Source organism: Alosa sapidissima, chromosome 19 (genome assembly GCF_018492685.1).
Source record: "Alosa sapidissima isolate fAloSap1 chromosome 19, fAloSap1.pri, whole genome shotgun sequence".
NCBI lineage: Eukaryota > Metazoa > Chordata > Actinopteri > Clupeiformes > Clupeidae > Alosa > Alosa sapidissima.
Window position 1 is genome coordinate 2,751,827 of NC_055975.1, and position 121,911 is coordinate 2,873,737.

The following is a 121,911-nucleotide window of genomic DNA, read 5'->3' on the forward strand; positions in this document are numbered from 1 at the left end:
CGCCTGTCCCGTCCACGCACGTGGCCACATGCCTGGTCAGCCCGGCGGAGCCGTTCCTCCCTAGGAAGGTCACAGGCTGCGCTGCAGGGGCTGTCGACATCCTCCAGGAGGTGGGCGGCCCCAAGGCAAGCGGGACACTCTCTATGCCCGTCATTGGGGGCCATCGTGGCCCTACAGACTCTGCAGTAGTGTGCCGCCATTGCCTACCACAGAAAAACACAATGCAATACAACACAATACAATACAATAAGGCACTTACCTTGGCCGTACAACGCACTGGGTCTGCAAGCAGCAGCCCGTAAAGAGATACAGCAGTGGTGTAATACAGTACACGGGTGGCCTGAAGCAGCGTGCGGACACGCTTAGCAGGCTCACACTGGCCCAGCTAGCTGCGGACAGCAGCGACGGGGTACACAACAGATACACAAAGAAGGCGGCCACCAGTGCGCGAACGCACGCGCCGACGTACACCAGTGGACAACTGGAGAAAAGACACACAGCAGCCCGCACCTCGTGCAAGACTGCACCTAGCAGACACAAACAGCTAAACTTACCTTTTGCATTTAGCCTAGCACACAACAACAAAGCTAACAAGAAGCACACAGTAACATTAGCGCCTAAGCGGCCGAGCACATACGCGCTGATCAGGCCCACACAGGTTCCGGCTGCCAGAGCAGTGAACAGAAATAATAACGGTGGCCCACGCCGGTGCGCAAACGCACCCAGCAGGCTCACACCAAGCCCAACTAGCCGCGAACAGCCAGATAAGGTACACAGTAGTTAACAAACAACAACCCGGAAACCTGGCACACACAAAAGGAAATAACACTGAAACGGCAGCCCGCAGCAGTGCGCGAACGCAGGCAGCAGGCTCACACTAGCCCCTCCGCCGTGCGGTATGGGGTGAACTCAGGAAAGGCGTCAACAAGTTAAACAAAGTTAAACAAAGTTAAACGAAGATTCCTGAAAAAAACACAGGTTACTGCCACATGCAGACTAACAAACACAGTCAAAGCAAGAAAGCAGTGAAAGTACGTACTCACGTATCACAGGTCTCAGATGAGGCGATCAAGGTGAGAGACTGAACCGGGAGCAATCTCCGCTATTTACAAGCTCGAGTCGTTCTGCTTCCGGAGGTCATGGGCATGACTTTGTTGACATATGGTCTCGGTGATAGGCAGAACGAAGGTGATCATTCCTTTTTTAGACCGTAGTGACGGTCAGAGTGAGGTCGAAACAGATCACGCCTTGCCGCTCTCCATAGGAAATGAATGGGCTATGTGCGGCGCGGTGGGCTTTGACGTGATAATGGACACGAGTCGTCACGGTACCGATCCACTTGCACGACACGACATACGCATGGGGTCACGCTGCCTCCCCGCGTTCAGTCATGTGTGGGCGTTTTATTTAAAATGTCAGTTACCAGCTCATATTCAGTTCGTTTTAACGTATCTTAAATGTTTTTCCACAAATGGACCACAATTTTAGGCATGCACAAGTATACAACACATTAATAGCCTAAACAAACTATGCAAGCCATTTCGAAATCTTGTTTTATTTAAACTACTCAATGCAATCTCAAATCCTCACCAGAAACACCAATAGAGCTGTCACTTTACGTTCGAAAATCGATTGCACAATCGATTGGACCAAACACCACAAGTTTCGAAAACTAAATTAGGGAATCGATTTTAACCAAATATTTACACTATTAATTTTAAACGAAATTAAGAATAAGAACAAGAATATAAGAATATAAAATATAAGAATATAAAATAATTCCGAAGTGCAGTAAGCATTGCGAAAGCTAAAAAGAAAATTCCCACCAATTTTACGCACCGGGAACAGCAGTTTCAATCAGCTGCTGTGCTGCTCGTGTTTTGCCAAAAAATGGAGGACAACGCGATCAACCTGTGCGACATGTAGAGAGACGAGTAATAGGCCCTAATAACTTCAGGAGTTCGATGTGGAAGTACTTCGGATTTTTGGTATATCAAACTATGGAGAAGAACAAAGCGGTAGGCTACGCAAACTGTGCAATCGAGTTCTACGGAGGCGAAATTTGCTTGACATTTCTAATCGTAAACACAGACACAGCTACGTTGAAGCCTGCAGTCATGTCACTGATGTAATTAACAGCACTCACCGACGCACTTATTCTTACTGTACTCTAATGTTTTTTTTAAACTGTCCTAAAATTGTGAGAATTGTTCTAACACTTACTGTTTACCATGTTGTTAGTCGCTTTGGTTAAAAAAGCGTCAGCCAAATGTAATGTAATGTAATGTAATGTAATGGCAGTCCACTTGGCTTACTGGTTTTCGAGAATGTTGCACTTCTGTTTGTCATTGTGCACGAAACTTCACGCCAATAAATCATCAGAAATATTGCTGGCTTGCGTCTACAAGCGCCCTCTTTACGTTCGTCCTAATGCCTGTTAGTTGTTTGTGGATTGGCCTATATTTGGCGTTGAAAATGGAAACGTCTTTAGACATAAAACATCGATTTTACAATCGATTCAATGAACACTTATGTCTCAAAAATCGAACAGGATTTTTTCACAAAAGTGACAGCCCTAAACACCAACAGTCAATATATTCATCCAAATCCTAGTTTTGTTTGTTTTATGGACTACTAGGTGGTCGTGGAAGAGATCGTTAAAACATTATTTGTTTTGTAAGCGGAACAAAAGTTTCACAGGCACTGTGGTGGTAGAACAAAGGACCTACAACCTCGTCCTTTCATTGGAGAGTCGCCTCGCGTTCAACGGATTCATTTGCATAAAGATGGGCTTTGCCCAGCTTTTTGACGCACAACATATTTTCAAATGCAGCGCTGCCTTCCCAGAATACTTTGCGGGCACATTAAAGTCGCTTGACATCACCCATAGGACTAGAGTGGAATGCGACACGACAAAATGAGGTGAAGTGCTAGTGGATCTGTACCGTTAGCCATCCTGCAGTAGAGCATCAGAGTAGGGATGCCAAGTCCTCCAGCCCCAATTGCACGGAACCCCAGGGGAGGAGGGGTACGAGCTGGAGAACAGGCCCACACTGATGGAGACGAGCTGGAGAACAGGCCCACACTGATGGGGGCGACCTGAAGGTACGGGAGGGTGGAGGTTTTTAGAAAAAAAAAATTGCAATCCGGTACAATGCTTTTCTGCTTCTTCTCTTTGCTCTCAGCACTTCAACACTTACTCAGTATCACAACAAATTGTCAGAAGATTATCATTTAATGTACAAGACCATCAGGATATGGATTAACGATTGGACTTAAATGTTTACCATGCTTAACACACCTTGCTTAACACACCTGCTTTAATGTTTACATTTACACTAAATAATACAGTGTAAATGTAAACATTAAAGCAGCAATAGTTTAGTGGTGCTTAGCACAGTTGTAAATTGCTTTGCATATGAATATGTCTACCAGCCCACAAACTGAATCAATTGACATGTTGGTAAATGGGTGGTGGGTGGGAGCAGGGGAGAGGCCAGTGCGTGCAGAGCAGAGCAGGGAGTAGAGAAGGCATGAGATGGTGGTGACAGGGGAAAAGCCTGTAAGTGTCCTACATGAAAACAAAGAAGGAAAAGCCAGTTGGGACATGCAATATAATTTAAACAAGATTAGCTTACTGTAGCAATAACTCATTTTCTCAGATCCATTAAACCCTTGCGGTCATCCGCTCCCACTGGGCTACCAGGCCACAAAGACAATTGGAGTAAGCGTCACAGCCATTAGCACCAAGTATGACTCAAACATAACTGAGTGACATTTCAGTTCAGCACTCTGCAATATTCACTAATTATACCCTGCAGATACGTAAGGCCCTTTACTGTATGCAGCTCTGAGAACCATTTTGAGGAGGAATAAATATCAAATAGAGAGGTAGAGCAAACTTACTCTAGGCTAGACTTCTTTAGTTAATGACTTGCAATGATTTACAGTTTACCCCTCAATCTATGTGTAGAACCTTGTGGCCATGCCTTTATTTTATTTTTTATTTAATCAAATTCAGTACTTTTTAGCCACATCAAATGATTCTCAACCAAAAAAATACATTCATGGCAATATACTGTATTTTGCCATGCTTATTAGTTTTGACCTACAGTAGGGCCACAGCAGATATTCAACAGTGATGCTAGAGTTCCATGTATCAGCACAGTAAGGGCCCGTCCACACGGAGACGCTTTTTAGGTTAAATGCAGAGGTTTTGCTTCGTCTTGGCCGAGCGTCCAAACGAATCCTGTAAACGCACTGCCCGAAACCGCACTTTTCTGAAACCTGGTCCCAGAGTGGAGAAATCTGAAACCGTAGCCTGTTTGAATTCGTTTAGACAGCGAAACCGCACATCCTGCTTGCGTATCGATGATGTCACCTCAGCTGCCCTGGACTTGCACTTATAGTATTGCCTAACAATACTAGTTTTCATACATGACATTACCTATGATTACACTCCGTAAGATAAATATCACAACTGGTGTTGCGCAGCGCCGATAGCTTATGACTTGGTGGACTGAACACTGTTTTTCCTGGTGTTTTTTAATGCATTCTAGCTACTGTCAGTGACGCGAGAGAACTTAAGTTATTAGGAAAGTGCGGTGTAAGTTTAGGCTACATTAATTTGTGCGTAGTGCCAGTGTCATTCATTTATTTTACATGTCTTACAACATATATACATGCATTCACAGTCGAGTGAAATCAGATATAAGCATTCAAAGACGCTTAGAACTCACGTTAAGCCGATGGTAGCACACTGATTGCAAATGTGCGATTTGATACTAACGAAGGTTTTATAGCAATATTATAAATGTGGCGACAGAATAGCCTAGAACTTGGGTAAGCCTTGCGTTTAGTAGCCTAATTGCGGTGATAGCCAAAACTAATGTGAATCACGGACTATCCTACAACCAAAGAAAGTAAAGGTGATTAGTAGGCCTACCTGCGTTAGCCAAATAAAGGACGGGACTGCACCCTTCACAAACCGTAAAATAAAGTTTATTAGTTTTACAGTTGACTACAGTTGACAGTTCACCATCAGTCCACACAAACAATTCTGGTTTCCTTGCACTAGCCATTTTGTCATAGCTTATTCTGTCTGTTTGTAAAGCACAAACTTTGGTCAATTTCTGTAAAGAAACAGTGCCACCTATAGGCCTGGGGTATGAAGTAACGTGTTGAGTCGTGTTGAGATGGATCCGTTTGGACACAAATATTCTTGATGCGGTTTCAGGGAAGACGGAGGAAAAAAAGATCGGTTTCGTACGTGTGGACTAGCCCTAAGGCAGAGTACAGCACCAAGTGGATTTAGTCATTGTTTATGTTTTTAAACCACTTACAGCAGTGTTTCCCAAAGTCTGGGTCGCGACCCACAGGTGGGTCGCAGGAGATTTTATTTGGGTCGCCAGCACAATTTATGTTGTGTTATAGGCCTAACTGATACCATTTGTCATTTGATACCAGGAAAGCTAACAGTTTTCTATTAGGATGTAGTTTGTTAACTACCACAGTCACGGTTTTGTCATAAAAGCTCATGAAACTGGCGCATGAAACTGGGGGACGAACACATCGCGGAGGGGGAGCCAGAGCATATCTACCTCTCAAAATGAAACCGTTCTGTGGGGCGCCTGCGATGTACCTCGCAGTTGCAAACTGCAAGGGACATGAATCCGCCTATTTGCACGAACATTAACAGATACCAGCTCCTCAGAAATAAAGGAACAGCTATGCTGACAAATGCGCAACATGCGAGAATTTCCCCAAACTCTCGGATGCGCATTAAAACGTACCTTTTCAGTAGTCATTTCCAACTTTTCATGCTGATAGTGCTCAAAATGCAACACAACCGTGTTCAAAGCAGGATCTATCTATCTAGATCAGGGGTCTCAAACTCAAATGAGCTGGGGGCCACTTCTGCCAATGTGATCTGATTGGAGGGCCACGTCAGTGTTAAAGAATAATACAAAAAAGAACGGCTATTTCCTAAAATGCAATGTTTTTTTTTTCAAATACTGTATTTTCAAACGCAAAACTACAAACAGAAAGTGCAAGTATTTTTTATCTATTTTTAGACACCTGTGCTAGCAACCTTGTAGCTTATAAATAAAATAATGATAAAATAAATATTAATACAAATTATAAAAACAAACAAAAAAGCATAAAAACAGGTAGGCCTGTGTGTGTTTTACACCAAATAAAAATATTTTCCTCTCATAACTTTTTTAAACCTGCCAATAGGCGTCAGAGTTAAGAAAGCAACACCATTGGATTTGTATATCAAAATTTCAAAAGGCCATGGCTTGAAAGTGCTCAGAGATAAAGTCCTACTGTAAATGTAAAAATCTTTGAGTATAAACAAAAGTTTATGAAGGGGGTACATTTATCCATCTAATTTGCCACTGGATTAGCCTGGCGGGCCATCCTATATCATTGAAATGTGTAGTCTGGCATCGAACCATTCACCTCGCTTAATCCAAGGGGCGGGCAGAGAATTGTCTTTCAAACTGCCTAGGCATGCAATAGGCCAGCGCTACGACCATATCCGTATCCGGTCGGCAAAACGGCAAATACATCCTTCTTCAAAAGGAATGACTTAAGTGCATTGTGTTGCTCAACTTTCAAAGAAAAGCACAAGTCCAACTTCTCCAAAGTTGACGCCAACGCCGATTCAAACAACCGCTCTTCGTTCGCCATAGCCACCTTCCTTGTTGTTCACCGTCGCAGGACTGTCGTTATCCTGTTAAGCCCGCCTTAAGACTCTCTAACAAAATAGAGCGCTGTGATTGGATGAGGTCCACGGCGTCAGCCAATAGAAATCCCTATGGTTTGATACTAGACGTACAGGCTGAGCAAATTAATTTGCCGCCGCTAGGGTGCGTCTAGATTTCTAGGCTACCACTGGATGGCAAGCACTTCAAATGATGCACCTTTCAGTAAATACCGGATGAATATATTTGAGCAGGTTTACTTTCTTTTTTGTCATATTACCACATAACAAATTAACAGGAAAACACCTAAGATGTGGGCCTATACCAACAATAGTAAACTATTACTAGCCTATAACCACAAGGCCTACAATAAACCTGGTCAAATCAGTTCCTATCGAAGGTGACTTTGTAGTTCTTCAGAGCCCTATTTCTACTAGCCTTGCTGTCTGTACCACGTCCATTACGGGCACTATCATCACGATTACCACTGCAACCTCCGAGCTATGTTGGGCAGAGGGTCGAAATAAGCATGGCATGCTTAGTGGACACAGTCGTATACACACAAAGACGCACCTCCATTCACAGACGCACCGTGACACTGTCAATAGACGATCGATCATCATCCTTCAGAATCAGAATAGGTGAATAACATTAAGCCTACCTAAGACTTCATCACACGTGAACGTTTTTCAACATTTGGTGTAAGCCTAAGCTTCAATTTGTGCAAAACTATGGTCTGCATCGCGTCATTACAAATGCACGTCTTCGTGTTTCTCGTGTGTAATAGAAGCATTTCCTGAAAACTTTGTGCAGCGATTTTGGGTATGAATCAAGCTCTGGATGTCTAGCAAATAGTGGAGGAGAGTAGCCTACAAATGAGATTTGTCACCGTACTTGGATATATCGTCTATTTTAATCAGTGTCGTTGTTTGTCGCAATTAAAAATACCCTCAAGGGCCGGATTACATTATTATTTTGACATACGTCGCGGGCCGGAATTGGGCCGGATGCGTGCCGGATTTGGCCCGCGGCCCGGGAGTTTGAGACCCTTGATCTAGATCCTATAGCAATGTATGGTTGGGGGAGGCATAGAAAAGTTGGAGAACCTGTGGCCTAAAACAATATTGGTGGTTGCAGAGTAGATTGCAAAGTGAAACTGCATGAATGCATTAAAAGAGAAGCCAGACAACCATATCATCCTGGGTGTGAATCATTATTTGTTTTTAGGCCAAATAAATGAGAAAGGTGGAGGGTATGTGAATGTGGAATTAGAATGTGAAATGAGAAAGGTGGAGGGTACAGTATGTGAATGTGGAATTAGAATGTGAAATGAGAAAGGTGGAGGGTACAGTATGTGAATGTGATGTGTTGCTTGAATCTGCATGTGCTTCTCCCATTGAGGGGCTGAAGTTTAGGAAATGATTCATTTATAAAATGTGGCTGGACTTGAACTGGCATCTGTCTCAATGAGAAGCAGCTTCTAGGCCTGGGGTGATGCAAGCTAACTGAAAGAATGTGTATAAGTGTGTGTGTGTGTGTGTGTGTGTGTGTGTGTGTGTTTGTGTGTGTGTGTGTGTGTGAGAGAGAGAGAGAGAGAGTGTGTGTGTGTGTGTCTGTGTGTGTGTGTGTGTGAGAGAGGGGGGGGGGGGGGGTAGAGACATAGGCTGTATGTTTGGTTTTACGTTGCCATTTTTTTCACTATGGTATTGTACGTTTTTGTATTATACTAATGTATTGCTGGTCCTAAACCAGAGCAATATATAAATATATACATCACCCTCTCTCCAGCCTTACCTGGGGATTCAGAGCACCACACAGGGAACAGAGAGATATAGATATGTTATTTTCCACTGGCCCTCAACGATCTGAGACAGAGACAAAGCGAAGTCCCTCTCATGTCTGCTGTCACATGCAATGTGTCTGCAAGAGAGATTCCTAAAGCCAGCCTAGACCCTCAGTGGAAAGCCTGCATGATTAGGAGATCCCCAGGCTCTGACAGCTCTGTTTGGATGGATGGCACTGAGGAATGTTAATATTAGCTGAGGTCGTCATATGAAGGATGGGGAGTGGAGCTGGCCTCCCACCCAGACAAGTGGAGTGTGGGGGAGAATGAGGGAGATAGAGCAAAGAGGGGAGGACAAGAATGCCTGAAATATGAAAGTGGAAGATAAACATATCCCTGCCATGTCCACCTCCTCCTCCTCCTCTTCTCCTCACACTTTGAGGTCAAAGAGGGGAGTTGAGTGTAAGCATCTCGCCTCTTGCTTGTAAAATGTCTGCACATTTGGTGTGAGATAAGTGTCGGTGTGGGTGTGCTTTGCGTGCTCTGATCCAGCCAATATTACATGAGCAGAAAATGCCTGTGTGACCTGCCCTGGCATATGTGTCATATCATAAAACACAAACAGAGGCTATGAATTTTCCACATTTTTTCCTGGAAGAGTGGAGAACACGTTACTCAGTGCCATGCTGAGGCTTTTTTTCAAGTGTAGATGCAAGTGCTGTGGTATAATGACACACAGACACAACACGAAAACAATAAACAGTACAATGGGCCTGGCCAGGCACAAAACCACAACGCAGACTTCTACCTAAGCCTGAGAGCGTCTCCAGGAAGACCCCCACCACACGAGCGCGCTCGGCCACAGACAGACAGTGTTGCGTGCGAGCAAGCCGCGTGGTGACTGTGCCCTGATTGTTCTTTTAGCGGAGATGGAGGCGAGCGAGAGCCGGCGAGCAGGCAACCCACAGAGACAAAATACCCGTCTGAGTCAGTCTGAGCGCTCCCGACCAGGCACGACTCATCCCCGCAAGGTCTAACTTTATGTGTCTGTTCGCAGAGAGGAATAGAGAGAGAGAGAGGGCTGTGGTGGTCAAACCGGGTGAAAGGGCGACAGTCAGAGACAGAAGACGCGAGACACAGCAACAGCCTGCAGCAGAGGAGACTGCACTTGAAAAGGGGAGCATAAGGACAGAATTCTGTGGTCTGAAGATTCTAAAAAAGAACCACTTAACTGGAACGAACGGAGGTTCTATACAAAACACTGTCAAAACATGTTTTTATGTATTTTTTTATAACCAGTTTCAGCCAGTACACTTGTCATCTATCATCTACATCTAGCTGTAGTCTTCATGGACCCTAAAATAAGGATCTAGCGCTCAAACCATGAGATAAAATATGTGGACAGCAGATAAGAGAACTCGGCATCTCTTCAGTGATTGTTGGGGGAACCAGCTGAAATACAACAAGCTTGCTCCAAAGTGAGCTCATTCAGAAGAATCCATGTAGGAATTAACACAAAGGATCCACATCTGTTCTCTCACTGTATGCACGCGCTAATCAAATGAAGATATGAATCAGACAGGGTCCGGGGAGGCTGGGAGTCCCTGCTGCTGCACTGCCTCCTCCCTGAGCTGGGTCTCTGTCTGGGCCAGCGGGGGACAGCAGGTGAGTGGGCTGGGGGGGGGGGGGGGGGTTTACAGGACCCCTAAAGACACGTGGAAGCTATCAGCGCCAGTAGTCGCTATGACATCATCGTCGAATAATTGACTTCCATCCTGACAAATTTACCCCCTTTCGCTTCGAGTTGCATACCAACCTAGCCTAAAGACCATTGTTACATTTAAGTTACATTTAATTCTCTTGACAAACAGCTCTTCAGTATTACAGTGTGGATTAAAAACTGGATCGTAACCTATTTACAGCCAAATGTTATCTCCACTTACAAGTGAGGATAAGCAGGGGTGTTGGTGCTAATAATTCTCCCAATGAAATTTTAACTGACAATGGCCTCCTTTTGTTCCTTGGTAGGCCTATTTACAAATGTTCTCCTCAGTGGTTTATGTGAAGCAGGAGCTTAACCTCTATCTAAGTGTGTGATAACTACAGCAACCTTTGTCTGAATGATGTCAGCAGCCATGGAAAAAAAGTTGTTTGTTAGTGCTTTCTGAGCTGGCGAGCACATCCAGGATGTTCTCAGTGTCTGAGTAGTATTTTGAACATTAAATGCAGTCCCTGTTAACACTCCCTTTCCAGAGGGGCGTAACGTAAGCACTCCAGCTGCCTCTCCGCAGCAGTCAGTGAGAAACAACATGTGCATTACCTCAAGTACTGGAAGCCATTGGAGAACGGCAGTCAACACGTAGATGTTGACTGTTCCGCTTTCTATGGTGGGCCTGACAGCCATGTTGCTGTGGTATCCTGTTCTGGCCAGTGGTGCGCTGCACTCTGTGTGCAATTTGTGTGATGTGCATGTGAGGACATGTTAGTGTAAATGAATAAATGTGTGGCTGTGTGTGTGTGTGTGTGTGTATGTGTGTGTGTATACACATTTGTTTTATTGTTTCGTGAGAGCATTTCCTATCAGCACAACATACGCTAAACAGATTAACTGTACCAGCACATTCATAAATAAACAAAAACAGGAGGCTGCAATGTATCACAATCTATGATGTAATCCCTGGTCATTTGCTGAGGATCATGTAAATAACTATGGCACAGCTATGATGTAATCCCTGGTCATTTGCTGAGGATCATGTAAATAACTATGGCACAGCTTCTCCTCAGCTATTCCTCACCTGTCACCTCTTTTGCTTTTTGCTTTTGAACTGATGTGCCATTTTTTTAAAGGCACACTATGCAAGATTTTCACCTTTATGAAGTCAGTTTGATGGGAAACGAACTTGTAATAGGCGAATCGTTCACCTAGCATACAGTAGCTATAGGCCCTACAGCGTAAAGAGTCCCTACCGAGAAAACCAGCCATGCAACTTCCAAGAGTGGTGCCCCGCCAAAACTTGCGAGAATCTGAAACATTACCTTGTCAGTAGATATAGTTCTTTGGAGATAGTTTTTGCCTGTTGTTAATCCTTCACCTCTACAACAAAAGCATTTGCATTGTGTACAGGGGGAATAAGTCGCGTATATAAATACATCGCGACTCTAGAGGGAGAAGAAACTATAACAAATGAAGATATAACAAATGCTACTTTATGGTACTAATACTGTTACTACTACTAAAATACTATTTTCTTTAGAAAATCACTAGAAGGTTATAGAAAGCACACCAAGGACCTAATACCCAAGGTCCGCTGTCCACTGTAGAATTGTTAAATAATACTACAATATTAGTATTAGTATTGCTATTATTATTGTTTTGTTAACATAGAAATAGAAAGCCATACAGCAGACGAACCCATGTGCACACAACTACATATGCACTGGGAATCAAAGGATTGTTTGTGATGGAGCATTTAGACGAACACCAGCAGGAGCGTGCTGCTGGTTACCGTGCTGCTGCTGCGGCTCCTGCTGTCAGTCACTGGAGCACTGGTCAGAGCGGCCGAGCCTGGAAGCCTGGAGCGTTTCCTGCTGTCAGCAGATTGGTCCGCGGTTTCCGCACGCTGTAATTGAAGGGTTCCTGCTGCGCTGCGAGTGGACATCAGAAGACTGGCTGGGAGCCTGGGAGCCCAAAGGGGCTGGGTCCCCTGCCCTGTGAAGCAGCCATGCCTGCGAAATGTCACTCTGACCTAGTTATAGTGATTTGAATTGTTTCTTCGGATTACAATTCCAAGTGATTTCATGGAATCTGTTTATTTGGTGTTATGATGTTGGGTTTTTGAAGACATTTTAATTAATGTGTGTTTGAGATGGAAGTGACAAAACTAGAAACCCTCCCAAAAACAGCATTACAATGGCTTGCATCATGTCATTGAGATTTTTGTTGCATCTTTTGACAGAGATATTTGTTTGGTTGTGTAGATAAAAAAAAAAGGAAAACTCACAGAAATGAATTTTCACAATACAGGACAACCAATCCCAGATCTTTCTCTGACATCGGCAGCAACAAGTGTTCTCAATAAAAGCATGTAAATTCGTTTTTCCTAGGCATCGAAAGCCACAAACGAAAAGGAAATGTTTACTTCCAAATAATTACTTGACCCAGTTCTGGACCACATCCCCCCCCCCCCCCCCCTCTCTCTCTCCCTCTCTCCCTCTCATACCCTCCTAAAAGAAGCATGCTGATTTGCTCTCAAATGCGTTTTGCTCTCGTCCTTTTCTCTCTCCCTCCAGCTTGATAGGTGGCTGCAGGACAAGGAGAGCAAATAAGTGCCTTTGCTCATGCTTTCCGGGCTTCCGCAGCTTCACTGCGATGGCAGCCAGTGTTTTGCCTGGGCTTGAGACTTCCTCATCACCTTCATGGCTTTTATATGCAGCACTAGCAGATGTGAAGCATGTGTGCTGTGCTCTGCTCAACAGGCGGAGGTACCCAGCAGCACCTTGGGCCAGCAGACTGTTGATAATTAATCAAAGGGAGTGCAGGCCGGGCCCTCTGCCCACTCTGGGAAAGTGGGTAGTCCATTGCTCGGAACTCTGGGAAGAGAACACCCTGCACCACACCAAACAAACACAAGCATGTATCTGTTCTCCTGTCTGGCTGTCTGCTTGTTTACTTGCCTGTCTGTAAGCCTGTGTCTTCTACATCATGTGACCTAATATAAGTTGGTGATTAAATTGTGGGCTTTGGCACTGATGTGGCTGTGTGCCCATCGCAGCTGTTTTTAACCTGCCCATCCCTCTTCTTCCCCAGCAGCCCCCTGACCCCCAACAGAAATGGCCCTGCGAGCTCAGAATGGATTTCCTCTCCAGCATCTGATTACCACGGACACTTTCATCTCAGCCGGAATAAGAGTATTTCTGCCTTTCACCATGCTAGCTCATTAACTGCTAATTTGGAGCAAGCTTTCACCACAAATGTGCATCTGTTGATGTTTCCCTGAACAAAGATTGTGTTTGTGTGTATGTGCGTGCGTGCGTGCGTGCGTACGTGTGGGAGAGAGAGAAGAGCCAGAGACAGAAGCGTAATAATAAACAGAGACAGCAAATATGAAAGAAAAACAGAGAGAAAGAGAGCAACTGAGAGAAAGAAAGAGAAGAAAAGAGAGAGATGCAGAAATGGACAGCCAAAAACAGAGACATACACAGACAAACAGAAGACAGTTGGATAGGATGTCTAAAATCAAAGCCAACAGTGTTAGGAGCCAAAGCCAAGACAGAGTACAGGTAAGCGCCTGTAAGTTCCTAAAGTTCCTGGAGGCAGGCAACCACAGGGAAACACCATCAGGCGGGAGTGTGTGCAAGTGTTTGTGTGTGTGGTGGGGGGAGGGGGGGGGGGGTTATGTAAGCTGTCCAGAGTAATTAGGAAAATAAGACAGAGAAATGAGGTCAAGGATAATGCACCTCACAGAGGCCCAGCATACCAGGTACAAACAGATCCCACACTAGGCCACTGTGAGGATCAAGAGGAACAGGGTCTCAGGGTCTACTGAGACTGCACACATACACACACTTAAATAGACACACACACACCTATGCACATGCACATACATACACACACACACATGCTGCAAATGTATGACATACAAGGTATAGGTAGGTGTACTACCATTGGGACATTGTGTAAAATGTGAATAAAAAAACAAGCTATTGCCAACTGTCCCGTATTTCCAACCTCTTACGTGTATGTGTGTCACCTAATATTAATTTCTACACAAACCAAGATGGCGGATTCCTAAAGAAACGCAAGCCCTCACACCATAAGTGTATCTAAATTACCTATGCACCAAAAATTACATTTTACCGTGACTCAAAGAGCTGTAAACAGTGTTGTAAGGCTGCATGTATCCGCTTGGAGCTCAAGTGGAAATTTGATTTGCGACGAGAATTCTTGGTCTAACCGTTGATGTGCAGTGAGAAAGGTTCGAAATAGGCACCCACCAGCCCTGCACTAAACTCTGAGCGTGGTAAACAAAATTGGATATTTCAGGCAGTAAAAGCCCCGGTAAGAACCAAACTAGATTTTGTTCAAATCTACACACCTATGGCTACTGCAAAAAAGTAATGTTCATTTATCAAATGTTATTTTGAAGTATTAAAAAACATAGCTGTTTTAGAATTTTCGAACGAAATGGTTGGTAATTGGCACGATAGGAGTATTTATCACTCTGTGTAAACCTGTGTGGACAAATGTAATTTCAATGCTTCTTAATATGACATTATCAAGTATTTGGGGAGTTCATTATCACTCAACAGTACATAATATCATTAAAATATTCAGTGAGTCCAGAGAAATATTTGCAAACAAGGGATAGACCTGAAAAACAATATTGGATGCCCGTGGTCTTTTGGACCTCAGATGCCACTGCATTACAGTTAAACCAGACCTGTTTCTGTAAATCATTGTCTGGACTCAGGAAACAATTGTCTACACTGTACTGTACTGTACTGTACTGTATGATACTCAATTCAGAAATGCTAGTGTAGTATAATTTTGAATATATGTTTCTCATTTACTGAAATGTTTAGTTTAACCATGCATATGTGCTATGTGAAAATGGTTCTCTTCATCCAAAGTCTCCATCTGTGGAAATTACCAGAGAGTGAAAAGACTGTTTGCTGTAGGGTTCACCCTAAAAGACACAAACATAGCCTAGGCCATTAGAAGGTTAAGGGGTTTTGTGACATCCTTATCTCTGTTAATACTAACTGGATGGATGGATCATTGTTGGGGGGAAGTTTCTTGTGGTTTTCCATGTGTGTGTGTTAAGGGTATAAGAACTGATTTCACCCACAGATATGTGGGCTTGTTACTTAGACATTTCATGTGGGTAACGTGAATAAAGCTGTAGTCTCACACCAGTTGTCTGGAGTAATTTTGACCACACTAGTGTGAACTTTTTCATGTAACAGCCAAAATTGTATTTAGACATGGTATAGAAATACCACCATCTTATCTGGGCCTGAGCTTGTCTAAAATGGATGAGGTAAAGTGGAAAAAGGTCATGTGGTTAGACCAATCAAAATTTGCAATTCTTTTTAGAAATCATGGACTCATCTGGGCTAAAGAGGAGAGGGCCTATCCAAGTATCCAACCCATCCAACTTGTTTCAGTACTCAGTTCGAAACCCAACATCTATGACGGTGTGGAGGTGCAGTAGTGACTGCAGCAAGGGCATCTTGCACATCTGCCAATAAGGCACAATCGATTCTGAATGATATACATGTACATATATACTGCTATCCAGGCAATGTCTTTTCCAGCGAAGACCTTGAATATTTCAGGAAAACAATGGCAAAATGAATTTTGCATGTATTTAAACAGTATTTCTCCATAGGAAGAGTCCAGGACCTAAAATGGCCTGTCTGCAGTCCAAACCTGTCAAATTAGATGCATCATGAAAAACATGATTAAGAATACCCTATACTGCAACTGAAATCCTATACCGGCCAGGAATGGAACATTACATTCTCAAAACTCTAGCAACTGGTCTCCTCAGTTCCTAAACATGTACAAAATTGTGTTAAATGAAGAGGTGAAGCAGCACAGTGGTAAACATTCCTTGTCCCAACTTTCTTTGAAATGTCAAAAGTCAAAATTAACATATATTTTCCATGTACGTGGATATATACGGGTCACACTTCATGTGTACACACATACACATCATTGGACAAACAAACCTAAATTCCAGTTGGGACACTTTGTCCTTTGTTAAAAGACTGCAGGGTTGACAAGATTTGTAAATCTTTTCCCAAATCTTTTCCCAACAACTGTGCACACAAAAACAAACAAAAATCTAAATAAAACAAATGCATGCACACACAAATATCATAATATGAACACATACACAACACAACCTGGAACTAGGATTGTATAGAGACTGCAAAATAATAAAGAAGCGGATAAAGAAGAAGAAATTGACATGATAGTGAAGAATGTCCAGCTGTCTGACAGAGACTGGAACAATCATGGGACACATCCTTAACGTGCCTCAGCTAATCCTACATGAGCATGACACATCTACAGTAGAATCAGTCTCCTTCCAAAGTTTACATATGGATATATTAAGTGCAAGGTTAAATTCGTCCAAGGCACACTCAAGATAAAGTATTATCATATTCGTCCAAGGCACACTCAAGATAAAGTATTATCATGTCTGCAGCCCTTTCTCTCCATCCAGTTTTCTCTCTCTTTCCTGTGTTTCAATAATCTGCTCCCACTCTTTCACTCATAGCATTTCAGTATCATTCCTCCTGCCAACATCTACACTGGGGACTGGATTTTTCCAAATTGGAATATGTTTTTGGGAAAGGGTGAATAGTGGGACGCTAACAGATATATCTTTAACTGGACTTGTTCATTGTTATTTTGAAAAAAGTCAGCCTCTACTCAGTACATAATACTGTAAGATCTTTATTCAGGGAAGGTCTTGAGCTCTATGATATGATTTCCAGTTTTCCCCAAAAATATAAATCAGAACCCCACTGTTTACACTGTCTGTCTGTGTCCTCACATACTCTTGGAAACCAGCAATAGTCCCACAATGCTCTTCTGTTAAGCTTAATGTGTCAGAAGATGTGTGCACAAGACATTTCAGCTGGTTATTGTGGAGATTTTAAATCATCAAAATATTTTTAGATATTCCAAGAACTCTCAAAATACCATGAATTCACATTCTCATGCAGAACAACATGGAATCCACTTCAGGTGAATAGATCAGTGACATACTGATTCGAAATTAAAGTCAATCAACAAATGTTAACCTTAGATATACAACATTGCTTATAATGTTATCCTCTGATTAATTTGCTCATCATTCATCATCATTATCATGATCCACTAATTGTTCCTGTAACTTTCCTATGATCTGTCTCATGTATTCTTATGTACAGTAACCTGACATTGCACATGTAAATCTGCTTAAAAGACGTCCACTTGTTCTGTTTCTTTCATTCTGTCTGGCAGAAGGCAGAAGTAATCATTTTGAGAGTGCAGCCACCCACTTCCTTTTGTTTTTCAAAACATTCATTATCTCTGTCCTCGCCGTCTCTTCAGGCTGCCATCAGGCTGGAGGCAAAAAGTGAAAGACAAACACTTGCCTCCAGTTGACTCCATTGGCAAAGTAATACGGCTAAACTAGTAATGTAATGCCAGAGGAATTACAATAGTGGATGGAAAGCTGCTGGCTTAAAGGAACACGCCGCCCAATGTCAGTAGTAATATATGTTCTTACCTTAACCCTCTAGGCGCCACAGGCGACTATAGTCGACAAGATGCGGCACTGAGTAAAACGGCCGATTTAGTCAAATAGGGTGTCATATTTCGTTCGACTTCCACTCCACTAGATGGCAGACATGTCATACGTCATCCCCGAGTCGAAAAAAGGACACACTTTAAACAAAACTTTCTAGCTACAGCTCATTGAATCAGTGCATGAAATACCGGAGCTAGTGTGCGTGTGAGCCACTTTGTCAGAGCGATATTGTCAACGTCAGCGAGTATTTGCATTAGATTATCGTCTAATGGCATCAAAAAAGTTTACCTGAAATGAAGTGTTGGGTCTTCTATTCGCGGACCCTGATTCTGAAGGGGAATATCTGCCTTCAGAAAATGACGGTGATTCGTTTAGTGAGGCTTCAGATGCGTCCCTGCCTTGCAATGATGCAGCTGGACAAAGTGAGAGTTTACTCCATAGTTTAGGTTACACCAAGCACAAACGTTGAATCGTTTGCCCAATGTCACTGGTGGGAATAATGTTTCACGGGTTCGGAGTGTTCATCGGGAAGTTAGCAGGGTGTTAGTGGTGTGGCGAACGAGGCTGGAGGTAGCCTAATATCCATAGCGCTAGCTTCTGTCTTCTGAACGTGTGCCTCTCCACAATCGCGGCGACAGTAACGTGGTGGAGCCTTTGTCTAATGCCACTGGGTATGTTAGACGAGGTCGAAGTGCTCATAGGACAGTTAGGGGGGAACGTAGTGGCAGTGTGGGGAGTCGCAATGAGAATGACAGTAGGCCTAGTCCGAGCTGCGCAAATTCTCTCCACTCGGCGCGCGCGAGGCAGATCTGGCCATGCTGCTCGCATGGTGGAGGTGGTGACACGCTCTCTCCCTCTCCCACACACACACACACACACACATTAGGTCATGCATAGTCTATCACAAGATGATGGGAATGCCGGCCCTGTATGGATAGGGATAGGGAGTCATTATCTCTACAGCAAAAGGCCTGCTACATAAAAAAAAAAATGTCAGCCATTTAGTAATGATTTACACTGTTGATTTGCTATCTACTTCCCTGATCATTTAGGACATACAGTACACTATGTGTTCCTTTTTGTGTGTTCATGTCCTTGTGATGTGTGTGTCTTTGTCAGCTAAGAAAAAAAAAAAAAAAAAACATCAACAAAAAGAAAAAAAATACTAACATTGTCTCTTGTCTTGTCTCGTCATCTCACTCCTGATCTGTGCCTTGCCGTGGCAAATGAGCTTTTGAACTAAACAGGTCTTGTCTACTTGTGTTTGTGTGTCATCTGAATAATATATATGTGGCCCATACATGGAATCAGAGTGCCTACTGTATGTAGTAAATGGAAAATCTCTACAGCAAAAGGCCAGTCTACCGCTACATGCATTTGGTTTGTTTCTGCCATTTATTAGTAATGATTTACACAGTTTGTTCACTACTTACTATTTACCTGAGCATTCAGTATTGTGCAATATAGCATACAGAAGGTGAGGGACATTTTGGGGGGAAAGAAGTGGTGCATTTTATCATTCAAACATGCGACTTTTCATGAAAATTCTATAATCCAAGATGGCCGCCACCATATGACGTCATAATATGCAAATTAGATATAAACATTTAATCTCTACATAAACTTTGGGTCATCCTTAATATTTCTCTAATTTACAGAAAGTCTCTATCTCTTATCACTTTTAAGATATAGCCTTTTGAAATGAAGATGTCAAAATTGATCGTTTCGGAAAAAAACCTCTGGCGCCTAAAGGGTTAACTTTCACGAGTTGAGTCATACCTCTCCCGTGTCGGTACGTGCACTCAAACGCTCTGGTGCGCGGCGCGAATGTGTTAGCATGTTGCTATGCTAGCGGGCTCAGACGTAGCCAGACGTAGAAGTAATCAAAAACATCCACGTAGATCCTATCCACCACAGAGTTTAGAATCCATGCTTGATCGGCCTCCCCCTCCTCTCTGAGCGAGAGAGAGGCCCACACACACTAGAGATGCGCTGATGGGCTATTGTTTTAACCATAACTGCATAACAAAACTTATCATCCATCCGCCATCCATCAACACCAAAAATGCATAGAGGGAGTTATGACAAAACCGTGACTGTTAACAAACTATAAGCTATATAAGGTAGGCCCTATGCTAGGCCTATTACACAACATAAATTGTCACTAGGCTATGCTGGCGACCCAAATAAAATCTCCTTTGGGAACCAATGGCTTACAGTATCAAGCGGACTTAAGCTCCCACCTCTTAGCGAAAAGTTAATAGTTTTGCATATCAGTAGTAATACATTTCACGCAGCTGTGTGAATCACGGAAAGCGACACTTCTAAATGGAACCCAACCCACTGTACAGTAGCTCAAGGTCTATGGCTATAGCAGCCATAATGAAAGCGTTATCATTGTTTGGATACTTCACACACATGTTTTTTAATCGCATTGACTACTACTACCAAGCTGGAATCAAAGCACATCGACTCCCCTCTCACACCCTAAACACGCACTTCGAACAAACAAAAAACGTCTCAGTCTCACAGTATAGCCATAGGCAAAACTGTATTGGACGTAACGTTGGTACTAAATCATCGCAAAGAATGATTTTTGTAGCACGTGCAACAAATATGTGTAGGTACAGCCCTGCCCTGGATACATCTCTCAACGTGCGCTCTAAAACATTTGGTTTAAATGGAGATGTAGATCACGGGTGCGTTAATAAATCTACATTGCGGCGAGTTGACACAAATTATTCACTTTGACGAATTTATGTAGTTTCAGTCCTAGTTACTTTACTTTGAGCCATGCTCTTCCTTACTTGAATCACCTTTGAAAATAGAGGATTGAAGTAGCCTATATGGGTGTTTGGGAATGAACGTTGACTCAGATGCTTTTTGAGACTTTGAGCTAAATGTCCCAGCCCGGTGTTTAGGATGCATCATCAGGTTATCTTTCAGGTAGCCTATATTTTCCATTAGAAAACCATCATGTAGCGAACGTGTTGTGGCTAACTCACTTAGCTCCTGTTAGTAGCCTTAGTGCTGTTATCAATTTTATGCCTATGCCTATAACCGCATTTATGGGTTTCTACAAATACATCAATAATCAAATTGGCCTCTATCACTCAACCAATGCTAACGGTAACATTATTTTACCTACTCTAGGCTATTGATATAACTTAAGATTAACGTAGCCTACCTGCAGTAAAAACCAAGCATGTCCGATAAACATTCGCAGATTTATTTCGGCTTCAAGAAGAAATGGGAATTACATGTCATGCAGAAATCATCCTACCCTTATTAGACGTTCTCAGCGGTAAACTACAGTCTTGTCCTTGTAGGAAGCGTAGTGTCTTTCCAACCCACTTTAGATTAACTTCCAACAAAATTATGTCTTACTGCAACGATGCGCCATCTGGTGGACAAACGACTATGTGACGCCAATACTGGAAATGCAGCCAAATTATTATGATGAATATTTGGTTTTCCTTTAATCCTACTGAATTTGTAATTATGTATCGGCCGTTGTAACTGCCGATACTGATGGTATGTGCGTACCTGTGTGTGTGTGTGTGCGTGTGTATATGTGTGCACCACCATCTACAGGCCAATGAGTGTACAGTCACTAAATGTACACATAACTTAATTTTTTTAGACCCCCCCCATGGATGAAATTCTACGAAACTTGGCATATCCCCAGAGAATGTCAGGTTAATCATACACATACAATTTGGTGCAGTTCTGAACATCTTAACTGAAGAGAGGGGCGATTAAAGCAGAATGATATTGCATTTTCATTTTTTACCGGGGGGTTGCAAATCACAATGAGTGATTATGGGCTAGGTTGATGTGGGCCCTTGAGACCAACATACCATAAAAATTTCTTCATCCTCGGTGCCACGGTTCAGGTAGTTATTCAGGAAAAACTGCATTTTTTGGGTTTCGGGGGGCCAAGCGGGTTGGGGGAGTGGCCCCCGGGGACCAAACGAAATTTTTCTGTAAAAGTCTAGTGGGGCTACATACCCACCAAGTTTCATGTGCCCCGGTGGTTCGGTGTCCCGAGTATCGTTGACCAAAAATTCAGGAAGTAGATGACGGGAAAAAAGCGGGCGTCATAATAAACTCCTGGTGCACTTACAAACTTTCTAATGCCTCGTTTTTGGACTAAAGGTCATAGTTGTACTACTGCAGAAGTTTCGTACCATTCAGGGCATTATTAGTGGGGTAATATACGGGATAAATGTTGGTTCCATCACGACTGCAGAACATCATTAGTTTCTGACAGCGCTACTCGACCAGGGTTCGACCAAGGGAAAAAAGGTTCTGGGAGGGTGTTTGGCTCGGGGTCATGGGGCAAAGGACCCTAGGGTGAAATTACTCCGAACCATCGCTTTAAGGTAAGAACATATATTACTACTGACATTGGGTGGCGTGTTCCTTTAATGTTGGTGGGGAGATTTGTGGGAAAAAAACATTGAATCACTTAATCTTTGAGTTCATACAAACCCTCGTACCAAAAAACCTTGTGTGTCAAGGCGTTAACACTCAAGGTGTTTTTGACCTTGACATTTGACCTTTGACCTCCAACATCAATTCACTTCATCTTTGAATCCATACAAATACTCATACCAAATTTCAGGCATGTATGTCAAGGCATTCTTGAAATATCACACTCAGAGTGTTCATTGACTTAACCTTTGACCTTTGACCTCCAACATCAACTCACTTCATCCAGAGAATGTCTAATAAGGGGAGAACTGCCACTCTCGGAAAATATCCGGTTTCTGAACTGGTTGCAGTTCCTTCTGTGGTTCCACATGAGGGCGCTCGTCCACGAGTGCAGAATGCATGGAGGTCTATGGAGCTGTACCCCTCAAAATCCACTTTTCTCGGGATATAATTTCTTTTCAAGTAATTTGAGTATTGTATTTGAAAGAGGAGGCAAAGAAAATACACTTGGTTGAGTATTATATTTTTTAAAGTCACTTAATTGTTCTTAAAAGCCTTTCAAATGTGTCAATGACGTCATTCATTAGCACAATGCCAGCGTGTTATGTGCAACAACGACCCAACCTGTAAGAAATCAAAAGGACATAAGTACTCGTTCATTCAACTTTTGACCTATAACCCATGTTGAAGTTATACAAACTACAATCAAATCTAAGATTTGTCAACGACAATCAGGTGAAAGAGACAATTTTAGCCGTCTAGCTCCATTGACTCCCATTCATTCTGCACTCATGGCGATCGCCCCCAGTGGAGCTCTCCGTAGACGGGCTCTGCTTCATCTTTAAAGTCCATACAAACACTACTAAATTTTAAGCATATGCGTCAAACCGTTCTGGAGATATAATGCGTAAAGCATGAGATATGGCTGTGACTTTCATTTTGACTCACGGGAAACACTTAAACAGGATGTGTAGTTTTAGGGAGCACTAGATTGTATGCATTAAAGCTGAGACAGTTGAATTCACAGGTGATACCTGTGCCAGCGTTCTGATTAGCCCGGGAACTACTCTGGGAGCTTAAAGAACCAGTATGTAGGAAATAATGGAAAATAAACTGTAACCATTCAAAAAATGATCACCATATTTTGTCAGAGAGTAAGGAAAGACGATGAATTGAAGTAATGGCTTATTTGGCAACATTACTCTAACCCGTAAAACCCCGTAAAAACCCATGAAAAAAAAATGAGCTACGGGGGGAATCTCTTGGAATTTTCGTTTATGTTTTGAACGATTAATTCTAGAATAGCGTATTAATAATAGGCTAGTGCATCCTCCTATTTGGGTTGCCAAATTAGCAAAGGCCAACTGTCAACAGCTGTCAGTTGTTAGGCTAGTCATGAACGCCAAAAATTAAAACAAGAAACAAATTAAGTGGACATCGGAGGAGCTTCCTGAGATGGTGACGTCTTCGTCAAACGAAGAATATCAAGTCTGACGCAGAGCTGCCCATATTTCTCCACAACAGGTAGCCTAGGCTAAACTTCATCCGCATCGCTAATTTCAGCTAAATATGTTACGTTGGTTAGAGAGGTATTTTTTGTTTTCACTGTTTCCGTAATGTGTAGCTGGGTCATGGTTGGAGAAACGTTAAAGCAGCTGCAGGTCAACTAACATTAGCTTGTCTTCAATTACATCTGTGGGGTATACTACGAAGCACATACATATCTAGGCTATGTAGACATATCAAGGCTTGACAAAGCCTTGACTCAGGGGTATACGTTAAGTGATACTACGATTGCAGTTATGTGATATATTTGTCAAACTAGGCTTTCAGCTCAGATCTGTGTGCGTTCTCGGTGTTGGGATGACTTTGGCCAATCGTGTAATGTGGAGACCGCCTCTATTTAAAAACAATTACTTCCGCATTCATGAGCGATAGCTTAATCTACACTGCGGTCATATTTTGTGTCTAACCTATAACATCAAATAAATCAATTGTTATCAGTTGTTGTATGGTATGCACGTCCATAGTGGGATATTTGCACGCACAGCACTATTAAAGTGCATTCGAGATCCAAAATGTTAGTAGAGGCGGAGCTCCACCTGTAAGATATATGACAGAATCCTACACGTGAGATAACTTCGTTTTTAAGACAATTGATTGGTCAGTGTGCGGTAGATTACACGATTTGAGCTATAACTTAGCACATAACCTCCTCCCGACCAGGTTTGGTTGACAGCATAAGATACCATGGTGATATAGTGACACTAAAACAGATCCACTTTCGTGTCACAGCATAGCCTGGCTTTGAGCGCAACATACCTCGCTAACCCACTAATCGAGATTCATAGTACACCCCACTGGCAACCCAGAAGAGGCTCGCGTCTGGTAGTCTTGAGAACGTTCAAAGTGTTTTGATTTTGGCCTACAGAACGTTCGGTAACAATCCTACAAATTGCACCTTTAACAAGTGCAGCTGCCTTTGGCCATTATGACATCACAGCCATTGAAGTCTATGGGGGAAAATGAGCTTTTTAACTTTTTTAATCCTCTATTTCTCAAAAAGTATTTTAAGTATTAACTTAAAAAAAAAACTGAAATACTAACTCTCTTGCCCCACTCCAGACCTTCAGAATGGTTATTTCAACATGTCTGTACGTTAAGCCAGGGGTTCCCAAACTTTTCAACCCGTAGCGTTCTCCCACGCAGGGCATGCTGGGATGCAGGAGCGAACATTTGGGGTTTATGTCTGTATTTCTCCTTAGTTTTGAGTGTAATGTTAGCGTCTTTGTTGTAACATGTTTCCCTTTTAGTTCTCCCTCGTGTGTGATCCTCTTTGTGTGGGTGGCTGCGTCCACCCCTGTATGTGTAGCGTGTGTGTGTACTTGACCTGCTCCGTGTGTATTGTGTTCTGTGTCTGTGTCCCTGCTCTCGTTTCCTCAGAAAATAAATCTTTTTTGGACAATTGTGTGTGTCGCTATCACATCGTTACAATAAGTTCATATAATATAATAACATCTGACATATAAACTCTTTACACACTCTCTCTCTCACACACACAAACAATAGGCTCCAATCTGTAAACAGTACATGTTGATAGCTCAGCTGTGTTTTTGGTCAATGTGGACCACAGTGGTCTACAGACAATGAGCTCCAATGACTCTGCAGTGACAGATACCAAGTGGTTGCTGTGGTTAAAACCATATTGCTGATTTTTATCAGTCATTGGATGTGGTTTATTTCTTTAATTTTTATAGTCACAAAAGACCAACCTCATGAAAATGATTAATACACTACTTTGAAGAGGAGATGACCGATCTCCACAAAGGAAATAAAAAGTCACAGTGATCACAGTAAGGTTGAGCTCTGTACAGTAGCTTGAGCCTCTCAGCCACAAAGGCTGTTACGCAATAGCAATACAATATGAAATGACAATGTTTTCTTCATCTTTAATCACTACCATAAAATATTATAAAGTGTATTGTTGGAAATGATTTAATTCCATTTAATTTGTGAAGATTTACTTGCATTAAAGGTAAAGCAGTAGTCTACTACAGATAATATGTACAGTGTAATATAGATCAACAACTAATCTGGTTCAGTTGTATATTAAAACATAGGCTACCACAACCTTCATTATAAGCCAGTTATGTTGACGGATGCTGTGACCGTCCTGTGATTGGTCAGTTTCGATGGGTGTTTCCGCATTCCACCCAGGAGCTTTCAACATAGGCGCCTATGCACAACCTGGAGAAAACACAGTCGCGTCTAAGAAAAATAACTGCCACTTGATTAACCACTCCCCGGGGGACTAGCTGGCACATAACTTGATGGTACAGGATGCCGTACGTTCTCATCAGTACCCAGATTCGACTGGTGCGTATCTCTGCACGCTTCTTAGAAGCATACATGCTGACGCAAGTAAACCTGTCACTCACTGACATGCTTATACAGTAGGAGTCCCGTTATGGCCATTAACGGGCTATAGTCTACGTTTTAAAGACGCTACAAGGTGTCACAGAAGTGATGTGGGTCGTTTGTGAATCTTACGAGAACATTTTTAACACTGCTAGTGGACGCCTTGATTAAAATGTTTGGAAGTATTAGTGCTATCTGAAACACGCATGTTGAAACACTGTTGCACTTTTGTAGCATCCTTTCCTTATTTAATTTGGGGACTGTCAGATAACTTAGGCTACTTTGTGGTGTTCATAAGTCCTATCTTGTATGCAGATGGGTCTGCTGCGAGAACCAGAATTTCAGGAGGGTTATGCAATGTTTATGACCGCCTGCCAAAGGAACTCGTAGTGTGATAGGCAACTACTAGTGTTACTGTGAAGAGTGACTCGACTTGGACTTTGAGACCAACGTTGCCATCTTTTGGCACCCCCAAAATGTTTTTGTCAACCAGCTGAATACGTCACAACCAGAATAAAGACTATCCTGGTGTAGCCTAGGTACAAAGAGAGAACTGGGAGACTGGATTTTGTCTCATGCCCTTTCTTGATTCTGTTTGAAACAACACATTGTCATCATACTGTAGGCCTACCAATATTGTAAAGTTTAAAGAGCAGATAAGCTTAATTGAGAACACAAATATCTCTAATTATATATCTTCATTTAGGTTGTATGTTCATGTGACCTATGTTAAGATTATTATTATTATGGCTTGAAGTTGTATGTAATAATATTATGAAATTAGCATAAGTATGGATTGTTTTCAGATGATTGGCTTTATTATCATGTGTGTTTTAGGAGACCGGTCCAACCATGGTTGGAGATGAGTACTCCGATCCAGCAATAATGACTTACCTTGGGGCCAGGAAAACAACAATGCTTGGAAACAATTTGTAAGTGTTAAATAGTTGTCTGGTTCAGTTAGCTGAAAAAACAAAACAATATGAGAGTCCCGAGTACTTAGTCCAGCTGTCAGCTGTGCATTTCTATATTGTCCGCTTGCCTCAATGGATTCCAGTATCTCCAGCGTTCTCTGGTTACTATGATTTAATTTCTTTTGAAAGAACAAGCAATATGTTAAAAACAATTTAAATACCTTGTGGCTTACCATAGCAAAGCCAAAAAGTATCACAAAAAATAGCCTTCTGCGCATGTCAGATCTGCTATCTTTCCAGTGCATGTCTAGTACATTTGTGGTACATCAGATAACTACCATGTTTGTTTGTGTGTGTGTTTATTTAACAGCTCAGAGTATCATGTGGATGACCCTCCCAGGTTGGTTTTAGACAAGCTGGAGAAGCTGGGCTACCGTGTTGTTTCCATGACAGGCGTGGGCCAAACCCTGGTTTGGTGTTTGCACAAAGAGACCATTGAGTCTCACACATAGGGGCACTGCTAGAAAATTTGGGCCCTATGACAGACAATAATTCTGGGCCCCCAAGATAATATACAGTATTATTTTGTGTGTGGGGGGGGGGGGGCTCTATGGGGTACCCTGGTCAGTGCTGGGCCCTTAGAATGCCCCCCCTCCCCAGGTGTCACATGGCACATGTCCTCATGATCGATCGAGTGACTGCAAAGCCCTGTGCTGCACTTTACCTGATCCTATGGTCCCAGGCCCTTGCCATCTTTATTTGTTTCTTTTTTTTTTAATTATGTTGAATTATGTGTTAAAATACCTTTATTTTATCTCAAGTTCTGATTAGCCAGGATTACTTATTTGAATGCATATTTAAATATAAACACCTGAATATCAAACAAAGACAAAAGCACCCATTCCAGTCAGAGCAGTATAAAGGTTATACGGCTCTGATTCCAGTGAACACATAGTACGTAAGTACAGGTTAAGAACATTCTCAAACATTCCTGAACATTCAAGTAAGAACATTCTCAAACATTCCTGAACATCCATAGCCTTACCCAGAGCCTTATAAATATCTATAAGGTTCTGTCCTTACTGTGTAAACTGACTGTATAAATGGTCAACAAGATCAGTGTCTCTTGTTAGTAATGATTACAGAATCATACTTGCCGTTTCATCTTTGAATGTCTATGCAACGCTGAGCGGGGAGGATCTGTTAGAACAACAAAATTGTACTTGTTGGCTTTCATCTTAAATCATTCTTTGTACTACACTACTACTTGGAATCCAGAAATGTAGTTAATATATGCAGTATCCTGACATCTTTGTTTAAGTCTGTAACCATGTGCTCGCAACATCCACTCATTCACTACACAGAGCACTGCATTGTCAATAACTCTATTGTGTTGATGCACTATGTAGTACACTATGAAGCCTAGTGAATGACTGGATGTTCCGAATGCAGACTTTGCTTTTTTTTTCTTGAAGCTTATTTTACTGTAGGGAGTAGATTTGTACATTGTGTATCGTATTGTACTGGTACTGCCGATTGGATTCCGAAATAAAATAACTATTGTCATAATGAGGACCAGTTCTGTTTTTTTCTTTCTCTCTCTCATATTAAGCAAAAGCAGCCTCCATTGTGCCAGTACAACAGCAAATGGAAAAGAGAAAACATTTATGTGAGAGGTGGAAATGACTGCAAACAATTTGTTCTGTCAGAGGCTCACAGGCATCTTGTGATGGGAAAATGAGCAACGACGACAAGATTAATGATATAGCTTGTGGCAGTTTGAAATAGCAATTGAAATCATCTTCCGTGGACCATACTGTTTTATAAAAAAACATACACAGACGCTGTGTTATTCTTTGTGTCTGTTGACAAACATGTCACTGCAGTGATTAGCATTCACCAAAAAGCAGTTACATCCAGTAATTTAGCATTTAGCCCTGTCAAGCTTGACAGGGTCGTGCAACAGCTTTGCATTTGAAGTGGATGGGCAGCAAGTGGAATTTTGGCCTCTGCAGCTCGTGCTGTACTGTATAGAGAAGAGAGATAGGCCTTGTCATAGTTCAGATATAACAGAGTATAAAGTGTAATGGTTACATATCGTATAATTTAGGACTTCCTCAACCATTGATTTTTTTCTGAGAATGGGACAGTACAGGTGTTTGGCCAGTCTTCACTGACCTGGATGTTGAATTTGGTCAGCACACCTGCATGCTGCCAATACCTAACACACAGCCTTCCATATCAGATATTAGACGAGACTGTGTGTGTGTTTGTGTGTGTTACAAGTTTGATGACTTTTTTTATTACACACTCATTTGTAGTATGTGCTTTACCTGAGGAGAAGAACTGCCCTTGCCATGGCTACTGCACACAAATTCCAGCGCCGACTATTTTCATAACTTTAACATCAAACAACAAGAGTGTTTTTTATATCACTCTACAGTTTGGGTTGGGAGGGTGATGCAAGTGTAAACACCTTTTGACTAACAAAACCACTGACCTGCGTGTGTGTTTGTCAGAGAGAGAATCGGAAAAAAATGTAGGATAGAAATCCTTAGTATGCTTGTGTACTGTATGTATGTGTTTGTGAGTGATTGTGTGTATGTGCGTGACAGAGTATTTATGACAGCAAGAAAAGAGCAGAGATAGGGGAAATGGAGGATCATGATTACAATAGTTTAATTGGATAGCTGATGATGGAGGAACAGAAATCTTTCAGGCTCTATTCCGTGCCTTCCCTTCACTCAGGGTCTTAAAGGGTAATGCGGTCTGCTAAATTGCTTCCCTGTTTGTCTGTCACTCTGCCCCTCTACTCCAGGAGGATATGTTCTCCTAGATATCTGGAGCTATAATTATATTTCCTGTGTTGCAATTTGGACAGACATGGGGTGTTAAAAGTTTTTTTTAATAATATTTTCCCTATGTTTTCCAGGGAAGTGAAAAGAGCAGAGTGTGTAAAGAGAACCATGTGATGGAGGAAATGTTGCCCAGAGAGAGAGAGAGAGAGGAGGGATGGAGTGAAGGGTAGAGGAAGAAAAGGGGCCGGCGTCTTCCTGCCATAGCCGAGCATTGTGTAACACAGTCGTGTGGGAGCAGGGAGAGCGTCGCCACACGACTGAGATGGATCACTTGGGGTTTTTGGATTAGGCGATTAACTTGGACGCCTAAATCACATAATGACAGCAGGAAATGGTCCCATAGACACTACTGTGGCATGGTGCTCTGGGGGACACCATGATGATTCTGTTCTGTTTTGTGGACATCATGGAGGGAGATGTAACAAAACAATTCAGCTGTTCCCCAAAGATCAAACAAACCTCACTGCAGTCCCAAGAGGATCTGTGGATCGGTAAAGCAAGAGTTGTAACCAAATAATAACAGGGATCCATCACTTGTTCCCACTGTTTTACATCTCATCATGGATTGTATCAAATCAATCATACTTTATGAACAGTTTGTCACAATTATAACCCCACGGATAAGTACAGTTATATGAGTCAAACTGATCATTAAATTTGCATTATGAAAATGTACACCTCATTTTGCATTTCCTCTTTTATACAACATGTCATGCCAGAAGACTTATTTGAATATGACCACTTGTGTTGTGTCCATAGGCAGGTGGGAACTAGGCTCATAGCAGTATGAATGTATGACCTAGAATTTTTCAATGAGCCTGCAAGCAATTGTAGACACTGGTTTTGGTCCATAAGTCACAGATTGGGCCACAACCATGTCAGTCAAAATGGTGGAAGCAGATAAATGGCTGGGTCAGGCAGAAGGGTGGAGAGGCATTGGCAAGTGGGGAGGGTGAGTCTGCTGTCGAGTCTCCAGCTATTCTCATGACTGAAGGTGCAAGGCTTTTCAATATGTGTGAAGTGCACAATTCAATGTAATCTGCTGAAATTCACCATGGAGTCAAGCATATTCAAAAAATACATTATGTGTATCAAGAGCAAATAACTTCTATGGGCCAGTGATTGCCACAAGGGCAATAGTTTAAGAACACAAGACTAATCAACCACATTTTGTTTGCTGGCTCGAATTTCCGTAAGACCCTCATTGCAGTTTGGTTCTGGGAGCCTGTGACGTCCGGGAATTTCAGAGCAATCACCATGTCCACCACAGTCACAGCGTGTAGGGTTTGGGCCACGCTCAGCTTTCATTGTGTAGACAACTCTGGTCCCTTCAGACCCATATTTACCCTACCCCACAGTGACAGCAGCACCATGTCTAGTGGGCACGGAGCTGGAACTGATGCTTTAAGAACAAGACTGGGAGGATTTCTCCACAAAAAACATTTTTCTAGAAGGGTCTAGGTCAGCGGTTTGGCCGCTGTGAGGATGGGGAATATTTTGGAGATGCATGTGAATGCTGTTGTTTTTTGTTTTTGATTTTTTTCATGTTTTTTTTTTTATTTTGCTTGGGGGATAAACTCATTGTATGTGTTTGGGGTGTATCTGGCATTAATGTGTAAACATATCGCTCCATTCGTTAAAAATATTGTATTTTGCTTAGGGCATTGGTAGATGCTTGGCAACAGGATACCCTGACAGTGTCGCCTGCTATAATCATAGGTCAGAATAACACAATACAGAGACTTCTAGAAAAAAAAAAAACAAGATTTATTTCATTCCCCAAACTTAAATTACACAATAAAAATATGCATTTAAATTGGCCACAAACTAAGCAGCATGACTTTATGAAACTAAAGCCATTGGTACAACAGTCTCCAATATTTATTCAACAATTTGCCATGTCCAAGACATCAGCTCCGATCAAATCACCACACATACTGATTGGACCAACATGGTCACGTCAACCAATGAAACACCTTGTCACTGGTTTAGGTGTCCTAAGTGGGCCAATGGGATCCAGTGTTAGGGTCAGGCTTTGGCCTTAGGTTTGGCATGGGCAGTCACTGCCTCCTCCTCATTCTCCTCATCTTCCCTCTGCATCTCCTCAATGAGCTTCTGTCGCTCTGCAGCCTGCCGCATTCTCATCAGCACCAGGCTCTCGTAGTCACGGCCAGAGGTCAGGGAGGCCTGCAGGAGGAGACAGGACACACACACATAAACAGTGTTGCAATGTTGCAAACATACATTACACATACATCCATACAGATGTGCCTAAATACATAGGAACACACACACACACACACACACACACACACAAAGGATGTCACATACACACACACACACACACACACACAGGATGTCACATACACACACAGATGTTCATATACATGGTACCACACACAAACACACACACAAAAAGGAATACAGGCACACAAACACAAACACAGAAACAGACCGTCGGTGACCGCATCACATTCTTATCAGCATTGTTAGTCAACATTTGCATAGAAGGCATGACTAAAACTGTACTCTAAGCAAATGTCAAAACAATGAAATCATCTCTGTACATAGGGTAGGAAAGTTCCTCTAACTCAAGCAACATGCCATCACAGGGCAAACAGGCACGAGTCTGTGAATGTTTGTCTTTGCAACCCCCACACACAAAAGGTCAAAAAAATATTTCTTAAGGAGGCTCCACTCTTAAATATGCATAACGGCAACATATGAGAGAGAGAGAGAGGGAGGGAGGGAGAGGGAGATAGAGATAGAGGGAGAGAGAAAGAAGAGAAGAAAGCAGAACTCAGTGTGGGAGTGCTGTGCGCGAGGCTCTGACTGGCTAAGGCTGCCGTGTCTGAGAGATTGCGGGACATCTGACAAGGCCGCTGGCTCCAAGACGTTGCCATGTCTCGTCTCTGCCCTGCGGAGCCGCTGGTCGTCACGGTGCCAGAGCCGGCTGGAGCCACACACACGGGTCCTCGGCCTCAGAGAACCGCCCGGGTTCCAAACCTGACGTCACTGATGCTCTGCAAACACCACACGTCTGATGCTGACGGTTAGTTGTTAGGTGCTTGTCTGCCACGGCTAATTGGATGCATGTTTGAAAATGAAAATGTGTATTTAGAAAGCTGGAACAAATTCATGCACTTTCAGTGCTGGAGTTGAACTTTGAAATGGCACCATGATTTCACGTTTTGCACAGTGCCTACAGTAAGTGACACTGCCGCCAGCTCAGCAGACATACAGACAGCAACAGGGGACAGCAGACAGACAGCCTGGGCTAAACAAATGCATTTTAAGGGAGTTAAAATGAAATGAAACCTTTGCTGAAATGATCATTAACTTATATTTATTTTTGTATGTTCTGTGAGCATGGAGGCCTCCCGTTGGTATTGTTAGCAAGTTGCCCTCACTTAGCCACAAGAACAGAAATTATAGTTACCGCCACGAGCATTAAACAATGCCATGCCAATAGAATTCTTGACTGGCTGTCAAAGTCAATCTCAAAGGAAGAGGACAGTTTTGGCCCAAACTTTCTCAGAAGTTAAAGGCAGGCAGACAATATGCCACTTGAGAAGTACAGAGTGATCATCACAGCAACTATAACACAAGAGTCAAAAGTGTAACGCTCGCCTTTCTGAAGTGCCTTTCAATCACTGTAAAACTAAAGCCAAGCCAAGCCAAGCCAAGCAAGCCAGCACATACATAGATAGATAGATAGATAGATAGATAGATAGATAGATAGATAGATAGATAGATGAAGAGGCAGACAGACTATGCGGAGAAGTCTATTTCTCCTCTTCCCTTAAGTGATGCATTGAACAGTTCAATGGCCCTGGGGATGAATGACTTCCTCAGTCTGTCTGTTGTGCAAGGCAGTGAGCGAAGTCTCCAGCTGATCAGGCTCTTCTGTTTAACAATAGTGCTGTGGAGTGGATGACACTCATTGTCCAAGATGTTGATCAGTTTGTTCAGGGTCCTTTTGTCAGATATTGAAGTGATGCACTCCAGTTCAGCTCCCACTACAGAGCCAGCTTTCCTTACCAGCCTGTCAAGTCGCCCTGCATCCTTCTTCTTTGTGCTTCCTCCCCAACATACCACAGCATAGAAGAGGACGCTGGCAACAACAGACTGGTAGAACATCCTGAGGAGCTTGCTGCACACATTGAAGGAGCGCAGCCTCCTCAGGAAGTACAGCCTGCTCTGCCTTTCCTTGTAGAGTGCGTCAGTGTTGGCTGACCAGTCCAGTTTATTGTCCAGGTGGAGACCCAGGTACTTGTAGGTGCTTACCACCTCGACATTGACCCCATCAATGGAGACTGGTAGCAGAGTGGGCTTAGACCTGCGGAAATCCACCACCATCTCCTTGGTCTTTGAAGTGTTGAGTTGGAGATGATTGAGTTTGCACCATTGCACAAAGTCCTCCACCAGGCTCCTATACTCCTCCTCCTGCCCGTTCCTGATACACCCCACAATTGCAGTTTCGTCAGAAAACTTCTGCATGTGGCATGACTCAGTGTTGTAGCAGAAGTCAGATGTGTACAAGGTGAATAGGACTGGAGAGAGCACAGTTCCCTGTGGCGCTCCGGTGCTGCTGATCACAGTGTCAGAGAGACAGTTCTTCAGTCTGACGAACTGTGGTCGCTCCGTCAGGTAATCTGTGATCCAGGTTACCAGGTGAGCGTCCACACCCATCTGCAAGAGCTTGTCTCCCAGTCTGAGGGGTTGGATGGTGTTAAAAGCACTTGAGAAATCAAAGAACATGATTCTCACAGCACTTTTCCCCTTGTCCAGGTGAGAATGTGTCCTGTGTAGAAGATAAGTGATGGCATCGTCCACGGCCACTTTCTCCTGGTATGCAAACTGTAACGGGTCTAGTGCATGGCGTACCTGGGGTCTGATCATGCATAGTCCAGGGCTGCAGAAATCCACATTGTTTTCTTACACACAGCCTCATTGGCCTAGCTATCTGGTATAGATAGTTGTGATTGTTCTGTATTTTATTATGACCGCCGCTAGCGAAGCGGTCATATAATGATTGTCAAAGTCCCCCCCCACCCCCCCCACCCCACCATCTACTTCCTGAATTTTTGGTCAACGATACCCGGGACATTGAAACACCGGTGCACATGAAATTTGGTGGGTATGTAGCCCCACTAGACTTTTACAAAAAAATTTTGTTTCGTCCCCGGGGGCCACTCCCCCCCCCCCCGTGCTGGGCCCCCCCAACCACAAAAAAAGCAGTTTTTCCTAAATAACTACCTGAACCGTGGCACTGAGGATGAAGAATCTTTTATGGTATGTTGGTCTCAAGGGCCCACATCAACCTGGCCCAAAATCACTCATTTGTGATTTGCACCCCCCCCCCGGTAAAAAATGAAAATGCAATATTATTCTGCTTTAATCGCCCCTATCTTCAGTTAAGATGTTCAGAACTGCACCAAATTTTATGTGTATGATTGACCTGCCATTCTCTGGGGGTATGCCAAGTTTCGTAGAATTTCATCCATGGGGGGGGGGGGGGTCTAAAAAAAATTAGGTTATGTGTACATTTAGTGACTGTACACTCATTGGCCTGTAGATGGCGGTGCACACATATACAAATGCACACACACACAGGCACCCACATACTATCGGTATTAGAACGGCCGATACATAATTACAAATTCAGTAGGATTAAAAGAAAGCCAAATATTCATCATCATGGCTGCATTTCCAGTATTGGCGATAAGTAGTCGTTTGTCCACTAGATGGCGCATCATTGCAGTGAGACGTAATTTTGTTGGAAGTTAAAATTGGGTTGGAAAAACAATGGACGCTTCCTACAAGGACTGTAGTTTACCGCAGAGAATGTCTAATAAGGATAGGACGATGTTCACATGAAATGTAATTCCCATTTCTTCTTGAAGCCGAAATAAATCTGAGGATGTTTATCGGACATGCTTGGTTTTTACTGCAGGTACGTTAATCTTATAATATCAATAAGGACCTAGGTAATGTTACCGTTAGCGTTGGTTGAGTGATGGAGGCCAATTTGATTGATTGCATTTGTAGAAAACTATAAATGCGGTTATACCAAGCAAATTGATAGCAGCACTGTAATTGTATCTTTCGACTGTCATTTGTTGCACGTGCTACAAAAATCATTCTGTGCAATGGAAGATTTACCAACGTTACACCGGTCTGATACAGTTTAGCCTATACATGCGTGAGACTGAGACGCCTGTTTATTTGTTTTAAGTGCGTGCAGGGTGTGAGAGGGGAATCGATGTGCTTTGATTCCAGCTTGGTAGTTGTAGTCTGTGAAATTAAAAAGCACGTGTGTGTGAAGTATCCAAACAATGACACCTTCATTTCATTATGGCTGCTTTAGCAACACACCTTAAGCTACTGTGTAGTGGCTCCCATTTAGAAGTGGCTACTTCATTCGCGCTTTCCTTGACTCATGGAACTGCGTGAATTTTATTACAACTTTTCGCCACGATATGGCAGTTTAAGTCCGCTTGATACTGTAAGGCGTAAGCCATTGGTTTCCAAAGGAGATTTTATTTGTGTCGCCAGCATAGCCTATTGACAATTTATGTTGTAAATAGGCCTACCTTATAAGCCTACCTGTAGCTTAGGGAAGCTAACAGCTTTCTATTAGGATCTAGTTTGTTAGTTACAGTCGTCATAACTCCCTGATGCATTTTTGCATTTTTGCATTTAGAATAGCCAGAGCGTGGATATCTCAATCGGAAAACTAGAAATGCAATTCCGAGGAATTACACGAGGGGATGCAATCTGCTGGTTAGGGTGTTGGTGGGGCTGTTGAGCTTGCTGCTAGCTGGTTGGTAAGGTAATTGTGATACCTGCAAAGGTGCTTTTGGAGTAACCAAATTTGAATCTTGTGTGACATGGCATTCTTGAGATATCACATTCAAGGTGTTTTTGACCTTGACATTTGACCTTCAACCTCCAACATCAACTCACTTCACCTTTGAGTCCATAAAAACACTCGTACCAAATTTGAAGCATGTACGTCAAGCCGTTCTGGAGATATAATGCTGAATGCATGAGATATGGCTGGGACTTTTATTTTGACACACAGGAAACACTTTAACAGGATGTGTAGTTCAGGTAGAGCTAGATTGTATGCTTAGAACCTGAGATAGTTGGATTTCTCACAGGTGACACCTGTGCCAGTGTTCTAATTAGCCTGGGAACTGCTCTGAGAACTACTTAACGAGCGCAGCTGGCTCTATTATGACATCACAGCCCCCATTCAAGTCTATGGGGGGAAAATACACTTTTAATTACAAATATCTCAAAAAGTATAAACTTCTCAAAAATGAAAAACGGATAGGACGGTAAAGCCTTGGAAGATCTACGGAACGGTGTTTGAACCAGGGCTTTGAACCGGTTCAAGGAACGAAAACGAAAACCGGGAACTTTTTGTATTTTACAGGGAACAGGAACGAAACCGGAAACGTTATTATTTTTTATGTTCTGGAACAGGAACACTTATTTAAAAATAATGGTAACCGGTTAATACCGGTTTTATTTCGTTCCTCAAAGTTTTTGTTGCCTAATTAACTAAAAAAAAAAAAGTAATTATTTTCGTGCGCACGTTACCATGATGGCTGAGGTTCACTTCCTGTGTGACATCACATCAGACATTCGCTGACTGAATGGAGAGAGAGCGGTGGATTACAAAGTCTCCACTCCACATCTTAAATAAGAGGTAAATTACGATCCATTGTTAATTAAAACGCTCATTCCAAACACAATAACAATAGCTATATTTGTCGACTCCACGTTAATGATGGACTAGCGAACATTTGGCTAAATGGCGCCAACACCTCTGTTTGCCTAATGCACAGATGGCTTGTTACGGTATGAGTAGGCCTACTGGATGGCCTTTCCCCCCGACAGTTGGAATTTGTTGTTGCCCGAGTGGCATAACCACGTGTCTTAATAATGTCGTTACGTTTGTGTGGAAATTTTCTCTTTTAACAATAAACTACACATTTGAAATAATTGTAGGCCTATTTAATTATTATTATTATTATTATTATTATTAATATAATTATTATTATTTAATAATGGTTGTAATATTATTACATTTGGTTTAAGCTGGATGAGAAAGATGTGACATAATTCTATAGCATTAAACAGCTGACAGGAACTAAATTAACCGTTCCGGGAACAGTATTTTTTTGTTCTAACCGGTTCGGGAACGTCAATTTATTGGTGGAACTCATAACCGGAAATGTTATAATTCCGTTTCTGTTCGGAACGAACCGATTGGGAAAAAAAATCGGTTCAAAGCCCTGGTTTGAACCAAATTTGTACGTTCAGCGGTTTGGGCTGAATAGCGTGCACAAAAAGGTAAAAAGAAAAATAATAAGAAGAAGAAGTCTCCGGATTTCAATAGAGGGTATGCATCCCCTCTAATTAAAACAAAGCTGGGTGAACCCAGCCTGATCTGCCCGCTATTTATTTTTTGATTTCTTAAAAGATTGAGCTTGGTCTGGTGAAAGCCAGACTAGCCATGGACCTCAGTTACACAATGCAAGGGAACATGAATCAGCCTATATTTGCACGAACAATAACGGACAACAGCTCTTCAACTTTGGCCCGTTAAAGGGAAACTTGGCAGGATTTCCCCCTCTGCTGGAGAAATTGTGCATTATGCTATTTCAAACTGTGGAAAAAGGTAACGATAAAGCACATGGATCTGTTTACAAGCTAGCAAAACGGTTAGCATTTGTTCGGCAGACAATGTGGATGTTACAAGGTAAGAAACACGATTTAAAACGAGTTTCTTGTTTCTAACTTCTCTTTCCGGGACCGTAGTCTCAATGTTGCAAGGTTGGTTTTCAGCCTGGGGACGCTTACGTTGAAATAGTTGCCAAGTTCCCCTTTAAAATGTGTATGAACAGTCTAGCGATGCATTTCATCAAGGCCCATTTGGACATGTCAGTTATTTGCACCACTGGTTAGATGTAAAACAGCATTTCGTTTCAGACTACTGTTACTTAATTTGTGCATTAACAATAACGTTTCAGACTACTGTTACTTCATTTGTGCATTGACAATAAAGTATCACATGAACTAAAGATGACTAAAATCTTATGTAGAAGAAGAAACATTCACAAAAAATCCATCCATCCAAAAATGACCTTTGTTTTTGATAGCTGTTGAAAACGGCATGGAACTGACAAGAGATGTTTTTGTTCATAAATAAATAAATAAATAAATAAATAAATAAATAGCATTATGCTGATACCTTTTGCTTTTCCCAAATACAATGTAGCCTACAGGTGTAAGTGACCTTTCATCAATCCAGTTGCAATGGATGAACTGTGATGAACTGCCCTACTTGTGATTGTTTAGAGATTTTAAAGGTTTTATATTGCTACATCTTCTTTGGCTATTCTACAATCTATTCACCTTTTCAGCACCAGTAGGCTACTTTCTGTGCAGCCACACACACACACACACACTCAGGCATGCCAAACAAGCATACACAAAAGTTTCAAGAGTGGGGGATGGAGTAAAAGATGGAGACAAATTGAAGTGTGATTTATTTTCGCGGAACGGATGTACAGGACTGAGAGGCGGTCATATTTTGTACCGCTATGCGGTACATCTAGTTTTAGTAAATACCAGTTGCTTTTTATGTACTCCAGGCACTTAAGACTGCACTGTATGGATAAGGCTGATGGCAGTCAGATAGCTGGGACCGGGTACCTTCCTGCAGTTCCTGGCCTTTCTGAGTGCCATTGGATCAGTGTAAAACTAAGAGCAAGCCCAGTAGACACAGGCTCCAGGGCAGCAGGGGCTCCAGGCTCTCCAGCGCAGTAGCGGGAGGCTGGATAAACAGGCCCGGAGGTCCAGCAGCAGGCTCCCTTGCCTGGGCTTAAGTCCCCGCACTCCAGCCCCTCCGCCCCAGAGGGTGGGCCGAGGGGCCAAGCTGTCTGCAGAACAAACCGTTGTTTTAGGGGATTAGGAGGAGGAAGCCTGCTGTGCCAAGGATGTGTCCACCTAACAAGACCACGAGGGCAGAGAGGGGAGGTGGAGGGGTTTGTTTGTGTCTCTCGCCCGCGCTCACGCTCACTCTCTCTCTCCCTCTCTCTCTCTTTCTCGGTGTGTTTGTAAAAAGTAAGTGAAGGAGTAAGCAAGATACAGACAAAGAGAAAGATAGGAGAAAAAATTATCTGTCCGTGAGCGTTTACATGCATGCACACTTGTGTGAGTGTGTGAGTATGTGTGTCTTAGGGGTAAGCAAAAATAGCAAAGGACAAGCAATTCTGTGAGGTAAACCATCTGGAAGAGATGATGAAGGCTCCATCAACCACCCATGTGAACAGAAAGAGGGAGGGAGGGAGGAAAAAAGTAAGAGCAAGGGAAAGAAAGAGAAGGAGGGGAGGAGAGAAGAGGAGCAGAGCGGAACGGAACTGTATGGGGGGCGATGCGTCGCGTGTTGAACTCCGCTCTGTGATTACCATGGCAGCGAAAAAATGAGCTCAGGTTGCCCTGGTCCGAACATGTAACCATGAAATATCACGCAAGCTCAATTAAGCAAATAAACAACTGTTGCATCTTCAATTAAACCAAAAGAGAGAGAGAGAGAAAGAGAGAGAGACAAACAAGTGTGCTGTTGGCCCTGTGAGACAGCACCCCTGCCCCATCCACGCCTCCGGCTTACCATACCTCAGCTCCAGCACGCCCTCTACTGGTCAAACATATATAACAGCCAAGTACGAGCCTAGAGCCTAGAGCCTGAAGCGCCTACACACCTAAAGTGCATTGTTCTCAAGGGTGTGAGTAATATGACATTGGATTTTATTGTAGTATTTTTAGTAAGGGACAAGCTTAAGAGAGGCTCCCAACTCAATAGACATCTAAGGTAAGACTATGTTAATCTGGGCTGGCCAAAACGCATAATGTCTATTTAATCACAGGCAGATCTGTACACATAATCCTACCATATATAGATGAAGTACTTTACAGTACTTATAGGTAGTATGTGATTTAAACTGTACGTCTGTTTGTTCATCTGTCTTTCTCAGATGAGGCAACCAAGAATGATGAGGTAACCAAGTTGTGTGCTGTCTAGCCCAGGTGTTACTAAGCATGATGACGTTGCTGCTCAAACTTTAAGGGGTGTTTCCTGGTCTTCAAGATGTGTGTAAGTTCACGTAAGTTTGTGTGTGTGTGTGTGTGTGTGTGTGGGGGGGGGGGGGGCCTGAATCACAATAACTCACACACTAACTCTGTGCATGGAGGCATGTGTTCCAAGGCGACGAGGTGATCTGTTATGGTGTCTGGTCTGGTGTGTGTTTGGTCTGTGAATCACATCAGATCTCAGTGAGCAGAGGTGAGCACACGGGGTCTGTGGGAGGAGGATTGGAGCAGATGGGAAACCGCAGCAGACGGCCTACTAACTCAGAGAGAGAGAGAGAGAGAGAGAGAGAGAGAGAGAGAGAGAGAGAGAGAGAGAGAGAGAGAGAGAGAGAGTCCTGCGGGAACGACAGGAACAGAGCCAAAGGAATGACATCACCCTCCTCTGGGACAGCATGGGGGAAGCGTAAACAAGGCTGATGTCACTCACGCACGTATGCACGCAAGCACACATACTGTACAAAGCTAGCTACAGGATCTGAAATGATATATCATCAGTCATCACTGCAGAGGCCATGAGTCTTGCACACACACGTTTAGAGAGAGTTTATCCACTGCAGGTATTGCAGCTGTTGTCCACTTATTTGTTTCACACAGCCTCACTGTATATATTCTGTACTGTAAACACCAGGTGTATTTAGGTGTATTACAAGTAGCTAGACTACATCACATGGATAAGATTGATGGCTGTATGATATCTAGGAGGGCATGTGCATGCATGCATGAGTGTGAGCAGTGCGTGTTTTTGTGTATGTTAGGGCTGCCAGTTATTTGTTATTTGTTACGGACTGCAACTTCAGACTGAAACAGAGTTCCTAAACTTTCCTGTATGGAACAGTCCCATGGACTACAGAACCCTATGATATCAGTCAAGTTACTGACATACTAATGTAAACTTTCATCGATGGCTGACATCATGCAATCCTATTATCCTTGGGTCTATTTCCCCCTAGAAAGTGCAACAACTCAAAGAATGTCCTTCTCAATTTGTAAGCGGCAGTTTAAAGCAAAAGGGGTGGGGAAGTCTGTAAGTCCGCACTTAAAGAAGCCTTGCATCCCAACATGCATTTGTCCCAACTGTCTCTGGGCCAGCCCTACGCTGTGAGGCAAGATGGAGTTAGAGACTGCACCGAGAGACAAACGGCCTGGAATCCCACAATGGCTCATTGAGCTGTCCAAAAAAGAACGGAACTCATCACGCAACGCTCAACCACATGTGCACAGTGTGGGTGTGTGTGTGAGTGAGTGAGTGAGTGAATGTGTGAGTGTGTGTATACACCTATGTTTGTGTCTATTCTCCAGTTTTCAAACTGACAAACAAATGTGTCAGAGAGAAATGATGTAGAAGATGATTAAAAGAAATGAGCGCCGGCGCTGATGATTTCCCTGCTCTTGGCTAGAGCTATGAAGTCCTCGGAACAGAGTGACCATTCCAAGGCAACAAAACCTGCAATTGTACATAGCTTTCACAATTTGTTTTGTTGTTTTTATTGTCTTTTTTTCCCTTGTAGAGACAATTACCAACATCACTATTTTATTACTCACAACTAAATTCTCTATGTATCTTTGTGATGGAACAACACAGACTTGTGATGCCTGTGTTCATCTGACTGAAATCCACACTTCCTGACTCAGGTTGTGGTCAACCACACGCCATCCTGGCAGGGAATTACCATGGAAACAGCCAATACCACACCACCACCCAGGAACTAACACCTCAGAGGAAATAATACATAAGCTGGTCTTTACGGGCAGCTTTGCTCTGGTCTCTAACAGTCTGTTTCAGCTTCGCGCTCTCTGAAGTTTAATCTTCAATATTTCTCCCCCCTCCCCCCCAATCTCTCGCTCTCACGCACGCACGCACGCACGCACGCACACACGCACGCATACACGCACCATCTCTACTTTCTGTCAGTAAGATGTGGCAGGGGTGATTAATGGGGCCCAAACACTTATTTAGAGATCATTAAGAGCGCGCTACGTCCGTGCGAGACGCGTGCCCAGTGCTCTCTGCTAACTTAAACAAACACACGCAAGCAGAGTTGGAGGGCCAGAGTGCAAAGAAATTCAAAACTTCCCCAGAGAACAAAGTCAGAAAAAATATCACTTTCTATTCTTGAAACAAGCGTGTTATGGGTGGGAGAAAACAATACACACACACAAGTGGAGATAGATGTGTAAATATTCTGGGCCAGCAAGCAGGGAGGTGAGTGTGCATGTATTTGTCTGCTTGTGTGTGTGTGTGTGTGTGTGTGTGTGTGTGTGCGCGTGTATGTGTGTGCGTGTGTGACAAGTGGAAGTAGATCTGTGAGCATTCAGAGCCAGGGAATGGAGAGATGTGTCCATGTGGGTACGTGCTTGTGTCTGTCTGTGTGCATGTGTGTGTTTAGAGGAAATGACAAAATGGAGACAGATTCTGAGGACTTAGAGCCAGGGAAAGGATAGAACAGTGTGTGTGTGTGTGTGTGTGTGTGTGTGTGTGTGACAGAGAGAATGAGAGAGTAAGAGAATAGCCAAGGTCTGGAAGGCTCCCCTTCCTGAGTCTGCATCGAGCTCTTTATCGCACAGATCCTGGAGCCAACTTCCTCTGCTTTGTTAATGACAAAGATGCAGGAGCTGTTGAGTGTATCAAACAGAACACCTGGCTCCAGTTCCTCATCTATGAAAAGGCTAAAGCACACAATCACATGTGGAGAACGAAATCAGAAGGGAACCCTTGAATGAAAGGAACAGAAAAGAAAAATAGGAAAAAGAGAAAGAAGCAAGGACGGGAGGGAGTACAGAGGGAGAGAAAGAAAGAGGGAAAACAAAAAAAGACAGGACGTGAAACGTTCACTTAAGTCTCCTTATCACCAGGGAAACAGTAACACACCGTCTTTACACTCATCAATTCCCCATACTCCAAGCCTCTGATCATGGTATATTTGAATTATGTTTTTAGAATCACTAAATCAATCAATTCAATTCTTCCCAGCGGTGAAATGTTTTTGGACCGGAGCAAAAGCAGCAGGACAGAGAGCCAGCGTCCTGGACCTTCTGGCCTCTACAGCAAATAAACAGAAAGAAAGCGATGGAGGTAAAAGAGAGAGAGAAAGAGATATGTTGCAGTACCCTGTGTTACCAAGCGCTCTTTATCATGGTTGATGCGACACTGGGCTCTCTACCTCTGAGACCTGACACTGAGGGGTGGCCAAGTCGCAGGCCAGAACAGAGATTTGGTTTCCACGAACATATCTGTGTCGACACGCAGCAGGAAAGGGACTGAAGTGGACCGTGGGCCCAGAAACAGAAATTACACTGACAGCTTGTGATAGTCGGACTCCACACGAAATGAGTTTCAAGTTGGCAAGAAACTGTAATCAAAAGGTTATTAAGAGCCAATCAGATGGGAGTGTCAGAATGCCATACATGCTTGCCCTATCTGTATACAAATAAAACTTTATCATTGTGAGTCACAAAAAAAACCCTCTCATGCCAAACAATGTCCTATTCCCACACTCAAGTATTATGTGCAGTGCCACTTTAGAAATCCCATTTCAGCCCAAGAGGCATTAAGAAAGCCCGATAGGGCTGTTTACAGTCTCATTCACAAGCACTTGGTTCCTGGAAGTAATCTGTGGCTCTGTGTTAAAGTGGCAAGTGTGGCTGTGTTGGCACAGTGAGATTATCTGGCATCTTATCACATTAATATGTTGGTCATCTCTGGGAGTGAAAGAGTCTCCGCCACTCCCACCCCTCCCCCAATCCCCCACCCCTCCCCCACTATGTTTGCTTCCAGGACCCTCAAAGAAGCCCAAATCTTGAGGCCCTTGATTTAATAATTACAAATTGCAGCGTGCCAGAGGACATCAGGCAACGCACATTTTCAGACCAATTTCCCCGAATTTCCACTACTTGTGAGGTATAAACTCGCACACAAACACACACACAGACACACACAAAAAGACACATAAATTCCCCGTTCAGATCTATGTGATTGAAGTAGAAGTAGGCAAACTCTTTTTAAGGAAAGTCAGTAATCAAGCATGTCCAGAAAAAAATGATTATGCAGCTCATTAAAATTTTACTTGGCTTTCTTTAAGATATTATACACCCACTAATACTCAAAGTCTACAGAGTATAATTATGGCAAATAACATTATGCAGATAACAGTTCACTATAAATAAATAATTTAAATGCAAATATTCAATCATGATTAATTAACATTTTTGGCAAATATGTATTTCCCATGCTGTTAAAGGGTAATTTCAGAAATGGTTAAACTATGCCAGAACTTTTTCAGAGCTTCTTAAACATCACTCCAAATGTGGAAAACAAAATAGCATTTCATATCTCGTTCTCATAAAATCAATATGTATGGACCCTTGCTGAATAGGCTTGTTAGCATATGAGTCTGTGCCAATAGCCCAGCATGTTCAGTAAAGTAGTAGTCATGAGGCTACTCTCTCTTAACATAAAGTAGGAGTAACATATAGCATTACAGCTTGATGAGGCTCACTAATAGAAACTGGTATATTAAGTAAGGGATAACAGCCACCGAGGTGTCCTGTTATACGGAATTAATGGACGAGGGGCAAAGAACTCCCGACGCGCAGCGAGTCCATTAATTCTGCATAACAGGACACACCTCGAAGGCTGTTATCCCGCTCATCACCCGGTTGCCACTGTAAAGCAAAGGACACACGCTTGTTGTACAACTTTCGTTGGCCCAATAACAGCGATAGCATGGACAGTTAGCTTGTTTACAGTTGATTCCATTGTTGCGAAGCCTGCCTCCAGGCTCAACCGGCGTCCAACTATCGTTGTTATAGTTACTATTCATAAGCATTGATATAGAACAGCGATTCAACTTTTTTTTTTACCAGATCTACTTCATAGGTGTCCCGTTATTCAGAATTAAAAGCCACCCCGCCAGCCATTCAGAAAAGAGTATTTCTTCTCTCCAGGTGATAATTAAGTATAAGAGCTTCTGTGTTTAACTCCGTTTTAGCTGTAACTCCAATTAGCTTCACTATCTCTGCTATCAGTTCCTTCAACAACTGACATCAGAAGGTTACTTTTTTATCATAGCAGATGTCTTGGTGTTTCTCATGCTGTTTCATAACATCAGTGACATGATAAGGCCTCTTAGGAACTTTGCTCAAGCCGTGGAAGTTAAGCGTGAAGTCATAATGCATCACATTGCGCTACGGCTTTCATATAGGTCACACAGGTGTTCTGCTCGACAGGTGAGTTTCAGTTGGACCCCCGCCATGGCGCCTTCAATGTGACTCACTGTGAAGCAGACGCACAGTGGCTCACTGCACAGAAGCTCTTGGTAGTCCAAACAGCAGTAAATCACCAGCGAGACTCCAGTTCCTCCCCCCCGGCCTCAGACCCCCATGCAAAGGCTGCACAGAGGACGAGCTCACGCATGTTTAGGGCTGAGTCACATCGCCCACTCGCACCCCAACTCACCAAAGCTTATTTATTTTGTGCTTAACTTTGTGTGTGTTTGTGTGTGGTGTGTGTGTGGGGGGGGGGGGGGGGGGGGGGGGGCAGTAGGGTGGGGCCTTCAGACTCAGCGCACAGAGAAGGAGGTGCGCAATGAGCACGAACACTCAGACACAAACAAAAAGCCTCAGCCTCGCCGCTCACAAAAGGCCACTCCACGCCGGGTCTGGAAACACTTTTTCGGCGACGGTGAAGAAAACATGCTGCATTCTGTGGGGCTCTGGGATGAAGGCGCGCGCGCACGCACACACACTGACCGCAGCGCAGCAACCCCAGCAGCGGTCTGCCCGACCAGCCTCAGGAACACAATGAACCAGTCGCTTGCTCGCTCTCATCAGCCAAGGCCAAAGCAATCAATCCAGAGACAGAGAGACATACCAAAAACAACATGAAAGCAACCCCCCACCTTGTACCTCTGGTCATATGACCTCTCGGTAGGCCACAGCACCACGGATTACAGCGAGCATTTCCATTGCCCCTTTGATTATCTCCTATTATGAAACCAGAGCTACAGAACTGCTAGCTTGACAAAAAGAGATGACTGGAGTTCTAAACAGAAAAGAGAGGAACGGAAAGGAGAGTTAAAAAAATAATAATGATAATACTACAAAAATAAAAAACGTATTTCTATGTTGTTCTGAGAGCCGCAGGTTTCAGGGCTTGAGTAAATGTTTTGATGGGGCTGGTGTTATTTCATTTGCGTGAGTAATTGCTTGTGCTGAGGCGCACCAGATCCTTTTGTGAAGAGGGAAGATTTTTGTTTGTTGGATCCGTTTGAAAGGAGCTCATCAGGAAGACAGCAATCAGAGGGGATGGGGCCCCGTCTCGGCCCTTTGCGCTCGACTCCATTAACCTCGGCCAGGCCTGACAGGAAGAGGTTCTGCTGTGGACCGGACTTGACCAAGCTGGCCCAGATAGACGGAGGGAGAGAGAGAGAGAGAGACGACTCCTGATGTGCTTTTCTCAGCAAAAGGAACATTGTGTGTTTGGTAATGCAAAAATGAATTCCACAGGCAAACCACACACAGACAAAGCACAAACCACACACAAAGAAAATGCATGCATATACACACACGCAGACTCATAAACACATGCGCATAAAGAAACAGAAAGACACGGACAAATAAGGACATACAGAGAAATATTTAGACACACACACACAATTCAGAAACTCAGAGAGAGGCACACACACGTACACACACAAACAGCTGTGTTCCACCCGTAGCTGTGACACACACACACGTACACACACAAACAGCTGTGTTCCACCCGTTTGCTCCAGATGTATAGCACCGTCCCACGGGATAGGTGGGGGAACGGGACTCTGTGGTGACGCTGAGCAGAGCTGAGTGGATGGAGCAACGCTGCCAGACAGCTGGGGCCGGGGCTGAGGCTGAGGATATGGTAGGGGCTGGGGATGTGGTAGGGGCTGGGGCTATGATAGGGGCTGGGGATATGGTAGGGGCTGGGGCTGTGGTAGGGGCTGGGGATATGGTAGGGGCTGGGGATATGGTAGGGGCTGTGGTAGGGGTAGGGGCTGTGGTAGGGGTAGGGGCTGTGGTAGGGGTAGGGGCTGGGGATATGGTAGGGGCTGTGGTAGGGGTAGGGGCTGTGGTAGGGGTAGGGGCTGTGGTAGGGGTAGGGGCTGGGGATGTGGTAGGGGCTGGGGATATGGTAGGGGCTGGGGATGTGGTAGGGGCTGGGGATATGGTAGGGCTGGGGATATGGTAGGGGCTGGGGCTGTGGTAGGGGCTGAGGCTGAGGCTGGGCCACCCGCTCGCCTGCCGTCTCCCTCCCTGGGCCTGGGACAGGACAGCACCCAGGCTCTCCCAAACACCGCAGTCCCACTGTCTGCATCTGCACACTGCCTCCTAACTGACAAACATGCTACACTACAATCCAAGTGTCTTCCAAATGTTCTCTACACTACACTAAGCAGCACCTTGTATTTGTGCAGATAAATTGTATGTTATAAAATTACATTATATTAAGTAAATAGCGTAGGGACATTAAAGAAAGGATTGCATGGAGAACCCTGTGTAATAGAAGATTCAGAGAAGAACCTTTTTGGGCTCCCAAGAAGAACCAATTAGTGGGATAGATTGGGAACATTTCTGGGGGAAATACAAGGTTGTAAGGCTCCACTAACTCAATAATTATGAAGCTCTTGCTTAGACCTATCATATTGTTCTCTAAATCCAGGGTGAAGAGAGAAAGAGAAACTGTGACATCAAGATATCTGCAAGTCAAACTGAGAAATGCTGCCGCATTGTGTTGTTTTATCTTGGCTAAAAAATTAAGATATGATTGGCTTACATTCATACATACCTGAAATAGTGTACAACAGAAGTAAACATTGATCTTGGCATAGTTTTGGAGAAAACCCTGGCAGAAATTCGTAAAACATACATTTCTACATTCATCAAATTCTAAATGAAGCTGTCAATGTTTAAGTCAGGTACTACACTACAAACACTGACAAAATATTTTAAAACTACACACACCATCAGGGCAACACGAACCCCCAACTAAATTTGTACTCTATCTATTTATTTGTAGAAGAAATAAGAAGCAGCACATTTAGGCAGAAATCCTGCAGCTTCGCCTGCAATGGCACATTGAGAAATCTATACTGTAAACCACCACTGGGTAAATACTTCTGCACCAATCACCATTTCAAACACACTTGGGGTTATTTCACCACACATATCATGCCAAGGAATGTGGAGACAAAGAGTGGAGGAGAAGGAGGGGGGAAAAAACGACCAACAAACACTTATGGCTGGAGGCGTGAGAACTTCAGGATGGCTACAGTCCTTTCTGATGAAGAGTTGCGCAACTCAGCCAGGCCTGTATGTGCTTGTCACAGTGCCACATGCTGCGTATGCTGCTGTTGTTGGAAGGCCAAATGCATAAACTAGTCATTTCACTCAATTCAATTCCATTTGATTTACTTCCATCCAAATCCATCAATTCTATTTCAATTCAAAGTCGCTTAACTGGCCTCCACTTCTAGTGAGACAGTAAAATGTTTCAGTACAGTAGAGATGTCTCTCTCTGTGTCTCTCTCGTGCGCGTGGTTACTGGGAGCGGCGTGGCTTTGGTGGGCAGCGGCGTGGCTTTGGTGGGCGGTGGGGATGAAGGGCTTCAAATCCACAGGAAATCAGCAGCGTGAGGACAATGACACAGAGATTAGGAATCAGTTAACCCTCTCCAGCCGGAGCCCCCCGCACTGACCACACACACACACACAGGAAGAGGAATGTGCTGTGTGCTTCCACACAAGAGCTGTTTCCCAGGAAAGAGGGACAAGGACACATATGAGAGAAAGAGAGAGAGAAGAAAAGAAGAGTGAGCAGAGTGGTAAGAGTGGCAGAGTAGACAGACAAAGAACAGGAAAGTGATTGAACAGAGAGAGAGAGAGAGAGAGAGAGAGAGAGAGAGAGAGAGAGAGAGAGAGGGTGAAAGAGTGACAGAGTGTGGAATAAGAAGGGCTGGGAGTAGAGGCAGGGGGAGAGAGACAGAATGGGATAATGGGAATGAACAGTCTGTGAGGGCAAAAAGGGTAAGATCACCAGATTTATAGCATCTGACTGGAGGGCGTGTGACCTCACCAAAGGTAAACAGACCTGTTGCCCCGGGCTAGAGGTAGAGGGAACGAAAGAAGAAGGTGTGTGAGAGAGAGAGAGGCAGGAAAAAACTCCACCTGCTTTGTACACATATATTCATTCATCTCAACCTCACCTAGGCAACCTAACCGCCATACCTGGCTGGACTCAAACACTAAGGAAGCACAGGAGACTCAACACGGGAGATAGCGAGATCCAGGCACAAGATAAACACCAGAGGAGCCAAGAGACTCCTCTCCTGAAGCCTGGACTAAAGGCAATTGACAGGTGAGTCATTCTCTGACCCAGGTGATCTAATAGATCATTAAACAGGGAAAATGTATGGATCTTTTTCTGGGTCAGTGATTAACTTTGGGGCTTTATTACACAAACTCAATGCAGCCTAATTGACGGTTTATTACAGATATTGGCTGTAAACTAAAAATGGTGAGAGCAAAATGGTTTGGCAGTGGTTAGCCACGGCTTCTAGCTGACATACTTAAATGGAGTCTTTAATTTTACGGCATAATGCTGCCAAAGCAACTTAGTGCTCCAGTTAAGTAAATGATTGATCCTTCAAGCATGCATCTGGAGCTTACTCGAGTTAAAAGGAGTGTTTGTAGAGCAAGACTCCAGCATTGTCTTGCACAGCATAGAAAGTTGTCCCCTTTTTTCTTTCATTCTTTAGTTCTCTCATTCTCTCTCTACGTCTTGTTTTGCAGTGGAGCAAGTCCTGTCATGTCAGGTGTGTTATCATCGGAGAGAGCAGTTATCTGTCTCAGCATTGCTTCCTGACGGGGGATCTGGGCAAGCGAGCAAACAGAGAACGGATGGTGCATCAGACACCAGCCAGGTAAGACCATACCTACCTACCTACCTGTTCTAAGCTTCTGACATTGTGTACAATTCTATCTCGTCTATAGAGAATCATTTTGTCAAAACTAGTTATGACAACTGTAGTAGAAACAATCAAAGGGCAAGAGATTCAGGTAGCACAGGTATCTGATGACACACTAGAAGGTGTCATAAGAAAAAGGTGCAGCGAGAATAATTGCTGTTTTTTTTTTTTTGGAGGGCACTTTTAGAAGAAACAGGTAGAATGGGTTTACATCAGAGCGTATAAGATTTTAGCTAACTTAGGGCTCGAAGGCAAAATGTTCCTTAATTCTGATCCTTACTCCAGAGAGAGAGAGAGAGAGAGAGAGAGAGAGAGAGAGAGACAGACAGACAGACAGAGAGAGAAGAGAGAGAGAGAGAGAGAGAGAGAGAGATTGAGCTCCACCTTCCCTCTGTAGCGTTACATGTTGCGAAAGGAATGCTGTTGTGTCCACACACTCGCACCTCCCGCTGCTGTTGAAGTGCCGATAAAAACCTTTATTGGCCAACAAAACATGTTTTCTGTAGTGCCTTACAAATTTAAAGAGTGAGTGTTTCGAGTCACGAACACAGATCTTACATCGCCTGAGCCTGAGAAGGCACTATTAAGGAAAGAAAAATAAATAAATAAATAAAACAGGACAGTCCACTTGACAAGCCAACCATGATGAGGTCTGTCTTATACAAATTCAGAGTAATGAATGGGAGCAAATTGCCAGCGCTGGTCTGAAAGCCCTAGACACTAAAAGGAAATAGTCAAGTGAAATGACAGCGATTTATTTGCACTGTACAACATGACGGCGCTCGCCAGATTATGATCCCATCCAGCAAACATCTTCAGAGGGCATTTAAATAAGATTACATCTGCTGTTGGATTGCGTATTGAATCCCATTCGTTTCCTGGTTCGGATGATTACTGTAGTACAATAGATCTTAATTGATGGCTCTGCATGCCAAAGCTGATGAGAGAGAATGCGAGAGAAGTTGGGAGAAAACGTGAAGGAGTCGTTCAAGGCTGTCAACACTACATTAACTGCGGCCCCAGTAGAGGCCCATCTCTAACGGACTGGAGCCAGATAAGGGCCAGATCTGCTTCTAGCCTCTGCCATTACACTGGGATCTATTGAACTGCTAAGGTCTCTCAATAGCAGTTTCAATAGTGGTCCGTCTCAAACGGATCAGGGCTAGATGTGGTTCTAGTTTGTACTAGTACACAGACATACACTAGGCCCTGCACCAACGGCTGCTGGTCTCCACAGCTCCAATTGCGGCTGGTCCAATGCCCCCAGTCACTTCCTGGGCACTGCTTGTTCTGTTTCTGGCTGGTGAGGAACAAGCGGACAAACATACCGTAAGTGTGTTGAAATCATTGTGCCTGTGTTTGTGGAGCTGCCATGTATCCCTGATGGGAAAAACCTGTTCTGCGCAAATCTGGGCAATGAACGAGAACAGGGATTCTAAAAGCCAGTGCATGTCAGGTTTCAACACAACAGATAACTGGATAAATGAAAAGATAAATAATTTTTAAAAATATTAGTATTCATCAGAAAGCACTTCGTTAAAAGCCGCTTTACAAAAAGCATCTGTTTTAGAGCTATTGTGAATAACTGCACCGTGAACAGGTGCACTGTTCAAACAAAAAAGTTTCCCCCCATTTCAAGGGGGGCTCAACTTGAGCCAAAGTCTGCATCTGGTGCTAGGAAAATCGCACGAATGTGCATTCGGTGTCTACAGAAAACAGTCGTGTTTGTCCAAGATGACAATTAGCTGTTCAATTTCAGGGTATTGCTGACAGATATCAATGTCAAAACCTGGAGTGGCCCAATCATTTTCATAATTTCTGCTAATGTCTTTCTCTTTTCTTTCCTTGTTAGATAAGAAGACAAGACCATTTCAATGAGAATGCTTTCGATTTAAACCGTAGCAGAAAACATTGACTCCATCACACGGTGATAACGAGATTGAGAAATATTCCAGTGTTAAATCGACCTCACAGGATGCCCTTGAAGACCTCGCTGTACCGCAAGCCTGCCTCGGCTCGCTGGCCCCGACGGCTGTCCAAGCGCCGGGACGTCATCTCCGTCAACATGATCAGCCTCCCGCTGGGCGACTTCCGGCACCTCTCCCACATCGGCTCAGACGGCCAGGGTGACCGGTTCGGAGACCTGTCCTTCCTGAAGCACGGACACAGCCTGCTGCTCCAGAGTTCCCAGAGCGAGCAGAACCTCTTCCTGGCCTGCTCGCCTCCGCCGCCACCAAAGCCCCCGCGCCTCAACCTGGACGAGGCCGAGGGCCAGGAGAGCCCCAACTGGCCGGCCCGGCGGCAGAGCTCGGCGCACAGGCGGAAGAAGTGCAGCTCCCTCCCACTGCTCGACAGCGAGGAGGGCGACATGGTCGAGGACGAGCCACCCGGGTCTGACCGGACCAGCACCAGCACCAGCACCAGCCCAGGACATGGAAGCCTGAACTCAGGGAGAGACTACAGCCAGGCTCCCATGGACATTTCACAGCCAGATGAGATCGACTCGGCATTCTCCTTCAGTCTTGACCTCGGCCCATCCATTTTGGATGATGTGCTTCAGGTGATGAACAAGCATCATCAGTAAAGAAATGGAGCCTGGACCGAACCCATAACTTAAATAAATGTAGTCTATTTAGATGACCTCTCCCTGAGGCCTGTCAGACCTAGAATTTCCAAGTGTCTTTGAACAACTAATATTGTTATATCACAACACTCCCCTATAGCTATCACAATGGCCACTGGATGCTTTGGGTAAATATAGTGATGAACAGTTCCACTTTGGACAGAGGAAAATATTGACTTCAAGAAGCTTCCCAAGACTTTTCTGTCACATAGGCTTTTTTGTGGTACTATCCCTAATAGGATGTTGCTGATCAGGAATAAATGCCGCATGTGACAAGAGAGCCCATTGCACCCGTGGTGGCTTACAGAAGCATCAGCAGGACTTGCTATCCTCACATCATCTCGGATCGCTGGACCTCCACCGGAACACAGTGCGGATAGATGGATATCAGCCCTGATTCGTATCTTAAGCTCATAGCTGCTGACACAAGAGGACCCACATGCACGCACGCGTGCTCCAGTGAACACACACACACACACACACACACACTTTCCCTCACACACAGCACCCACCCATTCCTCCTCTGTGTGAATGGGAGGTCATCTGAAAAGTAGACAGCAATAACAAAACTCAGACTCCCGCCAGTATTGTGCAACTTACTATTGAGTTTCTTCCTGGAAGTGTGGAATTAGGCAACAGCCATTCTACAAATTCGTAACTTTGAGCCAACACTTTAACCTGTGACCTTATGTTACATTTGGGTACTGGGCTTTCTACAGTATCAAAGAGCCTTGATTTTGGATTTCAATTATACACTGAAAGGTAAGGGTTAACACAGTTTGATCATACTGTATATTCACATTGTCCTTGATACGGTGGAGAAACAAAAAGTTAATATTCTCCAGGTACTGCCTCTGTTACTGCATTATACCTAGTTAATAATTTAGCAGCTTCCTCAAGACTAAAATGGACCTTTTAGAAAACCATGTCTTGGTGAACTTGATTTGTTTGCTGTACTCCCACTGGTGCTAGGTACTGTACTGATTTAGTGGGCACACACACATTAAAATGTTTTTCTATTTTAATATTTGGGGTTTTCATGTTGTAGCGGACTCCTTTTTCAAGTGTGAGTGTTTTCAAGGTCTCCATAAACACTGGTGTGATAACTAGTTATGTTAACAACACTAATTATTACTGAAACAAGACCTTCTCCTGGGCAAGCTCAGCTAGGAAAGTACAACAGCATCTATATCTCAAGTTCTTGGCCACCTTTTTAATTTGAGGAGAAGTGGCAAGTCAGTCCAATGTCCACACAAAGTCTTTTTTTAAAGTGCTGCCCCCTGCCATGCTTTTAACGTTTCCTGGGGCAACAGCAGTGGGCAGCAGCCAAAGCTAAGTTACAGGCTCCTCTCTCCGCATCCCTGCCACCACTATTTTCTTAGCTGTAAATGTGCGCCGCGCTCCTAACGAGCGCTGGGGAGGCAACGCGATACTTCCACATGTGCTAGGCTAAGAGGGCCGCAGTGGCTGTCCACCACTAGCTAGCCAGGCTCCAGATGAGGGGGGTTTTAAACGCTACCTGCTGAACAAACACGACCTCAACACCCCACGCCGAGGCTGACCGGCCTGCCAGGAGCACCGGCCAGAGAAAACGAGAGACCAGCACGGCAGGGGGTCTATGGGAGGGGAAGGGAACCGGGAATGAGAAATAATGGGAAACAAGACCCCAGGAAGAGGGAGAGAGAGAGAAAGAAATAATGAGAGAGGGAAAAAGACAGAGACAGGAAGAATTGGGAATGATGGAAGAAGAGAGAATGAATAGAGAGCAAGAGAGAGAGAGAGAGAGAGAGAGAGAGAGAGAGAAGCAACTAAATGGGGCTGAGGGCTATCTGAACTGTTACAAAAAACAATATGTTTTTAATATTTGTTGGTAGGGCTGGGACGGTAACAACATTACCGCAATACCGCGGTCACGTGACGCCTACTGCGGGTCTGAGCTTGCCACCATCATCACCAGAAAAAAAAGCAAATGTGTGTACATAGTGTGTAATGCCGTGATGTGTTTTGTGAGGGACCATCTTATGACATGGATTCAAGTAAGCATTCAGGAAGCAAACCTGGCCTTCCGCGTGTGTGTTGGGGAGCGCAATGTTCCAACATTCCATTTGTATTTACTATGCGAGAGTAGGGGAGAACCGGCACAATCGTAACACTTTTCTATTCTCTCCGTTCAAACTCGTTTTACACAAAGACGTTAGACTTTAAAGGAGTCATACAGTACATGTTTACTCCATGAAAGTTGAAACAGAATTAAAAAAATATGTTCTAGTTTGTTAAGAATAGCAACATGTACTGTAGCCTACCTTTGTTACAACCTGACGCAGCCATTAAAAGATGCAATAGCCTACAGTTCTAACAGTAGCATAAGAGTCATAAATGTAACAGTTCTAAAATCGTGATAGTCTTGTTGTTAAACTGATTATTTCTTTCATGTCTGAAGCATTTGGTCCAGTGATCTTTGAAGTTGCTATGGCTGTCTTAAGTTTAATTTGGTGTGATCGCAGCACAACATTCATAATCCATAACTCACAATCAGAACAGTTTTTTTTTTTTTTACCGAAAAATCCTGGTCATTTCTTACTTTTCAACCACGGTAAGAAAAAATCCATACCGTTCCAACCCTATTTGTTGGATCTTTAAATTAATGTGCAAACTTTTCGGTTTACTCTTAAGAGTGTTGGCAGTCATAAATAAATCCAGACATAAGGAGGATATTGAGATTAGATTGGACTAAAGTGGAATTGCGCATACTAAAATTATCTATACTAAAATTCTGCCTATAACTGTAGCTTAGTATTAGTAGGGTCAGTATTCTTTGAGTGTCCGTTGGATTTTCTTCATATGAAGTACATACTTTATGTTGTGGGTGTGTACACCGCGGTAAGGAACGGTATGTTTCTCAAAGGCAGAGGCAAAAAAATTCAAGCCATTTAAATGACTGTCAGACACTACCAACATTGTGCATGTGAATCTTATTTTCACACAGCGAAAGGAGACACGGAGTCTAGTTAAACACTGGATGTTTACAGGATATGCATGTCTAATCTGGTCTCGTTGATTTGAACTCTTTAGTTTTCACTATGATCAGCAAGCACAGGATGAGCTTAATGGATCAAGAAACGTCAAAAATACAAACAGATGGGGAGAGATGGGGCTCACTGTGCAAATGACACTAAACTTTAAGATTAAGCATAGGATTAAAAACAAACATGAAACATGAAACCCCTAAAAAGTCAAATCTTACAAAATAATAGATCATACAACAGCCAAGCTGAAGAAATTGAACACATTACAACAAAGAAATGGCTCGACTTAGGCCCCAGATACTTAGACTTGATGTGAAAACACTACATAAAAGCACTATAGAAGATAGCAGCTGACATTGGAGAGAATCTGGCCCAGGTCTGGCTTCAGTCCAGAGCTACGCCAGATCAGGCTGCCATTAGGGATCCAATCCAAACCACAGATTCCACACACAGGGCAAATTAGCCTGTCAAACTCGTCCTGAGACCCGATTTCTCTCTAGACAGCTCTCACAGCATAAAGCTGCCACCAGATCTTTACACTTCATGACACATGTTGCCTCTTTCTGGGGTTTGAAAGCCATGTGACAGACAGACAGATACACACCGACAGACACAGACAGACCCTACAGCACCACTGGAATAAGAGCCTTCTGCCATCTCGACTCTGACTGGGAAACACAAGGGGGGGGGATAAATCTATCCACAGGGACACAGTGTGTTCCATGACATATCTACGGTAATTACCCATGAGTACACTTCACATCCGTCTACCACAGAAGATTGTCCTTGGACTCACACGCCATGCACGCTCAGGGCTCCTCCGCACATGCACTTACGTTAAAGTTATTCTACGATAGACCTGCCGAGCTGCCCGAACACACTTATGTGAGAAGAAAGAGACAGTAATTGGAAGACAAATTATCTTGGCACTGAAAAGACCGAGTCCAGACTGCAAGGTACCCCCCCACCCCCTTCATCCCCGACATCTGCAACCACTTTTCCTTTCCCCAAAAATTCCAGACCTGCTATCAAGCCAAATACTAGAGACTTGCCAAATGTAGAAAAGTATACATCCCCCCCCCTTCCCAAAGATTCATTTTCTGAAATATCATTTTGACAACAGAAACATTCCTATCTCTGGCGTAATGGTGTCTGGCAGTCAAGCTTGATGCTACTGAAAGTATGCAATACTCTTTCACAGGGGGTTTTGCTGAGTAAACGGCTGTTCATGAAACTGATGTTGTTTGTAGTGCTCTGGATTGTGTCAGAACAAATTAAAGGGGCAACTAACTAAGGATTACCTTCGGTTTTCTCGCACATTCACACAAGTTCAGGGCCAAGCCTGCTAACAGTGTTATGGCTCGCCTGTGACAACTTTGACGTCTTGGAGGAAGGAAACTATGTGCACAAGTGACACTCCGTTTAGAACAACTTCTTTCAGAGCTGATTTGCCAAGAATGCAGTTTGGAGAAGCGCACAGAAGCAAAAAACTTACACCACTCGATGCACTGGATTCTAGGACTTTACAGAGCAACATTAAAAAGAGAAGAAAACAGATTCCTTTCAAAGATTCTCCTTTCCATGTGTGCATTCATAAGCTGTTCCAATCCCCCCATTAACACTAGGATTCAATGCCATTAATCATCATTGGGCATTCTCAAGACCATGTCTCCTTTGGCTTTTTTCTTAACATGAAACTACTGCCTCACAGATCTTCCCAAGAATTCAAGTTACCCCTCAGAAACAAAAAAAGTTAGCTACCTCCTCGGCTTTTTCCATTTTTCTATGTGATACACTGGGTAAGATTATGTTGAGCACACTGTAGAATGCTTCGGTTAAAGATGAAGTCTATAGATATGGAAGAGGAGAAAGCTCCTTAAAATAGAAAGCTACATCTGGATTATGTTGCATTTGGCCAATGACCTTCGACAGTGGGAAGGAAAAAGTTACACGGTTCCAATTGTACCAGGTTAGCAATTTATCTTTACGGGAGGCCATCCCAGAACCCTACAAAGAACGACTCACACCACATATCTCTGTGTGTTCTCTGAGGCAGATACTTCAGTGTGTCGACCTTGAGTACGCTAGACGTGCAAAGGGGATGATGGATACAGACAGAGGGATGGCTTAATGTGCAATTCTAGGAAAAGGAAGAACAGCAAGCTAGCACATCAATCTGTCTGCAGTGTGTGGTTTCAACAATGCCTGGTCACAGATGTGCGGATACATAGGGTAGAGGGTTACTACACAACCTTGAATATCGCTAATAAAGAGTAAGATTGCTCCGTCTTTTCAGAGTAAATCTCACTGCTGTGGACAGGATTACTATCACTTCTATGAACTTATGACTTAATCGGACTGTGGTTTTTATTGGTAAAGATAAGTCAGAGAGAGTGAAAATCAACGCAAGCAGGGTAAACCCGATATGACACGTCCTGTGGAAAGCGGCCCAAGACATAATTTTGCAAGCTCAGCTAGCCGTGCGTTTTGGCCGACGGCGAACCTCACTCAAATCGAGCTGCCTTGTTATTCGCACGCCACATAAACCTTCTAATTTCACAAGCTCTCGAGGTTCAAAATTTATTACAGGGCTCTGCAGTGATGCACAACAACACACAAACTGCGAAGGCTGAAATCAAATCCTTTCCAAATATCAGGAATTTATTATTATTGTGGACCTTCGAGAGCTGTTAGACACCGGGGCCCCATGACTCAGCCTGCATTCGCAACATAAATAACCGAATGGTTTTGAGAAGTTCTGTTTCTTTAAAGATGCATTCATGGACGCAGAAAGACCTGGACAGAGGGTTCTTTATTTAAGACACATTCTTACAGATGTACACATACTGTGTTTTACACGTGGGGGGCCAGGAAATGGGCAGGGGGTTCTGTAGAATGCAGAGTGGGAGGCTGAAATGAGGTTGGAAGCTGTGAGAATGGATCTGCAATATGAGTTAAGCCTTTTTATCTTGCAATTTATGATCAGCACATAAATTAAAAAGACTACATTAAAAACGCAAAGCTGGAGGGCGTATAGAATGTATTGCCATTGCTCTACAACCGACACACACATATGCACGCAAGCAAGCCCCGTCAGGTTTCTGTTTGCCACAAATCCCATGATCCTCTGGGGCGGGACACCTCCTGGTGGAATGTCAGGCCCAGCTGCAGCAAGTCCCAGGGCACAGAGACCTCATAAATCAGGAATATAAACTACATGTGTCGCAGCACAGAGAGACGACCACCTTATGCCCCCCTCCCCCTTCCACGGGTGCAGTGGAGGCCAGGCCAGAGTAGACCCGGAGAGGTCAGGCGTGCTCAGGCTCAGCCCAGGCTCTGGGGCCCAGGCCAGGGGTCACTGGGGGACCCAGCTGTGCTCCAGCTCCCTGGCCGCCACCAGGGTCAGGCTTGTATTATTAAAACAGAGCAGGGGTAGAACTGAGGTAATGTTCGCATCTCGACTATACTGTGGGGTCCAGATCCTTGTTACCCCAGTGAAGAGGGGAGAAATTGACGGATGGATCCAAAATGTCTTGGTTGAACGTTGTGTCAACTCAGCGGGAATCGCTGTGGGAGTGGCGTTGGGGAGGCCAGGCAAGCTAGAGACCTACGCAGTGGACCTCCATAGTGGCCTCCACTGTATGAATGTGGGGCTACACTACTAGCACTGACCTTCTCTTCACCCCCAGCAATGTGACATAGGCCTCCTCGGGGATGATAATCCACCGCTAGAGGATGAACTGAAAATTGGTGATGCTGTAATGATGTTGATTTTTTCATTGTCACAACCCCCCCTCAATTCTGTGATGAAGCAATCTGAGGGGTAATGACAGTTGTTATAAGTGGTGTTTGGGGGTTTTGGGGGGGGGGTGGCTAGAATTGCTCATTGTTCATTTCTGCTCTGACAAGTGTTCTCCCAATAGTGTTCTTGCTCAAATAAGAAATAAAAAGAAGCATGCAAGAAATAAAACAATGGTCGTTGTACAACTCTTTTGGGAAAAGCGTGTGTGAATTGGCCAGATTAAGTCACATAGTTGGGGCGGCCCAACAGGCGACCCTCAGAGTGTTGCAGAGCATGACCTTTACACACAGCCTCAGTTTCAACTAGGCAAAGTGAAAGGAACAAAAAATTAATATAAATCAGGAAATGACTTCAATAATGACTATTACAGGCATCATTTGCCTTGTCCCCGTTTTCTTTTCATTGTTTAGACATATTCAAGTGCTTCCCTTGGTGCCATTAGGCTTTTAAAATTTGTTTAAAAATCAAGAGACATTCACATATCAAACTAGATAAAGTGTCACAAATGGCTAAGAGCATGCTTTTTTTTTTGGAATTATAATAGAGGCAAAATTGGCCAAGCAAATCCTCTCTGGTGCAAAACGTCATTTGTAATATAGTTCAGACAAAGAGTTTGAATTGATCCTTATTTAGTCTTGCACAATTTCTGATGATCTAATATCCTCCTCGGGTCAAATGCTTGTCAAACACCATGTATAGACAGTATTCCTCACAGACTCCTGTTTGGGTCAGCTCCATCCGCGATGAATGAAATATCCCAGATGCTGCGCCACATGCAGTCGCTAGAGCAATGAGTGGGGTGAAGGGAACAATGAGAGAAAGAAAAGAATGGCTGGTCTCGCAAGACAGTGGGCGAGCCATGGGCCCTTTCTAGAGTAGACACAATGTAGGAGAAATGGTGTCATATTTTTACAATTATATGTATGTCTAAAGCAGATGCATGTATGTGCTGAATTGAGTAGCACAAAGACGGTAGACCTTTTCCCCTCAGCATAGCTAAGGCCACTCTTTAGGTAGACCGGCCAAGGTGGAGACAGCTCATTGGAGCCTTGAGAGGAATAAGAGAAGTGCCTCTCTGGGCATGATATCAATAGCACATTGTCATTGTCAGTAAGTTATCTAGACGTTTGTTTACTGGAAAAATCGCAGGTGTGAGCTCACACATACGATTAAAAGATAACGGTGCAAGAACAGAAAACTAGCATCACTAATGCTAACTAGTGACTGAGCTTATGGGATGGGGGAGGAAGAGCACAGGAGGCAGGACAGGAGGGGGGCAAGTACCTCTCTTCAGCGGCTGAGCCAACGAGCCGAGAGCCTCTCGTGCCAGTCGCCCATTACATCTCCCTGGTGCTCCCCTGCTCTGGTTGGGTCGAATCATTCCGGAGCGTTCTTGAGAATTCCTATGGTCTCCTGGGTCAGCCCATAATAGGCGACGAGCGGCTCGTTTCTGTCGGACTCGGAGTGTGTGCAGAGGCCCAGTCCAAGCCAAACAAACTCAAGCACCCCTTTTCCCCAAACACTTTGCTCGAGAAACCCGACGAGGGCAAAGCGAGCTGTCCGAGCCGATACATTTTGCATGACGATACAAAAAATAAAATCTCAAAAGTTAACATACTTTGTCTTTAGAGGTATGGTGTTTAGAAAATGGTGTTTAGATTGGGGTTGCGAAAAATCCAGGCGTTATCCATTAACTGGACTCTTAAAACATAATTTAAAGCATACATTCAAATTGACATGCAACATGTCATTTTGAAGGTTGAGAGAAATTCAGAGAACTAAAAAGAACACCAGCATATCCAGGAGGTCAAAACAATGACCAAGCCCTCTGACACCCTGTTAACTACAATTCTTGTTTTAGGTTAAGGTTAAAAGTGCAAGTGCAATTACGCACACAAAGGCTATCCCCTCAGCCTTACCTGTGAGTGTGTGAACATACTGCCGGGGTCTGACTTGTGTATGGTTATGGGTGGGGCTTCAGGCTGCCCTTCCAGCCAGGAGATTTTCAGCGGGTTTCCCATCAGGCCACTCTCATTCTTAAACGCCAAGTCCTGAGATGGAGCACATTTAACACAAAATAAAAAAATAAAAAAATGTGTCATTAACCCAGTTACGTTGGGAACATGTGAGGTGTAAATCTTACACACTACAACAGCAGAGATGCTTCCCGCTTTCTCGGTACCTCTTCCTCATTCTTTTTGTTATTTACAGAGGTTTTTCTTCTCGCTCTCTCACCCCATATATTACTGCAGGGCTGCCCAGGCGGTCGGCACCCTCGCGTCACACAGCCTTTTGGGTGTAAATGTTTTTCACATGCAACAAATGCAACACATATTGCCGCTGTGCCGCTGCTCAAAGCATCTTCCTCCAGCGCTCATCCACAGCCCACCCCCACTTGTTCTCACCCAGGCCTTATTTATGTTTGTCTTTGCGTGCGTGTGTTATCCATGGCTTATGACAAGACACATGTGTGTGTGGAGAACATCAGGCTTTTGAGTGAGTCTCAAAAGCATCCCCACCCCCTCAAATGCCTCCTCCACCAACCCGTCCCCAAAACCCCCTCAATTTCCACAGGCCGTCTGGGCCCGTCAGGCACGTTCTCAGGAGAGCAACCGCACCAGAGAACCACAACAGAACATCACAAGAGCGCAGTGAGGAGCGCTTCTCTGAGCTGAGCCAAGCGGGGCAGGGTGGAGGACACAGAGAGGGCCGGGCAGCCCAGACGACACGAGACAATAACAAGGCGAGGACTCTGGTCCCCATTAGGAGTGTGGCTCTTCTGGCTCTGTCCCTGCTAGTCTGCACTAGCAGCTCAACAGCCATGCTTGTTACACTTCTGCATCCTTTCAACACTAGCATCTGGTGAAGACATGTCCACATTGTTGATGTGCGGTGTAAAACATTTTGCATTTTGGTGGGATGGTAATGAGGAAGCATTCCTAGATGCAGCTCCGGTGTCTGGGGTGTTTAAATGTGCAGATAAAATCGGCCCAGAAAAATCAGAAAGGAGACGTTTTAAACAATTAATCATACTGGTCTCAAAAACTTTACAAACTACTTGCTTTCCCTGAATTATTTTAATTCCCTGAAGAGTACCATGAGAATGTAGCCACTGGGGAGCATTCTTTTGCTGGATTCGAAGAGAAATTAGGAAAAGAGTAAGAAGGCGTGGGTACGTACAGCCGCTTTGGCAGATGCAAACTCCACCACAGCACTCCCTTTCTTCTTACTCGATATGAGAACATTCAGCACATCGCCGTACTGTTGGAGAGGAGAGGGAGAGGAGGAGAGAGGCAGAGGGAGAAAGAGAAAGAGACACAGAATAGGATAGAGAGGGGATGTCGTTTAATATGTTTCCTGTTACTAAGAGGACATTCATATACAGCACATTAACACAGAGACAAACACAGAGACAGTGTAAAACCTGCACGCAATCAAAACAGGTACTTACAATTGTGTACATTTAGAAAGCAGTATCTCCTAAATCTTTATTCACTGTAAATTTCACAACGCTATTTACAGTTAGTCAACTGCATATTCGCAAACTGAGGCCTACAAAGTGGTTTCTACACTACAAACTGCGTGGAAGGTTCCTAGAGAAAATAAACGTTAACTTGAGTTACAGAGCGAAAAAAATAAAAATACAAAATGCATATAGGCCTGAGTGATACGACTCGTGGGGACATAAATCTCAATGACGGCTCCAAGGCTCTGAGCCCATGAGAGCCATCAACCCCAGCAAAGGTTCACAGACAAAAATTGTCCGCTGTTGCTGCTGCTGCCGAATGCAAAAAAACCTGGGAGTGCTCAGAGTAATGTTTTGCCCGTAAGTCGGACAGACTGCACTCTGGACTTCCTCAGCGATCTCCATTCTGCACAGTAGATGTGAGAACACGCTGTAAAACTAGTTTCTGGTGCCGAGCCGAAATTAGCCCCCATGGCCCCGGGCCAGACGAACTGCTAGTAGGACTTGGCTCGGGGAGAGCATGGGAGGAGAGGTGCATTGTGGGTCACTCACTGACCCCCGACACAGGGAGGGAGGTTGGCTGGGTGGATGGGAGGGTACTGAGTGACAGGGGTTGGATGGGTGCAGTTTCTAACTTGGACTGAATGTACCGAGTAAAATTGCTCCCCCACCACACACACACACACACACACACACACTTCTCTCTCTGAGAAAGAGCAGTGGAAAGGCCTCTTGAGTTTCAGGAAGGACGGCCACTGGGTCGGGGTCTCATTAGTCAGCCTGTCACCTAGATCCAGACAGGGGGAAGGGGGGTACGAGGATGATGACAGTGCTTATTAAAAACTGTATCTCAGCTCATTTGTCTGGGAAAACTAAAGGAACGGGCAAGTATTTTTCAGAACAAACAATCGAATCGGGAACAGTTTGGCAACAGTGACAGTGCTGAGTCCCAGCAGAGAGTTATTTCATATGTCCAAGTATTTCGTGGTCTAGTTAATTTTTTTTTTTAAATGCATCCTGGAGGGTCAGAAGTGATACGGAGGCCAAAATACACACAGTGACTGCTCCCACTGGAAGGCCAAGCCGTTCCATCAGCAGGACCTCACCTGACATCTCTTGCCATTTGGCCTTTCCAGTGACATCTTGCATTTTTCTAGACAGAGTGGGGCTATTTTCTTCCTCTTGCATCAGTTTAATAGTAAGTCAGGGGAGAGTAAAAAAATAAATAAATGGGAGAAACACTTCATTTTCCCACAATCCTTTGACCCAGTCTCCTGTATCCATACCGACGAGCCACCCTGCTGGAGTAGCGTGCGGAGGAAGGATTGAGCCCTTGACCTTCGCAGAGCACGTTTGACGTCAGTGACACTTAAACATACCTCCCCACCACCAGTCCAGAACCCCCCCCCCAAAAAAAAAACTGTCCGCATTGTTTCCCTCATTATGAAAAACCTGCAGCCGCTCCGCTCAATGGCCTGGAGCCTGGCCGAGCGAGGGAGAGGAGAAGAGGAGGAGAGGAGGACAGGGGAAGGTGCGCGCTGGTGCGGCGTTGCATGAGAAGAGCACATTTCCTGGTGGCTCCCCTGGCACCGGTAAAACACACGCCCCGACAGGGAGAGAGGGGGGCACTAACGATGGCGTGCACCACTTTTAACAGGGCACCACATTGCCCTTAGCACTTTCGCTGCTACAAAACTTAATGAAGCTTGCATGAGGGGGAAAAATTACAAAAAGAAAAAAAAAAAAAACTAAACACCAAGCTGGGGCTAGTGATGTCATACAGGCCACAAAACTGTGCTCACCGGACACCGAGTGAGTCTCATTATGGATGTGTGCTTGGGGGAAAAACATGGTCTTCCAAATACAGACAGACACACTCTCACACTCTCACGGCACGGAGATGGACGGTTTCTGTGAGACTAATTTCATTAGCCCGACTTCTAGAAACAACACTGGGATGATTGCCTTACTGCGCGAGGTAAGGTCAAACAAGTCTGACACACAAACTGTCCGTGGGACGATCAGTCACAGTGTTATTAGAGGCTGAATATCTTTTCCAGACTCGGCGGTCACTCACCTTTTTGAGTAGGCTAAACAGAAACTCCTGTGAATAGCCCCCATTATTCTCATCTTCTTTTTTACTCTTCCACTTCAGCTGAAGAGAGAGAGGTCAAACATAAGACAACATCAGCAAAGATGGAAAGACCATCAACAGTCAAGATCACCAAAGCAAAAAAGTTCCAAATGAAACCCTCATCTTTCAACTACTTTTGTTTTCTAATCACCAAGAGTTCTTAAAGCTCTTATTCTAAATCAAATAAAACTCATTTTGAAGTATTCCCAATGACTTTAAACAAGCTTTGTGATGTCTTCGCATTGACACGTTTTTTTTATCATTGGGATAATTTAGCTCTTTTTCACATTCAGTCTGTCTAAAGCTCTGGGTCCACATTCATAAGTCAGGTGACCTGAACAGGCCCTGTAACAAGCTAATCAAGGCCTGCTGACTCAGCCAAACAGAAGTGAAGCATCCCCAAGTCTAGAGTTGTACCTTAGAAAGAAGCAGCAATTCTCAATTCATTTTAAAGTAAGATTATGTCTATTGTTCATGGCATCCCATAAATAAATGACTTGCTGCATGAGGGCCCTTATAGACAATAAGCTAATCAAGACCTACTGACTCAGCCAAACAGAAGTGAAGTATCCTGGACTCTGGGATTTTACCTTAGAAAGAAACAGCAATTCTCAATTCCTTGCCTTGTTGGCACCATTAGACATGGACAATAGACAAGTGTCTAAGCATACATACTGGGCCTACAGTCCATGGGTGAGATGAGGGAACGGAAGGGAAGGGAAGCTTGTTCTCTTCAGCTAGTCTTCCTTTCTCTCCGCTAGCTCTCCCTAATACTCTCACTCGTCCTTCCATTCAAAATACTTGGAGCTCACCCATCACCACCTGGGAGTCCTGCAGTCAATTTACATGCAGCTTTACGTGCGGCGGTCAGAAAGCCGGCTAAAATTAACAGGCGGGATGAGGAGGCCCGGGGAACAGTGGTTGGGAGGGGGGTACTTGGAGTGTTGACAGGACTGACAGCACCACTTCACCTGCCAAGTGGCACCCACCTCTTGGTCTATTCCTAATGAAGGTGTAACACAAAACAGACACATCCGTTCAGCACGGACTAGACAAGGGAGAGTAGTGGGGTGGAGGCGTGAATGAGCACTGTACTGTTTTGAATGCGGAAGGGGAATGGAGACGTGATCAAAATACTCACGCGAACATGCTTTAAAATCATGAGCTTCTAACATGTAATGTCTATAATTTAGTTGAGTGGGTTCATGCTTCTTATCGCACAAACCATCTCAACAGTGCAACAAACACTGAGAGGGAGAGAGGGAGGGGGAGAGAGAGGGAGAGAGAGAGAAAGAGAGAGAGACAGACAGAGAGAGAGAGAGAGAGAGAGAGAGAGAGAGAGAGAGAGAGAGAGAGAATTATGGAAAGAGAGAGCAAAAGTGTGGGAGCAGGAGAAGAGTGAAGGCCTAGTCCAGGCCCAAAGTTCTGCTAACTGTCAAGAACAAAAAAAGAAAACGAACATTTCTGGGAATAGCCCATAATTGAAATGTCTTTCTGCGAACAGTTATTTGAAATATGTGCTCTCCCATTTCCCAAGCAGTGCCTCTTCTACCCAACGATAACCTCCTCTCCCATTAATCTTCTAACGAGGCAGATCAGAATTTGGGCTGTGCCCAAGGAGCGGGCCCTTGAAAGCTGTCGGCCCGCGGTGCATATTAATACTAGTCTAAACATCGCTTAAGTGCTTTTTCAGAGCCTCGAAACGGTATTCTTTGGCCGGTTCCCGGAGCTCTTCGGCACACTGATGTCAACAGATTTTCAATTGCACACCCACGATAGAGGATAGGGAAGGATTTTTCTTGGTCAAACAAAAGCAAATAGCCTTACACGAAAACTAATAGAGCCTTAATAGGCCGATCGTCTTACTGCCGGCGGCCAGTGGAGACAACCATCCCAGGTCGACCCAAGGTTTTCCCAACCATCACTCCTCTGGCTGGAGATACACTTCCAATCAATTTCATTTAGGCTGAACAGACAGGGTCATGTAAATATCAAAGACAGCGGCACGGGGAGTTCTTGGCGAAGCAAGAGAAGCAATCAACACCAGAGCTGCTAAAGGCACCGCACATTCAGGCACAGCACTGTTCCATTAACCAACACAAAAAGATCAAAACAAGTATGTCCGTACAGGGGAACGACAGATTTCGGATGGTAATCATGGCGCAGTTGCCGTTCAAATACGGTTAAAGGCCGAGCATCTTAGGCAGACGTGACCGGGGTTGGCAGTCCTTGCATTTTCTAGGCCCGGCCCCCAGACAGACACATCCCTTGAGGAGGGCGGACTGGAATATCGTTCACACAGAATCCCACGTAACACACGCACGGGACTTCCCAGGTTGCAGATGACTGTTTATTTTCCGTAAATGAGCACACAAACGTCAGCGTGTCTCACTGGGGAACAGAGAGAACTTGATGGGTATCAGACATGCTAATGAGATTAAATACATAAACACATTAGCTAACACACCACCGGCCCCTTCACCCAAGCCCTTCAATAAGTCAAAACTGAATAATTGCCAAAGGAAATATAATAGTGTTCCATTTTATGCAGTTAAAACTCTCTTGACAATTGACCAGAGCTGGAAAGAGCAAATGGCCGGGATCTCAGGGCGAAGATTCATTTTATGGGTGAAGAGGACGACGACGACGAGGAGGAAGATGAAGGGGAGTCTGCGTATTCATTTTACTGTACACATTATATCCAAAGGCTTTAGGATTGCTCTATGAAAACGGCTTTCGTATAAAATACCTCAGAGCAACAGAATCTCAACTCCTCTGTTACAGACCGCTAAACCACCTTTTCCATGAGACCTCGGAGAAGAGGGTCAACTGCTCTTTAAAGAGATACAGATACAAAGGTGAACTGTTTTTTTTTCTTAATGAGACCATGAAGAGGGAGGTGAATTCTTACTTTTAGTTTTGGGGTTGCACTGCCACCTCCCTGGTTTCCAGCACCACCATCTAGGGAAACACCAGAAAGAGAGAGAGAGTAAGAACATAATAGAGCAATACATTTTGTAACACTTGTGACTAGTGACTAACAAAACTATAACAGTGACAATTGACAAAGACGGCAAGAGAAAAAAAAGTATACTTGAATTAAGAAAGTGGTCAAATGCACACATCTGTCCAAGGTATTGGTACTGACGACAAGATGCTAACAGAGGAAGACAGGCAGCACAGTAGGGGGCTTGGCAATTAAAAGAGCTTAAATGTGCTATGTTAGGTACTATGCAGTACTTTTTTCTGTTTTTGAGTCAGACAGAGATAAACAGAAAGGCACTACAACCAAAGACTTTGGTGATGGTGGAAAGGTAGGAATGATACCCCTGACTGTGTGGCACAGGGCGCGCACGCGCACACACACACACACACACACACACAATCAATTTCGCCCTCTATCCCAGAGCTGCCGTTTCTCTGCATCCACTCTTCACATGTCCCTTGGCCCAGGCGAAGCTCAAAGAGCTCCCCTTACGCGCCTATATGGGGGGGAGGTGTGGGGTGCAGAGGAGATGGGGACACCCTCAGCCCCCCCGGCCCCAACCCCTGCTAGCGTGCGAGTGTGCCGGTGTCTGGGTGAGGTCGAGCCGTTCCTTTGCGTGCCTCCCCGTGTGGCTGCATGCCGACGCGCCAGGGGTCCCGGCCAGGACCTGGATCTCTCCAACACTCGTCTCGCTTTCCCTCCTCACTCCCACACTCCACCTCTACCCCTCTGCCTTTCTCTCACTCCCACACTCCACCTCTACCCCTCTGTCTTTCTCTCACTCCTACACTCCACCTCTACCCCTCTGTCTTTCTCTCACTCCCACACTCCACCTCTACCCCTCTGCCTTTCTCTCACTCCTACACTCCACCTCTACCCCTCTGCCTTTCTCTCACTCCTACACTCCACCTCTACCCCTCTGTCTTTCTCTCACTCCCTCAGTATCTCTTTCCTTGGTCATGCTTTCCACCTCTTTTTTGCTCTTTCTTTTTTGCTCTTTCAGTCTTTCTTTCTCTCTTCCACACACACACACACACACACACACACACACACACTCCTCTATTATAATAGACACTCTATTATTACTGCTGCCATGGCTCTGAACCACGAGCAGCCATTTTCTTTCTCCCCAAGCCAGTACTTTACCTCTAAACACTAAATAACATACAGACATCTCATCTGGGGTATGTCAAAGCACATTTCATCCAAGGACAAGTGGACAGAGGAAACACAGGACAGCACAAACAAACCATACAGTTGGGAAAACCCCTTACTCAAAAATGACAACGTAAAACCGTGAAATGAGAACAAGCTCCCAGGTTTTACAACCAGGCCCAACATTTCAGTGGTTTAGTTGAAAGAAGAAAAAAAAACATTATTTACTTTGAACCAGAAGGTAGAGCCTATTACTTTTTTGTCTACTTTTTTGACTCTGAAAAATCTGCCATTTTCAACATAAAATAACACTGCAAACATTTCACGTTTTCACAATGTGTCCCCCACCTTGAGTCACTTTACAGCAGGGATCACTAAATGGCGGACCGTGGTCCAAGTCCGGACCGTAACGTGATCCTATCCGGACCCACACCATACTAGCCTAATTTAGATTTTCACATAAGATTTCAAAGCTGCGCTAAATGTTTCGTTGTTTAGGATAACAGAATTTACTTCAGGAGCTTCATGAACCATCATTTCGCTTGCTGCTACTCAGCCAGTGAAATCTGTGAATTCTGATAAAGTCGAGTCATGAGTAAAGTAGCCAACTATGGGGAAGAGACTGAAGAGACCTGAAACGAGCGAAGAGAGGAGACGGGACGAGAAACAATCAGATGGATATCTAAGTTAACGATAAGAAAGTTATTTTTTTAAAATCATCGATTGCTGAAAGAGGAGAAAGCTAGACAGCGAGAACAGAGCTTTATATAACGATACGGGGGCAATACCACGCAAAACTGTCACGTCCGTAACGCCAACTAAATATAAATGTGACAGTTTTGCGCAGAATTGCCCTGGACCACTTCTATATATTCTGAGACAGGCAATTTTCAAAAGCGCCAATTTGAAGCACCTCTACTAGACAAAGCATAGCATAGGGTAGGCTAGGCCCATTCAACAGTGAACTGGGACCACAGAATATTTTATGATTTAAGAAGGCAATATGATTTATCCACCACAATCGAGTTAAGCCTACATGCATTCACTGCCCAACAACGTGATGTTCCTAGGTTTCCAGGATTTCGGGTCAACATAAAAAAAACTAAAAAAAATGTATTAAACTTGCTGATTAATGGGTCAAGGAACCAGCTGTGGAATATCCATCCTTGTCTCAGCTCAAATTTTATTTTAAGTTCACATTAAGATCTTAAAAATAGCCACGGCTACTCAGTTTTTCTCCCCAATTACTCTTATCTTGTCTTATTTCTCCTCATTTTGAATGTTGCCTTTTAGACTACTTATTCTATTTCACATTAAACATTAGGCCTAGGCCTACAATCTTCTATTTCTTGAATTTCCCCTTGGGGATCAATAAAGTATCTATCTATCTACAACTAGGCTCCATCCATCTCCTCATTATATATATATATATATATATATATATATATATATATATATATATATATATATATATATATACATACACACACATACATACACACACATACATACATAGCCTAAACACGCACGTTAAACATTATGATGCTCCGGACCTTTGCTTGAGGAAATTTTCCGTAACTGGACCTCGCTGAAGATTAATTGAATACCCCTGCTCTACAGTAATCCAGTCAAGAGTACATTATTCAAGGGGAAGTCCAGCCCGACTTATTCACTTTTCACTGGTTACACACCTGTAAGCAATGAATGACTCTTTTCCAATTCCAAGTCAAGTCAAGCTTCTGGTATGTGAGGCCTTCACTTCACTGGAACTCTTAGTCTAATTAGATGCCTTTTCACTGCTATCGAGCGTGTGAGAGCAGACAGGCCCAGTGGTGGTGGGTGTTTATGGGTAGAAGTAGTGAGATGAGGTCACACATGGCTTCCTGACAGGCTTGACCAACTCATCGCATAACAAGGATAAATCAGAGTAAGGAAGACATGATGGAATGGAAGGCAACAAGGAGGTCTTCAACAGGATGCACACTTTAAATAATGACTTTTGTTACCAGTGATTGTTGTGAAGTTAATTTCATTATGTAGCACACCCATAAAATTGTTAATAGCAAGAAGTAATATGTTCCTGACTTTGTTTTCTTGAACAGGTTATTGAACCCATATTAAAAATGCATTAGGTCAAACCACTGACCTCAACATGAAAGCAGCAGGCAGTATTTCAATAACAAATCACAATTCTTGCCACAAACGATTATTTAATTGTCACAGTGAATTTTTTACTTTATAATTACATGTGGTATTATCTAACCCAAACAGACTGCTGGAAGTAATTTGCATCCACATTTGTTGAAATAATTCACACACTTTACTCTTTCTTGCCTAGTAATCTGGTTTTGAAACTACAAAGTGTTGTGTTGTTGCTGCATAACAATATACTGTTATACTACTTTGAAAACAAAATGTAAGGCTTGAGGTAGTATGTATGGCTACCTCTTATACTAGACTAAGTTTACTGAAGTGTAGAAGTTGAATAAATTATGCTGAGAATGTCCTTGACCTGAGTTAAACACACTAAACATACATTCTACTATGTGATGATGTAACTACAGCAGACACAGCTGTTCTTACATCCCTATTTTCACCAATTCACATTTCAATACCAGATTCAGTTCTTCACTACCAGGTGTGTGTGTGTGTGTGTGCGCGTGTGTGCGCGTGTGCGCGTGTGTGTGTGTGTGTTACCTATGTGAGAGCCATCTGTGTGAAGTCTGGCTGCTTTCTCACGCTCAATCTGCTCTTGAATAAGTTTCTGCTCCTCCTGGAGTTGTCTGGAACCCTCCTCTCGCAACCGTGTGATCTACAAGCAGAGAAAACACACACACACACACACACACACACACACACACACACACACACACACACACTCACACAATTAAAAGTGAATCCTCAACATCACACAACATATACTTCCACTAACACATTATCTAACAGAGCATTCCTTTGATGTACATACATGGAAGTGGTGCACACAGCGAGAAGATCATGTGAGCCATACATGGAAAATGAATGCATCAAGCATGACATCATATAAACAAGTAAACAGCGCGTGAGCTTGTTGCGTGTCAAACGCTGAGCGCAAGAGGAGACAGGTGGGTGCGGTGTGTGCCTGAGGGAGGACCAGTAATCAATAGTCCAAGTAGGGCTATTCAAATAAAAACACTGCCACCTACTGGAGAACACTGGGCCTGCTTCCAGCACACAGACACGTTTGTACAGACACACGAAGGCCACACACATCTACACTCACACACAGACACACAGAAACACATTTAGTGAAAACCTATGACTCACCATAGAAGTACTACAAGTATTCTCCTTTCTTTACGAGTATGGCTTATTAGGCGTTTGCACCCTAATCTAATAGGATTATTCCTAATTGTGATATGGCAGGAGAGGCCCAGTAATCAGGTAACTGGCCCTTTGTTCTGGGCCCAAGAGTGTGCTGGGTTTAGGTGTCAATGGGTGTAAAATAAGTTCGGGGCACGCAAAAAAGATAAGGTTCTGGGCACAGCGATCAAGAGGAGCAGACCGCTTTTTACTCCATATCTTCATTAAAAAAGCTTTATGACGTACAAAATATTTCAAGGAGCATTTAAGAATATTGCAGGAGTTATTAGGGTGGAGCAGAATGCATGGTAGAAGCAGACTCTGATCCTTGGCCAGATCTGCATCCTGATTGGCCAACTCTCTGGGATGGAGTTGTAACAGGCTCCACTTCAAGGGCACGCTGAACCAAACACGTATTGGAGGAGCTGCTCAAACACCTATGGTGCTGAACTCCACTGTGCACATGTTTACACAGGTGCTCTCTGCTAATGTAGCAATGTTTGTGAGGAAATGTGTTTGAATGTATGTATATGTGTGTGTGTGTGTGTGTGTGTGTGTGTGTAAAAGAGACAGAGGTGCCCTGTGTGTGTGTGTGTGTGTGTGTAAGTAAAAGAGAGAGCCATGTTCTGTGGGTGGGTCATACCTCCTCTTCCAGTGTTCGTGTGATTTTGACCTCTTCTGCATTATGGGCTTCAGCTCGTCTCTCACGAGCCTCCAAATCTGTGAAGCAGAAACACACAATCACACACAGATTGAAAAGTACATATAGCACCCCCCCTTCCCCAAAACAACAAAAACAATTCCCTATAGGCAGAACAGAACAGAAAGGACCTTGCATTATGTGCAGTGTTTCTAGCTGGTGGCTATGCATCTAAGTCATACCGAGTTTGATTTTCTTGCGCTTGTCATCAAGTCTTTGTGTCCTCTCCACTGCTCGCTTCTTGGCAGCACGGACTTTATCATAGGCAGCCTGTGGATGGACAGATGAAGAGTGGAGGAGAGAAGAAGAGAAGTAACAGAGGACGGGAGAAAAGGAAAGGAGGGATGAAAGGATGGACGAAGGATAAGATCAGCACAGATGAGGAGATAGGGAGGGAGCAGTGAGAGATGTGTAGAGTAGATGACAGCAGAGTGTTAGACTGGGCTGGTATGGGTTCACCTCCAGTCACCGCCATCTCTACGGCAAGCACACAAGATCAAAAAGGACAGTAAACTGGAAACTCACTCGAGCCGCAGCATCCGTCAGGACCTCTAAAGCCTGAGAGAGCTGGTGGAAGAGATCCGCTGCAGAGAGAGAGAGAGAGAGAGAGAGAGAGAGCGAGAGAGCGAGAGAGAGAGAGAGAGAGAGAGAGAGAAAGAAAGAAAGAAAGAAAAAGAAAGAGACAGATTGAGAAGACAAGTGGAAAGTGACAGAAAGAAAAGAATGTCACAAGAAGGTTAGTAGAGGAGAAGAGAGATAGAAAGAGAAAGAGAAGAAGAGAGAAGAGAACGTTACATTCAGATCACAGTTGCAGACAGGCCACATCAACAGCACACTCTGCAGACATGCAAGCCTCTGGTGCTAATAACACAAACATGAACCAAACACTCTGGCTATGGAGGGCTAAGTAGTAATATTGTCTAAGATGGACCAGAGAGCTGCGGTAGCGAGACTCTCGCTCACGTCCAGGCCCCATGAAACCGCCTTGGTCTGCACACAAACTCGTCTCACTGGGGATCAGACATGTCAGGGTGAAATTGAACCCTCTACAACAAAAAGCAATGAAACAAAACAAAATAAGGGAGAGAGAATGGAAGGACACACCACAGGGAGGAGGTGGTGGTGATAGCAAACAGGTTTGTATAAGAGCGCATTTCAGCAAGTCAATTGGAGTTTACTGAAGGAGAAAAAAAAGTCAGGCCTATGGACTGGTCCAAACAAAGACTGATAAACAAAAAAGAAACCTGATCATGAAAGAGTGCCAGGGGCTTTAACATGACTGGGGTCATGGAAGGTGGCAGACTTGATTGTCTGTTTAAGTTGTAATCTGTATATTTATGACCGCCGCTTCATATAGGTTTAGTCAGATTTTATTTTTTTTTATTTTTCGCATGGCCAATTTTCCGGGATACACAAAACTTGAGCATTGAGTGTGCATAATGCAATTCAGTAAGACAGTTAGAATCATATATGCCTTTGAGCGTGACTTATTTTTATGGAAAAAATGCGCTGGACTGAGCAGCGGTCATATTTTGTACCGCTCTGCGGTACATCTAGTTTTGCATGTTTTAACATGTGTGTAAATCTGGAGGTTGCGTGCATGCTTCTGTTTATGCGTGCATGTGAAGTCTATGTATAGGACAGGAGCATGCAGATCTGGCAGTAGAAGCTCTGCTAGCACATGTGGAAGTCTACGTGTGCGCGTGTGTGTGTGTGTGTGTGTGTGTGTGTGTGTGTGTGTGTATGCGTGCGGGGGGGAATTATCGGACACATGTCCTGCATTAGCCGTGGGTGCCTACAGACTCACGAAAGCCGCTTCCTCCAACAGCACCCCCACACACACACTCACACTTTTCCCACGTAAACCTGGGGCCTTGAACACATCTACACCCCCCCCCCCCACCCCCCAACACACACACACACACACACTACCCCATAAGGCCCAGGACAGCAATCAGGGCTACCACGCAATGCCTCCTTTACCAAAACATTTACACGCACAGTCACACACGTATACACACACGCACACACACACACACACAACCGCACACCAGAGCTTCCAGCCAGTCCCACCCTCACACAAACACCACACACACACAAGCATACACCAAAACGTCCTCCCAGTCCCACCCTCACACAAGCACCTCTCCTCCACTGGCCAGGTGTTGAGCCCTTAATGACTGGACCATGGTGCTGGGGCTCTGTGTGGTGGGTACACTCAGCGGTAACAAGCCTCTCACTCGGCACCCCAGCTCCAGTTACTCCCCAGGAGAGGGACAGAGACAGAGGCCCCAAAGAGAGAGGGAATGAAGGAACGAGAGAGAGAGAGAGAGAGAGAGACCCCAGGCCCCCTGTGGAGTGGCCCGTGTCGGGTTGCAGGTACTGGCGCGCTCGTAATGGGCTTGTGAGGGCAGCAGGAGGGGTCGAGTGCAGAGTGCCGTCTACTGGGGGTTCACCGGGGTGGGGAGGTGTGATGTGCGTGTGAGTCTGTCTCTGTGGGTGTGTGTGAGTGCGTGTGTGTCTGTCTCTGTGGGTGTGTGTGAGTGCGTGTGTGTCTGTCTCTGTGGGTGTGTGTGCGTGTGTGTGTGTGTGTGTCTGCACGAGGCGTACGCACGCAAGGGGGTGTCTCTCGTGTAATGTGACCCTCCTTCAAAACACACCACTACCACCACCACCACCATCACAAACACACACAAACACACACACACACACACACGCACACACACACACCCGCCCCTCCTCCCTTACGTTCAAAGAAGAGGGTTTTCTACTCGTTTGCGTGTGAGCAGCAGGACAGCCATACATGTGTGCATGCATGTTTGTGTGTGTGCGTGTGCGCGCGTGTGTGTGTGTGCGTGTGCGCGCGTGTGTGTGTGTGTGCGTGTGCTTGTGCGCGTGTGTGTGTGCGTGTGTGTGAGTGAGTGAGTGAGTGAGCGTGAGTGACTAAGTGAGTGGGTGAGTGAGAGAGAGAGAGAGAGAGAGAGCGAGCATATACAATATTACCCTGGCTCTGTTTTCATTTCTGGGAAACGGAGCCGCTTTATTCCACTCAGTCCCCGATTATCCCTCGTTTCCCCCTTTTCTTCTCTTCTTCGCCCCCCTCCCTTGCTCCCTCCCTCGCTCCCTCCTGACTTAATCAGGATTCGTGTGCAGCATCCAGCGACCACAGAGCAACCCCCACTCCAAAACATGCCACGCAACAGCTCCTCCTCCAAGGTACACATTTTTTGTTCCAGTGGTGTCCTTTTGGATTTTTCCTGCTGCTGAACTGCACTTCTAGCGTTGATTAAATACATGTTTTGGGGGGGGGGGGGGGGGCATGGAGAAAAAGAGGAAGCCACAACGGGCTTTGGTATGAGTTAGTCCCCGTCACGCTGTCTGTCTGTCTGTCTGGACCACTGACCACCGGTGCCAGAGGCTGCAGGGGGAGGCTGATGGCTCAGACCCATTTGCTGGACAGGTCCAGATGCTTTATTGAGCAAAAAGCACTTGGTCCGAATGCAACAGGCATCTCCAGTGACACTGCCCCTGCTGAGGTCATGATAATGATCTAGTGACTAGGATTAGAATGGTCATGATGATGAGGATGGTGATGCTGAGCCTGGGCTGGCGTCCCTGCTAAAGGAAAGGACACGCTGGCCCCGAGTGCTGTGAGACGGCATGAGGAGCACAGGGTCAGGCAAAGGATGGGGCACAACTGCCCAGATGGAAGTAATCTGCGTAGTTCATCCAACCAGGTTCCGCCAAGGTCAGGTCAAGATCCCAAAAAGATCAGACACAGAACAGACCCAGAACAATTCCAGAATGAACCTTGAGCTGGCTTAGCAAATTAGCCTACAGGACAATGAATGCTGAGCAAATATGATAACCTGTAAGCTCTAAAACAGCTTCCCTCATCATCAGTTGTGAGCACAACTGCTCTGAATGACAACTCCGGCACAAGGAGTTAGCCACTGGTCAGAAAGTCATGTCCATCTATGCAGCAGATACATGAGGTAGTAGAGCATTGTACAGCTATCTGATAGGAGGTCCAATACTCACCTGCTTTAGGGTTGTCAGGGTTCTTGTCTGGATGGCACTTCAGAGCTTTTTGTCTGTACGCTTTTTTAATCTGTTGGGTAAGACGGAGAGAAGAAGAGACAGCACGAAAGAGAGAGAGAGAGAGAGAGAGAGAGAGAGAGAGAGAGAGAGAGAGAGAGAGAGAGAAAGAGAGCATAAAGGGGGGTGGGGGGGGTGAGAGAACAATTAAACTTACATGTGGGCACACCGTTATTAATTACAGGTATGGGGATGCATGTATTTATAAGATAACCAAACAAACAGTTTTAACTGTATGCTAAGGTTTAAAATCCATTCTTCAAGTGGACCGGGGAAAAAAATGCATTTGTTTATAGGTCCCTTTCAAGGTAAATTGCAGCCAACGCATAAAGCCCCGACTCTTATAAACAACATCTCTAAGCACTTCACTAAAGACCCAGTGAAACGCACTGTTACACAGTCTGGCAACAAACACATGCTTCAGCAATGTAAACATTGCAAGGATTACTTATTTCACCAGACCAATGAACCACTCAAGCAGTACCGACGCTCTCAGGTACTCCCCTTATGTCACCGACAGTCCCATGAAGCATTTCTTTGCATGTTACATGTTGCATGTAAGGTTGTGTATGTGACAAATAAAATGAGAATTTGACATTTGACTTGGGATGGCCTCAGTCGCCCTCGTTTGGTAACAACTGAAGGGGAGCTGAGCAGGCCTGGGTGGCTGCTCTGTGGTCAGGCTGATCTCTCAACGCAGCATAGGTCACGGAGTTCACAAAACCCATTAGCCCAACAGTAATGAACAATGAAACCAATTTCATTCCAAAACCTTGGCGGTGAGTGTGTGGTGTCTTGTGGAAGGGGTTGTCCCCCTCTAGATCCATGCGTGTGTGTACCTTCATACAGTGTCCTAAAACCAGCAGGCCATCGACCCCAGTGACGGGGCGACTCGCGAAAGGTCCCCGCGTCAAATTCTTTTTCGCCGCCTCTGGTCAAGGCCGTCTCTTATCGTGTCATCGCCTCTGCCAGGGGGTCCGTCTGTTTCGCCAGCACGCCGGTCGCTGTGTGTGCTTCTTGGCAAACGGCGCAAACAGCGATATAATTTCAAAACCTCCATTGTGCTCCATGTCTTTCTTGGCCCAAGCCATAACAACGCAGGAATGTTGGGGGGTAAAACAAGGAGCAAGTCAAAGAGAAAGTCAAAATGATGCTCCCTCTCCCCCTTATAAAACACACACACACACTCACACACGCTTTACATGCCAAACGGAACAATAGAGCAGGAACAAGCCCACCGCAAGCTGACCATATCGAGGGGTCAGGAGGACAGGATGGTTCAGCGAGATTCTCTGTGTCACCTAAGAGTTACTTAGGAGCCCCGCAAACTGGTTTCTGTTTAGAAAAGCACTAGGACAGTATACATGCTCAATTGGGTGCCTCAGTCTCTATTAGATAATAGCAGGCTTGTAATGAGAGCTCATTTCAGAGACCAAACTTCATTCAATTTACTCTTGTAAATTGTATTGTATTCTTCCTAATTTTTTGGTAAAAGAAAAAGGGGATTACCCTGTTTACCAGTTAAGTCCCCAGTTTTTATCCTGTGCTATTCTTCCGGAATGTGAACCGCACATTCTATGGGAGTTAATGACAGCGTGGTTTTCATTACGACCCCTGCCTACTAACCTGCAGAAAAGCCAGCATCTCTGTGTGTGTGTGTGTGTGTGTGTGTGTGTGTGTGTGTGTGTGTGTGTGTGTGTGTGTGTGTGTAGTGGTGTTCATATTTGTGTGTCCTGCATCTGTGCGTCTCTGTGTCTTTTCCTTCAGAAGAGAAAGACAGAAAACAAGACAGAAAAACATATGTGAACCTCACTCTCACTGTAGTCAGAAGCTCACCCATCACAGCTACTCACTCTCACTGTAGTCAGAAGCTCACCCATCACAGCTACACACTCACTCTCACTGTAGTCAGAAGCTCACCCATCACAGCTACACACTCACTCTCACTGTAGTCAGAAGCTCACCCATCACAGCTACTCACTCTCACTGTAGTCAGAAGCTCACCCATCACAGCTACACACTCACTCTCACTGTAGTCAGAAGCTCACCCATCACAGCTACACACTCACTCTCACTGTAGTCAGAAGCTCACCCATCACAGCTACACACTCACTCTCACTGTAGTCAGAAGCTCACCCATCACAGCTACACACTCACTCTCACTGTAGTCAGAAGCTCACCCATCACAGCTACACACTCACTCTCACTGTAGTCAGAAGCTCACCCATCACAGCTACACACTCACTCTCACTGTAGTCAGAAGCTCATCACAGCTACACACTCACTCTCACTGTAGTCAGAAGCTCATCACAGCTACACACTCTCACTGTAGTCAGAAGCTCACCCATCACAGCTACACACTCACTCTCACTGTAGTCAGAAGCTCACCCATTACAGCTACACACTCTCATTGTAGTCAGAAGCTCACCCATCACAGCTACAGACTCAGTCACTGGCCTTGTGGTCAGCACAGTTATCTAAGATTTAGCAAAAAAGTCTTCAGCACAGCATGGCCCCAGCAGCCTTACACTTCCACATTTCAATTTGACCATTTGCCAAAGTTATTTGTTGGCAAAAGGCACCAATGCAAATGCTACAAAAGAGAGAGTGGAGAAGAGATCTTCCCTAGCTGCTGAATCCCAGCTGATCAGCCCATTTCACAAGATGGGGGCGCTGTGTAAATCAATTTCCTGTGGAACAGCACAGTCCCATAGACAGCAAAAGAAAAGTCCACAGGAAAGACAAAAGCAGGAAGACGTTTTACCCTCCTAATTAAGGCATCATTAACATCAACGAGGCCGGACACCTGGACACTGTGAAATAGGCTTATTTGGCTTATCAAAAGTAGTAGAATTACACCGCATGCCAATAAGAGCCATAAAGAGCAGGGACAGATTTACAGTGCAGGGGGTGTTGCGCATGAAAAACTTCTGATTTACTTTTTATACCCCAAGTGACTTCAAGCAGAATACAACCAGAGTAAATAGCTGTTCAAAGGAATGAGCAATGGCAAAAAAAGGTTTCAAAGAAACCCAGAAGAACACACTCTTCTGCAAGACAAATAGTTCTCTGAGAATCATTGCATAACCAATGGCCAGTGAATCTCTAAAGGATGTCCTGCCAGCCTAGCCCCTGCTGGGGGTTGAAAGTGAGGGTTTACTGGCTGCCAGATCCATCAAGGAGAGGAAAAGAGGAGGAGGAAGAGGAGAGGAGGAGGAGGAGAGGAGGAGGAGGAGAGGAGGGGGGGGGGGGGCTGAATCTGGCAGCATAGGGAGCACGTGCGGCCGTACCCTAATAATGGCTGGGCTATGGTTCAGCTGCGGGGCTTTCCGAAGCTAAACATCATTAGGGGGCTGCAGCGCTCCGTCAGCCAGGCTGCCTGGCACCACCGAGGGCCTCGGGAGTCCACACTGACACGCACGCACATGGAATCAGGCCAGACACACACACACAGAAACATACAGGCACACACACACACACAGCACAAATACAGAGAAATGCCTGCACACACATACAGACTCACAGAGACAGAGACAGATACACACACACACACACACACACACACACACACACACACACACACACACACACACACACACACACACAAACATACAGGCACACACACACACAGCACAAATACAGAGAAACACACATACACAATTACACAAACACGCGCGCACACACGCACACAAACACGGGCGCGCACACACACACACACACACACACACACACACACACATACAGCACAAATACAGAGAAATGCCTGCACGTACGCAAGCAAGCACGCACACACACACACACACACACACACACACACACACAGACTCACAGAGACACAGAGACAGACACACACACACACACTATAGAGAATGTGCTGACCTCTCAGTTTCTCCACTGTTCTCATTTCTCATCCTGATTTCCATTCTAGGATTCTCAGATTTAGCTGCAGACACGTACACACACACAGACAGACTCACCATTCTGACTCTTACATAATAGCTGAGATCCTCAGGTCAAAGGGATCACTTCGGCACTCGGGGCATGCCTACACTGTGTGTTTGTGTGTTTGTGTGTGTGTGTGCGTGTGCAAACCTTGACCCTTGGTTTCCCACCTCAGAGACAGATAAACACTGACACAATTTCTTGCATTACAGCCGGGAATGCAATCCCACGCAAGAGGCGTTGATGTCAAACATCTGTGTTTCAGACTGATGGACAGTGTGCATGGCTGAATAAACTAATGAATGAATGGAAAAGGAAGAAGAGAGAGAGAAATTCCCTCTCAAAGATAGACAGATAGACAGACAGATAGGCAGATAGACAGACAGACAGGCAGACAGATAGATAGACAGATAGACAGGCAGACAGATAGATAGACAGATAGGCAGACAGACAGACAGACAGATAGACAGATAGACAGACAGATAGACAGATAGACAGACAGACACTCCCAAGGGGGGATACAAATAATTGTTGAGTGTATGTATGAGATCCTTGTGTCCATTTCTCTCTCAGTGTCTGTCGTTATCTGTATCTTTGCATGACCACAACTGTTAGCGTGTATTAATATGCACATGCCAGCTTTTTCACAAGGTCTTCAAATATGTGGTCTGTCTGTATGTGATAAATACTAATAGTGCTAACCAAGTCACATAGCCTAAATGGCATAGCCTATTATTTTATAGAACATTTCTTTTCAAAAACAGGCTTAAAAGCTGCCATGTCATCACAACAGATGTCCCTCTGGTAGTGTAGTATTGGGAAACTTACATGTCAGTGTAGGTGCATACAATATTCACATCAGTAGTTAAAGATGCCAAACAGTCCAAGAGTTTCAATAACTACAATGACTAAATCTGACTATGCTGCTAGGCGATATCAATCAACACACTCACACGCAGGCTTCCAGTAGACTACCCACATTCTCAACAGGAGGCCTAATGACTTCCATCAGTGATTTAAGAGTTATTACTTCAACTGAGGCTTATTTCATTATTTTCCACTTACCTTGTTTACCAATTTGCTCACTTTGCTTACTGAATGATTTGGTGGGTTTTATATATCTGGCGTGCATTATTCAATGCCTACTCAAAGACTGGGAAAGGAGGGAAATGGCCCTCCTTTGCCACCTGCTGAATGGAACATTTCACTGGTATGCATTCATGCTCCTTGGGACACCACAGAAAAATGCATCTCCATCACTGCTGCCCTCATAACAGGCCTCGAGGGATGCACTGTGTGCATTTCATGGCAAGCTATCTGGCCATAATGTTTACAAGGCCAATGCCGCCCACCCGTGACACAAACAAACCAGGGTAGTCCATGGCACGCCAAGCCGAGCCAAGCCTGTGCCAGCCAGAGTCAGAGCCGCTCCACACACGCCTGGCCAGGTGAAATGCAATCTGTACCCAGTATGCCATGCCACCCTCATCATCCAGACTGGATTGGCCTGAAGCACCCTCACCCAACCATGCGCTCACACGAACACAAATGTCCACCGCTGATATTCTCATGCACAAACGACACTGACAAATACAAATACAAACACACACACACATACACACAGGGAGGGAGAGAGAGAAAAGATCCACACAGAAGCAAACATACAGATATATGCATCCACACAGACACATGCACTCCCTCTCCCACACTTTCCCATTCTCTCACAGAGACACACACACACACACACACACACACACACACATCTTTAGCTCATTAGGCTCTTTAGCGTGTGCACCTCCCGGTGCTGTTGGTGGGCTCAGCGCAGCGAGAGCCACATGGGTGGCTGATTGGCTGCAGGGGCGTCAGAGAGGCCAACCAAGCCCAATCTGCCACCAGACACAGACTTTATCAGACCGGAGAGGAAACACACAACACAAACCACAGCCAGGGACACACAGGAGAGGAGAGAGGGAGGGAGGGAGAGAGAGAGAGAGAAGAGAAGAAGAACAGAGAGCTGAAGGAATGAAGAGGGAGAATGGACAGAAAGAGGACGAACATGACGACAAGGAAAGACATAGAGTGAGAGAATATTGTAGGCACCAGAGGAGTCGTGGAGACAGAGGAGAAAATAAGCAAAGAATCAAGTCACAGACTCACAGACAGACAGACAACTGCATGTCTAACCTAGTCACAGGATGACTTTTGCCCCCAACACTCCACCCACTTCCACTGGTTCAGCAGCAGTTTAGCATGCACACACCTGCCCGCCCACATACACACACTTACCTCAACTAATGCTACCAGATGGTGAAAGTGACACAAGACACTTGAGGATTGGAGCGGGGTGGGGAATAACTGCCCTATTCAGTGATGCAAAATTGTGAGATCGAGGGTAGGATGTGGATATGTCTGGACATGCCTCTGCTTAACTCAATCCTTCCGTCCATCCTTACCAGATAGAAGGGTCCGGACACAAACGAAAAAGCACCCACTCCTGCACCGTCATGGCTGACTACATCCAACAGGCCACTGAGCTGGCAAAGTTCTGTTGATTAGCTTTTTTGCTAGTTTCATCCTCTAAAATGCCATAAATGCCACGGGCAGCCGTGGCCTACTGGTTGTGCCGTGGCCAAAACAAGCCTGCCGCCTTAACTACGTCGTCAAAAATTAAAAAAAACGTGTTACTTTGTCCTGTTTTCTCCCTTTCATTCCAAACCGTGACCAACGCCAATCTCCCTTCTCCGCAGAACGCATTAAAAATAAGAAGAAACGTGTCATGAATCGAAAAATAATCTGATTTTATAATCTTTACATATGTGATATGCCTCCGAATCAGAGCTAGTGAGCGGAGCTGAGTGGTGCAAATATCTCGCTCCTCGCTCTCAAGAATCAGTCAAATCGCAAACAGCCACAGCTCCGTTTAATTGTCAGGTGTGATGAAATGCGTTCATATTCCACTTTTTATGTCATAAACGTTGCAGGCCTATGGAAAGGTTTAGTGGTAGGGTTGTCCAATGATAAAGTTGTTGCTTCAATTTGTGTTTTAATTTATGCGACGCACCGATGCTGGGTTCATCCGTTTGGCGCAAGTTTAAAATATTTAGCCGACTGCGTGATTTGTCATTTTCGTTCTTTTGGCAATTAATCCCGACTGATCCCTTTAGTTAACGTTGTCAAGCTTGTTTGTTGTTGCACTATCACTGTTGCAGTCTTTTAAAATAAATGTTCTGAGTGAAATATATTGCCGTTGCTCTTAGTTCTTTAGGACCGGTGAGCTAAATTTACCTGACGCGAATTTGACCGGAGAAGCGGCCGAGTAAACAGTGTTCAGCACAGTGTTGAAGACTGACAATAGGCCCATCCGTGCCTACGCGCATGCTTTCTAATTTTTTTAGCTAACTCCATCCCCATCAACGAACTTAGGCTATATGGCCAATATCTTTGAAATGTAACGGTCTTGGTTTTATTAGTGGGCATGCCTCAGACTCGTGGTGTGAGCGGTATGGGAGCGGAACAGAGCAGCCACTCCGGCCTCTAAATTAAAAAGTCCATCCATATTACACAAAACTATAAAATGATCTAAACTTCATTCACTCTTGGTGTATACATCAGGACAGACTTGCGGAACAGGCTGCAGGTCAACAGTCTGACAGCCTGCAAGGTCCAATAGTAAAACAGTGCAATTACCAGACACCCCCCCCCCCCCCCCCCTTGACTAACACATTTCCTGCGGGAACCCCTGCAGCTGGATTACATATACATATATACATACATTAACATATTCTTAGGAAAAGGCTTTCCAACAGACGACAAATTACTAGCAGTCCTGTTACGCTTTCTCCAACTGCCAGAGAAAGAAGGGGAAGGAAAAAGGATGGAGAAAAAAAGAAAAACAGAGAAAAGACAAGAAAGCCAAGTGACTAAAAACTACTGCGAGCAAATAAGCTTGGGGTGTTAATGTGTTGACATTTGTCTGGAACAACCAAGGCCGTGTGACAGTTTGGTCGTCTCTGACCTTCCGTTCCGTGTCACTTTGCGCTCACGTTAGGCCAGTGGTGTGGTGAGTTATACGGCATTAAACTAGCCCATCGTCTGTGACCATCGCTGAGACCTCACACTGGTTGGCAGTCTCACCCGGCAAGCCTGGCTAATCCACCATTTTCCTCAGCATGCTCTTTTATGGCAGTGCTCAGGGGATTTTGAGAGCCATTTAAGAAATTAACTCCCCACCACTCACTCCTTCTCTGCCACCCCACTTTAAATTTTGGCTGTCGTGGTCGGCTTCGTGCCATTCCGAACCGTGAATTGCAAGTAGGAAAGTTGGAGGGGGAGTGTGCCGGGTTGGGAATGAACAGATTAAGGAACCGTGTCCATTTCCGACCACTTTCCCCCCTCAATGAGCCCAACATGCAGCAGCTTTGAGCACGGGGTGGGGTGGGGGGGTATCATCTTCATCTGTTCCCCTGGGAAAACCATCCTGTGGTTTCTCTGCATATCATTTGTATTCATACTCAGCTGCGTTTGGTACATAATGTTTGGGACAAACTTTGGCTCTCTGTTCATGCAAACCACATGATATTATCCACTACCAGAGGACTCAATAGCTGAGAAGATTTAAACAATTGCAAGAAGACGCTAAGACTAATTACAACAAACACTTTCACAGTGTGTGACATCCTCTTAGTTTCACTCTCTCATTACAGTGGGGTATTCCATTGTGGTTTAGTGACAAATCTAGAATTTAAATGATAATGCTCTCTGAATGAATTCACTTTGTAATGTCTTCCTATAGGAAACGCTTAACCTATCACACTATTGTTGCAAGTGGCTAAGACCATTAGCACTCCATGAAAATATTTTACAACTTAAGTGGCATCTTGTTGATGCCTGCACTTGCTGATTTTAAAAAAATGATTTTCACACTGGGACAACACTGCCATCTTGTGTCCATATATGGGGCACTATATACACACCGCCTAAGCTCCTTGCATCTATTCAAATCCTGCCTGCCTTGTCTCGTCTGAGGTATGACATCCGATTACTCTGAAAGAAGCGCTGTTATGTGCATAAAGTTAAAAAGCCATAATTCCTGAAGAAATATACAGTGGTAGTAGGTGGGAAGTCTTTTATTTGGCACAGTTGACACTGACCTGATGAAACCCATGAAGACAACAGTGCCAGTCAGTCTGGAGCAAAGCATCCAATCCCATTTATTTAAGTGATATCGAATAAAATACAAAGTGGTGCTCTTGTGTTGTGCCTGTAAGAGTGAGGCTTTGTCTTGACAGGCAACGCAAAAAATGTAAGGAAAGGGTGACTGTTTCTGTTTTATACATAGGCTAATTTCATCCTCAAAATCAACTTGGAATGATTTCTAAACTGCAATTTATTAGCTAGGATACTATTTCGTACTTCGTGTCACAATGTGCGTTAACCTCCGAGAACATGTCATGAATTTAGAAACAGTAGGCTATATTTATAAGAGTGGCAGGGTCGCTGAAAGCACTGAGAACTGACGTGAACTGCCACATGTTTCTGAATACAACTTGCTTTGTATTTAGCACATTACATTAGCAAGGATTATGAGGCCTATACAATAATATATCTATACCTCTGCATCTATGAAAGATGCAAGCAGCTAACATAGCTAAAACGCCGATATTACGTTGAAGTTTATCTCCAATTTGGACATAATGAGGTCAAAATCACTCACGTCTTTTGAGGACGCTGTCTCATCAACTTCAAGTAGGCCATACAGGTCCATTTGCAAAAGTTCTTTAGTTGCTGCCATGTCTAATATCGTAAAAAAGTTAATATACAAATAATATTTGAGCGCTTACAACGTTTTGGTTTTGACCTCTCAACTAGGATGCAGTCGCGTCATTTCCTGTGACATGCAGGCAGGGAATTGTAGTTCTTCACGAAGTGAATGGGTCTGCATTTAACCTATTTTAGTCTATGGTTTTAACCGGACTATATCAACTACTTAGGCTCACTAAATTGTCAGTGTCAACTCAGATTAAAATGTGTACCTGACCATGAAAAAAAAAACATCTATAATCATTGAATGTGTAAATAAAACTTTTTTAACTAGGCTATTTTTAAACCTGGCATCAAGTTCATGTTGTATTTTTGCGAATTAGATTGCATGCAAATGTGTCTATATAAGATATCCACATAAAACTACACAGTCATTAAGATAAGCTATTGTCCCTCTTCCTGCCAGGCATGGGGTGATAACAGAAAAGCATCCAAATAGAATAAGACCGAACAAGTCTGGGCATGTAGGCTAGCCTACCCTACCCTTCAAAGGGCTTATTGAAAAGTAGTCATTAACAAATAAAAATAAAAAATAATGATTTTGGTCCTATAAAGTGAAATAGGCCTAGCTAGCTATGTTAATTAAGGCACCTTAAACGAATATGCCAACTTTTTGGGAAATTCGTTTATTCGCCGTCTAGGCTCAAGAGTTCCAGGATTCCTTCTCCCTGTGCACGCAATAACACAGAGAGCGGTAGCCTATTTTAGCATTGGATCTAACTCGGGGGTAGATGACAAATAAAGTAATTCCAAAAATTGGGATTAAGCCTAGTTCTAGACTAAAACCGACTGTCATTGAGGTTTATTGTCATTTTAGATTTGGACTGTACTGTGTAAACCACCCTGGGTGTAGGCTTCTTTCAATTTTGTGTACCAAACAGCCTATATACAAGTAAGAGCAAAGCTTGTGTATAACAGTTACCTGCATTGATCAGGGGACCATTTCCATTCATCTCATTACAATTTGTTTGACTTCATAATTAAAACTCATGTATGACAAATTTTTCTCATTCATTTTAGAGCATGCTTTGTCTGAATTCAATATTGTGTTTGAATTCACTGTTTCCCCCTGCTGTTTCCCTTAACATTCAAATAGTTCAAAGTTTTTGTATGTTTAACAAAGATGATCAAATGATAGATAGGCTATCTTTCATCATGTCAGTTATAACAAAATGGCTTTTTGAGTGTCTATGTAGTCACTATGTGGGCTAGGGCACAAGGGAGGAATAGGCCTAGGTTAATCTATCCCTTCTTATATTTTTTCTTTTGTGCGGAGTATTTTAGGTAATTTTTCCATTTCTGAAACATTGCTTCAATGCATAGCCATGTCATTGTTTCTATTTTGTATTTACTGTTCATAAGTGTATATTTTTACATAGGCCTAAGGTTTTGTCATGAAGACAAGACAACTTATTTGAGGTGGTGCATGGTAAAAACAAAAAAACAAGGCAAGAGAGGAAACATCAAAATATTTATGGGAATGTTCAACTCTCAAATGTTTTTGTTTAGTCACAAAGACTGACTTTCTCTTAATTTATCTGCATCTTTGATTTGATTCACAATGCATCTTGTGCATGTGGAGGTAAATTGTTTTGAAAAGGGCAACTCATTTGGAGGGTCTAGTTCGAGGAATTCATGCAATGTGAAATTCTTCGGGGATTTGCTCAATTGCCCTTTCCAACTGCACATAAAAACAGAAATAAATCATTTTGGTGGCTATGGCGTAAAATATGTCTGCACTTAGTTTCTCTTCCCCTAGGCTATCTGAAGTGGGAATTCTTAGCGGACGGGCGACCTGTGTCCAGTCAAGAGAGGGAGGGGTTATTCCAACAGCATCGTCGTCTCGTCTATTAGAGCGTAAACTCCCGGGAACTGAATGATTACCATCACTCTGGGCTCTCTCGGCAGATGTGTCGGTGGGGATGTAGGCTACGTTTGTATTTCAGCGCTTTAAAGAAAAGTGACGGAAGAGCGGACTAACAGGCAACACTGAATAACCTACTTTAACGGGATATTTGCAGCGCTCACTCATGGCATAACAGCAGGTAGGCTAAAAGCGAAGTAGTCTACACATATCGATCAAGTAGCATCAGCAGCTTTTCTTTTGCAGGCGCTCAGGTTAAATAAGCGGTCATTTTTGCATGACCGCAGTGAATTTTGCAGTGACCATCTGCGATTGAGCTGTCGGTGGTCCTGTGTAACTCGCCATGTTGAGATGGCACAGATTTCCGTTATTTCTGCACCACGGACAGGTGTGTAGAAGCTCAAATCAATGAATTGGGAAGGCATGGAAAAACGAGTTTTGATGTATAGGCTAGCCACACGTTTTATTTTAAATATTAATGTTGGTAGAGTTGCAACTCTGTAGAGATCTCTAGGCTAGATTAAGACCAAACCTGTTTATCCTGTTGAGCGCCTATCCCTGTCTCCCTGGCTGTGCGAAAAAGCGGCAATTGTTTGTCCTTCATATGCAAAGGGAGGCATCTCCAAATAATCAGTGTGTTCAGTCCCATCTGATCGAGGTTCACAAAGCCTGTTAGGTTACGTCAGATTTAGATTGACATACCTGCCAGGTTTCCACCAGATCTACAGATAGTTTTCCCTGTTTTTTAGGCTAAGGAGCGTGGGCAGCGTATGTGATGGGACCCCATCGCAAAATGAACGCCCGTTGTTATAACGAAATGCAATGGATGGAACTCCAAACCTCATGCATAACATGGCTTATGTAATATTGCAAAATGTGTTTTTTGCTCCCCTGTGACCCCGCCATCTACATGCAACAACTCTACTGCCACATGTGACAATGAGAAGCTCAAACATGTGATTGTTTTTGTGATTATTCAGCATTTTGTGCTCATCATTGACACTGAAGGCAAATCACAAGACACAACAAGCTTTTGTCACCATCACAGGCTTGATGGGATTGCCCTGATGAAGCAATACGATATAATGACTTGTGAGGTGAAATGCAAGTGAAGATGTAGTGGTAATCTTGAAAGAATATGGAGCAGGAAGCCTGAAACAATAGCAGGGCCAGGGAAAATGCCATTTTAGTGGTGGTGTCAGCAAACAGAAAGTCACTGGGTTGTTGGTGCATTTTATAACTCACAAGTAATATATTGGATTTAACATTACAAATGTGTATGTGCTTGTGATGATGGTCGATGATGGTCAACAGAAAAAAGAAAATGTCTTTCTGCCCCTATACGCAGGATCAAAGGAAGCCTGTTTCGTTTAATTCTGTGCCAAATCACAGATCTCACATTCCAATGCAAGTTCACTTGCTGTGGGAAGTTCCACAAACATGTCAGCAATATTAGCTGGACATCTTAGCTTACATCTTAACTCTGAACAACACCGGGAAATTTCCCAGCTTTTCTGTCATTTGGATGTTAATTGTTATGGTCCACACCAACATTAAGCAATTTATTTTTTGTTTAAATATAGGCTGCCTCCCTTGAGAATACGCTCCTGCAGTAGAGGGTAAACTATGACTAGGGCAAATACTTGGGAGCGAGGGAGTGTTTTTATTGAGGTCAGGATATTAAAGATAGTTTTGGGAATGTTCAGGAATAGCAAACAAACTACGTGTCTCTCGACTGCTAAGTAGGAGATCTTTGTTATCATAATTTTATACAGCTGTTGGTTCGTCACATCTCCAGACCATTATTATTGGCTTGGTTTCTCAGAAGAGAAAAGGGTTGGTTTTCAGATAGGGCAAATGTTGTGTCCTTGTTAGGAACGGTTCACTGTATTCCAGAAATTTAGCTCTTAGCCTTAACAAGGCTCTCCAAGAAAAGGAAATTTAAGCAACAGAAACAATACTTGTTATGGTGACACATTTCCTGGTTCAGGAACTGTCTTTCCTTCCTCCCAGTTAAGCCCCTGATGTGTTGGAAATTGGAGAAAGGTCTCAAATATACTCTACAACTTTAGAGAGTTCACACATCACTGTTTCTGCATTATAGACATGCCTGATTGCACAGTCCACCAATTCTCTCATGGCTATCAAAGAGATAAATATGTGTGGTAAATACCTCAAATGGGAGCCCCTGCAGATAACCCTGCTAAGAGACTATTGTTCAGTCAGACAAAAAGAGTTGCGCAGTCACACTGTTCTAGAGACATTCCCGTCATTCTTCTGCTAAGTAATCAAAGAAGGTGGTTGCCTGCAGCCCCTGCAGAATAAGGGCTTTGGTGGCCGAGCAGCAGCTTGCACCAAGCACATGCAGGCAGAAGCGAGAATACAAGAGAGGTCCTGACTCCTGAAAGCATTGGCATCCCTCCAGGCAATACTAGAGTAAGACACAGCCTTTTGTTAGCAGGATTAGTCGGGGAGCTCCCTGTTTATTCATTGATGGGCCTCAGTAAGGAAAAGAAACAGGACTCTGATTTGTGGGTTTGTTTTTGTGGACATTGCGGACAACGGCGGACCATTATTGTCCATGCCTGGTTCTGGTATTAGTTGTCTATCGCCAGTTCTCACTCACATCTTCACTTTTCCTTCTAGATTTTGCACCAGAGAGAAAACCCACTTGTAAATCAGTGAGTTTATTTGTCAAAAATATCTATGCAGTTTTGCTAAATGGAGCCGTTGACATTCAGGGATTCCGATGGCTGGACATTTTGTGTAAAGGAAAACATATTCTTATATAATTCTGTGTTTTTTTTGGTGGCTTCTATTTACAGACAATGGGTGTTTCTGAGGCCACTGGGTGAAGGGGGTGTTTCACAGGGGGTGTTTCTGAGTTGGACTGGATGAAAACACATCCAGTTTCTCAAATGGCTGTACAGAAAAGCACTAATGCTCCACCATGTGTGTGTGTGTGTGTGTGAGAGAGAGAGAGAGAGAGAGAGAGAGAGAGAGAGAGAGAGAGAGAGAGAGTGTCTGAGTGGCTGCATGTGTATTTTTGTTTATCCATGTGTGGGTAGGTGGGTGTGTAGCAATACCCCACAGGAACAAAAACTCCTTATATGGTGGGAACTCTATTTGCAATAACATTTCAGTAGCTGGTGTACACAATGGCCAGGGTACAGTTCAGAATGTTATATTGCATGTCACTGTCCATACAGACAATAGCTACCTACAATAAAACTGGTGGCTCTGATGTGGCGCATCTTCAGACATATGTTCCACACACACAAGCGCACACAAAAACAGACACACTCTTATCACTCTTTCTCTCTATCACTCTCTCTCTCTCTCTCTCTTCCTCACACACACACACACACACAAACACACACACATACACAAACCTGTGTTGCATATCAAGTCTATACAGCAAGTGTCCCAGGCCCCAGTCCAGCGATCGTGCTTTTGCATTGTTTAATCCATCAGTTGTGATGCAGAATGTAACATTTGCCTTGTTTTCCATTTGTTGAATGCTGACAGGGTGTCTCTCTGTCTCTCTCCTATTCACAGTGGATTAGGCCAGTGGATGTTTGGCAGCAGCATCAGTCGGGGGCGGGGGGCGGATGGGGGGGATTGCTGACTTATCTCACATTCACCAAATTGTGTTGAGTTGTCATTTCCCCTGAATGTGCCGCTGTGTGATAGCAGACTGGTTTGTCCACTGTGCTTGAATAGGAGACGTGAAGAGTTGATGTGGTTCATTGGTTCTTCCTCAAGAGAAATGTCCTGCTCATGAAGACTTTAGAGGGTCAACTTCTTGCCATCGAGAATTCATAACATCAGCATATGATGACATGATGCATGACTTAAAAAAGGAAAATGAAAATGAATACATTTCATTTAGTATAGTGTCTAGTCCAGAGTGATTTCATTTAGTATAGTGTCTAGTCCAGACTGATTTCATTTAGTATAGTGTCTAGTCCAGAGTGATTTCATTTAGTATAGTGTCTAGTCCAGAGTGATTTCATTTAGTATAGTGTCTAGTCCAGAGTGATTTCATTTAGTATAGTGTCTAGTCCAGAGTGATTTCATTTAGTATAGTGTCTAGTCCAGAGTGATTTCATTTAGTATAGTGTCTAGTCCAGAGTGATTTCATTTAGTATAGTGTCTAGTCCAGAGTGATTTCATTTTTTCACGCCTAAATATGCCTTTATAATGCACATGTATCTTTTTTTGGGACTAGAGGTAGTACTACTTCTTTTTAAGTGAACAATTTGTGGAAGTGAACTTATATGGCCCCATTTACAACAGACATTGTGTGAAACACAATTTATGCAGTGGTTGTCTTCCCACTAATCTATGTTAGTTTAGCCACTGGGTTTTAATCATGGTAATTGCAAAATACTGTAGTGCTAAGGTAGTATAGAGTTCACTAATTACTCCCATAATTGTGCATCAGTAAATTATTTTAGCCAGGCTAACACCAGACCAATTCTCAAATCGCAGTTGAAATTGAGACTTGTTCTTGGGGTACTTTGTTCATTTCTGATTTCCAAGGGGCAGAGGTGAAATCAGAGGTAAAATTGAACCTAAATTGTACAATCATTTTTCATGAAATGCAGTTAAGAGATCTTTGTTGTAAACAAAGGGTGTAAATGCAGTTTACTCACTGCTTACCACGCTCCTCAGTCTGTCATCAGTTATAAAGCTTGCCCCAGTTTTGATTGGTTCCTTCAAGATGGACCAGATGGACCTGCAGAGCAAATTCAAATGCAAGTGATTCGCCAGGCCTCACCCACGCTAACATTATCCTGAATATTGCAACATACTGCGCCTAATTAAAAACTACATTGATTTTGCCTCCTGTATAATGTTAAATAATGAAATACATTTAATAAACACCATCATTGTACAGTGGAGTTTTGTTATATGTATATACTTATTTACCCTTTCTGCAGTAAGTGCATGTTGTGTGGGATGTCTGTATGCTACTGAGACCTTGAATTTCCCCTTGGTGATCAATAAAGTATCTATCTATCTATCTATCTATCTATCTATCTATCATTTGCAGAAGTGCATGTAGGTCTCAAGCAGTCATTTCTGCAGACAGTTGAGTAACCTCCCTCTTCAGATTCCTCACATATTGAGGAATTGAATATCAATCCCCCTGTCTAGAGCTGAAAGAGATCGCAATATGAAATTAGACTAGATACATTCTGACATTGGCAAAACAGAGTGTATACATGGAAAAGTAAACTACTCTAACTTTTAATAATATCTAAACTATCAATGTCCCTGGGTCATTTCACAGTTTGTCTCGTGTGTTCAGCAGAATCAGACCTTCCATCATCCTCATCATCATGTCAGTGAGTTCTGAGAACGGCAAGAAGAAATGGGCGGCTGTCCGGGGCCGCCTGGGGTCCTCCCAGGACTCCGAGTCATCCCAGGAGGGCAACCTGGAGAGTGCCGACCCGGAGCTGTGCATTCGCCTGCTGCAGGTGCCCACCGTGGTCAACTACTCGGGCCTGAAGAAGCGTCTGGAGGGCAGCGACCACACCTGGATGGTTCAATTCTTAGAGCTGAGCGGCTTGGACCTGCTGCTGGAGGCTCTGGACAGGCTGTCGGGTCGAGGCTGCTCCCGCATCGCCGACGCCCTCCTCCAGCTCACCTGCGTCAATTGTGTGCGTGCTGTCATGAACTCCTCCACGGGGATACACTTCATCATTGAGAATGAGGGCTACATCCGCAAGCTGTCTCAAGGTGAGATTGTGCTTCTCTAAGCTCTTACTCTGTGTGAGATAGGAGTTTTTTTGTCTTGTGGTTTCATCTTGTTAAGGTGTCCCTCTTCATTTTAACCCCCCCCACCCCCCATTGTCCCTCAGTGGACATAAGTAGTTGTTAGATAGATCCTGTGTGAACTAAATAAGATAGTACTAAATAATAGAGAGAGAGAAATTTTCCCTTTATAAACCTACTACAATGTATCACATTACATTATCACATGATGAGACTGTCTAAGATACCGTGATGGCTGGAATCTGAGTTGCTCAATGGTTTTGTTGCCTCTCTGCCCTTATCACTTGATAAAAGTTCAAAGTTCAGATTGCATCCCCAAATCTATTATATGAGTCACACAGAGGCAGAGAAGTCACACGATTCAACTCAGCTCAGGACCTAGTACAGCCATGGGAACTACAGAAAGTGACGATGACAGTGGTGATGGTTTGTTTCAGCTCTGGATACCTCCAATACTATGGTGAAGAAGCAGGTGTTTGAACTGCTGGCTGCTCTCAGTATGTTCTCCACAGATGGGTACCGCCTGGCCCTGGATGCCTTGGACCACTATAAGGCAAGTGTACTGAACGAGAAGGCATTTGGACCTAACAGGAAAGGAAAATAAAGAATTTATGATTAGATTTTTGAGAAAATGTGTCTGCACCTCCTATTATGTTAGTGGGTGACTGTTATTCAAGACAACATTTCTTGATCAATCATGTTTTCAAACACATATTCTCTTTGGCAATGTATTGCAAAGTATACATTTAAGTTGTAGGTAGCCTACTGTCCATAACAGTGTACTGATGCTTTATATTAAATATAACTACATGCAATTAAATATAAGGAGGGCAGAAATGTTGCCACTGTGTCCAAGAGTATTGCACAGTATGAAGCATGTGTTGATTAATGCTTATACTCTTTGGCAGGGTGTGAAGACCCAACAATATCGTTTCAGCGTGATCATGAATGAGCTGCAGTCCACCGACAATGTGCCATATATGGTTACTCTGCTTAGTGTCATCAATGCTGTCATCTTTGGGACAGAAGACCTGCGTCAGAGGGATAAAATGCGCAAAGAATTCATAGGTAGGCTGTGTGAAGCACCTAGCGGCAAGTTTCAGCCAGTGCTCTCACCTCTGTGGTCCAGGCAATGTATTGTGTCTCTTCGATTTACAAAGTATCTTGTGAGAGTAGGGAAATCTATATTTTGAGATAACACGTTATTATGATTCTTTCACCTCCATTTGAAAACAACTCTTGGAACAACAGTCTTGGAACAGTAGGCTATTGAAATTTGATTGCTTTTGTCTTTTGGTATTTTACATATACATTTCATATATTTAACACACCGGTAATATGCATATGTCTGGAAATAAAAAGTAAGCCAACAATAAGAAGTAGGTCAACAATAAAAAGAAGGCAGGTCCTGTTGACCTACATTACATTCTAGCAGTGAACTTCTATTTTGATACAGTGTGAGTCCTGATTAGACCAATTCGCCTGATTTGCGACACTTTGATGGCGTCCAAAAGCTCCATCAACTAGCCTACAGCAGATTTTGTCACGTGGAAAATAAATAAAAACGTTAAGTTCTTTGACATAACGTGATTCGCTGATAACGTATTTGAAAAAAGCTCTAGTGCATTTAGCACCCGCATTTACTGGAAGTCCTTGCATGCACATAATTTTATGCGCTACAAAAGTTGAAAACCGTTCGTTTTAACGTTTTAAATTCCCTAGGTTATTTGCAATGTGAAGGTTTTACCTCACGACCAGAGAAAAATAAAGATTTTTTTTATTTTAAAATTAATCCCTATTAAGCTTAATTAAACCTTGGTTTTATCGTCGGATATTGTATATTTTAAATGACGAAGCATTTAAAGCATCAATGTTTTTTCTGCAACTCTGCGCTTTTGGTAGGCCTGAGTAGCAATTGCGTTTAGGGCGGGCAGCTTACTAATTAAAAACCTTACGCACATTTGGTAAATGAAATAGATGTCAGATGTTTGACATGAAGTTTTTGTCTGTTTTTTACGAGTGTGTCGGTTGTTTCTTAACAGGTCTTCAATTGCTCGACCTTCTCCCCAAACTGAGGTAAGAGTTTTGTTTTTGCATGGCTGATGGGGATGTAGGTTTCCAACCCTATCAGCTCAACGTGTTGTTTGCATAGGCCTACATCAAATTGAAAACAAAGCCATAGGTTTTTTTTTTTTATTATTGTTTTTTATTGTAGAAATTGACAGTATGGCAATGCTGTTGTAATGGGTTTTGTATTGTCATCTTGGCAGGGAAAAAGAGGATGAAGACCTGATCATTCAGTGTGAATCGTTTGAAGAGGCCATGGCAGAGGACGAGGAGGAACAGCAAAGAGTCTATGGAGGCATAGACATGAGTTCGCACCAAGAAGTATTTACCACACTCTTCAACAAAGTGAGTTCTGGTCTCTGGCAGGAGAGCATAAACTGTTTAAAAGATTCATACACTTAACACTAGCTTACCTACCTACTTCCTACACAACTGTGTACAGATTTGCTGTGAACAATCTGAACATTTAATTCTGTCTCGCACAAAGCCCTGCATAACAGCATTTCTTCATGTGTTATGCAATTAATGTCTCCTTTCACCATCTCTCTCTCACACACTGTCTGTCTTGAGTCATTTGATGAATATTCTCCCTTCTCTCCCTCTTCCTCCTCTTCAGGTTAGTAGCTCTCCCTCCTCTCAGCAGCTGCTGTCTGTACTGCAGTCTCTGCTGCTGCTGGGCCCAGAGCGTGTGGACATCTGGCAGGCACTGGAGGCCATCGCAAACCGCGCCGTCATGCTGGCTCAAGATTGTGAGTTTCTCGGAGATGAACTGATTTGCTTTGCGGCTGTGGCTCTTGTTTCCCTCAGCTTTCTGTTTGTATTCAGTTGGAGATGCCAGTCTTCTGGGGCATGTTCGGTTCTGAGTGACAGAGTCAGTTTGTGGAGTGTCTGTTGTTCAATTATAATGTAGTGCAATGGCAACTTGCTGTTGAGCTAGTGCAGGATCTATAATTTCATCCCTGTAGATAACATGACTGGTAATCATTAAGGATCATTTACCACAATTTAATAAGGTTAAAATGTAATCCATCATGGTTCAAGATTATCAGCTCTGAAACTGAATAGTCATCAGTCACTCCCAATATTTAGGTAGAACACTGAGTTCATCCAAACCAACTGAATCATCCTACACCCTAGCTAGCTTATTTGCTTACAGGTGTATTAATGACTTTCATGTCACCTTTTGAAGGAAGATTTATTTTTCATCTGTTTGGTTTGTCTTGTATAGATGGGCGGTGGTAGTGTAGTGGTTAAGGAGCTGGGCTAGCGTGCAGTAGTGCAGTAGTGCAGACATGACATGAAAGTTGTCGGTTCAATTCCCGGCTTCCACCGTTGTGCCCTTGAGCAAGGCACTTAACCCCAAGTTGCTCCGGGGACAATGTGATCCCTTGTAATATAGCTGACATATGTAAGTCACTTCGGTCAAGAAGTGTCTGCTAAATGTAATGTAATGTAATAGATTCAACTCTGTGAGATGTACATGATTCCTATTTCTGTGTTGTGCACCCTCCTCAGCTCAAATGAATTCTTGGGAGAACATCATGCAGCGACTGGTCTTCTCTAAGGGGCAGTCTTCTGGCTATCACACCGTAGATGGCCCCCCTCCCAAGAGGCTGGACAAAGCAGTTCAGACGGAACCTGTGGACTGGGAGCACCTACTCTCATGCAAGGATCCCACCACTGGCCCAAGGCCTCCATCTCCATCTCCACCCAGCTCATCCACACCAATAGCCCCTGCTTCTGCTCCACCACCACCTCCACCCCCACCTCCTTTGCCCACCAGCATGGGAGGCCCACCTGCACCACCCCCACCCCCTCCCCCTTTTCTCCCCCCAGCAGGAGGTCCACCAGCGCCACCTCCCTTACCAGGGATGGGTCCACCTGGACTTCCAGGGTCACCACCTTCCCCACCTCCTCTACATGGCATGGGGCATTGTGGTCCCCCACCCCCTCCACCTTTACCAGGGGTGGGCTGTGGAGGTCCCCCACCTCCACCTCCTTTGCCAGGGATGCCTGCCCCCCCTGCCCCCCCTCCACCCCCTGGCATGGGGGACTTAGTGGTGGCCCACACCAGCCAGTCTCTGGGATGTACGCCTGGAATGACTAGGAAGGCTAGTCGCTGTCCTACCCTTAGGATGAAGAAGTTAAACTGGCAGAAGCTCAACTCCAGAGCAGTCACTGGTAAGGTGGTAAAAATGTGCATTGGCCTCTATAACTGAGTCACCACCTACACCTTGAAACTTCACTGGCAGAATATCAGAATAATCTTTTTAATTAACGTATAGTTATATAGGAACAATTTATTCAAATTTGGTCACATATGCATCTTAGAATGATGACCAGAATTTCTGTTTTTTTCTGATTTCTGAAAGTCATTACTTTCATATGAATCAAGCTCAACTATAAGACTTAACATAACCCTGTTAAGACACTTGAGGGGGATTTACTGAAGCACTTCTCAACTGATGACTCATTAAGGAGTGAGAAGCTATTATGGAATATTTTTGGCTTCACTGTGTCTCACTGCACCAGTAATTTACATAAATTGTATAGATAAATACATGACAACATAGATGTTCACAATGACAATTCATTGACCTCCAACATCTGGACATTAACACGGGTTCTTCTGTAGCAGTGTCTCATATATAATGGTGTTGTTCAGCAGTATGCATGAGGCCTGTCTGTACAGCTTTCGTCTTCAGTTCATGCTCTGATGCACATCTCTGTTCTTCTGCTTGCCACTCTCAGATGGCAAGTCTTTGTGGACGTCTGTGCAGACAGAGGCCCCTCGGGAGCCAGACTACTCCAGCATCGAGCAGCTATTCTGTCTGCCCGTGGCCCAGACCAAAGACAAGACGTTGGCCGCCCCCACCAAGAAAGAACCCAAAGAGGTTACTTAGCCATCCTCTACATCACTTGTGATTACGTGGAGATTTATGTAAGGTGTGATAAGTTTGTGTCGGGAATGTAGTGTGTCAACCATAATAATCCTCCTTATGTTTATCTGTCAGATCTCCTTCATTGATCAGAAGAAAAATCTCAATTTGAACATATTCTTAAAGCAGTTCAGATGGTAAGCTGACTATGCTCCCATGGACTTCTTCTGGATACTTTTTTTTTTTCAGAATCTAATAAATAGAATAGAAATAATATTATGAAAAATAATTCCTGCCTCTCAATTTGTTTTTGGCTAAAAGCATGTTAAGAACTCACAGTCAGTAGTAAGGGCTTTCTTCTTTTTCGAGTCATCATGTTTTGTTATCCTCTGTCAGTTCCAATGAAGAATTTGCGGCCCTGATTCAAAATGGGGACCGGTCCAAGTTTGATGTGGAGGTGCTAAAACAGCTCCTGAAGCTGCTGCCAGAAAAACACGAGGTAAGGCATCACTGCTGGCAGGAATACAAACCCACAGAATTGGACAAATGCATTCATTCCATGTATCTCAAATGTATCTTTATGCATGGTTATCATGATTGAAATGTAATTTTCTAATTTCTAGATTGAGAATTTGAAGTCCTACCAGGGGGAGATTGACAAACTGGCTAATGTGGACCGATTTTATCTTCAGCTTCTGTCCGTTCAGCGGTAACTAATATACATTATCTGTACACAGTCTTACAGGATATGAAGGACTGTGGTTTTATTTATGCTTTGTATAGTATATTAAACTGACAAGATATGGGAAATGTGTGTCAAATCATCACTCAGCTATGTAATCTCCTTGTGGTTATGTTTTTTTTCTCTCTCTCTCTCTGTCTGTCTGTCTGTCTGTCTGTCTGTCTGTTTGCCCCCCCTCCCCAATGTTTTTTCTCTCTGTTTTTCTTTCTTTGTTTGTCTGTCTCTCTCCCTCTTCACTGTTTTGTTCTCTCTCTCCTTCCTGCCCACACAGCTACCAGTTAAGGATTGAGTGCATGTTGCTGTGTGAGGAGACTGCCTCCGTGTTGGATATGCTAAATCCCAAAGCTGAGCTGGTTGAGGCGGCCTGTAATAGTAAGTGAAGAGACACTGTTTTGGATCTCTCTTGCTGATGCTGCTACCACCCACTCATGATTTCAGCCTCTCTCTTTCTTCTCTGCCACACATTTGTGTGTGTGTGTGTGTTTGATGCACTGATGCACTGATCCGCCCTCGTCCCATAGGTCTCAGAACGAGCACTCTGCTACCCACATTCTGCAAGCAAATCTTGGCTGTTGGGAACTTCCTCAATTATGTAAGTGTGTTTTTCTTCAATTACTTTACTGGTATCTTATCAACAGTTTTGCTTCCTGAATTCTCTGTTTGCCTTGGGCAACAATATGACCTGCCTTCTTAAAACACATGTCCTAGTATCCTAGTCCTAGTACATCTGATGAGGGTCTGATATGTTTCCTGTATGTAACAAGTGAGATGTTGCTTCTCATACAGGGAAGTCACACAGGCAATGCGGAGGGATTCAAGATCAGTTCTCTGCTTAAGCTCACAGAGACCAAAGCCAACAAGAGTAGGATAACCCTGCTTCACCACATCCTTGAGGTACTGCACTGGGAGTGACTGTTATCTACTGTGAGAGATGCTTACTGTAGCCTTGTTCCTGCCCCTGAGAGCATATTTGCAGCCTTATTTGATTGACCTAGATCTTTAGTACCGAGAGCAACAGTTTAATAGACTCAATTATATTCATAATTGGTTCACAAAGGTCATTATGTAAAAGGCAGTGGGGAATAGCAGAAAGCACCCTTGGCCAACTATGAAAGTGTTTCAGTCATAATATGCCTAGGCCCTAAGGTAAACCAAGTATCTTTTACTGTTCATCACATCCTACATTATTAGGATATCCCAAAGTACATTATGTATGGGTCATCCATTTCAGGAGGCCGAGCTGAATCATCCTGAGCTGCTTAACCTTGCTGATGACATCGAGACTTGTGAGAAAGCAGCAGGGTAAGGCCTAAAGATGGTCTCATTTTTATTTTAAAAAAACCCAAAAAACAATCACTTTGATACGCATCCTCCGCAGACATCTCAGTATTGTTCTGGGATCAAATATCTGGTTAACCTTTCAGAGTGAACCTGGACACCATTCAAGCAGAGGCAAGTACACTGCTCAAGCGGCTGACGGAGACCACAAATAAGATCTCATCAACCGACGATGTGAAGGATCAGTTCCAGAAAGTCATGGAGGTATCGGGCTGATTTGTTTTATGTCAGTGTGTCTGGTGTGTTGTCTATTCATTGTTGCATGTGTTTTACATGGATTCACAACAGGAGCCATTGTATGTGTTGTGTTTAGTATATGAAAAGCTACTATAGTATAGACACATTGAAATTAATTTGGTTATTTTAACCAGTTTTGCTGTTAATGGTTGTTTGTTAATGAGTATGTTGTTGAGTATGCTGTTATATCAAAACATTTTATATAATTTTTATTTTGTAGAACAATGTGAGCGCATGCAAGGCCCTGGAGGAGCGCTTTGCTGAGATCGATAGGAGGAAGGCCGATCTGGCTCTGTACCTGTGTGAAGACCCATCAAAGCTCTCTCTGGAAGAGCTCTTTAGCAACATCAAGACCTTCAGGGGCCTCTTCATCAAGGCCTTAAAGGTGAGCTTCTCCAATAGCTGACAGATCAATGAATACAATATTTCCCAGAGATGAAATTGAGATGTTTCGTTCAGAGGACCCTCACTAAAGATACTTTAAACAGGGTTCCCATGGGTCATGGAATTTCTGGAATATCATGGAAATTTGATAAAGTCTATTCCAGACATGGAAAGTCAGGGAATTTTATTGTTTGTGGGGCAAAGTCATGGAATATCAGGGAATTTTGTTGTAGTAGTTTAAAATATGTCGACGCAGAATTTGTGTATATCTGGTATATCTTTACTGCTTGATTGAGTGATTTAGCCCAACTTTATTTATTCAATGCCCATTTATTCATCTCCCACTCTAAAAAAGTAAAAGATTCTTGAACACTATGCGGTTACTCTGAAATCTTTGGTCGGTATATTGTACGATTCATTCTATAGTAGCTCATGGAAATTCAAGTTTTTTGTCAGGGAAAATTCATGGAATTTTACATCTGACTTGAGTGGGAACCCTGTTTAAATCTTGTTCTGTCCTGTAAAGATCTTCATTGCTCCTTGATTGGGAAGAATAAGTCTTCCGTGGAAGCCAGATCCTCCTTTTAGTCTTATGTACTGTATATTATCAATGAAACTGAATCAATGAAACAATCGAAGGTCAGTATTGCTAGTCAAACTGTACGTCCTTGTGCACTGCATGCCCGTTACTGCACTTGCTCCAACACTGCTGTATCATAGCTCCCCTCTTTAATTAATTATCAAACTGAGTGGTTTTGCTGAATCTTCAGTTTACCAATGTGGATGATTGGCTTTGTTTACTTGGTCCTACTTGGTGGGACTGTTAGCAGCTGCAGCAGTTGTCTTAATTGACCTGGCAGTGATTCCCACCTCTTGTTCTGCGCTCTCAGGAGAATAAGACCTGGAAGGAGCAGACTGCCAAAGCTGAGAAGCGCAAGAAGCAGCTCGCCGAGGAGGAGTCCAAGAGACAAAAGGGGGAGAATGGGAAGATCAGTGAGTTACACCTGCACATCAATCATCCTGCACATCAATCATCCTGCTGGTGTTTTGTCATTGTTTGTTGTTATTAATGAGGTTGTTGTTTCTTTGTGTTTTATGTGTATACATATTTACAATTGCCTAAGTTTAGAAGGAAAAACCATGAATACAAAAATGCATCACATACAAAAATGAATGGATGTTTCTAGACGTGAAATACACTGCCCTGCAGTTCTTTACCTGAGTGTTTAGTTTTGCTTGTTTGCAGTCCGGAGAGGCGTTGTGCCGCAGGATGATGGCTGTATTATTGACCACCTCCTGGCCGACATCCGCAAAGGTTTCCAGTTGAGGAAGACTCGTCCCAGGTGCGAAACAGACAGTGCGCCCTCTAGCGAAACACATAGGGATAACGAGCAGCCTGGTAAGGACAGCATGGTTAAGCGTTGTGCAGCCTGACCCACCGCCTCCGCCGCGTGTGCATGGCTCCATGGCAACAGTAACCAAGGCTTCGCTGTATCACACTCATCCTCTTCTTTGTGTCTCTCTGAGTTTTTATCACCAATGCTAGTTACTCTGCAGTGATGATGCTACTGTACATTTAAAATGAGCATGAAGCTGTGGCCAGAAGATTGAGCAACAGAACTTGGATGACACTGGCCCTGATCTGGCATGAGTCAGGCCCAGATGCTCTCCAGGCTCTACCTGGGAACACTCCTACACAGAGCTTTTCACTCTTCTCTAGTGCATGTCGTTGTGTTTGTCTGAGCTGTGCTATTTCCATGCCATAACATCTCAGTTGATGTGCTTTTATGGATGCATTGCAAATGATGCAATGAATGAAGTCAAAATTCCTAACATCATATCTGTCACTGACTCTCCGAAACATTTCTTAATATGTCATAATTGTGACAAAAATGGCTACATTTTATAATTGCATAACTACTTCTCATTCAACTTCTTTACATTTCTAGCTTTAAATGCAGAAGACGACGAGGAAGGACCTCCTCAGCATCCACTCTGCCCTCAGTCACCACCAGAGGCCTCCGAAGGCACTCCTGGGTCACCCCACAGAAATGCAGGAAGTCCAGCGGCGTCATGTGACGCCGCCCTCACCCCAGAGGCCAAGCATGAGAGACGAGAGGAGAAGGACCGAGAGTCCCATCCAGGCCTCTTATTTGACACAACATTGACACAGAACATTCCAGAAACACACACACTCCCCAAGGCCATGTCTGCCACCGTACATGTAAATGGAGGTGATGGGGGAGCTGAACACAATCAGAACGGTAACAATAGCCAAGTTGTTAATGAGCAAGATGACAAACCCTGCTTACCTCAGCAGGATCCAGTCCAGAATGGCAACAACGAGCGCTCAGGCAAGGAGAAAGATCATCACCCCTGTCTTGTTAGACAGGAGGCGATCCAGAAATCTGACAGCATCGTGGAACAGGGCATTGCTCTCTCCTGCCTAACGATGCAGGACACTCCGCAGGAAGGGAACAGCAGTCAGGCTACAGAGAAAGTGAAGAATCACGACTCGATGGCACCTCAGCAGGAAGCACTCCGAAAGGGCAGCATCAGTAGCCAGGTGGCCGAGGAGGAACAGGGGAAAGCAGGCATCACTGCTCAACTGAAGAGCCATGATGGATATGGAACTGCTTGCTCAGCCACTGAACCCACAAAAACGAACTGCCCTCTGGGTACAAGTGTAGAGAGAGACCCTGAGGACAGACTGGACATGCCCATCAAGGGCCTTCCTTGCCATGAAGAAAAGGCACATCCAAGCAACGGGCAGGAAATAGTCAATGGAGGTGACGTTGCGGAAAGTAAGGGGGGGAGGGGCTTTGATGTTCCTGATGGGCTGGCTGCTGCCCAAGAAGTTGCCCCATTACCTTCCTCGGGGCCCCTTGTGCCCCCACCTGCACCCCTCGACCCGGTGCCCACTTCTGCGGCCGCGCCCCCAAACCCCCAGCCTAAAAAACACAAGCTCTTCCGTAGAAACAAGAAAAGTAGTCAAGAAGGTAATGTACTGTCATTTTCAATACAAAGCATTTTTCATCAAAGCAGTTATCATAGTGATTGGTGCTTTTTTTTATGCCCAGTCCCAGATACTACATCAAAGCTACAGTACACCTAATTTCTCATCAGCAGATACTGAGCACTGAGTCTTGTGGTGTTTTTATTGTTTTATTTTAAAGAAGATGAAACATGGCACATGAAATTATGCATTTTTACTGGCTCAACGACAGTAGTTGCATTCTGGATAAGTGCTTCTCTCAGTTGTTTTGTTCTTTTCTCTGGTCCTAAAACAGAAAGAGTCAAAGGGAAAGGACACACTAAAAATAAAACTGCGTGTGTTTTACAGTGAGGTAGGTCGACCAGCTCGCAAAACTAACGTGTTCAATTGCAAACCACAAAACAACCATGTCCTCCTCCCCTAACCAGAGGGCTGTCTCGCTAACCAAAAACCTGACTGACTAAACGTGCCGATGCCTTTTCTAATCTCTCTGTGGTGTTTGGTTTTCCCTATTACTCTCCTCCTCAATCTCAGGAGATGTAATCATAACCCAATCATGTCTGTCATCATGTGTCTCACCAAGTGTCTGTCATCCACTGATTATGTGTGCTCTCATCAATTTGACCCCAGACCAAGAGCAGTGTCCTAGGATGAAAATATCTGTCTGTTTCTTTGAGTCAACTGTGTTGATTTCATGTGTGTGCATCTCTCTGGGGGACTAACACCACGTTTTTGACAGGTTATGTCAGTTAAAATGTCAGTCCATTGTTAATGATTGGGTTTGTGTTGGGATGCTTCTTGTGTTGTGTCTTGTAATGGAAAGCATCTGTGTAACACCATGGATCCGAAGTTGTTATTGCATACAATACAAATTATGGTATTTTGATAGTCAGCTCAGCTGTGCATCTGAAGGAATCTACTTGCACGCAAGACCGTATGGAACAGGTATTCCACTCTACCAGGCTTTATTAAAACCTGCACTCATCAATTATTTCACTCATAGGCAAAGTGAAACTAACTTCACTGTGGTCTCATATTCAACGACAAAACAGTTCTATACAGTTAATTACTTTCACTATTGACTGACAAGGGGTTACCATCAAAAACATAGCCTGTAAAAGGCAATTCTACCCCAATAATGTTCGAATGACTGAATAAAAATCCTAAGGATATTTATCCTGCAGAGGAGTTGCTGCTTTCATCTCATGACTGCATTTTCAGCTGTGCTTTATATGCGCCTTACGCTACAGACCAGGTTTTTCTTGGTCAATGGCGTAATTTTAGAGGGTGTAGGGCGATTTTTGGATCATGTGCCAGACCACACCTTATGTTGCTAATTGCCACACCCCTGGGCGCAACGTTTGTGCCACCTTGCGCCAGGTGCACGATAGGGGCCTCACTCTGTATAACTATTAAAGGTTGTCAGAGTTTAGTCTTAGGAGTTTAGAAATAATTGCGACATGATTTCCAGGCATATGCCATGCACACACCCACACATTTACAACCCTTCCATTATTTTCCCATGAAAAGACTTATCTGTGCAAGTTCAATGATGTCTCAGTGCTCTGAGTATATGGCCCTGGGTTATGCATTAGACTTGTGCAAGTGCTTCTACTCATTGTCTCTTCCGACAGGTGCATCAAAGAGAAAACGAACTAAAGGGAAGAGGAAAACTTGAGGATCTACTGTTCCTGGTGTCATAATCGGCCCTCATCAGAGACTGGCTTCCTGGATTGTAGTTTGCGCAGTGCTGTTGCTGGCATTTTGTGTGTGTGTGTGTGTGTGTGTGTGTGTGTGTATGGGGGGTGGTCTTTTTGTATGTTGAGTGGTAAATTAATTATATTTTATATGTTGGAGTATATTTGCTTTTGTTTTATGTATTATGTTAATGCAAAATAACAGTATGGTACATGGAATGTGAAGATTTTCCAGAAAGCCAAAAATGAAAGTGCAAAGGATCAAGTGGCAGATTTGAGAGTGGTTTGGGAGAGTGGTAAAAGAAAAGTAAATTTGACATCTTAAAGGGGTGGTTCAGGATTTTGGACATAGGACCTCATTTCCAAGTAAGCAAGTGTGATATTTATCAGTGGAGACCGTTTTCAACACGTTTCATCCAGTCCTTCTAATTGCAGAGTTCGCAGGTGCTAGGCTAGCGCAAGTCAACGGTATGTGCTAGCCTGCCACTAAAGACAGTCTTACCCACTCCAAAGTACACCCGAGGCAAATAAATTATAACACCAGACTATCGATGTAAATGTCTGTATTGACAGTGTTATTTCTAACGTTATTCTATCCTTGCATTTCAACGATCGCATTACATTTTGAGGGACTAGTTTCTTAGCAGCGGCGGAATTATACTTGCTCCGGTTAGTAGTACTGCGCCGAAAAAAGTAAACAGTAAAGCGCACTCCAGTGGGGATACCTAGTAGTAGCCTTGGTAATATCAGTCCGCCGCTGAGTTGCAAAATGACTACTAACAACTTTAGGGACCAAAGTATAACTATTGCAACACGATGCAAGGGTAGTTGTATTTCTTACACTATTCTATCAACACAGACATTTACATCGATTGTCTGGAATTTGCCTCAGGTGTACTTTGGAGTGGGTAAGACTGTCTTTAGTGGCAGGCTAGCACATACCGTTGACTTGCGCTAGCCTAGCACCTGCGAACTCTGCAATTAGAAGGACTGGATGAAACGTGCTGAAAACGGTCTCCACTGATAAATATCACACTTGCTTACTTGGAAATAAGGTCTTATGTCCAAAATCCTAAACCACCCCTTTAAATCTATTTACATTTTTTATTTAAAATTAAAATATGGCTTTCAATATTTATACAGTATATTTATTAATTATTGGATGGGATCTACTCTTTTAAGAGTATATTCATTTAGAAATATAGTTAACAAATGTTATCTGTATTCAAATAAAGCATATCTGAAAAATGTGTGTCCCTTGTTACAGGCTTTGTTTCGACCAGAAGAAATCAATCCGTCAATATGAACATAGCGGTAGGTCGAACTTCATGGGTTATATAGGTGTGGTGGAAAAAAGCCACTACCCGAACCTCCAATAAATCAACTATTTCTAGAAAAAGTCCTTGTATATGGCTCTAGAGGCATTTCTTAGTAAAAGAACAGGACTTTTTATGATAACTAACATGTGCTGAATCCAACTAGCCCTGTTCCCAAGCAGAATTTTGAGTTTTTGACCATCTAATTAGCATAAACAAAATGGCGATTTTGGGCACTTTCTTTGGATGGGCATCAATATACCATGTAAATAAATTAATATTGTTCACATCTGTGCATCTCAGAAATCTCCCGTGGGCAATAAATAAAAAGTAAAGGCTATGAAAAATCTAAAAATGCAAAAAAAAAAAATATTATGCTAATTAGCCTTATTATCACCTTGTGAAGCATGCTCTTGACTATGTTTACGCTCCTCTTTGGCAAAGAGCCTGGCTTCATTGGTAAACATCTTCGTGGTGGGTGGACACATGTTTGGAGTTTAAAATCATTGGAGTTCCTTTGAACTAATCACGAACAACCATTAACTAACAAGCGAGCATCATATCTTTGATTCCAAATGGGAAAGATGGCCAGCAATCACATGTTTCATTTGATTAGATTATCTTAGATTAGATTCACCTTCATTATCATTGTGCAGTAGCCTGGGTGTTCCCATGCTGTCTTGCGCGCGATTTGATTCACGCTGCCAAGGCAGCCTGGAGACCATGGAGCAAATTTTCGCCTGAGATAGGGAACCAATCACAGAACAGGGGGGAAAGCAAGACGATGATGAGCTATGCACAGACACATTTGATAGACATCCGTGGCACCCAATAAATGGATCTGGGTATTTTTTTCAAATACGAGAAAATGAACGTTTGGTTCCCAGACCACGTCTCATTGAGAAGTGGTGGCGCTAGCCAGGCTAATTGTGCAGAGTACTAAAAATATAAAAGTGTATGTGCAGTATGTACAGTATGAAGATCAGTAGAATATTGCTATGTTTAAGTGTTATTACAGTATGTACATTTATAAATATTAATAAAATACTATGGGTGGGATGGGGCCAAAATGTTCACCTCCTTGTTGTCCCTGTGAAGGTTGGCATCGACATGGACACCTCAACAGGCACAGGCAAGGAGGCACCTGGGGGGGGGGGGATGTTGATGTGGTGTGAGGAACCAGTAATGCGTTGAGCAGTTTTCACCATCCTCTGCCGTGCTTTCCGGTCGGAGGCAGATCAGTTGCCATACCATACTGTGACACAGTTGGTGAGGATGCTCTCCTCAGCGGTAGAGGTTTAGAAGTTCACCAGGATCTGAGGAGAGAGGTTGTGTTCTTTAGTCTCCTCAGGAAGAAGAGATGCTGGTGAGCCTTCTTGATCAAGGTAGAGGTGTTGAGGGTCCAAGAGAGGTCCACAGAAATGTGGACACCCAAAAACATGAACTGGTGACATGCTCCACCTCAGTCCTGTTGATGAGGATGGGGCTTCGTGTGCTAGCTTTTGACTTCTAGAAGTCCACAATGAGGTCTTTGGTCCTCTTGGTGTTCATGTACATGGTGTTAGAGCCATGTACAGGTATGCAGTTGTAGGTGAAGAGGGAGTAAAGGAGGGCTCAGCACACACCGGTGTTCAGGTTGAGGATTGAGTGGTGAGGATATCTAATCTAACAGACTGCGGTCTGTTGGTTAGGAAATCCAGAATCTAGTTTCAGAGGGAGGTATTGATGCCCAGTTCACTGAGTTTGGTGATCAGTTTGGAGGGGACAATGGTGTTGAATGCTGAACTGAAGTCAATGAACAGCATTCTCACATAGGTGTTACTATTGTCAAGGAGGGACAGGGCGGAGTGAATTACCGTAAAGATGGCATCCTCTGTGCTCCTGTTCTGGCAAATTCTCTTGAAGCACTCTATACTGGAAACAAAATCTAGCTCTGGGTACAAATAAAGTAACTTGAACTTGCATTAGTTATAAAGTTATTCTTTAGCTATAATTCACAGGACATTCAATCATTTTACTAACACAAAGGTTATGAAGAAATATTGGTAACACTTTATGGTAAAGGTACTGTACATGAATTATCATGAATTCATGCATGAATTAATTCATGATTTATGCATTACTTCATTCCTTTATATCCTATGAATCATCAGAAATTTACATGAATTCATATACTCCCGTCTCGTTCATGATGACCTCATGTATAAACAACACATCAACTAAAGCATTAGGTGTGATGGGTATATCAGTATGATTTATGATTTCTTAAGCATGATCATCATGATTGCTCATGCATTCATCATGTCTGTGGCCCCTCAACTGAATAATAACATGTGTTTAGAGAACTCCTAAGTTATGTTCAAATCAGAATTTGAGCAGTGATGACCACATTTTTGGCAGAAAAATAAATAGTCATGATCATGCTTAATACATCATAATTCATAATGATGTGCCCACCATACCTATTACTTTAGTAATGTGTTCATGTATGAGGTCACAAATGGCAAACTCTGAACTCAGTAAATTCCTGATGATTAATTAGATATTAATGAATGAAGTAATACATAAATCATGAATTAATTCATGCATGAATTCATGATAATTCATGTACCCTTACCATAAAGTGTTACCAAAATGGGTAAAGGCCTATGTAACTTACTCCGAGACTACATACATTACCAACCTAATTCGCTTCAATTATGTAAAATGTAATGTAAACTAGAAATGCAATTCCGAGGAATTACACGAGGGGATGCAGTCTGCTGGTTAGGGTGTTGGTGGGGCTGTTGAGCTTGCTGCTAGCTGGTTGGTAGGGTAATTGTGATACCTGCAAAGGTGCTTTTGGAGAAACCAAATTTGAATCTTGTGTGACATGGCATTATTCAGATATCACACTCAAGGTGTTTTTGACCTTGACATTTGACCTTCAACCTCCAACTTCAACTCACTTCATCTCTGAGTCCATAAAAACACTCGTACCAAATTTGAAGCATGTACGTCAAGCCGTTCTGGAGATATAATGCTGAATGCATGAGATATGGCTGGGACTTTTATTTTGACACACAGGAAAAACTTTAACAGGATGTGTAGTTCAGGTAGAGCTAGATTGTATGCTTAGAAGCTGAGACAGTTGGAATCCTCACAGGTGACACCTGTGCCAGTGTTCTGATTAGCCTGGGAACTGCTCTGAGAACTACTTAAACGAGCGCAGCTGGCTCTATTATGACATCACAGCCCCCATTCAAGTCTATGGGGGAAAAATACACTTTTAGGCTACGTTTATACGGTGATGATGAAAATTGAAGACGCAGAAGTGGCGTCTCGTCTTAATTTTTTTATTCGCATTTAGACAAGCATTCTCAGGGGGAAATCTTCTGTTTTTATGAAGACGCAAGAGTATGTGATATTCAATTGGATATGCATTCCAGACCGCTGGGTGGTGGTGTGATAGAACCCCGGTACGTCACGCGCAGACATTCTAATTTGACAGTTTAGCCAGAGGTGATCAAGGATCTTCTCAAAAATGAAAAACGGATAGGACGGTAAAGCCTTGGAAGATCTACGGAACGGTGTTTCAACCAAATTTGTACGTTAAGCGGTTTGGGCTGAATAGCGCGCACAAAAAGGTAAAAAGAAAAATAAGAAGAAGAATCCGGATTTCAATAGAGGGGATGCATCCCCTCTAATCAGGTTTTATGGCCAAGTATATTTGTGTATACAAGGAATTTGGTCTCTGAATTTATTCCATCCTTGAATTAGTGAACACACAGGTCACACATTGAAGCACACATTAACCTGGAGCAATGAGCTGCCTTGCTACAGTGATGCTCGGGGAGCAGTGAGGGGTTAGGGGCCTTGCTCAAGGGCACTTCAGCCGTGGATGTGGGCATGGGAGAGTATGCCCACATCCACGGCTGAAGTGCTCAACCTTTCCACCACCCACATTTTTCCTACTGGTCGGGGATCGAACTGGCAACCCTTTGGTTTCAAGCCCGAAGCCCTAACCAGTAGGCCACAATTTTAAACTTTACATTTCATCACTACACATCTTTCTTGACCCTCAAAAAACATAAGTCTCATTCATCAAATACCATGTGCCTGCTCAGTTATAAAATTTTATAAGGTTTTTTTCAGGTAATTAGCATAGGCATAATACTAGATATTTTTCTTTTTTTCACAGCCTGTATCCTTGATCTATTGGCCAAGGGAGATTTCTGTGAACAATATGAATGAATTTACATGGTATAATGACATCCGCCCAAAGAAAGTGCCCAAAATCACCATTTTGGCAACCATTTTGTTTATGCTAATTAGATGGTGATAAACTCAAAATTCAGCTTGGGAACAGGGCTAGTTGGATTCAGCACACCTTAGTTATGTTAAAAAGCCCTGTTCCCAACTTTTACTAAAAAATGTCTCTAGAGAGCACATATCTCAAAAATATCACCTGTCTATTATTCACAATTCCTCCAGTACAGTATACAGCTCTGAACAGGCAGAGACTAAGTAGGCCTACAGCCAGTAATTGCTAGCCTAGAAATCTAGACGCGCCAGGGCTAGTCTAGCAACTCTCCGTTGGCTTGTGAGCTCCAGAAATCGAAACTCAATCGTGTATAGAGTCGTTAGGTGGGCTTAACATAATGATTGATGGCAGAGTTGCAACGGTTTGGCTTGAATTCCCTGCTACTTGAAAACAAATAAGATGGAGGTTGCTGTTGGCGAACAGTGTGACACGAGTTAAGCTTTTATTAAGTTGGCAAACGTTTGAACTAGCCAACTAGCTCCGCTGGTGGGAAACGCATGGGACTCTTAGCGCTGCCGCTGTCCTATTGCGTGCCGAGGGAATTTGAAAGACAACTGATTATCTCGCCCCTTGGACTGAGCACTGCGAACAGTGAGTGCCCAGACCCTACATTTTAATGTAGGTCTGGCTCGTCAGGCTAAGTAATTGCTGTAAAGATGTGCAAATTCTTCAGTTCACTCCCCTGGGAGTCTAGCCTGACGAGCCAGACCCAAAGACACACAGATATGCACACACGCACGCACACACACATAAACACACACATGCACACACAGACACATAAACATTAAAGTACATCACATGACTACTACTACAGTATCTGTAAGAGAAACAAGTAAGGAGGTAGCATAGAAATCTAGACATACCTTAGCGGCAGCAAATGTAATTTGCAGCCAGGGTCGTCTAGCAACTCTCTGTTGGCTTGTGAGCTGAAAAAAAAACCTCTGGTTAGGCCAATCACATTGTGTATAGAATCGGTGGGCGGGCTTAACATAGAGAGTTGCGACAGTTCCGTGTGAATTCCCTGCTGCTACTGGTGAACACTGGTCTTTCGAATCGGCTTTGGCCTCGACTCTTAAAGACTTGGAGTTAAGCTTTTCTTTGAGAAAATAACAAAGAACGGCACTGATTGGTTGTAGCGCTATCCTATTGCGTGTAGAGGGAATTTATCCCGCACCTTGGATTGAGCCCTGCCAATGGTGCGTTCCCAGTCCCAACCTCTTGATGTGGGTCTGACTTGCCAGGCTACAAGGGGGGTGATAGGATGTGCACAGCATAGGAGTTAATATAGGAATAGCCTCCCCTGAGCTAATAAAAATGGTATATTAATAATCACTGTGTTGTTGGCAATGGAATCATGTAATGATCTACAGAACCCTAAAGGGGTCATTGCAAGATATTTTATATTGCCATAAGTATATATCGCCAAAACGTGCGCTCACTATAGTAAATTGTGTGCTCATTTTACTAAATAGTGCGCTCATTTTACTAAATTGTGTTGGCAATTTACTGGTTAGAAATTACTGTCCTACTTCATCCAGCCGGTGAGGAACTTACTACCGTAACACCATGTCACATGACCTTAAATATTGCAGGATCCTGCATTCAGTTCTTGCTGTTGTCTTTTCACGGACTGGACGAGCTGAAACCATGCTGAAACCCACCCTCAAGACATCATTTCAAAGACGTGATAGGGCAGTTTGGAAGGAATCTCCCCATGACAATTATGACAGGTTTCTCATTCTGCTTCCTTATGTTGGAATGTGGATAAATTAGTAAAAATGGAATGGATACCTTCTTATATGTGATTTCTGCAACAATGGTAGGCTAGCCTACTGAAAATGTTTGGATATTCTGTTTATGCTGTTGGTTAAATAGATGACAAACAAAAAACACTGGCTTTATCAGGCCATCTAGATTTCCTGCAGGGGCAAGTTTCTTTTTCGTAGGAAAGAAGGACGGTGGACTCCGTCCCTTCATAGACTACAGAGGCCTTAACAAGATTACCATCAAGGATCAGTATCCTCTTCCCTAGATGTCGTCTGCCTTTGAACAGCTGCGCAACGCTACAATCTTCACTAAACTGAACCTGTGTAGTGCCTACAACCTGGTGTGTATAAGGGAAGGGGATGAATGGAAGACCGCATTCATCACCCCTAGTGGCCACTATGAATACGTGGTGATGATACCTTTGGATTGGCCAACAGTCCCTCAGTTTTTCAAGCATTTATAAATGATGTATTACGAGACATGTTGAACCAATTTGTGTTTGTATCTGGACGATATCCTTATTTTTTCCCGTTCCCAGAATCTCCATGTCCAACATGTCCGAGAGGTCCTGTAGAGACTGTACGAAAATGGCCTGTTTGTGAAGAGGGAGAAATGTGAATTCCATGTCACCCAGGCCTCCTTCCTGGGGTTTGTCATATCTCAGGAGGGTGTTCACATGGATCCCACCAAAGTGCAAGCCATTTTGGACTGGGCCCAACCAGCGACCCTAAAGCAAGTGCAGCGTTTTCTGGGCTTCGCTAACTTTTATTGCCGCTTTATTAGGAGCTTCAGTTCGGTGGCGGTGCCCCTCACTGCACTTACCAAGGGGTCCCCAGCGAAGATCAAAATGGACGGCAGAGGCACAGATAGCATTCAACACGTTAAAGAAGCACGTGACTGCTCCAATTCTACGCCATCCAGACTCGGCCCAGCTGTTTGTGGTGGAAGTGGATGCTTCTGATGTCGGAGTGGAAGCTATTCTTTCACAAGGGTCAGGGGAAGATGGAAGTGCACAACACAAGCCCAGTAACCAACGCCCTACAGGTCTCCTACTGTCGCTGCCCATTCTAAAGCGACCATGACACATGTCTCCATGGATTTTGTAACAGGCCTGCCAACCTCCAGAGGAAATAAGGTAATCCTTGTAGTAGTAGACCGATTCTCAAAGGCGGCACATTTCATGGCTCTTCCCAAGCTGCCATCTGCGTTTGAGACCGTCAACCTCATCCTGCAGAATGTGGTGAAGATACATGGCGTTTCTTCGGACATCGTTTCGGACCATGAGCCTCAGTTTGCAGTTTGATTTTGGAAGGCCTTCTGGTCTCTCTTTGATGCCTCTGTCAGCCTCCCCTCGGGGTTTCATCCACAATCGAATGGCCAAACTGAGCGTGTGAATCAGGATCTTGAAAAGTACTTAAGATGTTTTGTGTCCTCTTACCCAGACAGATGGAGCCAATTTCTGATGTGGACCAAGCTGTCATACAACACTCTTCAGCGGTCGTCCACTGGTATGTCTCCACTTGGATGTCAATTTGGCTTTAAACCTCCTCTGTTCCCCAGTCAGCAGGTTTCTGTGGCGGTCCCATCTGCTGAGGTATTCGTGTCCCGCTGTCGTGTCAGTTGCATTGCCTTAAGCCAGTCAACATCTCGCCACCAGAGGCAGGCCAATCGACACAGGCGACCGGTTCGACTTTTTAGACCAGGTCAACGAGTATGGTTGTCTGCCAAGGACCTCCCATTGACAGTGGATTCTCGGAAGCTTGCTCCGTGTTTTATTGGACCATTCCTCATAATTCAGAGAGTGAATCCAGTCACTTACCGGCTGCAGCTCCCAAGATTCATGAAGGTGAAACTAGTGTTTCATATATCCTTACTGAAGCCAGTACTTACCTCCCCTCTGTCTCCCTCCGTGTGTCCCCCCCCTTCCCCACCCTGTCTCATAGGTGGAGGTCTGACTTATTCCGTCAAGCGGCTGTTGGCTGTTGGACGGGGACTACAATACCTTGTCGACTGGGAAGGCTATGGCCCAGAAGAAAAGAGTTGGGTCCCTTCACAACACGTCCTGCATCGAGGCCTTATTGAAGAATTTCATCAAAGTCGTCCAGATCAACTTAGGCCGCCGGGAGTCGGCCGTAGAGGAGGGGGTCCTGTTGAGGCTTGCCGACCAGTAGATGGCGACAGAGAGCACTTCCATGGGGGACCAAGAAGAAGTAACCTGCAAATGCCCATATTTGGTCCTTCCTCCCCAAGAGAATCACCTCGATCTGATGACTGGAGTGATTGTGTTTTGTGTTCATGTTTCTGTGTTTAGTCGTTAACCTTTATTAGTTGGAGTATTTAAGTACCTCTGTTAACAGTGCCTCTTGCTGGGTCTTGAACGTTTATTCCTGAGACTGTGGTTCTCTGTCATTTCTAAGTTTTCAAGTAAAAGCCTAGGACCTCCCTTGACTGTTCTTTGACTCTGCATTTAGGGGTTTTCCTGGTAGACCATCAGCTTTGGCTACAGTGAATAGAGCCTTGTGGTGGTCGAACTCTCAATCTGCCGTGACATTCAGCCACCGTACATGTAAATGGAGGTGATGGCGGAGCTGAACACAATCAGAACAGTAACAATAGCCAAGTAATTCATGAGCAAGATGACAAACCCTGCAACGAGCGCCCAGGTGAGGAGAAAGATCACCCCTGTCTTGTTAGACAGGAGGTGACCCAGAAACCCATGACCCATTGTTCTCTCCTGTCCAGCTAAGCAGGACACTCGCAGGAGGGGAAAAGCAGTCAGGCTACAGAGAAAGAAAAGGATCACGACAACCCAGAAGGACCCAGCATCAGTAGCCAGGTGACCGAGGAGGAACAGCTAAACAGGCATCACTGCTCCACTGAAGAGCCATGATGGATATGGAACTGCTTGCTCAGCCACTGAACCGAACACAAACTGCCCTCTGGGTACAAGTGTAGAGAGAGACCCCGAGGACAGACTAGACATGCCCATCAAGGGCCTTCCTTGCCATGAAGAAAAGGCACATCCGAGCAACGGCCAAGGAATAGTGAATGGAGGTGGCATTGCTGAAAGTAAGGGGGAAAGGGGCTTTGGTTCTTGGGCTGGTTGCTGGCCAAGAAGTTGCCCATTTCCCTCTGTTTCAAAGGAAAACCGTCCCATAAATTGGAGAACAACGGGAGTAAGTTGTTCAAAGTTCTTTAAATTCTGCACAGCGCACCACTGAGTAAAATGCACCTTTCTTGTGAGCGAATTCAACAAAGGTGTGTCACTCATTCTTACGAAAGTGATGGAAGCGCAATCTGTAAGCTTCGGGCACAAGTTCATATGCTTGCAAAATAGCACTTTTAACTACATCACTGTCTACGCTTTGCTAAAGAGATAAGGACAAATATACTTGTTGGGCCTTCTCAACCAACACGCATTGGAGAAGGGTCCAAATAGACCTAGGCCAATTCAGAGACATCGCAACACATTCAAAATACACAAAGTAACAATCAACATCTCGTTCTTGAAACGGAGGGACAAGTCTAATATCACCTGCAACATCAAATGGTGGTTGCATAGAGCTTGGATTTTCAAAACCCTTCTGTTTCACAGCCAATTGCAACCTAGCGATTTCAATCTGAGAAGCCAACACAATTCATCTCGACGAACAAGCAGTTGCATTTGTTTTAGGCATAGTGGTGGGCTGCTCTGGGGGTTCTCAGACTCACTAGTTAGGAAATAATTCCCTTCTCCACTAAACCAGACGTCAGTCGAGACAGTATTGTGTGCTTTTTTCGCTTCTGCTGACGAGAACTCAATATATTATTTAACAGTCAATTCAATTAATTGCTCTTTAGTAAGCCTCTCCATTAGGCAGGGATCACACTGACCAGTGGCAAGCGACAGGTTTCCTATTGAGAATGAGGAGATGTCACGACACAGCCCCCGATATCATGGCATCCGCCATGTTTACAGGATACCCACTAGAACTCGTTCATTGTTTGTGTTGTTAGCAGAAGAAGCTACTGGAAGCAACTGGAATCCATGCATTTCCACAGAATTATTTTTGAAATCTGATCCCTTATCATACCTGTTAATTCGTACTCGTCGCTCGACTAAATTCAAGATGGCGGCGAACGGTAAACTTCCTGAAGGTACTGTCTGTATAAATCGTCTTGTAAATAAACTACCAGTGCTTTTTCAAAGTTCTCAATGTCTCGTTTTAAATATCAGGGCCCTCGCAAATCTACCAATGAAGTGTGGAGCTACTTTGAGCCTCATAAATGGTGTAAAACAGTGATTTGGCTAGACCGATGCCTGAGGCACCCCCATTGAAAACCTGTTGGTAGCATCGGCTAACTAGCGCCAGATTTCAAAGTGCAGAGGACAAGCCGAGATGAGCTATGAGACAAAAGTTCACACATGGCATCATGTTTCAACACACTTTAGGTCAATATCACACCAAACTTCTTCTTTAACAAGACTCTCTAATGCAAATTAACGTATGTAGTCACGTAATGCCACCGCTGTTTTATACGTGTGTGATATTTATTTTACTTACTGATAATGCTGAACCTGTCATGCCTGTGTGAGTCTATAGCAGGGATGTCAAAGTCAAATACATTAGAGGGCCAAAAAAACAAATTTGCTACAAGCCGAGGGCCGGACTGGTTCAATGTTTATTAAAACATATTAAAATGACTGCACGTAACCTATTGAACCAAGATGTGTACTGTATTTTATTTAATGATTAAATGAATAATCCGTCTCTGTCACTAATTTCAAGTGAAAACATTTTTCAACAGGCAAACAGACAAAAACAAACTTCCTTCAAAGAAAAATCACATGTCCTGTGCATTTAATGAATAAAGCAATATTTTCTTATGGCTCTGTCAGTTATTTGAAGGGAAAACATTTTCAACAGGCTAACAGCAAACAAGTAAATGTCCTTCAAAAATAAAATATGTTCCTTAATATCAAGATGAATGCATAAATTAAATTGCATGCATTATAAACTGAAAATGCTATATTGTGCTGCTCTATGATCCTACCAATTACTGCTTTCAAATAGTAAAATGAGAAAAAAAAATAAAATCAGTTGTATTCTTTCTCAAGTCCATTAACTGAAAAATAAATATAAATAAATAAAATACAAAAATCTATGGCACAGAGACAAAACAATACTTCCTTCAAAGAAAAATCCTGTCTTGTAGAAACTGTAAAAATTTAACTGAATTAAAAACTAAAAATACGTTAATGCTCTGTGATTCTCACTAATGCTCTGTGATTCTCACTAAGACGGTTCCTGACTGCTGTTTTGTTTAGCTTCATCAAACGGAACATTTGTTCACACAGGTATATGCTGCCAAACATAGAGAGCGTCTGAGCAGCTTGGGTGTGCAGCTGAGGGAGTGCCAGGACTTTTTTTTACGGGCTTTTCCCAAATCACGGAAGTAACGTCGACGCAGTGGTATAGTAGCAGATAGTAGCATCCATCAGGCAAGTATTATTTAAATAAACTCCTGGTGTATTTACAAACTTTTCAATGCCTCGTTTTATGAGTAAAGAACATAGTTGTACTACTGTAGAAGTTTCGTACCATTCAGGGCATTATTAGTGGGGTCATTTACGAGATAAAAGTTGGTACCATTACGACTGTAGAAACTCATTCGTTTCTGATAGCGCTACTCGACCAGGGTTCGACCAAGGGAAAACAGGTTCTGGGAGGGTGTTTGGCTCCATGGGGTCATGGTGCAAAGGACCCTAGGGTGAAATTACTCCAAACCATCGCTTTAACAAAGTCCTTTTAGGCAAGTCCCTCCACTCGGCGGCCATATACCAACGTTTTATGGGCACTCATCGGGCACAGTCTTTGGGTCGAACTGCGCGTGCGCAAGGCTTCACGACACCAATCTTGCTCCAGCGGCGAGATCACAACACATGATTGGCACGATGTCTTCACAACACACCATATGATTGGCTCAATGTATTCACATTACACCACATGATTGGCTCAATGTATTCACATGTTCACGTTTTGCAGAGGAAAGGGTGGGACAACGGCCATATTGGCGTGACAAACTAGCCCCATGCATTTCTATGGAGTATTTTTTGAGTGCTGTGTCTCCACATTAGAAAGTCTCTGGCTTTAATCAAGTCCATTTGGAGGTTTGGTGGTGCGCTTTCCACGTCAACTCCAAAAGGATTGGCGAGCAGTTCAAACTTGCTTTTTTGAGCTTCAAAGTCAGCAAATCGGCAAGTACGTTCAGTTTATCAGCAAACTGTGCACTCGGGAACACAGCGGTAGAGAGCTTCTCTTTCATGGTCTGGCAGCTGGGAAAGTGGCTCAAGTTTTCTTTCCGCATCT

At 43.9% G+C, this 121,911-nt stretch overlaps 4 protein-coding genes across 9 annotated transcripts; 3 read left to right on the forward strand and 1 right to left on the reverse strand.

Moving 5' to 3' along the window:
* The first annotated feature begins 25,938 nt into the window (after positions 1 to 25,938).
* gchfr (GTP cyclohydrolase I feedback regulator) lies at positions 25,939 to 28,639 on the forward strand. The gene is made up of 3 exons (XM_042072263.1): positions 25,939 to 26,114; positions 26,994 to 27,088; positions 27,441 to 28,639. Exons 1-3 carry the CDS (start codon positions 26,079 to 26,081, stop codon positions 27,580 to 27,582), a joined length of 273 nt encoding a protein of 90 aa, XP_041928197.1. The 5' UTR covers positions 25,939 to 26,078; the 3' UTR covers positions 27,583 to 28,639.
* A 3,038-nt stretch (positions 28,640 to 31,677) lies between these two features.
* dnajc17 (DnaJ (Hsp40) homolog, subfamily C, member 17) lies at positions 31,678 to 88,259 on the reverse strand. 2 transcript variants are annotated; one of them, XM_042072260.1, is made up of 11 exons: positions 88,082 to 88,258; positions 78,370 to 78,439; positions 74,854 to 74,912; positions 74,511 to 74,598; positions 74,272 to 74,348; positions 72,984 to 73,098; positions 69,057 to 69,106; positions 66,089 to 66,166; positions 63,726 to 63,806; positions 62,465 to 62,596; positions 31,678 to 32,115 (listed from the first exon to the last, which is right to left on the reverse strand). In XM_042072260.1, the coding sequence occupies exons 1-11, from the start codon at positions 88,157 to 88,159 to the stop codon at positions 31,957 to 31,959; spliced, it is 987 nt and encodes a 328-aa protein (XP_041928194.1). In that variant the 5' UTR covers positions 88,160 to 88,258; the 3' UTR covers positions 31,678 to 31,956. The 2 variants fall into 2 exon arrangements, with proteins under 2 accessions (XP_041928194.1, XP_041928195.1); XM_042072261.1 differs by lacking the exon at positions 66,089 to 66,166 and having other exon boundaries at positions 88,082 to 88,259.
* Positions 50,078 to 54,744, forward strand: LOC121693086 (cdc42 effector protein 3). The gene is made up of 3 exons (XM_042072262.1): positions 50,078 to 50,484; positions 50,919 to 51,049; positions 52,947 to 54,744. Exon 3 carries the CDS (start codon positions 53,070 to 53,072, stop codon positions 53,676 to 53,678), a length of 609 nt encoding a protein of 202 aa, XP_041928196.1. The 5' UTR covers positions 50,078 to 50,484; positions 50,919 to 51,049; positions 52,947 to 53,069; the 3' UTR covers positions 53,679 to 54,744.
* Positions 88,260 to 90,028: 1,769 nt separating the features above from the next.
* On the forward strand, positions 90,029 to 108,610 carry inf2 (inverted formin 2). 5 transcript variants are annotated; one of them, XM_042072971.1, is made up of 23 exons: positions 90,029 to 90,233; positions 95,370 to 95,800; positions 96,274 to 96,389; positions 96,745 to 96,904; positions 97,879 to 97,912; positions 98,107 to 98,248; positions 98,520 to 98,652; positions 99,419 to 100,084; positions 100,655 to 100,797; positions 100,918 to 100,979; positions 101,179 to 101,281; positions 101,406 to 101,491; positions 101,796 to 101,896; positions 102,046 to 102,116; positions 102,311 to 102,418; positions 102,756 to 102,826; positions 102,949 to 103,066; positions 103,320 to 103,484; positions 104,374 to 104,476; positions 104,730 to 104,882; positions 105,433 to 106,482; positions 106,774 to 106,830; positions 108,113 to 108,610. In XM_042072971.1, the coding sequence occupies exons 2-22, from the start codon at positions 95,401 to 95,403 to the stop codon at positions 106,827 to 106,829; spliced, it is 4,041 nt and encodes a 1,346-aa protein (XP_041928905.1). In that variant the 5' UTR covers positions 90,029 to 90,233; positions 95,370 to 95,400; the 3' UTR covers position 106,830; positions 108,113 to 108,610. The 5 variants fall into 5 exon arrangements, with proteins under 5 accessions (XP_041928905.1, XP_041928904.1, XP_041928906.1 ...); XM_042072970.1 differs by having other exon boundaries at positions 95,373 to 95,800; XM_042072972.1 differs by lacking the exon at positions 106,774 to 106,830 and having other exon boundaries at positions 95,373 to 95,800.
* The last annotated feature ends 13,301 nt before the right edge of the window (positions 108,611 to 121,911 follow it).

Bases quoted from the DNA above. Each gene is read 5' to 3' on its own strand.
- gchfr (XM_042072263.1), top strand. From the start codon at position 26,079: ATGCCGTACGTTCTCATCAGTACCCAGATTCGACTG. The intron at 26,115-26,993 runs GTGCGTATCTCT...TGTGTGTTTTAG, and splicing joins TCAGTACCCAGATTCGACTG to GAGACCGGTCCAACCATGGT. The intron at 27,089-27,440 runs GTAAGTGTTAAA...TTTATTTAACAG, and splicing joins ACAATGCTTGGAAACAATTT to CTCAGAGTATCATGTGGATG.
- LOC121693086 (XM_042072262.1), top strand. From the start codon at position 53,070: ATGCCCTTGAAGACCTCGCTGTACCGCAAGCCTGCCTCGGCTCGCTGG.
- dnajc17 (XM_042072260.1), bottom strand. From the start codon at position 88,159: ATGGCAGCAACTAAAGAACTTTTGCAAATGGACCTGTATGGCCTACTT. The intron at 78,440-88,081 runs GTGAGTGATTTT...CTTACCCAACAG, and splicing joins AGACAGCGTCCTCAAAAGAC to ATTAAAAAAGCGTACAGACA. The intron at 69,107-72,983 runs GTAACACACACA...GTGTTTCCCTAG, and splicing joins CACAGATGGCTCTCACATAG to ATGGTGGTGCTGGAAACCAG.
- inf2 (XM_042072971.1), top strand. From the start codon at position 95,401: ATGTCAGTGAGTTCTGAGAACGGCAAGAAGAAATGGGCGGCTGTCCGG. The intron at 101,897-102,045 runs GTAAGTGAAGAG...CTCGTCCCATAG, and splicing joins GGTTGAGGCGGCCTGTAATA to GTCTCAGAACGAGCACTCTG. The intron at 106,483-106,773 runs GTAATGTACTGT...GTCCTAAAACAG, and splicing joins CAAGAAAAGTAGTCAAGAAG to AAAGAGTCAAAGGGAAAGGA.